Source organism: Nymphaea colorata, chromosome 11, assembly GCF_008831285.2.
Source record: "Nymphaea colorata isolate Beijing-Zhang1983 chromosome 11, ASM883128v2, whole genome shotgun sequence".
NCBI classification, from domain to species: Eukaryota; Viridiplantae; Streptophyta; class Magnoliopsida; order Nymphaeales; family Nymphaeaceae; genus Nymphaea; species Nymphaea colorata.
Genome location: NC_045148.1, coordinates 6,890,854 through 7,031,594, shown reverse-complemented (window position 1 = coordinate 7,031,594; position 140,741 = coordinate 6,890,854). Strand labels below are relative to the sequence as shown.

Below are 140,741 nucleotides of genomic sequence, written 5' to 3'. Positions count from 1 at the left end.
TGCACTAAGTATCCTGGAGAAGAAAATGGGTTGTACCCATGCTCCTCTAGCTGGAATTGACTGTTGAGGCTCTCTTTCTCTCCTTTTATCTCTTCTATTAGCATGAAGCTCATGAAAAGCAAAATCAATTTGCATTTATTGTGTCTATTTTCACCATTATGGAGAGAATATACCTCCCTGCTGGGTCTAGGTTTTATTTTTTTTTTTGCAGGTAGAAACCGTGATAATGAAACTCAAAATACAAGTCCTATGAAGGTGTTTGATGGAAGAACAATGCGTTTCAGTTTAAATGTTTTAAAGCAGATGTTTCGAGAACATAGGTGTTCATATCCGTGCATGGCAAAACCTTCCATGCAGTTGCTTCATTCAATAATTTTGAGAATAAATGCATTGTAACATGCAGCCTGTTTGCTCTTATATATATATATATATATATATATGTATATATATATGTATGTATGTATATATATATGTATGTATGTATGTATATAAGAGAGCATTTGCCTGCAAACACGGCAATCGAAATCTTTGGATGACAAAAAGAATGGTTGAAAATAGAAAAAGGAAGACAAAACAAAATGAATAGCAAGCAAATGACATGAAAGCAAAAACAATAATAAACAAGTACTCAAACAGCATATGTGAATCACATAAAATTCCAGCATATACTAAATCGGCTAGAACGTTGAGTTGTATGTTACACGCATTTCAAATGTATGCCATCGATCACTAATCGAACGATATTTATCATGCTGCCACATACTTCATACATGCTGCCACATACTTCATACTTGTGCTTGTAACAACCAAAACCAATTTTGTCAGTAAAAAATTACAGCATTGATGCAAAGGACAAGCAACTGCACAGACTTAAGTGATCCAATAGGTAACAAGATGCACAAAATGATTCAGTTATAGGCATTTCCAGACAAATATATAAGAATATAAACATGTATTCACCAACAAATTAACAAGTAGCCATGTTTTACCATAATTTATTCACCAATGAGAGTTGACGCAGTGGAGAAGAAGATTTCTCCTCTAACCCCACGAGCATCGCCGAGCTAAATCGAAAACCGGAATGCACCAAGAATAATGATAGATCTAGCCTTCCAAAGGGCTTGCTTGGATATTTGGATAAATAGTTTTAAGCCCGGTATATGGCCTGATGTATATGTCTTTATACCGGTGGCGGAGCCAGGGAGAGACTAGGAGGGGCCATGAGCCCCCTAGATTTTAAAACTCTACATGTAATGTTTCCAAAAAAGTTAGTTTGGCCCCTGTGAAAGTTTCTAAAACCACAATAAGCCCCCCTGAAAAAAGTTTTAGCAAGGCTTCCCTCTAAACACCAGCCGCTCCAAACTACTCTTTTGTACCGTGGTCAGCTCGGGTCATATGCTACATCAGTTTTATTTAGCTTTATCTTCCTCTATTATGTGCATTTTGAAGTGAATGAAACCAGGGGTGGCGCCGGAAAAATTTTCATGAGGCGGGCTCCATAAAAGTTTCGAAATTTTTATTAGAACAGAAATATCATTTTTCAAATTTTTTTATATAGAACAAGTGAAATTTAAAAAAAAAAATGAGTAGAGCTAGGGCCCGGGCCCTACCTTGACTCCACCCCGAAAGCAAACTACATAAAATGTACACCATGAAGCACATTACTGAAAGTAGAACAAAGCAAAACATATATTTATGCATGAATGATATGATATTTCTAAATAATATGGAATTCAGATTGAAATAAGAACTCTTAATTGATAAATCAAGCTCAAAAAGAAAGGACTATTGCCCCAAACTTATTCAAAACCCTAAATTCATAACATCTTGTGAGAGGATTATCTTCCGAAATGTTGAAATGAATGTTTTCTTTCTTTGACATAAGGCTGAGCATTGGGTCGGGCACTGGATTGGTATGCTCTTAGCATCAAAATTTCTAAGCAAGTCATGTCAACTCACTCTTTCTCTATCCATCTGTCATGCAAATAGTTTGTGATTAACTTTCCAAACTCCATGTTTTCAATCCTAATTTTTTTTTTTAAATTCAAACAGTTGGGTCTCTAAATATGATTCGGTTTCACCCTTAAAAATAGAGGATTTTGCATTGCTGGATAGTTTCTTGCACTCTGAGTTAAAGTGCCATGGTATTTCCAAGAAGAATTAATGGTGGTTAATTTCAACGTTGGCATGATATCATATTACTTTTTAGTAATCAGTTCTTAGGTGACGACTTAATGAATCACAACAAATCAACTTTGACTCTCTTTTAAACTAAATAAGATTTTTTCATACACAAAAGGTTATTATACAAGCTAAACGCACTGATATTCAAAAAAGTAATTGTATATCAGATCTCATCAGAAATAGATAATTAATTTCATTAATTCACTTTCATAAAATGTTTTCAAATACATACAGAGTTTACATATATATTAATGTTTTTATAAAATCATCTGCATAGCTTCGGTCCAGCTCTCTTTCTTTCTCTTGTTTGGTCATAGACAGAGAAACATTATGTCCATCTCTTTTTTCTCTTGTTTGGTTTGTTTGGTAATAGACAGAAACATTATGCCCATATTGTTATACATACATTGATATTAAGAGACACCTTAGTTTTTATGCTACTTCCCGATTCTTGTGTGCCTCGAATGTGAAATCCCTTTTAGATGGAACCCGCAAGTAAACAAGGACTAGATTCTAGTAGAGGTGGGCTGCTAGCCCGATGGGTACCTTGTACCCGGCTCGATCGGGCCCTGGTTCGGGTCCGAAAAAGGCAGCACAAGTCTGCCCGATATGGTTCGATTGGACCAGAAAGTTTTCGAAATTATTTTCATTTTATTAATAATATATATTTTATTTTTAAAAAAATATTTTATATTTAAAAAATTTATTTTAACCAGGCCGGGCCTGCGCTTGGGTTTCAGGCATGGGCCTGCCAGGCCCGACTCTTATCGGGCAATGCCCAAGCCTAGATTCCATATATACAAAAAAAAAAAAGAAAAACAGGATCCTCATATAAATTGGATTTAATTTGGAGGTTCCATAAGAATTTATGTGACTTCATGTATTGTGATATGAGATCCTCAGTGAACTAAAACCTTGGATCTCATATATGAGGAAGTGATGGAAACCTCGGTTTTGTTTGGTTGCACCATACATTATGCCACAACGCTTTTTTGAGTACATTAGAAATCTGTCAGTCTTTTACTGCATTTACTGCACTTAAACAGCCTTATTTTCGCATAAAGAGATCTATGCTTATCCTTTTCTTAATAAAAGGTGATAAGCATAAGAAGGAATTTATTAAATCTAGTCCCAATTTGAGAGTGGTTTTTTTTAAGTAACGTTCCTTTTCTATGATCTACTAACAGTAGTATAAAAAAGAGAATAATTGTGAAAAAATATAAAGAATATAAAAGAAGAAAGCAATGAACAAAAGAGTAGGTGAGAGAGTGAGAAAAAAATATAAAGGCTGGAAAAATCAGTCTCAAAATGTTGCCCGTTACTATGGATCTATTATATCTAGAACAACTGAAATTCTTTATCCAAAGCCAAATCTGAATTCTGAAACCGATCACTCAAAATGTTGAACCTTGAGACAGCATCTACGTTACATGGTATTTCATGACAAGAAAACGATGGAAAACGTGGCATTGTTTTTATATCTCATTTTAGCTTATTTGTGTGAATAAAATCAACAAAATAAATATTGGTCCAAATTCCGGGAAGTCGAGTTGCAAACTTATTCCAAATGCATATTTGGATCTTAGCTTGGTTTATCAATTATAAACATAGCAGATCAGATTGAACTCAAATTGGAGAACTACGGATCTGAGCTTAATTTATTAAATCTAAAAGTAGCGGAATGAATTCAAATTGTAAATCAAACAGTGCAGTTACACCTGTTCAGCGGTTCTCTGCAAATATAGTTCTGTCCAGGATGCACACGATGAGGCAAAGTTGGAGAAGAAGGCGGTCCAAAGGCCAAGCAAACCCTCGAGAAGATTCTTTTGCTGCGACCAAGCAATACGGAATGCTCCAAAAATCTCGAGATGCAAGAAAGAAGCTTCGGGAAATCACCGTCTCCTTCCATGAGCACCTTCTAGTTCTCTCTGCAACCTCTCCGATTCCCTTATAAATTGGGCCGATGCACTTGTGGTCAACAATCGCTCGATCAAACCCCAAGATTCGCGAGCGCGCTCTCTAATCTCCATTTGCAGACGCAGAAACCAATTCCGCATCACCAAGAAGGGGAAAAGCAAAAGCTGTAGGAAAATGGATGTGGTGATGGTGGAGCAGCCGCTGCTGTCGACGCTCAACCAGCTGATGAGCGTGCCGGAGGAGATGGAGAAGCTGCTGAATGCGCCCACCCGCAGCTACGTGCGCGACACCAAGGCGATGGCCTCCACGCCTGCCGACGTCAAGGAGTACCCTTCCTCCTATGTCTTCGTCCTCGACATGCCGGGGCTCAAATCCGGCGACATCAGGGTCCAGATCGAGGAGGGGAATGTTCTCAGCATCAGCGGCGAGAGGAAGAGGGAGGAGCAACAGCAAAAACACAAGGAGAAGGAGAAGGATGAGGCGGAGGTGAAGTACTTGAGGATGGAGCGGAGGGTGGGGAAGTTCATGAGGAAATTCAACCTGCCCAAGAACGCCAACGTTGATGCCATTTCGGCTGAGTATCGAGACGGCGTGCTCACCGTGACGGTGCAGAAGGTGCCGCGTCCTGAGCCCAAGAAACCCAAGACCATCGAGGTCAAGGTGGCTTGAGAAATAGTGCTTCTCTGTGGTTTCTGTTTCTGCTCTGTTTTCTGGCCTTGATAAACTAGTTGTGTTGGTTGTTCGTGTCATGCCTCTACTGTATCTCCTTCTGTCATCTTTTTCGTTTCCATCAGGACTTGAGGTGACTTGATATGGGAGTCGATCTGTAACGAAACCCTCTGAATGTAAGCGAGTTTCCTACTGTATATACTATGGCTATGCTTCCATTGATTGTCTTCTAGTGTTTGTAAATATTTCTTTCGACAAACATGGCGGCCCTTGCTTCATACAGGCGAAGTGGAACAACAAGAAACCTTGGGTCTTTGAAACAGTTGCAGAAACAAAGAACATGGCTTGAATGGTACTGCTTCTTTATTTTTTTTCTACTCACGAGGATAATTGGATGGAAAGTGAGAGGGCTTTGGGATGTCAAACCCAGCATAATTTTCAGCATTTTGATAATGATCATGAGCATAATTTCTTCGATAGACGAAACTATTAGGTGATTGACAAGCAATTTTTGCATCTCCTTAATTTGTTATATTGAAGATGGTGGCTATTGGGTTACAATTCTTTTACTTACTAGAGTTCTCCGTTCTCAAATGTTCATTGGGTTGTTGATGCTGGCAAAGACCCCATAGCTGTCTGTCGTTGGAGATCTGAATGCAGTTTTCTGTCCTTAGGATAAGATTGGTAGAGCTCCTTCTCTTTGAGCTTGCATCTCTTTCAATAATTGCAATATCATTTGAAGAGGTGAAGAATGATCATCTGTTGCAAATCACATGAATTGCATACGAGTGGATGTATCTGATGGTAATAGTTTCTTGAATGTTCTTCCTCATCTTTGATTATATGACAATCTTTTTTTTTGTTTCTTTCTGACAGTCTTTCAGCTCAGGTAATTTTCATAGTTTTTCCGGACAATCATACACATATTATTTAAAAATCCCACCTTGTAACCAAATTTTTAATTCAATTTGGAGAAAATTTTCTGGGGCAGCCTAATGTTAAGAATTATCTATAGAAAGTGGTAGGATCTCTTTTTTTCTCTAATAAATCTTCGCTTATTATATCTCTCCTTGAAAAACTGTGACCATCAAAATTACGAGTTCCGTGGTTGAAAGACGCCTATGCCTTTCATAGCTATGCTTCTCGTAAGATGAGGAATATGTCATTTATGGAATCTGCAAAGATGGCATTAATAATCAAAAGATGATAGAATTTTAGCTTAGCATATTATCTTCTTGTAGTAATGTTGTTCTTTTTCTAAAGGTAATTTTCTTAGTTGTCATCTTTTTCAGTTGATTGTGGGCCTTGAGTGAATACAGAAATAGATTCTTCGCAGCTTTGATTTCAAAAAATTAAAGGTGTCGAAAGGGGAGTTGCCCTAGCTCTAATGTGAATTACTTTTCAAGAATTACTATGGTATTGCCAATAAGGGCAATGTGAATGCATTTGAAATACTTTTTTCAAATGGAAGACTACGAGGAGCATTAGCAAAATCTCTATGCAATAGCCCTTATGAATTTATAGATCACATTACCGTGAATTGCATAATGCATGTTATTAGTAGGCTGCTATCTAAACTATAAGGGGCATTTACAAGACCATTCAATTTAATTAAAATGCTTCTTGCTGGCCTATCAGGTAGTCCATTACAAGCCTTAGGATAATTCTAATTGGTCATTTCATCTAAAATACTCCTAATATGTGGGCTTTCATATTCAATGAGTGCAAAAAGTTTGGGTTTTATGTGATTCTTATGTAGTTTTGGTGAATGTTATATAGGGCAGAACACGAGCCGAGTCGAGCCCGAGCTCGGTCAGCTCGAACTCCGCTCGACTAAGTAAGACACGAGCTCGACTCGGCTCGAGATCGAATATAGCTCGACTATCCTGGCTCGAGCTCGACTCGATAGTCACTTGTCGAGCTCGAGCTCGACTCGATTAAGCTCGTTTAACTACTCATTCTTACTTGTTGAGCTCGAGCTCGATAAACTCGTTTGATACTCATCCTTATGGAGCTCAATTAAGGCTCAATAAACTCGTTTGGTACTCATCCTTATCGAGGTCGATCAAGGCTCGATTAACTCGTTACCAAGGAAATCAAATGTCCCATTAATGTTTATCCTCATAATTATTTTTTGCCTATGATTTCCTGAAAAAACTTCAACTTAAAAAAATAATAATAATAATAGGTCCTATTTGAGTTGACAAAATTAAACATTATATGGGTTGGGAGTCAGATCTTATGAACATTATATATTTTCCTTTTGGTGCTATGTTTTGAGAGTAGGAGCAACAGAAGAGATACCTGTAACCAACATAACATAAGAATAAGTTCTACGCATGAATATCAAAGTCATCTTCAGTGATTGGTGAAATAATGGAACTAACACTCTTAAGGGAAAGTTTTCCGACTCTACCATGCAACCATTTACAGTTTAACCATCTCCTTGGCCCTAGAGTGTGTGATCAGTGTTGACCTTGCACTTGATGAAAATGCTTTTACTGATGGACAATAGAGTTACAAAATTTTCATTGCTTATGGTTAGGCCAGTGATCCACAAACCGAACTTGAGAATCTAATGGTGGAGTATTGCTGAGGAACAGCAACTCCAGCTAAAAATGTAGACAAGCAATGAAGCAAGTAAAAAACTTGGACATGCAGCCGAAATAAATATTGCTGAAAACACATAATGACTGCAACTGGTGTCACAAGCACTTCAAAAGTTAAATGCCTACATGTCTGATTTGCGTTCAAGTTGTTTCTGAGGCAGAATAACTTGTACTGAGTGTGAATCATTTGTATTTGGAATGAGATGATTCATTATACAAATAGCCCGGGCAACCTTCCCAACCCTTTTAACCTGTTAAATTCAAAAAATGGTAATTAAAAGTCGGTCATGAAAAAGAAAAAAACAACTTGAAGCAAAAAGCTGAGACTGGATGCTGGAAAATGTTTACCTTGTTTGGTAAATAAGATGGATCGCATACAACTTTCTTGCACTTAGCAGTTTCACCTTCAGATGTCACGCCAAAAGCATTTCCACTTTCATCAAATTCCACCTGCAAAAGGTACCATATGTTAGTTAGTTTTTGAAAGGTCCATGACTAGCTAACGAATTTTACCTATTTCATGAACATTCTTATACATAACAAAAGATCTTTGCTAAATATGAAAAGAAAATCAAAATTCCAGAGAAGGAATCAACACAAAATCTGAACAACAAGAATACATAAGAAATATATCAACACAGCATATACATTAAAGAGAAAACAAAAAAATGACAAGGACTGTTGCATCTCTGCTTATAATTCTGACAAGGCAAAGTTCAGGGAGTTGGTCCTCTAGGTTCTTATGATTATCAAATGTCAGTTTAAACCAAACTTCAACGTCTCAACATTAGCGGAAGAAAGATCGAGTACCTTGCACTCAGGCTTGTTCAGCATGTAGGTTCCCCCATACGCAGCACTTAGACGAGCAAATGCCTACATATCTTGTTAATTTAATATGGCTAAGCATTAAGAGAAGAAACTTAAAATTTTGCAAGTTAAGAATTGAGAGAAACCTGGGAAGCTCTCCCAGTCCATACAGAGGATAAATGTAAGGTGAACCCCCTTGAAAGCGTGCCAAAGATTTTGCATAAAGCAAACAAGAACAAAGCCTGAACTTAGTCCCCCATAAGGCTTCTCAAGAACTTAGTCCCTCATAAGGCTTATTAAGAATTTACCATCCCAAGCACCAACAAAGAACATTCAATTAATGATGCAAAATAACTTAAGAGAAGTCAGACAAAAAAGGGGAAAGAAAAAGGAAGCCTTGATCATTCAGATTTTTAAACACAAGTAATGAATCTATTATGACAATATGTTATAAACCTATTTTTAATGAATATCAGACAACATAGATCTCAGTACTGAATCACTTGATTAAACAGGCAAGAAATGCAACAATGAACACATCCACCAATTATTTTCTCAAGGACAATTTTTGACTCAGTTCTGAATAAGCAAATACAATTAGCTAGCATTTCCAGTATGCCCAAAGTTCCTTGTTTCATGAAAATAATATAGCACACTAAGGTGACTAAGCCTTCAGAGATCAAGTCTTAACCAAGTGAATCTATTTTTTGACACAAACTTGTGTTTTTCACCAACTGCGTCTACGCATTCACCAACAAGGACCAGGTAGACATGAAGTCAGATGCTGATTTGTGTAACCCAGTGACTCAACTCAACTAGATCTAAGGCCATTAGATCATATAATACAAGGAAAGCGATAAATTATACTAAATCCTATTACACCCTGTACTCACATTAGCAGAATAGCTGGCATGGTCAACAGCTGTAGCATGGTTGCTGTCATTGCAACGAGCTGCAATAAGGGGAACTGCATTAAAGTGAAGAATATGGAAAATATCCAGAATTTAAAACTAATAATACAAACTACACTTTCTTTAAAGAAATATAGAAAGAAACATAAACTATAAAAGGTATGATAGTTGGCTACCTTTCACATATGAGCGAATTGCCATCTCAAGTCCCAATTCCTCAGCCACCGCAAGTTCACAACCATAGCGATTCCAAGAACAGTAGATCCCTGATGGACTTCTGAACTTACAAGTTACAAAGTTTCATACAGTATATCATAAACAAATAAAATGACAGTGCAGAAAACTAGTCCATCAAATTCATTCCAAATGAATGGGACTTCTACATAAATAGCTTGTTCATAAGTATGTAAAAACATGTAAACAAATGTTTTGAGAACCCTCTCTCCTCTCAACTCTCAAGAAACCAAAACTTGAAAATGAATCATCCCTTCCTCTAGCCACAATAACAGCCACCTCCTGAATAACATAGAAAAAAAAGGCTATGTCACATTATTGCCAAATTTAAAATACTGCTCTTAAGAGTTAAAGGAAAGTTAAGAAACGATATCACTAACTCGAATTCACATACTCACTTCATATAGAAGCTCTTCACACAAGCATGAGTCATGAACACTTGACATCAAAACAGAAAACTGCAAGAGGCAACTGAAACAGACACTAGAATCACATTAGATCAAGAAAAAGAAGAAAACAAAACAACGACAAAAAACAAGCATTACCAAGAGACAACTTCAATCATTCTAATGATATATATTCACTTGATTCATCCTCAACCTTAAAGAAATATATATAGTCAATTAACAAATTATTCACAAAATATTTAATGAATACAATTTTTTCAAAACATACTTTTGTTAAAAATTCATGCATTGGATCACCATCATTCTTTACCCAATTACCCAAACAAACCAAAGCTTCAACTGTTTTTGGCATCAATGAACTATGACTATCATTAACAATTCGACCTCCTGCACTAAATGCTTTTTCTGAAGCAACAGAAGTTATTGGAATTGACAACAGATCACGTGCTATTTGTGAAAGAATTTGATACTTAGATTCCTTATCCTTCCACCATTGCAAAATACTGAAAGAATCTTCATCACCATTATCATCATGCTTAATCAATATGTCCTTCAAATATGTGTCTATCTCAGATTTGGTGACCTGAAAAGCAACATTCTCAACTTTACCTAAGAATTTAAAAAATAGCTTTCTTCCACCACGTGGTGTGTCTTGACTCTCTCGACCTCGAATACTAGAGGAATGAGTTGATGCAGTAGAAATATTGACATCCACTTCATTTCTTTGAATGTAACTTTCATAAACATCTTGTAAAGAATGTTTTATCATTTGCATTTGTTCTTCCCTTTCTTCTCTTGACTGGTAAATTCTTGTGAAGACAAACTCAGATAATGTGAGTTTCACGCGTGGATCTAATATGGTTGCAATAATCATTAACAAGTTACATGATTTTCAATATTTGTCAAATTTCTCCTTCATTTTCACTGTCATTGCCTTCATAAACCCACCTTCATTTTCAACCTTTTCCCGCAATATTTCTTGAACTCTCCAAATTTCAAGAAAATACAAGTTCGCTGTTGCATAAGATGACCCAAAAATTAAAGTGGACACGTCATATAAAACTTGAAGAAAATCACATATCACTGCTGTTTTTTCGTAATCCTCAGGTCCAAGCAATCATACCAAGCCTGGGTCTTCCATGCTATATCTTGCAAAAACATTTTTATATACAAGAGTTGTTTTCAACATAAAATATGTTGAATTCCAACGAGTTGGTACATCTAACACTAACTTCTTTGTCTTTGAAATTTCCAACTCTCTAGCTGCAGCTGCAAAACCATGGAGTCTTGAAGGTGAAACTTTGATATATTTTACTGCATCTCTAATGCTAATGATTTAATCTTTAATGGCACTCAACCCATCTTGTACCATCATATTCAAAATATGTGCACAACATCGCACATGAAAAAATTTACCTCCATAATACAAGCTGATGCCACTTTTTTCCATGTTCTCTTTTAATTTTCTAACAAGAACATTGTTTGATGAAGCGTTGTCATGAAGCGTTGTCAACTGTAATGGATATTTTTTTTTTAATCTCCCACTCTGCAAGATGCTTAGCAATTACATTTGTTAAAACTATATACTATAGCTATGCTTCCATTGATTGTCTTCTAGTGTTTCTGAACTTTTTTTTTCGACAAACATGGTGACCCTTGCTTCATACAGGCGAAGTGGAACAACAAGGTAACAAGAAACCTTGGGTGTTTGAAAGAGTTGCAGCAATAAAGAACATGGCTTGAATGGTACTGCTTTTTATTTTTTTTCTACTCGTGAGGATAATTGGATGGAAAGTGAGAGAGGCTTCGGGATGTCGAACCAAGCATAATTTTCAACATTTTGATAATGATCATAAGCCTCATACTAGCTTTCATTGCTTGATTTGTTCGATAGAAGAAATTTTTAGTGCTTGAAAAGCAATTTTTGTGTCTCCTTAATTTGTTATATTGAAGATGGTGGCTATTGGGTTACAATTCTTTTGCATACTAGAGTTCTCCGTTTTCAACTCTTCATTGGGCTGTTGATGCTGCCAAAGACCCCATAATGTCGCTGGAGATCTGAATGCAGTTTCCTGTCCTTAGGATAAGATTGGTAGAGCTCCTTGTCTTTGAGCTTGCATCTCTTTCAATACTTGCAATATCAATTGAAGAGGTGAAGAATGGTCATTATTTGCAAATCGAAGGAATTGCATGCGAGTGGATATATTTGTAGTAATAGGTTCCTGAATGTTCTTACTCATCTTTGATTATATGACAATTTTTTTTTTTTTGGTTTTTTTCTGACAGTCTTTTAGCTCAGGTAATGGACATGTAGTTTTCATACGGATATTTTTTTTCCGGACAATCGTTCTCATATTCTTTTAGAATGCCACCTTGTAACCAAATTTTTAATTCAATTTGGAGAAAATTTTCTAGGGCAGCCTCATGTTGAGGATTATCTATACAAATCAAGTGGAAGGATCTCTTTTTTTAGGATCTCTTTTTTCTAGAATAAACCTTCGCTTAGTGTATCTCTCTTTGAAAATTTGTGAGGAGCAAAAATTATGAGTTCTGTGGTTGAAAGGCAGATGCCTATGCCTTTTCATAGCTATGCTCCTCGGAAGATGAGGAATATGCCATTTATAGAATATGCAAAGATGGCATTAACAATCAAACGATGATAGAATCTTTGCTTAGCGTATTGTCTTTTTGTAGTAATGTTGTTCTTTCTCTAAAGATAATTTTCTTAGTTGTCATCTTTTTCAGTTGATTGTGGGCCTTGGGTTAGCGAACATGGAAATAGATTCTTCGCAGCTTTGATTTCAAAAAATTAAATGAGTTGAGTAGTAAAGAAGGCACATAAAGAGGAGTTTCCCTAGCTCTAATATAAATTACTTCTCAAGAATTACTGTGCTATGGAGTTGCCCTAGCTCTAATATAAATTACTTCTCAAGAATTACTGTGCTATTGTCAGTAAGGCCAATGTGAATGCATCTGAAATATTTTTTTTCCAATGGAAGACTGAGGAGCATTAAAATCTCTATTGTAATTGCCCTTATGAATTTATAGATCACATTACCGTGAATTGCATAATGCAAAGTATTAGTAGACTGCTATCTAAATTACAAGGGGTATTCCTACAAGACCATTCAATTCAATTAGAATGCTTCTTGCTGGCCTATGAGGTAGTCCATTCTAAGTCAGGTTCTCATCATAAGGTAGTATAAACGGCAATTCGTCTCTTAAGCCTTAGGATCATTCTAATTGGTCATTTCATCCAAAATACTCTTTAATATTTGGGCTTTCATATTCAATGAGTGCAAAAAGTTTGGGTTTTATGTGATTCTTCTGTAGTTTCAGTGAATGGTAGAGCACTTCTCATGGAATTATCCAAGGTAACTTTGTCTTGGATTATCTTTTCCAAATGTAAATGTAGATTTCTCATAGACATGTGCTAAGCGGTGTAGCATGCCGCTTGATTGCTGGTTTAATTATCCTTTCTACCTGTGGCGGCAACTTTTATGAATATGCTAATGATATGATGATCTTTTGTTACTTTAAAGTGGACCATTCTGGTCGCACAAGGCTGTCCATGCTAAGTTTTCTTAGTGTTATGGCATGGATTGAGAAGAGATTTTCAACGTGAAAATCTTCAAGATGTTTAGATGGAAGAATTCTTGATATGATATCTAGAACCTTTATTGTCTTTTGGGTCCCTTTTAAATTGTTATCAGTTAAGTTTATTGATCCCCTATTCTTAAGATATATACGAAGATTGTAAGCTAAAAATCGTATTTTTTTGTATCATGTGTAGCTTGGAGGCACGCTATCTAATCAAGTTTGTGTTTTTGAGCTTAACAATATTAGAGCCCACATTAGAGGTGAGGAGAAGATACCGAAAGTGGTCGAAAGCCTTCCCTCTTTTCTCTTGTCGTTGACCCAAAGCTACTTTCTTTTTTACCATGAACTTGGTTGAAGGTTGCTTCGGACTTGAGTCAAGAGTGAGACATCCATCAACTAAGCATCTCGTACCCATCAAATAAGCATCGCGTGCCCGCCATTTGCTCTGCATAAGAAGATTAGCAGTTATAGGAATCAAACTAACCATTGGCCTCAGGACCTAGGTGGGGAGTACCACATCCATCAACTAAGCATCGCGTACCCACCCTTTGCTTTGCAGAGGAGGAGTAGCAGATATATGAATCAGGATAACCATTGGCCTTTCGCCACTCTACCAATTTGACCAGCTACGAGGAGCAAATACAATAATTACTATGGAAACATACAATAATTTTCAATTAGCTAATTTGAAATAAACAGTTACAGCCAGGTAATTATATTTTTTTAAGGCTGCATTTGCTTTCTGCCAAATGTTATTTCTATAAATAGAAATTTCTAGTAATTGTCATTAAAATATTTTAGTGGCAAGCTTTTTGTGTTTCAGTTCAAATCAAGGATTTTATGCTTTGATGAAGCATTAAAAAGAATTTTCATGGGAAAATTTTACAGTCTATTGTTAGTGCTCATGTGTTGATCGATCTTGGTTAGACAGAGGGACTTGCTTTCTGTTGTTAGTCCTTTCCTTGAAATATGTGGTAAGTATTCTCCTCCAAGGATTTAATAGCCCTTCATTGAAATTAGAACTATATATCTATTGGTGGGGCAAAAACTTTTTCGCAGATTTCTTTCAGCATATGAATTGTAGATACTATTATATTACACCTTGTAGTGTGTGCATGGATGGTGGATGTTGCCCTACAGTTCGTTCACAAACAGTCCACAATATAAGGTCAACACAGGCCCATGGATTTGTTTTTTTATTGGGTTGATATCAAAAGAGCAAGTTTTGATAAAACATGGTGACATAATATAATTTAATGGTGATTAGAGATGTCAATATGTCAGATTTGGATTGGATATTGATTGAATCGTTTCAAAAAAATGGTATATGGAAAAAAATTAAATATGTAATGAAAAAATTGTATTAAATTCATAATCAGACTTAGATTTGGGTATATATAAATATTTGAATGGATTTGTATCGTATTTTATTTAGTATATATAAATATTTGAATGGATTTGTATCGTATTTAATTTTAAATAAATATCCTTCTCTCACCTTTTGGAAATCGGTTGGATTGAATTCAAAATTTTGAGTTGGATTTATACGTGAATGTAAAATTTGGATTCAAATCAGATTTAAATTATAAAACCGAATTTCAGATTCGGACGCCGATTTATAGGGCGAGCAAGGCCCGCGGAATTGTAGTTAGGATTCTTTTGCTCCGGGAAGCTTCGGGAAACACCGGGCGGATTCTGGTTCTTTCTCCCACCTTCCATCTCGCTTCTCCGCTTCCCTTATAACTTGGCCAATCCGTTTTCCATTTCCCCATCAACAGTCACTCGATCAAACGCCAAGACAACAACAGCAATCTCTCTCTCTCTCTCGAGGATCCATTGCAGAAGCAGAAACCAATTTCAGAGCAACAGATAGAAGAAAAGGAAAAGTCGTAGAGAAATGGATGTGCTGATGGCGGAGCAACCGCTTGTATCGACGCTCAACCAGCTGCTGAGCGTCCCGGAAGAGATGGAGAAGCTGCTGAACGCGCCCACCCGCAGCTACGTGCGCGACACCAAGGCCATGGCCTCCACGCCTGCCGACATCAAGGAGTATCCTTCCTCCTACGTCTTCGTCCTCGACATGCCCGGGGTCAAGTCCGGCGAAATCAATGTCCAGATCGAGGAGGGGAATGTCCTCAGCATCAGCGGCGAGAGGAAGAGGGAGGAGCAAGAGGAACAACACAAGGAGAAGGAAAAGGAGGAGGCGGAGGTGAAGTACTTGAGGATGGAACGCAGGGTGGGAAAGCTCATGAGGAAATTTAACCTGCCCAAGAACGCCAATGTCGATGCCATCTCTGCCGAGTATCGGGACGGCGTGCTCACCGTGGCGGTGCAGAAATTGCCGCCTCCTGAGCCCAAGAAGCCCAAGACCATCGAAATTAAGGTGGCTTGAAAAATGGTGCCCCGCTGTGGTTTCTGTTTGTGTTCTGTTTTCTGGCCTTGATAAACTAGTTGTGTTGCCTGGTCGTGTCATGCCTCTTTGTCTCCTTTTTCATCTTGTTCGTTTCCTTTCCTTAAGGAATTGAGATGGGAGTCCATCTGTAATGACATCTTCTGAATGTAAAATGATTTCTTACTATAAATGCAGTGAATGTGCTTCAATTGGTCGTCTTCAAATGTTTCTGAGCATTTCTTTTGACAAACATGGCGGCTCTCGCTTGATACAGACAATCACTCCTTTTTATCAGCTTCTTAGTTCTACAATAGAAGCGCTGGAGGATAAGCCTCCACCTTCTTTTCCAATATATCGAAGATATAAGGTCTCTTCTTCTTTTCTAGGATTAATTAATCTGTAACTGTTTGTGATGCATCCACGATCAAACGCCTAACTAATCTAAAGACTATAGAAACTGATCCAAAAGGGAACGAAAAATAGAACGACAATAGCTATAAAGGTTTTCGTTCACTCAAAAACTAATCACAAATGAGGCTCCACAACAGGCTCCATACGGTTCCCTGGATCTGGATCTAAAAATAAGAATAAATAAAAACCTAAAATACTAGAATGGGAACCATATAAAACAAAATAGTAAATAAAACACCAAATTGAAACTAAGTATTTTATTCCATGCTTTGCTCCTGCATTAGTTTGTCTTTCTATCTCTTTGAAGATTTATGGTACAAAATTTTGGATTGATGCATCGGTCCCCAATGTTGTAAAAGGTGAGAAAGCGAGGCGCGAGGCGTTAATTGAAGCGTAAGCTTCACGGACAAATTTGTGAATTATATAATATTTATAAAAATAACAACATAATTAAAAAAATGACTACAATCTTAAGCATATCAATAAAAAACAACACACAACATATGCAAATCACAATAATTTGTAAATCCAAATAAAAACAATGTCATAACATACATAGTACTAGTACAAAGACTGCTTGCGTAATTTGTAATTTGTGTAAGCATCCAATGAGTTTAATTAAATGTACGCAAAAGCTCAAATTACTAAGCATACCTTAATATTAACAACACATAATGCAACAAATATTAACACCATACCCAGAACTTATAAACTACTGTTCGTTTCATTTACCTAACTTCTAATATTGTTGAGTTTCTTACCTTTATTTATCTTGGGGTTCTCACAAAATGGACCCATTCAAATTTAGAATAGAACAGAAAGTCTAACCCAAATTGAACTTAAAGCAATACCAATCGAATATGAACTCATGATATAAACATTGGGTCATAGAACGGCTTGTTTTAGATTCAATTAATTTAAAGTTTACATTAAAATCCAATCCAAATCCACATCAAATTGCATAAAAGTCAGTTTTATAGTGTGATGTGCAGTAAACACTAGAAAGCCTACCAAATTTGAGCTGCTTATATCTTCACCTTATTGTCCAGATCTTAATAATATTAGGTCCATTAAGTGGTCCGGTCAATAAAGGGCATCATTAAAGGAGTTTTTTTTTTTTTTTTTGCCCGTTAGTCGTACCCCTTCCTCTCCCCCTTGCCAATGCATCTTCCTCCTTCGATCGACGGAGCACCTTTATCGCTCAACAAGCCATCCGCGTCTTCCTCCTTCATAGCTCGTTCGGTGGTTCCACTTCCCATCTTTGGCTCCATCTCCACTTTGTTTCTCTCCCTCTGCCTTTTCTTCTTTGTGTATCCAAATCTATGTTTTGGGGGAGGCCATCGCCTCCCCTTCCTGGTGCTGGAGTGGCAACTCCTGGTGAAGCGTCGCCGGCTGCCCAGAACTGCCAGTGATTCCTTGTCAGGCGTCACCAGCACTGTAGAGGGGAGGCGGCGACCTCCCCTCTCCCTGCACCTCGTAGTGTATCGGACACTTCCGGCGACTTTGTTCTTGAGGCGTACGCCTGAAGTGTGGAACGTGTCACAGGTAGAGGCGTACCCCTCTACCAAGTGAGGCGCATGCTTCAGGGATGCGTGCGCCTCACTGCTCTGCCTCAAGGCATTTTTTCTAAAAAACACCTTGAATCGTGTTTTTTCTTTGTAAAGCGTACGCTTCTTATAACATTGTCGGTCCCAATACCAGGGTCGTGATCATGGGATCGACAACTGTGCTATGGTTTGAGACTGAACGATTGATAGATCACATACCACTAAGTAAGGGATAAAAGTCAGACCCATTAAAATTTGATTGTTAAAAAACTTTTTTTCACAATCCAATTATGTTCTTTAACGATGTCGTTTTGATAAGAAGCACATGTTAGTCAAATAATGTTTGATGTTGTTTTGATAAGAAGCACATGTTAGTCAAATAATGTTTTTATAGTATCAGGAAAATGCATATTTGGATCTTATGCTAATTTATTAAGTCACAAAATAATAGAACGAATTGTATTTGTATCTTACGTTAATTTATTAAGTCCCAAAATAACAGAATGAATTATATTTAATCTAAACTATAGATACAAATAATGTTTCCAAGTTTTAAACAGTAAGATTTTTTTCAAATATAATATGGTAAAGTTTTTTTCGAGTATAATAAAGTGAGCTTGAAAGAAACAAGAAAAAAAATATGTTAAATTTTTAAAAAATAAAAAATAAAATAAAATAAAAAAGAAACTAATGAAACAAACATCAAAAGTAGATTTGTAACAAATAAAAAAAAAACTATTTAGCATTAAAAAATTAAAAAAAATAAAAAAACGTGAAAAAATGCGTTAAGACCTCGTTTTTTGTTTTGAATGTTTTTTTTCAAAAAACATGTTTTTTTAAGTTTTAAACATCATTTAATTTATCGTGTTTTTTTGGGTTACCTGATTCATTTTGGGCAAAGAGTCTGGTCCAAAAATCGAGAACACGCAGGTTCTAGATCCGGAAAGTTCTAGATCATGGTGCAACGCCGGAAAGAAATAACTGTCTCCCTCCATCCGGCACCTTCCAGATCTCTCTGCAACCTTCCAGAGCTTCTCTGCTTCCCCTATAAATTGCCAATCTATTCTTCGTTCCTCCCATCCACAATCGTTCGATCAAACCCCTATACAGATATTTCGATCGCGATCAACCTTGAACCTCAGTTGCACAGAAACAAACTCCACGCCAAGAGGAGGGGGAAAGAGAGAAAAGGAGTAGAAAAATGGATGTGCTGATGGTGGAGCAGCCGCTGCTGTCGACGCTCAACCAGCTGCTGAGCGCCCCGGACGAGATGGAGAAGCAGCTGAACGCGCCCGCCCGCAGCTACGTGCGCGATACCCGGGCCATGTCCTCCACGCCTGCCGATGTCAAGGAGTACCCTTCCTCCTACGTCTTCGTCCTCGACATGCCGGGGCTCAAGTCCGGCGAAATCAAGGTCCAGATCGAGGAAGGGAATGTCCTCAACATCAGCGGCGAGAGGAAGAGGGAAGAGCAACGGCAACAAAAGAAGGAGAAGGAGGCGGAGGTGAAGTACTTGAGGATGGAGCGCAGGGTGGGGAAGTTCATGAGGAAATTCAACCTGCCCAAGAACGCCAATGCCGACGCCATCTCGGCGGAGTACCAGGACGGCGTGCTCACTGTGACGGTGCAGAAGCTGCCGCCTCCTGAACCCAAGAAACCCAAGATCATCGAGGTCAAGGTGGCTTGAGAAACAGGGCATAGACCTCTGTTTTTTCTACTTTTTGCTGTCTGAGAATACAATAGTGGTATCCCTTGTTTGCTTTATGCCCCTTTCTCTCTTTATGCGTTTTTCTTGTACCGTCGGGCCTGAGGTGACTCATATCATATGAGAGCCGCTCTGTAATGAAACATTCTGCATATAAAAATGAAATTTCTCGCTGTTCGAACTCTAGCGATGGATCGCCACAAATACAATGATTGTCTTCCAATGTTCTTCTGTTCTTTTCCTTCGAGAAACACGGCAGCCCTTGCTTAATGCAGGCGATAAATCCTTTTGAAATACCATTGAATTGAGTTTGGAGCTCATTACACGATGAAGAGATGGCAAGAGAAGAATATCAAAGGTGTCAGGCGAAGACGATCCAAGTTCTGGCACTGCCTGGGTTGTTTCTGTTGTAAGGCGGCTAGCCTGTCCCGTTTTTCTCTATTCAAGGGCCTCTGGTCTCGTTATAAAGTAGGTCAGTGGCATCTGACGGCCGTGCAGAACTCTTGGAATCTTCTGTTCGCAAAAAGCAAAAAGCTTTATGAAGGAAGGAGGAAGAGAATCCCCTGTATTGCATGGAATTGCATTTGATGACCACAGATATTGTTGGGTTGAATCACTTTTATGTGGAAGATTCAAAGCAAAAAATAAAAAATAAATAAAAGCATCCGTACTTAACAAAAATGAAAAGGAATGGTTTTGATAAATTTGATGAATTAAAACTGAAATTTTAAAAAAAGAGGACTATAGGTGGAGGACACCCTATTTTCTTTGTGCGTTTAGGGTTGTTGTGCATCTCTCTTCTTCTTTGTTCTTGAGGGAAGAGGAAGAAAGAAAGGGAGAGTTCTTGTTTTTCATTGATTTTTGAAGTCATTAAAGAGATTCTAACAAGAGGGAAAGAGAGATTGTTTTTCATTGATTGTTGAAGCCATTAAAGAGATTCTAACAAGAGAGAAAGAGAGATTGTAAAAGGGAAAATTTTGAATTGTTATTTTGGTTTTTCTTTCATTTTTTTTTTTTTATTATTGAAGATTAGGGCAAAGAGAACGATGGTTTTTTTATTGTGAAAAAATCACTTTCAATTAGATGATATTATTTTACTTCTTTTTTATTTGCATCATTGTTTCTCTATTTTAGCAATTTTTAGCCTTTTGGAGTGTAGGCATTATATATTGCCTTGTAGCCGTTTCTATATTACATAGTGGATTTGTTGTTGGGTTGCTCTCAATCTCATGGTTTTTACCTCTCATTTTGAGAGGTTTTTCATGTTAAAATTTGTGTCTTCCTTCTTTTGTGTGAAGATTATTTTTTCTTTGCTTGTTTCATTACTGTGCATCAAATATATATATATCTTTGTGAGATCCCTTGGATGATAAGGGTTTTTATTTTTAGAGTTCGGGTGAAAGAAGTATTTTCACGGGACAACAGTGCTTATTTACAGGTTGTTGTGAGCTACTCTCTTCAATTGTGAAGTACAATAGTTTGTGTGTTTTTCTCAACAAAAATATCTGGATAGTTTTTTATGCTGAAAGAAAAAAATCTTTGAGAAATTCACGTGGCCAATACACTTTATCACTTTATCGATGAAATCAAAAACCTGTAACACAAAAGAGATTGCAGATGGAAAGAGCAAATTGAAGTGCTGTAACACAAAAGAAGATGAACTAAATCTTCTATCAAAAACCTCAATCGACGCCAAGTTGACAAGCATGAAGAATCATTGCAGATGGAAAGAGCAAATTGAAGTGATGTAACACAAAAGAAGATGAACTAAATCTTCTATCAAAAACCTCAATCGACGCCAAGTTGACAAGCATGAATAATAAAAAGAGATTGCAGATGGAAAGAGCAAATTGAAGTGCTGTAACACAAAAGAAGATGAACTAAATCTTCTATCAAAAACCTCAATCGACGCCAAGTTGACAAGCATGAAGAATCATTGCAGATGGAAAGAGCAAATTGAAGTGATGTAACACAAAAGAAGATGAACTAAATCTTCTATCAAAAACCTCAATCGACGCCAAGTTGACAAGCATGAATAATAAAAAGAGATTGCAGATGGAAAGAGCAAATTGAAGTGCTGTAACACAAAAGAAGATGAACTAAATCTTCTATCAAAAACCTCAATCGACGCCAAGTTGACAAGCATGAAGAATCATTGCAGATGGAAAGAGCAAATTGAAGTGATGTAACACAAAAGAAGATGAACTAAATCTTCTATCAAAAACCTCAATCGACGCCAAGTTGACAAGCATGAATAATAAAAAGAGATTGCAGATGGAAAGAGCAAATTGAAGTGCTGTAACACAAAAGAAGATGAACTAAATCTTCTATCAAAAACCTCAATCGACGCCAAGTTGACAAGCATGAAGAATCATTGCAGACGGAAAGAGCAAATTGAAGTGATGTAACACAAAAGAAGATGAACTAAATCTTCTATCAAAAACCTCAATCGACGCCAAGTTGACAAGCATGAATAATAAAAAGAGATTGCAGATGGAAAGAGCAAATTGAAGTGCTGTAACACAAAAGAAGATGAACTAAATCTTCTATCAAAAACCTCAATCGACGCCAAGTTGACAAGCATGAAGAATCAAAAGAGATTGCAGATGGAAAGAGCAAATTGAAGTGATGTAACACAAAAGAAGATGAACTAAATCTTGTATAACTTCATCGAAAAAGGACACACCTACTACCACATGAAGAACCTAAACTAGCATCCCCTAGACAGCATTCTAGGAGCAAAGTCGATGAACACAAATGCTGCAACTTCGTCAAGCGCCTATGTTGAACATTCTCACGCATCCTTCTTGCTATACGTATATAAAAATTTTAGGTTCGATTGGAGTCATTTAATGGCCACTTAGGCCCGCTTTTTCCTCATCGGTATCATAATTCACCGGAATGTTTTAAGATGTACAAAATAAACAACACAATGTACAATGTTGGATATGCCAATTAGACAGATTGCCTTTTGAATCGTTATAACATCTAATTCTCACTAAGCTAATGAGTCTCCTTCTTTTTGCCATTGGACTTCCCAATCGAATTCATCATAACACTCATACTGATCGACTTTACGAAGGTCCCATTGGATTGCGAAAGCTCGTAGCACTGGTCCTGATAAACCCCAATTTATGGCTTCCTCTCCCCCAATAAAACCGATTAACAAAGAACGTTCTCATATTAAACTGGGGCATTAGCTTCACAGGCTTAAGCGCATGGCCGCACCATGGTTCACAGGTGATGCATTATAGGCTATATGCCTTAAGAACAATATTATTTTTATTAAAAATTTTAAAACATAGGATGTGAAACCTAGGGTGGAGCAAGAAATTTTTCATAAGAGATGGTTGAATTAAAGTTTTTAAATTTTGATAAGAATTTAAATATTATTTTTTAAATTTTTTATATATGACAAGTGAATTTTTTTAAAAATTTACATGTAAACTTTTTTTTTTAATTGAGGTGGGGTCAAGACCCCTATGGGCCTTCCTTTGGCTCTGCCCTTGTGTGAAACCAATATCAAGGGCATCCTGGGAAGGCTTTCAGGGTGCATGCAATAAAATGAGACCGACCTGACCACGGGCGGAGGGAGGGGGGGCTCGCCTAGGTCATGGCCTCACCTCCACCAAACGAAAAAAAGAGTTACAGTGTAAAGATTTTTTTTTTGCCTTTATGTATTTTTTGAATGTGAGTTCAGTTTGGCGCTACCCAAATCCAACCCACAAAACTCAATTCCCATTTGGCCCGCTCTTAAAAAAAAATCCTGGCTCCGCCCCTGGACCTGACCTTCCGAAAGAATGTTGAGAGCTTCGTTTCAGTTAATAATAGCAATGGTAGAATGAAATACTCTTCATTACTCACTTAAACATTTGCTCATTAAACAGGAGGCTGACATGATTTGTCATTCCCATTCTAACCAAACGCTTAGATTGAAATATACTGGTGGGCATTGATTGACGATTGGCTGAATAAATGCTCGTGAAACTTTACAAATTTTGTTTATGGAAATATCAAAGCAAAACAAAAGGTTTCGTCCTTCAATCAAATCAACTCTGAACGTTTTTCATGTAAAAATACCAACTTATTACAATAAGGAAAATAAAAACAAGTTTTCTTTTGCTTCTTTATAAAACTTATCTTTTTTAGCTAATCGTTGAGCAAAAACTTTTTATCTTACCTGCAAAGCAAAAGTATGACTATGACTCAAGCGTTTTATTTTAATATATTGCATTTCAAAAAGATCATCAAAATTTTCAAAATAAACGAGACATGATATTTTCTTAATAGTTTTTTCGTCTTCATTTAGATTCTATGTATGCAAATAAATTTCGAAGGATACCAACCGTTGCATGAAAAAAACGAAAATTACTTGAAGACCACCGAACCTTTTGGATAATTAGACGATCAATGAGAGTTAAATGTGCTTTTTTCTTACATATTGTTATTTTAATTGTTTTTTTCAATTTTTTATATATAGTATATATTTTACAATTCTGATCTTCAAGTTTCCCCCTTATGATGAGTCCAACGTCTCGCATCTTTTTATCGCATTTAAGGACATAGCTAGCTAATGACTGTCATTTAGACAAAAAACTTGAAATTTCTCCCTACTCTAGAATCCAGCACCAGATTGAAATGTGAAATCGGAAATTTGACGTCATCTATATTGTTGGCAATTGATAAAGAAAAACAGAAACAATCTCAACCATGTGTATTTAGAGCTTAGATTACTTCATGGAATCCAAAAGTTGCAGAAGATTAATTCAACCGCCCCCATTGTGATGCATTCTCCTCCGTAATCCTGGTCAATCGTTCTGCCAAAGTTCTAGAATATACTGGCTTAGAAGCGAAGCACATCCTTCAAGTTCCAGAAGATAAAGGAGTACTGCAAAAAGTTCTAGAAGATTCCAGGGAGAAATCAATATCATGGAGGGGAGGAGAGTAGCGCCCGGAAATAATGGCTGCCTCTAGCATCTTCTAGTTCTCTCTGCCACCTTCCCGTCGAACTTCAGTCCCGTTATAAATTGTAGTTCCATTTCAGCGTCTATCAGTCGTCGATCACTCTAGCAAATCCGAAGAGGAGGAGAAGAAGCCGACTGCAATCATCCCCATCTTTTTCCTTGATCGAAGCTTCCGTTAAAGAAGCAAAAACCAATTGGCTAGAAGGGGAAAAGCAAAAGGCGTAGAAAAATGGATGTGCTCATGGTGGAGCAGCCGCTGCTGTCGACGCTCAACCAGCTGCTGAGCGTCCCGGACGAGATGGAGAAGCAGCTGAACGCGCCCGCCCGCTGCTACGTGCGGGACACCACCAGGGCCATGGCCTCCACGCCGGCCGATGTCAAGGAGTACCCTTCCTCCTACGTCTTCGTCCTCGACATGCCGGGGCTCAAGTCCGGCGAAATCAACGTCCAGATCGAGGGGGGAATGTCCTCAGCATCAGCGGCGAGAGGAAGAGGGAGGAGCAACGCAAGGAGAAGGAGGAGAAGGAAGCGGAGGTGAAGTACTTGAGGATGGAGCGCAGGGTGGGGAAGTTCATGAGGAAATTCAACCTGCCCAAGAACGCCAATGCCGACGCCATCTCGGCGGAGTACCAGGACGGCGTGCTCACTGTGACGGTGCAGAAGGTGCCGCCTCCCGAACCCAAGAAACCCAAGACCATCGAGGTCAAGGTCGCTTGAGAAACGGAGCTCCACTGTCTGTGCTCTGTTTTGGCCATCATAAACTAGTTCTGCTGCGCACTTGTGTCGAGTCTCTGTCTATGTTTTTTTGTCTTTTTCTTTTCCGTCTGGCCTGAGATGATTCATGTCTTGATTTCTTCAGCCCCTCTGTTATGAAATCTTCTGAATATATAAAAAATAGTTTTTGGCTGTTTAGATTGTCTAATGTCTTTTAATGTATGTTTTTTAAGCTATGTTTCGGGATACATGTAGATAGTAAATCCTTTTGGGGTTGTTTCAACCGAGAAGTTTTTTTTTTTTTTTTTTGTTAGTTGTATGGAATTTTCTGGTTTATGCTGTGTTGCATTCGGATTTATGCTTTTGGGATGTCCTTATGATTAAGTTCATCTGGGATCAATGGTCGATTCACATTACAGCTTCTATGACTATGAGTTGATATGATTTCATGAAAGGTTGATAGAATTTAAAATGGAAACTTGCCATTACACCAACCTCTTTGGACCCATTACTATGGACCATTTATTTTTTTTTTTTACGCTAAATTTTAGTGCTTATATTTAAGCATCTGATCAAATTAAGGGAATCTGAGACCCAGTTTTCTAAGACTTTGTCCCGACAAAACAAACAAAGAAGAAAAATATGAAGTTATTAGTCGATACAAACTCTCAATCATCATCCTTTTTTCTTTCCTTAAAATTATTTTTATTTACCTCATATTTGAGGTAAGAGGTGATCTGAGATAATAATTAGGACCCCAAATCCTAGTATCTAAGGTCCAGCTTGGGGGTTTTTGCTACCAAATCTGAATGTGAAACCCAAACCTAAACTCACACTGTCAACTGAAATTCAGATTATGGATCTGGATTACTATTTGCATCCTAAACTAAAATCGGGTCATATGGTTATTCCATCTGTTGGCACCCTAGCAAGTCACAGGGATGTCAAGGAATTGGATTCAGATCAAATATATCTTTAATTATATCGGTTTTTTCAGATATTCACATATTCGAATAAGTAAAAGTCATATCTGAATTTAAATCTGAAATTTCATTTTATAATTCGAATCTGATTCGAATGTGACTATTATATTTATATCTGAGTCTGAATCTAAATTTTAAACCGGAATTTACCAATTTTCAAAATTTAATAGTATTAGATGCAAGATATTTGTTTAAAAATGAATTGATGCAAATCAGTATTTGAATCTAATTGAATATATATATGTATATTCGAATCCAAATCTTTGATCAAATGCTATTTATTAAATTCAAATCGGATCCAATTTTTTAATCAAATATTAAACTGTTTTTTATATCCCATTTTTTCGGATCCTTGTCACACCGCGCACACCCAGTGGCGGCCCACCTGTCCGCGCGTCTAGAACCACCCAGTCGCCGGTGGAAGCTCCTGTAACCAACTCGAGCCCTTCTTCAACAATTGCACGTCTTCCTCTGGCCCTCTTCACAAGCTTCCACATACACCCTCTCTCTCCTTCCTGTTGTTTGTCTTGCCCTCGTATAAAAGCCATTTCCCCGTCCTCTCCTTCACCATCGTTGTTGGTAGAAGCCCATTGATATCTTCTGAGCGACACCCCTTGACATCTTTCTCTCGAGGGGTGAAAACCTTGGTTCCATTTTTCCAGGGCAGAAGAAAATGGAATTCACATTCGATCAACCGCTGCTGTCGACTGTGCAATCGCTTCTGAGCGTTCCAGATGAGATGGAGAAGTTGTTGAACGCGCCCACACGCAGCTATGTGCAGGACACCAAGGCCATGGCCTACACTCCGGCCGACGTGAAGGAGTATCCCTCCTCCTTCGTCTTCGTTCTCGACATGCCGGGACTCAAGGCTGAGGATATCAAGGTCCAGATCGAGAACGGCAATGTCCTCAGCATCAGCGGCGAGAGGAAAAGGGATGAGCATCCGCGACAGAAGGAGAAGGAGAAAGAAAAGGAAGAAGCGGAGGCTAAGTACTTGAGGATGGAGCGCAGGGTGGGGAAGTTGATGAGGAAGTTCACGCTGCCGGAGAACGCCAACGCCGACGCCATCTCCGCCGTTTGCCAGGACGGAGTGCTCACCGTGACCGTGCCTAAGGTGCCGCCACCTGAGCCTAAGAAGCCTAAGACCATCGAGGTCAAGGTGGCTTGAAGCGGACGCTCTCTGGGCTCGTCCTCCGTTATCTTCTATCATTTGCCTCTTCACTCGGTGGTCTTTGGATGAGTTCGCCCCTCTTTGATTTCTTGAGATTTTTTCCCTTTTTCTGTATATGGCAGTGTGCTTCCTTTTGTCTTCCTTGTAATCAGCTTTTGTAATAAACGGTGAAAACGTCTCTATGCTTGCTGTGTTACTTTTGTTTTTCGTCTTGTTCTCACCGGTGCTCTGTTTCTACCGCCGGCTGAAGCGGGCTTTGTTGTTGTTGAAGGATGAATTGATTTCATGGGAAAATTATGGTTCCAAGCTTGTGATAAGTACGAGGGAGGATGTCTCTGAGAATCTTGAGATCTTGGCAAGCAAATGGAGTCCGTTGTTTGCTTTGGTGATTCGATAAAAGGAAAGTTGCCGTGCTTGGAAGATTTCAGGCGATTTCATAATCCGGGTAAAAGGGTGCGTGAGAAACAGGAAAACGTTTTGAGTCATGCGATTTTTCCGGCCGTGATTGTCTTTTATCTGTGAATGTTGAAAGAGATTTGGATTCCAGTGACCTAGTGGAATGATGAGACTTGAGAGGGCCATTCTGATTGTCCATATAAAAACTGTAATAATTTCCTTTTCAGAGTTCAAGCACCAGAAGATAGATCATCCTGGAATCAGAGACACCTTGTAGGGGAGGACCCTGTTGGTTGGAAATGAAGTTGTTCTTCGTTCTTTTTTTCTGTGCTAAGAAAACGTTTTGACGGCCAGCAATGGTGAACATACGTAAGTTAAGTTCATGCAACACTAGTATGAGCAATCGGGTTGTTTTGATTTATCTTGCTGCTGAAATGCATCGGATCATGTGTAGTCCTGGCACCTGTTTCTCTTTCTATGCAGTTTAATTTTTAAATTATTTGAAATCTAGAAAATACTTGTTTTGCGAGTATAAATTTATTTTTTAAGACTTAATAGTAAAAACTACACCTCAGGTTATGCTGTAGAAAGAGTTAAAAAATTCTCACGGTGTCACTTGGGAAGTCATTTAGGTGGAATCTTATTAATAATAGGATTAAAATACCAATTTCCTTGCATTTTGAAACCTGGTTTTGACAGTAAAATCAAAATTTTACCTCCAAACCACTTTTTGGAAGTGTATAGATGACGACCACGGACAAGCATTCTAACAAAAATAAGTACCCGAGATCTCCACGGTGCTTTAGGTAGGATGTTTGGTCACATCCCGATCTCGTTCATCTAATGTGCGGACAGCCACACGATTTCGGTCAGATGGTTTGTCCTCATCCAGTTCTTATTGATTAATTGTTTCTCTTAACGACGCTAATCACACGATTTCCGTCAGATGGTTTGTCCTCATCCAGTTCTTATTGATTAATTGTTTCTCTTAACGACGCTAACTTATTCTAAACGCAACTTACTGGCTAGAACCCCCGGCATTGCAGCAAATCAAAACGTCGGAATCCGGCGAATGGAGATATATGGATGTGACCTATACCATTGAAACCATCCAAATTTCAACTTCAATATATCTAAGTTTCATTTGATTCGGAGTTGAATTGTCCATCGAACCAGCCTCGACCGAAAAATGGAGTAGCACCGGCGACGACCAAAGAGCCTTAGCCAAAAGAGGCAACTGCATCCCAATTTTGTTCGAATTTGGGTATCCCTAGAAATCTGGTGACGTGACCATGATTGATTGCCTCTTTTGAATTATTTCTATGATTGATTAAGTGATTTATTTGGCTGTGCATTTGGGTATTTCGATCTAAGGAGGGAAGGTGGCTGCGAACGAAGAACCCGAGTGCCAAGAGGGAAGCCGATCCATTCCCAAGATATCTCCTCCAAGATAGGAAGTATCATTCACTGCCACCTAGAGGAGAACTCGCGAGCTTCCAACTCGAAAGCAACTCAAATTCGGTAAGGAGGACTGCCTCATGTCACCCAATGGGAAACACTTGCCTTCCATCCCACTTAAAAGGAGATCTTGCATCCACTAAATCCGGAATGTATTCGAATTCAACTACAAGGAAAATCTGCCACATGTGGGGTGAGAGGATCTTGCCTTGCGTCATTTTTGGGAGGAGCTCAAATCGGAAGGAGAGGACATTGGAAGGAGGCTAGGCCGAAGGGAGGAGGTGACACACGCCACTTGGAGGGTCCAACTCCGAGATTGGAAGGTGATCTCACTAACCCATCTGTCTAAATCGAGAGGAGATCACCTGGAACGGCTGCACCCTAGTTGGAAGGAGGAATCAAGCCACAACCGAGGGAGATATCGCCGTCTCCAACCATTAGAATTGAAGACAAGGACCACCGAAACTCCTGTCGCAGTGGGGTCTTTCACCGGAGATAGGAAGACGCGTGTGTGTTGGTGCTTCCAATGCTTGTCTCCCCCAAATTCATTTCTTCCTTGGGGTCCTATAGGAATCTGGTGAAGTGTTTCATCCTAGGCATCTTGCATTCGTTCCTTAAGCAGATTATAACTATTGCCTATTTGTCTTGGTGTTATTCTTGGATGGGTTCACTTTGGAGGAGTTGGAGTCGATCGCATGCAGCCGGCGACCTTGCAGCCAGAACTCTAAGAGCAAACCAAGAGTGCGAGTAGAGTTGCAACGTCCGCCAACATTTTCCGGCGATAAGGTCTGATTCACAAACATCACCAGCCTTGTTATGTTGTTTGGTTTCTAAATCAAGGTCATTGGTGTTCACGAAGATTGTTAATAACGCAAAAAACAATCTAAAAATTGTGGGCAGGTGAATATATAAAAGCTTGTGAATTTTCAGACTAGGCAACCCTGAGGACAAGATTTTCATTTTTAGTGGGTTGAACAATCTGATCCAATTGACCGAGGTTCATACGGTCAACACGGTGACGACTCTACCGACTAAAAGTTCATTCTTATCCTTTGATTGAACGTTGATTTGTTGTTTTGCTCTATCATTGACTTGAGAAAACCGTCAATGACGTGGAGATACAACCCACGGCCATGAGCTGGTTGAGGCCGAGAGAAGGAAGGCACTCGCCGGCGACATCCGGCGACTGCTTCCCCCATTCGTTCACAACACTTTGGAGATTTACGGGCTTCTGGTGATTGCAATCCATTTCTCTTATTCCTCTCAGATTACTTGATAGATCAGTGAATTCTTATCACTTGATTCTTGCAAGGTAGACCGGGCACCGTTGTTGCCCGTGCGCGTGGAGGACGCCAAATACCAAGGGGCAGCCCCTTGTTGCCAGACTTTACCCTTGGTGATTAGCTTGTGGAAACCCCGGGCAAAGCCCTGGGATGTGAGACCCTATAGATTCGAGGAAGGGGTGTACTTGCTTTCAGCCCGTCCCCTTGGTGTGTAACTGGCGAAAATCCCTCCAAAGCCCACTCGGCCTAGGACACTATTTTGGGTTACTTGAACCAATTGGGCATGGCTTGTTTTGCCTAGGCATGAATGGCAGGATGGTTTGGCATGGTTTGAATGTATGTTTGAGTGAAGATTGTTATTGATGTATCGCTTGCAGTCGAAAAAGCACGACACCTCTCTAGTAATTTTTGTAGTAGGCTTGACATTGGGGGCGGGTCAACCTCACTTATACTCCTTGACCTATTTGATTTTGCGGCGGGGTGACTGTCCGCTTGAGAATTCAAGGTTGTAATTAATATTTTATTCTATTATCTTTCCTTCTATTGAAGGTCTCATAGATCTTGGGAGTAGGATTGGCCGTCAGCATCGCCAATTCTGTCGCACCAGACTTAGAACCTAACAGCTACCCTTAGCGGTGCTCTCGGCATGCGTCGGCCGAGCGGTTGGCTAGCCCATATCACCAACCTTTCATTTCACAGTGGTCATGTGTTGAGAGGCTGATAACCCTCAACCGATAATAGTCCCTATATAGGTGGAAAGGGTGATTGCTCCTCGTATAGAAAAAACACCAAAAGCTCATGGCCTACCATAAACTTTGAACCCCTTATGGATTTTTGCCTTGTTGTCTGTTGTTGTCGAGTTGTGACCTACTGTTGTTTCCTAGAAACCAGGTAAGTGTTGTCCATGCCTTGGCGCCAGGCCATCCTCGGCCAGGGGTCAGGGCATGGTCTTATGGACCTCCCCCACCAACTGTGCTCGACGTCCCTGTCGAGGCCAATTACTCCTACACTTCATCTTCGAATTGCCATAAGTTAGCACCCCTCTCTCAGTTGTCTTCACTTTCCAGCCAACCCTTCCATCTTACAAAAAATTCTTAGTAATAGTTGGCCTTGTTGTGCCTTTTCAATCTATGGTCCAGAATTTGAGCAACCTCCTTGTCAAATTGTACACTCACACTAGATAGAACCCTTATAGACGCTGACTTAGTTGGGTCCTCTTCATATTTGCGGAAAGGCTTGAGAAAACTTACATGAAATATGGGTGGAATTTGATCCTTGTGGGTAGTTCTAATCTGTAAGCTAAGTCACCAATCTTCCTTAGCACCTTGAAAGAGCCATCATACCTTGATACTAAACCACCATGATGGATCACCTTGTTGCTCACTTCTTTTAAATTTGGAGAGTTAGTTTCAACAAAACTTAGTCTCTTTCCTTAAATTATAAGGGCTATTTCTTTTTATCAACTACCTTTTTCATTCTTTTTATGGTTCTATCGACTATCTTTTTCGTTCTTTTTATGGACTTGCTAAGCAGTCTCTTACTTCTGCCATAGCCTCGCGCCTAACCTAAGGCATCTTCATGCCTGCAAGTCATTTTCCTGAACTTAAAATACTTAAGTCAATTGAAGTGATGGCCAGTTGGCCTAGCACAACTTGGAAGGGTGCATATATTTGCTTTGACTATTTTGTAAGTTTTGGTTGATAAAAATGACTAAGTCCTCAAGTTGAGGCAAAGCTGGGTTCTCCCTTGTTCCTTTGAGTTTACTTGTTCATACAGGTGGTGATTTGGCAAGTAAGTGTAAGCTACAAACTTGAGCCATACATGTTGACAATGAAATAAAAATTCATCCCTATAACAGTTGGTATCAGAGCTAGGTTTAACTATGAAGACTCGAGAGTCATGACTCTCACTTGAAAGAATTCATTGACTCAGTAACGACTCAAGTGTCTTCTGCTTCGTCGGATAACCATCAGATCCTTGAGCATCTAACGCTCCTTGAGAATCAGATGAAGGGACTCACTGCTTGTTCGGATGGCATGTTTGAAGACGTTCTTAACGAGCTTAAGGAAACTTGACTAGTCTCGTAGCAAGAACTTGTTGTTGTGCGTTGTGCGCCGGGAGCGACCATAGAGGAGACGTCAAAAATAAAGTCCGAGAACCTAAACCTTTCCATGGTGGCCATTGTTAAGGAAGGACCTTGAGAGCTACCTTTGAGACGTAGAGCAATATTTCAAAGCTGTCTATAACAAAGAGGATGGCAAAGTCACTGTCGTGGTTATGTATTTGTATAGTGACGTCAAATTGTGATGATGGACCAAGCTAGAAGAAGGTAGCCATGCGGGCATGATGCCTATCGCTACTTGGATCGAAATGAAGCAGGAACTTACGCATCAGTTCCTACCTTCGAATGTCACATGGATTGCTTGAGAATGTCTGTGACGTCTTAAGCAGTTGAGACCATTCGAGATTATGTCAAGACATTTTTTTCATTAATGTTTGACATAAAGAACATGGTGGAAGAAAGACCCATCAAATTAGTTGCTAGGCCCAGGAAAGACTGAAGTTCTGACACATTTGTGAGGGTTGGCCAATCAACAATGGCAAGAACCTTTTAAGAATCCATCTCCATCTTTCTATGCTGATGAAGTGGCCTAAAAAGAGGACTCTTGGCTGAGCGAATGTGCATTTTTCCTACTTCAAATACAAGATGTATGACCTTTGTTTCAATGGACTCTTCCATTTGTTGCTTTTAGATTCTTTCATTTCTATTGGATTTGATTAGAATCCCTTATCTAGACTTAGGATTTAATTTTTCGCTTAAATGAAGTTGATCAATTATAAGAAAGCCTTAGCCGGTTGGCATCTTCTTTTCTTTCTTTTAATCTATCACTTCAATTGAGTTTGATTGGAGTTTGATTCATACGGCCGCCGAATCAGATTAATGAGGATTGGAAACTCTGTAGATGAATCTCACATGAAAAGTATGGATCACCATTTCATTATGAACATTATTATATATCTCATTATAAACTTTGTAGGTGATTCTCACATAAAGAGTATGGATCACCGTTTCATTATGAACATTATTATATATAAGTCTTCATAAACTTTGTTAGTGATTCTCACATGAAGAATATGGATCACTCTTTCATTATGAACTTTATATATATAAGTCTTCATAAAGAACTAAAAGTACATATTATAAATAGACATATTAATAGCCGAAACTTGAAAGTCATGATTTGAAAATGACGATGATCACATGAAATTTGCCAAGAGAGACGAGTCAACGATGGCAAGAACCTTTTGAGAATCCATCTCCATCTTTCTATGGCTGATGAAGTGGCCTAAAAAAAGGACCATTGGCTGAGCGAATGTGCATTTTTCCTACTTCAAATACAACTTATTCTCTCGCAACTTAGAGAACACCAATTTTAAGTGCTAGACGTGAAAACTATAAACAAACTATAAATCACAATGTCGTCCAAATACACAACCACAAAATCATCGATGTAAGGCTCAAACACATTATTCATTAAATTATAAAATGTGGTTTGTGCATTACAAAGCTCAAAAGGCATTATAATGTATTCAAACAAGCCATAACGAGTAATACATGTCGCTTTCAGCTCATCCTCCTATGCAATCCTCACCTGATAATACCCAGACCACAAATCTAACTTAGTGAAAAATTGGGTGTTGAACAGTTGATCGAACGAGTCTTCCACTCAAGGAACAAGGTGCTTGTTCTTGATAACGAGCTTGTTCAAAGCTATGTAATCCACACACATCTGTAGATAACCACCCTTCTTGCATTGGAACAAGAATGGCACTTCATAAGAGGCCTTCGACTCTTGGATGTGGCCAGCATCCAATCGAGCTCTCATTGCAGTTCGGCCAACCCTGGAAGGAACATTTGATATGGGGCCTGGGCAAGAGGCCGAGCGCTTGGTACCAATTCTATTTCATTGTAGTTGTCATGTCTCAGTGGCAACTCCTTTGACATTTCTTTGGGTAGAACATCTGAGAATCTACCAAGTAATTTCGGCACTGAGGGGGGATACTACCTTATTTGTGGTCTAGGTCAACTTCCTTCAAAACAGCAAGAAAGGTCTGCTCAAACAACCTATCAGGTAAACGGACTTTTTTAAGTCCTTATATGCTTCCTCGACATTTCTTTGGGTAGAACATATGAGAATCTGCCGAGTAATTCATGCACGGAAGGGGGATACTACCTTACTCGGGGTTTGGGTCAACTTCCTTCAAAGCAACATTACTCGGGGTTTGGGTCAACTTCTTTCAAAGCAACAAGAAAGGTCGGCTCAAACAACCCGTCTAAACAGACTTTTTTAAGTTCTTATCAGCTTCCAATATCTTGGCTGGGGGCTATGGCTCAGCTCAAATTTCGTTGCTTCCGAGTGAAGGCACCAAAATAAGAAACAGTTGGGGGAATGGTGCTGGAATGTAGGCAAGGATTTTCAGCATTCATATGGCAGTGCTGTAGTTGTCAAATTTCGAACTCTGGATCGGTGATCAGTCAATAAATTGACTTGTCGATTATTATCGACGCCATCGAGTTTTAAAAATAACTTGAACCGACCAAGTTAGGCAAAGTCAAGGCTTAGTCAGACCAAATTGGGCTATCGGATCGAATGAGGCCTTGACTCGTGCTAGGTTTTCGTTCGAGTCAGCCAACTTGGCTGCCTGAGCACACTCAGGTCAACGACGGTTCCTATATGATTTGTTATACGTTTCTGGTGTCGCAACCAATCAGGTCCCAAAGCAAAAGCTAAAGCCTTGGCTTCCGGGTGCCTAGCACCGGACGTTCCCTTCAAGGAAAGGAAAATCACCAAACGATATGATATGCTTGCCAAAATTCAAATTCTCATAAGCATCTCTCTCATGCCCATCACAAGCCGCGAACCACAATTTTCCAAGGAAATCAATTCATCCTTGAAGAAGAACGAAGTCCTCTTTTGGATGTGACAGACACAGAGCACAACAGGAAGCAATGCTGAAACCAAATCAACACGCCTGCAAGTGTATATATGTTTTCCCTGTTCATCACACAACTTTATTACGAGCAAGGAAAGGCACACGATCCATCACCAGCATGACCAGAAAACAAGGAGAAGGTCCCCAGTGAAACAAAAAAAGAGAAACTCAATCAAAAAAACCACCCAAGTGAACGGACCATTGATCGAAAGGAACAGAGATCGACCCCCAGAGAGGGCCTGCATCAAGCCAGCTTGACCTCGATGGTCTTAGGCTTCTTAGGCTCAGGCGGCGGCACCTTGGGCACAGTCACGGTGAGCACTCCGTCCTGGTAAGCGGCGGAGATGGCGTCGGCGTTGGCGTTCTCCGGTAGGGTGAACTTCCTCATGAACTTCCCCACCCTGCGCTCCATCCTCAAGTACTTAGCCTCCGCTTCTTCCTTTTCTTTCTCCTTCTCCTCCTTCTCCTTGTGTTGCGGTTGTTCCTCCCTCTTCCTCTCGCCGCTGATGCTCAGGACATTGCCGTTCTCGATCTGGACCTTGATGTCGTCAGCCTTGAGTCCCGGCATGTCGAGGACGAAGACATAGGACGATGGATACTCCTTCACGTCAGCCGGAGTGTAGGCCATGGCCTTGGTGTCGCGCACGTAGCTGCGGGTCGGCGCGTTTAGCAACTTCTCCATCTCGTCTGGAATACTCAGAAGCGATTGCAGAGTCGACAGCAGCGGCTGGTCGAATGAGACTTCCATTTTCTTTTCTCTCTGAAAAGATGGAACCAAAGTTTTCGCCTCGAAAGGGGAAGAAGATTGTGTGGGTAGATCAGAAAGGGCTTCTAGCAGATGATGATGCTGGAGCATAGGAAGGAGAAATGACTTTTATAAGAGGGCAAGATGATAGGAGAGAGAGGGTGTGTGGAGGCTTCTGAAGAGTGCCAGAGAGGAAGACAAACAACTGTCGGATGGCCGGAGTTGGTTCGGGGAGCTTCCAGGGGGACGGGGACTCGGTGGTTCTAGAAGCAGGGATAGGTGGGTCGCGACTGGGTGTCCGGTGTTTGTCTTGTTCGGGTGACAATGGATCGGTGGACGTTTAGTATTTAATTCTTGTTTCAAACACGAATGATCATCCAGATCCATAATTTGAATCTCATTTGAAGATTACGAGATACGGAAAAGGGAGACGTCGGATCAGAAAAAAGGGAAGATGTAGGCTCACGTCATCTCTTAAGAATAGAATTTAAACGGATTCATGATCGAACTATGTTTTAGAATGATAGAACTAATCATGGCTGACCATTTGCTTAAAAAGATTGGACCTCTTGATTAAAAGGGTGGCATCATGGACAGCTGATAGATTCATATGGAGCTGTTATTTTTGTAAAATGACAGAAAAAGAGAGAGCGATGGATTACATATTTGGGTTTGAATTTGAATAGAAATGAAGAAGAGTCATAAATGAATCTGAAATCAGAAATCTGATTTTGCAATATGAATCTGATCTCATTTTTAAATTCGCATCTAAAATTGAGACGAAATTTTAAACTGAATCTGGTTGATTTTCAAAATAGAAGAGTATTGGATATAGAAAATATTTATTTAAAATTAAATCTGGCCTCAATCTCACTCTTGTATCTAAATTCAAATCTAAATATGATCGGATGTCATTTATTGAATTTGAATAGGATCCCATTCCTTGTTGATGCTGAAATTTCTCCGTATCCAATTATTTTGATATGTGATCCAAATCAGATTTATTCAGATCCGTATAAACAAATGAGTCATCGATCAGATCACATAATGGCCGGCAAAAGTCTGTATAGTATTACAGGAAACTTCACAAGCTTGCCACGAGTAGGCTATAGATTGCATCTTATATAAACAGTCATAAAGCCCGCACGAAAAAAAAAAAGGGAAATTAGTAACAAACATAGCAAAACATGTTAGAAATGTTCATGGTGGTGGATTTGGAGAAAACAAGTAAACTGTAGTACCCCAAAAAAAACTAGCAAGTTTCATGAAGATGCTTTTAGTGAAAAACTATTATAGATCTCCATTTTTTAGGCATTAATTCAAGTGCTATATGTTTATGAATCCCTACTACTTCGAGCGAGGCCTGAAAGGATCCTAAGCTGCGTTGGTGGCAGTGATAGAAGCAATGCACTCATCAACTTACATGTCGTGCCTACCACCTTGAGGTGCAGAAACATAGCGCTTACTAGAATCGAACTAGAGACTTGTTTTTTTACATGCCCCTACTCTTAATTCCTTCTTAGACAAGATGCTAGGACCTTTGTTTTCAATGGACTATTTCATTCGTTGCTTCTAGATTCTTTCATTTCTTATCGGATTTTATTTGAATCCCCTATTGAGACTTAGGATTTAATCTTTCGCTTAAATGAAGTTGATCAATTATAAGAAAGCCTTAGCCCGTTGGCATCTTCTTGTTCTTTCTTTTCCTCTAGCGCTTCAATTGAGTCTGATTGAACTTTGGTTCATACGGCCGCGGAATCAGATTAACGAGGATTGGAAACTTTGTAGGTGATTCTCATATGAAGAGTATGGATCACTCTTTCATTATGAACTTTATTATATACAAGTCTTCATAAAGAACTAAAAGTACATATTATAAATAAACATATTAATAGCCGAAACTTGAAAGACCTGATTTGAAAATGACAACGATCACATGAAATTTGCCAAGAGACATGAGTCAACCATCAAGCAAGAGGTACAAACAAGCTTGTGCTCTAATAATGGACTCTAATAATGGACATAATGACCACAACCCATTAGTGTTTCAAAGAACGTTTGGAAAGGCCATATAATGGCCCTCACAAAATTGAAAAATAATCTTTTACAATCAAATCAGGTTGTTAAATCTGGGTTCACTTTCCACTTGACACCCATTTCTCAATCTTCATCATTTCTCAATTCCATAATTGCTTTAAATGTCTTCATAAAGAGGGAGTGTGTGTTAGAGAGAGAAATGTTTACTCGATGCAGGTAGAATATTTGAAGTTGAACTTGATTATTTGAGGAATGCTCGCGAAGTTTTAATACGGTTTGATTGCCCAAAACATCTTTTTGATATCCGGCATTATGATAAAAAGTCTTCGGTTTAGGTGAACAACATTGTATAGTTTCACCTAAATTTCCTCCAATTTGCTTACAAGATATGTGACCCCCAAGCTATAATTTATTAAGAAAATGTCATCCTTAATTTTTTTCTACTTTTTTTTATTTTCACTTTCGATTTTACTTTTTTTAAGTGTAAACTAAAAATATTTTAATCATTAATCATACTAACACGAAAATTCATCCACCAATATGACCTATATAAATATAAATAGTAGGTTTGGCTTAACTATACAGAGTCAGACTCAAAATATATGAATTGTCTAAGCTAATTTGCTCGAGAATTCAACACTCTAGGTACCGTCGATAAGGCCATTAAAAAAATGAAGAATCTATCAGAGTTCGATCGAGTCGTTCCACCTAAGACTTCTTGGGCTCTTAGGCCGCATACGTTTCAATTAAAGCTAAACAAACACATTTATATAAAGTTCAAAACTAACGAAGAACCCTCACATTTTTTCTTGTTCTGGTGCTCAATCGCCTTCCAACTTTGAAGAAAACTATCAAGAACCGTGACAGCTGATTGTGCGTGAATATTTCTCCAAGAATCAGATCCCTCTGTTCTCTGTCAAACTAATGCAACTATGTACCAAAAAACAGAGCTTAGATTGAGAAACCAGGGATTGTACCAAATTGAAGCAAAGTAGCCATTTCAAGAGCGAAAGGAAAATTACTTCTCTGAATGTTCTGAAAAATTCACTACAAAGAGCTTTACAGCATACAACCACTGGGCAAAAGCCCCACAGACAGAGAGAGAGAGAGAGATAAAAGGGGCGATTTCTCAAGCCACCTTGATCTCGATGGTCTTGGGCTTCTTGGGCTCAGGGGGCGGCACCTTCTGCACCGTGACCGTGAGCACGCCGTCCTCGTAGGCGGCGGAGATGGCGTCGACGTCGGCGTTCTTCGGCAGGTTGAACCTCCTCAAGAACTTCCCCACCCTACGCTCCATCCTCAGATACTTGACCTCCGCCTCCTCCTTGTCCCGCTTCTGCCGTTCTTCCCTTTTTCTTTCGCCGCTGACGGTGAGGACGTTGCCCTCCTCGACCTGGACCTTGATGTCCCCGGGCTTGAGGCCCGGCATGTCGAGGACGAAGTGGTAGGAGGTAGGGTACTCCATGACGTCGGCAGGCGTGGAGGCCATGGCCTTCGTGTCGCGCACGTATCTGCGGGTGGGCGCGTGCAGCAGCTTCTCCATCTCGTCCGGGAGGCTCAGCAGGTCGTGCAGCGCCGACGATATCGGCTGCTCCATCATCAGTAACTCCATTTTCCTGTCAACTCCTTTCACACTTCCCCTGCCTCTTTTCCCTTCTTGTTGCTGCGTAACCGGATTGGGTTTCTAAAACGGCGCTTCGACGAACAAAAGACAGCGACAGAGAGAGTGATCTTCTTCTTCTTCTTCTGTGACTGCCTGAGCGATCGACGATGGAGAGAGAACGAGTGATTCGCTGATTTATTGGGAAAGGAGAGAAGATGATGGAAGATTGTCGATGGAACTAGAAGAAGCTGGAGGAGGACGATTTGTTCCCCGCAGCTTCTAGAAGCTGCTGAACTATGGGTCCTCTCCGGCCCAGTAACTTCTAGAACTTTGTGCCACGGCGTTATTTGGATTTAGATACGGACCGGATCCGTGGGGACAGTTTAGGCCTCCAAAACGGTTAGCAATAGTTGGATCTCATATTCAGCCTCCTGGTTTGGTTTGGGTTTCAGTAAGCAAACTAAACTACGCTTGGGCATCGGACCGGCCCAGTCTAATAATGAATTGTACTCAAGTCGACCCAACATTCGAAACCAGTTGACCTCCGCCCGACTTGAAAAACTAGAATAGTTCGGTTCGATTAAATTCAAAAATATATTTTTAAATAAAAAATTATATAAATATAATTAATCATAATAAATTATTATAAATATATATATAAATTAATAAAAAAATTAAAACTCAGTTTCGAGTTCACCCGGGCTTATTGGGTCGTCCCGGGTTCTTTTTGTCTGAGCCCGGGCCTGAGTCGAGCTGGGTACCAAGTACCCGGCCGCTGCCCAACCCAGTGCCCAGTTTTAAATTAAACTCCATGTATGAATTCAAAATAATAATTTCACTTATAAAAAGCTTTCCTATTCTTTATTTTCTTGATCTAGAGCATATGTTATAGTTTTCAGATTGGGCCACACAAGGAGTTGAGTCAACTCAGGTTCTATGGAACTAGTTTGTAAAAACTTGACTCAAGCTTGACTCGTTCAAGTTCAAGTTTAAATTTATGTTAGAAATGTTAAGCAATTTGAGTTCGAGTTGTAAAAACACAACTCATTTAAACTCGGCTCAGTTCAACCACAAAACCATGTTAGGAATGAGAGCTTTTGTATTGCTAAGTTTTTTTCTAGGAGATATTTGGATGTAGAATATGTGCATTTTTCTTAGATTTTCTGTTAAATGGCTGTTCAAAGTTGAACTAGTTTTAAAAAAAACAAGTTAAGCGAGTCAGCGAGTTAAAAGAAATGAAACAAGTTGAACTAACATAAACATGTCAAACAAGTTAAGCAAGTCGAGCTGGACTTGAATTTAAGCTGAGCTCAAACTCGACTCGGCTTGTACTAAACCCTAGTTCTAGTTCCAGATGGAGATATGGATATTACGATATTATTTTGGTGCATCTTGATCTAAAGGATAGTGTATAGCTCATCAACGAAAGTTCATGGCATCAAAATATAGAGATACTTCCGTTGAATAGTCATTATAACCAGCACTGGGGAAAGAACTTTATTCAGGATAGTTAATAAAAATCATACTTTGGGAGGACGTCGACTGTGGTGTCTAAGCTTTCCCTTAGCTTCGTTTGTTGATTGTGAGCTTAATACTTCTAAATCAATGGGAGCCAGAAATTTTTTGCTATGGGATACTATGTACTAGTACCTTGGGTTGCTGTGGGCAGGCGCTCACGCCAGCCCATGCTAGCTCCGCTACTGCTATAAGCAGTTGAGTTTCTTTCTCGTGCGTGTGGAATGCCCATAATTTTAATTTTATGGAAAGGAAAATAAAAGCCGATACATGCACGAACAAACATGGAATGTCCACGCCAGCCCCACACTGGCTCCGCTGCTGTTCTAAATCCGGCCAGCCAACATCTTGAAAGTCATCCATTCGGGCATTTAGGAGAAACTTTCCACTGTTCAACATAGTGGCAAGCCATCTGCATGAACCAATAACAGGCTTCGCCCCTGCCTTCTAGTTCTTCATTCTGCCGCTGTCAACACTCTCTTCATGGACTTGGTGCGGGATATTCAGGCTTGGTTGCAGGTCAGATTCGTTTTTTACCATGGGGCCCTGCAGTAGAGCTCATTTACTGTCTCATTAATACGTGAGCATACTCATTGAATACTGTAACAAGTGCTTTATAATTCTGCCTCATTTTCTTTTTATGCACATTTATGAGACTGTAACAAAGTAACAACGTGTTATTGTTTGCCAAGCAACCCTTTAAAATTTGAAAGGAGGAACTCTTCTGGGTTCATCATTTGCTACTAAATGTTAAAAGATATGAGGCCTCCAAATCCTCACCATCACTATTCATGGAGTTATATATGAAGGTGTCATATATATATATATATATATATATATATATATATATATATATATATATATATATATATATATATATATATGAATATGCCAATGTATTAGTTTTTCTTCTTCAACAACGGTTAGAGTAATTTAAAATGCTTTTAACCATGGACAAGTGGCATATGACATATTTGAAACTTAATATATTATTTAGCAGTTGTGTAAGAGAGATTACGGAATCTCGGCCAGCAATTTTAGCGGACGGGAGATTTAGTAGCCCATGAAACAAGCATTGAACCCCGTGACTAGTGTTTTAACAGGTCGTCCTCCTGATATCTCTGCATGATGCTGTTGGTTTCTAGATGTGTTAAGTTTGTCCTGCTTGTGTGAAAGGCGTGCGGAATCGTTTTATAGCGCGCGAATTACAGCTGAAAGCCATTAATTGAAGATTATGACAACTCTTTTTCATTTTAGCTCCTTTGGCTTCGACCATTAATTTAGTCTGACATAACGTGTTACCATTATTTTAGATGTGAATTTAAAAATCAAATTCAAATCATATTCAGATCCTGAATTTAGATTGGAATATTATAAACATCCGAATAGTGATATGGTTAAAAGTACATTTAATGTAAATTGGATCCGTTGGTATTTCACATAACAACTGTTTAACCTATATTTGAAACTATAGCCAAAGGCGACAAAATTAGCGAAAACCAATTGCATGCTAGTCAACCTAGCTGTACCAATGCTCTAATCTTCTAATTCGCCCAAGCGTCCTCTCACATTCACTTTTTCACCTCTTGTCCTTTTTTCTGTCACATTCTCTTTCTTGTTTGGCTTTCTTTGTCTGTCGTTCTCCTCACCCGACCAACCATTCACCTTTTTGCCCCTTTCTCTTCTATCAACTTGGCATTTTACCTAACGGTCTTAGTTAATTAGTTGTTGGTGAAAGATTTGGGAGGAGTCGAATAACTGTGTCTTTAGATACCGGGCAACTTCAATCATGTGGATGGGCTATGTGGCCCTCTATTTTTTTTTTTTTTTTCCTTTCTTTGCTTTTGTTTTTCCTGTTTTGTACTTATTGCTTCTGTTCTTATTTTTCCTTATTGTGTTTGTGCGCTTGGGAGCACCATGTCACCTAATTTTGTTAATAAGTTTTCATTTTGTCCTCTCTCTCTCTCTCTCTCTCTCGTTCATAATTTAGATGCATGTGTGGGACTCTCCCTTACGCCATTTAGTCTAAATTGAGCCGAATAGAAATCTGAATTTAAGAACTTTGGATATAAAATATTTATTTGAAGTAAATCCAACCAGATATTTATGTATATTCTATCGAATATCATTTCTTCATTCGATCTGTTTTTTAATTAGATATTAAATTTTTTTTCATATCAGATTTTTTTGAAAGGATTCAGTTGGATATTCAATTCAAGTAAGACGTGTTATCCTTTCTAACAAAAAAAAAATGAAAAACAAAGAATCCAAAAAAAACTAGACGTGGAAAACAATGTTGTTAATAAAAATCGGTTTCCTAATGAAATCACTTTTCAAGAGATTCGGGGAATGAGTCGAATCAAATCAAAAGAGACCTAATTGCTTTCTAGATCGGTAAAAGAAAAGTCATGTTTACATTTTTTTTAAGTAAAAAAGAAAAGAGAAAGAAAATAAAATGGAAGTCGTTAAAGATACGAAATGCAGTTAAAATCGACAAAAAAAAATGTGATACGTGTCACACTGGCTTTATTGGAAGTTGTATATATCAAATGGATTTCCTATCGATCCATTTGATTCGGTTGTCAACTCAGCCTAACACAAAGTATAATCAATGGTTGCCCTTAATCTAACCGGGATCTTTTTTTTTTAATGTTTATTGAGGAAAAACTGTCAAAATTTATAAGGCTGTATTCTTATGTTTCTAAGATTTTGATTGGTTGCGAGCAGAGGCGGAGGGAAGGGGGGCGCCTAGGCCATGGCCCCACCCCAGCCAATGAAAAATTGGTTTTTTACATTGAAAAAAGTAATATTTTTTAATTACGTAATGTATTTTTGTATTAAAATTCAGTTTGGCCCTACCCAGATCCGGAGATCGGACTGCCGACCCATCCCTGAAGAAAATCCTGACTCCACCCCTGGTTGCGAGCTCTGGATGCACTTACAGTATATCTTTCAACTTAATTTTTTTGCTTGCCACCGTTCTTAGCTCAAAAGAACAACACACCAAAATATAACAGCAACTATGGAATTTGAATTTCAGACCTCTTGACTGTGACCCACTTTACATTTCAGTTGTGTAATGCCCCTTGAGGCATCTCTACTCAACTTAGATCTCTCTTCATATCAAATTCCTATCAAGTGTCTTATGGTCCCCTAATTCCTCCCTAACATGAAATTTGAATAAAAATAGAGATGATGAAGCCATTAGTAGATTACATTCAAATCTAAGTACTCTCTTCTTAAGGTAATGGTCAAGCGGTAGTTGGTAGGTGGTTAGTTTTTATTTCAAATCTCTTAAACATCTGTTTTTGTATTTTAAAAAAAACACACTGACCCACAAATGGTTGGGTGGAGACTTGAGCTTTTTGTTAAAAAAGAAGATGATAAAATACATCTTTAGTTTTGTTCATTCAAAAGAATATAAAATATTTTCATAGATCAATTTAAGGCAAATTGTCTAACATTTTTGCATTCTAGTGTGAATGTGTGTGGTTTATTTTTTTTTATCTTGGTGAGCGAGAAGCTTATGAAGCCACTGCCTCCTCTGTCTTCCTTATAAATGCAATATCTCAATATTTTTTATAAATGCAAAGTTATAATAAGCTGTTTAATGCGCTCTCGTACAACTTCAAAGTTTTTTGAACTTTTGTCATTCGTTTTTATGCCAGATGGTACATGAACACGATGGGTAGCTTCATGCAATTTAATGCATGGGGCAAATGCCGGGACCCAGTAAGACCGATATAATGCATTAAAAAAAGAACCTGTTCTTTTCACGTACAAGGGAGCAGAACAACAAGTTACAGTAGTACACAAACGCCAACCCTGTAGAGACAGAGAAGGAACTCTATCACAGAAGCTTCGTCGCAGCCTTTTTTATCTCATTCACTGTTCACTTATGGTGTACCTCGAAGTCCAGTACTTCTCGATCTCCTCCGGCGTCCTGCCAGGGATTCTCCCGGCAATAAGCGACCACCTGCTTTAATTTCATGTACGCTTCCTTTAGTGGGCAGGTAACTAAGTGTTAGAAGGTAATCAATAGGCAGTGAGATCACCTTTGTCCGACTAGTCTAAACATCCTTGCGACGAGACTCGCTTCATCGTCAGAGAACTCCAACTTTTCACAGTCTTTGCTGCTCTCCGCTTCATCAAACTCTGCAGTGCCCACACAAAAATGGAACTTATTAGGCGATTCTTAGTTAACAACATGCCTGATCTTTTCATCTCGCAAACTTTCCACTTGAAACAAACTTATGGAATTCCGCTTTTTATATACCAAGTTGACTGTGTATAGTTTGCCAATATATGCTTTGTATTGGCCCTTGTCAGAGAAAACTTCGAAAAAACAAAAAGCTTTTCCACATTTGTACTTAACGACCCACTAAATATCTTTTCTCCTTTTATAAATCAGACAACCAATCCAACGAAAGAAGAAGATTGTGTTTTACCGGAACCAAACAAGAAGTTTGTCATGGAAAATTTACCGCGTTGGAAAAGGCCTCCACTTGAAAGGACAGAAATGATGGGAGGACACTATAAAACTCTATTTTAGGTGGATTTTAGGTGGAATCTGTCGGAAGAAGGTCGAAGACCTTTCCCTTTTTGTTTGATCTCCCTTTTTCTTTGCTCCCCAGGTGCAGGTGCAGTGTTTGCTGCTTCTAGACTTGAGTGAACCATTGGTACATCCGTCTGTTTGTAGTTTAAAGGAAGGAGTAGATGTAGAAATCAAACTATACTGGAAAACCTCTACTTTTCAAATAAAGTTTTATCTCAATCTTTAGTTCTGTCCTATACAGATGCAATCCCATGTTCTGCTCAAGCAAAACTTGAAACCATTTGGGAGAAAGCGAAAGAAAAGAAAAGAAAAGAAAATCCTAGCTTGGTACGTGCTGAAACCATTTTGGCACTTGTCAACCGTTTGTATGACAATAAACCCATGTCGAAAACCTGGCTTTAACATCAGAACGAATACATGGACCATTTAGGTGATGCTAGAAACCTGATTTTAGCATCAAAACAGGTCCTCTTAGAACTAGTTTTCATTCAAAACCAAGTTTCCAACAAAGTTCTTCACAAAAGAAAGAAAGAGGGAGAGGATGGTACCTTGAAGAGCCACTGATGAAGTACCTTGAGAAGAATGGTCTGCTGCGTCAGCCATGGCCTTAATGCTTTAATTGCCAGAGCACACAAATTCAGCCTCCTCACCAGTCAATACGAGGATGAAATTATGCTGCGCCGGCGGGGAAGCTCACTAACTCCTGCAAGTATATATAGCTGCTGAGAACTCCCACCAACATTGAATTGATTTTCTCATGCAACAAAAGAGAAAAGATGGTGGGAGTTTTGGCGGGGAAGACTGGTAGATGAGAAGGGTGTCCAGGGTTTGAAAAGTAGGTAGAGGTTCGTGAACAAGTACGTGGCGAAAATGCAATGAAGGCAAGTAAAGTCGGCAATAATATTTGGTCCTTCGTCAGCGTCTCCTCGATTGTCCCAGAGTTGGAATATGTTTCATTTTTCAATGTTCTGATGTGGGTAAGATTTTGTTTCTTCCTCTTCCTCTGATTCTCTGAACTTATCAATTGCAGCTTCCAGAAGTCGTATGAATCAACCCCCTTTAATAAAATATTTCACCATCTTGAGAATCACGATCTTCAATTAATGCCGCCTCCATAATTATCATGAGATGAACATTTACCTACTTCCCACTTGGGGAGATAGTTTTGAGCAGTTATTGCTGCTGCGAGATACCCATGGAGGATTTGAGAATCAAAGAATATCTTGAAATTCCAAATATGGAGTTCTTGGGCAGGGGTAAGTCCGTTTTTATAAGTTTTCATTAATCAAGGTCTTAAGCAAGGTCGACTACAAAGCTTAACTAATTCATATTTGATTGTTAATTTGTACTTCTGATTGTTCCATGAAACTGTGTAAAAGATTAAGGTAGACATATAAGACTATAAATGAATCTTCCTTAGTACCCAATCCTAGAGTCTACAGAATAAACTAAAGAAATTCTTATAAGGTTCTTGCGAATATCACATGAATTTCTCGTAAAGATTGGAATAGATTCATAAAACACTAAAGTTATTATTCTATAGACCTACCTCAATCATTGAAACAGATTGTAGGACACTCACAAAATGTTTTTGCTGCCAGTATACTGTTCTTGGCTTGTACTATCATTAGTGGCTAGAAATTCAAGGCTATTACCCAAGCACCTGCTTAGCTCTAAACCCTGGAAATAGTGGAGTTAGCTTTTAGCTCCAGCTTTCAGTCGATCCACTTGTGAAATGCTAAGTAAATGCATTCAACTGGTTTTGGTTAATTTTAAAGCTAGTCTTAAAGGTTGTTTTTTATATGTAAACAAAGTTTCGTAAGATTTTAGAACTAAGGACCTCAGTTTTGTCGGACTTTAACATTGAAGTTACATGTTCAAATTTAGACGTCGTATCCATATTGAATTGTGTGCATCTTGGCCCCTGTATCTCTTCTCTTTCTTTTTCAATTAGATGTGATTTAATAGGTGAAGTGGTGAGCGTGAAACATGTGTGGGCGTGTGTGTGGGCGTATGAGATTTAAATTTTTATGCTTCCAATATTAAAATGGCGTAGACTTTAAAAATTCTTATTTGCTAAGTGGACCATATAAGTCACAAAAAACATGTTTTATTTGAAAACAATGCGTTAAATACACGAAAATTTTATCAGATATAAAAAAGATATAAAACAGCAATTAGATGTGTTTTTTTTTTAAAAAACACCAAAAAATAAAAAACGTGAAAAAAACATGTATAATACACATTTTTTGTGTTTTTTCATATTTTTTATTAATTTTTATTTTTTCATAATTTTTAAGATTTATTAAATATTTTAAATTTTTTAAAAATTTATGAAGATTTTCTCGAGATATTGTTGAGATATACAATTTTATTGTATTATACTCGATAAATTTCTTGCCGTATAATACCTATACACGATGTACATGACAAGACTATTAAATAATTTTGTCCTTTTAAACATTTGATTTCAACTTACAGTAGGAGAAAAGGGTGATTAGAGTCGTTTTTTTTTGCATTTATTTTTCCTTTTGTAAATTAGTTATTCAATCAATTAATGCAAATCTACCGACCTTAATTCATTTAAAAAATAAAGATATTTGAGACGCATTACTCGAAGGGTGCGTGGGATTCACGACGATCTAGGATCTTTAGGATTTCAGATGGATAGATTTAAGGACTGAACCACCCATCCAATTTCAACATGCAATGTGGATTTAAGATCGTTTAAACTGAGGATTTTGGGAAGCACATTCTTTAACGCAGCTAGATTCCAGACTATCAAATGCAACCTAAGTTTCCGTTCAAACCTGCTGGACGAGGTCAACCACTGTTACGAAGCGATGCAGATATGAAACAAAACAATTCTTGAGGCTAAGGCTAGAGAGAATCAGAGAAATGAGCACTGCCTTCAAGTTTGATCCCACTTAGGAACTGAGTAAATGCCAGTAGCACCAACTGGTAGGTGATACTCGAGAACAAATCCTAGCAGTTCAGGTTCCTGATTACCGACAGAAAGAACTTTTCTGTCTCAGAAAGAACTTTTCCTCGAAGACGCCAACTGAACCCCGACTTGCCCTCTCTACACAAGAGGCCAAGCACCAGTCGATAGACCCAAAGCACCATTTCAAAGAACTGCATGAACCACCTGCTTTTTGTGAAGAGTTTTCAGAATAATTCTCCAATTCTCAAGCAAGAGGGTATTTCATAAATAAGTGGAAGCATCTCTCCCCGTGGCGTTTACACATGAAGCATCAATGGGTATGTGTGCATACTTGGAGAAAACCAAGTTTTATTAGCCGAAAACAAAAGGAGATTTCAAGATGGAAGCAAGTATTTAAAATTAAATCACAAACTATAGACTTTTCATTACCCTTTCGAGTTAAGCAACATCAGATATTGAAAAGTATGGCAGCAGAAATCGGATTCTCCTATTGTAAACCTTTTAGGGGAATTTTGATTGCTTCAACTTTGAAATCCATGGAACTGATATGGACCTGAGGTAAGACGCTTTTGGTGATGTGGAGAGAAATCCCCCGCAATATCTGTGATTCATCAAACTGATGATACTTGTGTTAAGCCTAAAAGCTTACCGTTCTATTTTGCCTTTCCTGTATTAGAAAAAATATTATCAAGTTTAACCTTAAATACACGGTTCTCAAATTTTAAGGATTTTAGATCAAACACCCAACGCCCTCATATTATGTTGACATTGGTCCTTTATTTTACCGACTTTCAGAAAATCAAATTAAAATATCGCTAGTAGGAAAACCCCCAAGTTACAAGCACCAGTCGGTCTTTCAAACTTGACTAATTTGAACAGGGAAACAAACAGTCGACGCCCGAAGTCTTTAGCCATCAATACAGAACTCATATATATATATATATATATATATATATATATATGAGTTGCCTTACATTGGCGCAAGAATGTGTAATTAATTAGCAGGGATCAAACCACATGAAAGTGTTTTGGAGCAAACAATTCAGTGCTACACCAAGGAGCAAAATGCCCTGGAATGGTACAACTCTGCGTCAATGTGAACGCTTCCAGCCGAAGGGAGATGAAAGTGAAAAGGTTTTAAGTCCAAAATGGAAAGCCATAAAGAGGAAGGAAGCAGTGACGTCCGAAACAAGTTGGTCGCGAGATAAACCGAAACCGACTTTTTTTAATATTCTTTAGCATCGACAATGAAGGCCACGAGGGACCTGAGTAACGTCCTGTTATACAACATCCCAGAAAAGAGAATCGTGAAAGAACGGAGGAAAAGAGTCCATCGGAAAAGATAGGTTACAGAGAGAGAGAGAGAAGAAAAGGCCCAACAGTAGATTCCCACTGAAGATAATATAAACGATATGACAAGAGAGGGACTGCAAATTCTTAGTTCTGCTTGCCCTCGAACAGAATACTCGCATTCCCTACTGGGATGATAATGAATGTGCTCAATAGATGAGAGAAAAGAGGAGGCGTTCGTGCTCCAGGCAATGAAGATAGATGAAGCGTGAAAGAAGGCTTGTTCGACGACGGGCAGAAAACCAAAAAAGATCACACCCTTACAGGCATAACCCCTTTGTGAACAATAACTATCAGCGTTCGACCTCGGCCCGTGCAAGGCCCGGTAACGCGTGAACGCCTGAGGAGTACCAGCCGGAAGAGTAGCGAGGCCGGCACGACGGAACTCTGTACCAATCCGCGTCAAGGAGACTGTCTATACCGGCCCTACCACAAATCGGAGGTCAAATAATTTCACTGAGATTCATGGACGACCCGCCAAGCCTCATCTTCGGCTCCACTCGGACAATCAAAATGACGACAAACCGCAACTAAGAGGGGCGCAAAATGGACAATTGGTAAGCAAGCCGATCAGATTCGTAAACCAAGAGGCGTCCAGCTGTTCAAGCAAGTGCCGCATTCCCTCAGATACACACGCTTATCCTAGGGGCAACTCAAAAACAACAGCGCCTATACCACCTACAGACCACTCATAAATCAGCGTCTACGAAATTCAACGTGCAAACCACAACCGTACAAACTGCAGAACAGCTCAGGACGAAGAAGCAGAGATGCTCAACAGGACAGACACAGCACAGCACAACTAAATGCCCCACCCACATCAAAGGCAGAACAAGGAAACGTCAACCCGACGCACGCGCAAACCTAAAAGAGATCGTATGGAAGTAGTCACATCAATTAATTTGTACCTACATCTGAGAAACGCGATTTGCCAACAGAAATAACCACAACTTCCTCATGACCCGTCATTCACCCATGGGAAGACCCAAGTGGAGAGGCACGATTGGACAAAAAACATAACCATGATCTTTGATAAGAGTACGTTGAGACGAAGTGACTAACCTTCAAAATAAAGCAGTTTACAACCTTAGGCATAGGAATATATCAGAAATGCAAACATCAAACAAGAAATAGTTTATTTCCTCCCCCAGAAGACACGCCACTGGCATCGAAATCCAAGGAAAGATACACCTGTGATCCCCACCCAGTCCGCCACTGTCCTGCTTATAGTATGTTTTCAGCAAGCCTTTAGAAACCATGAATTTTTATGTGCTCCTTCTTTACAATGCCGGCCTGCAAGACCAAACCGACAACTAAGCAAGAGAGAACCATACCGTGAAAGATGTGGGGAGAGAGAAAGAGAGAGAGAGAGAAGAGAGGGACGGACGGACGGAGAGAGAGAAACAAACCTGAACCAGGAAAGTTGAGACATTCTTCCGCTGATCCCCCTGAAGTTGTATAACCTACAATATAATCATAAAACAACCCAAATGAGCATTATACGTCCACGGTTGCAATTACGAGCCGCAACGCTAACACGCTGATCTGATAGCCTACCTGGCCCAGTTCCGGGTCCTGCACTACAGTTCCATTGCAGCAAAATTCCTTCTTCAGGTCCTTGAGGATCTTGTTGTAGCTAAATTCTTTCTTCAATCCCTGCACCGTAGTCAGGCTTTTCCTACCATTCCGCTGCTGTATGCGCACATGCACATACTCCTTTGCCCCAGCGCCGGAGTCCACAGCATTTGCCTCAGCGAACGGATCTGCATAGTGGTTTGACGTCAGCCAATCAGCATTTACCGCACACAAATAACACTTAGAAGGAAAAGGATGAAGAAACGGGGATGGGAGGAGGGCGATCGGTACCAAAAGCAGTAGGAATCTGGATGTCGATCTCAGACATGAAAACTTGGCTGTTGAAAATCGAAAGAACGAACCGAACGGAGCTTTGCCCACTAACTTGTCAGCAGCAGATCTCAAAGCTGAAAATGGATGAAAGCATAAAAGTTCAATTCATGCATTAATAAGAACACAGAAAGGATAGCTCAACAACTTGTCGAGTTTCCGTGAACGACTGACAAAGTTGGACAACAAATGTTCTTCCCTTCTTCCCCTTGTGCGTGCAATGAAGACCAACAAAGCTAAAAAGCCTAAACAACAAATATTTCATATATTTTATATATGGTAAATCAATGGAGAAACCACCGCACAGTATAGCTGCACAAGGAGCATATGAGATGTGAAAGTCCAAGCCTGAACTAACTGGAACTCAGCAAAACCTATGCAAATAGAGCGAAATGTGTTTACTGGGCTTCAAACAATATTGCCTAACACAAGCCCCACCCTTTCCTTCTTGTGATAGTTTTTACGGTATGCAACTGTTGGGAATTTGGGCTACAGCCAGGAGCAAAGATCGTGCAGGCCATGGTGGCGAACTGGTGAAGTAGTATGTTGAACTGTCGCCTCGTGCTTGTGAAGAAGTTTCCATGCTTAAACAAGCTATACATGCCTTTACTCACCTAAGCTTGTTAACATGTGAATCGCCAAAACATAAACATATTTCTTTCAACGAGGTGGGAACGCTCAACTATGATCTCCCTCATACTCATACACACGATATACAGATCAGACAAAGCACCGACCCATATACAAAGGAAAAAAAATTCGACAACACAATTCTCTGCCTCAAAAAGGGGAAAAGGTCTCATATCAGAGGAGATCATGGAAAACTTAGGAAGGCCCCACAAAAACATATACTTATCTCCGTTCATCGACATACATAAAACAAAGAAGATACTCAATCGATTCAACCTCTAAAACCGACATAAGTTCACCGGGAATAAGTCATTGCCCTCTACAACGCTGGATAAAAAAGGGGGCCAAAAGAGGAACGCGGGATAAGAAAATAGAACGAAACCACAAGGCAAAACAGAGGAAATACAAAAAAAAAAGGAAGAAAGGGATCTCTATGGCGCACATGTAGGTAAAACAAATCTGAAACCAACTGATAAAAATTTTCAAACTCGGTCGACACATAGATCGTTTCTTCTACGAAATTATCAAAAGCAAAAAGGGAAATGACAGAAAGAGACGTGAACAACCAATCATCAGAATACCAGAAAACACGAAATTTAAACCTTGATGCGCACCGAGCTGAACGAAAAAAGCCATGGGGAAAAGGAATTTCAAAGCCTCAGCAATTCCCATAGAACAAAAGAAGAAAACACCACGCCCCCAGACGAGGAGAGAGACTAAAAGGAAAGCAAAGGAGGAAAGAAAGAAAAAAAAAACTAGGGTTTCGTTCTTAGATGTCCCAAAACAAATCAATCGACCAAGAAAAGACCAAAAGATCATGGACACAAACTAAATCGAAAAAATCCACATCACCATAGAACTTCACAAGCAGGAACAAATCCAAAAAAAAAAAAGAAATCAATTCGACGTCTTACCTGAATCAGGACGCGAGAGGGAGACGAAAACAGAGAGAAACCAACAAAAAGAGAGAGAGAGAGAGAGAGATTTCCTTCCGCAGAAGCACAATACCCGCAACGCGCCCTCACCGCCGTATTTATAGGCGCCAAGAAAATAAATAAATAATCTTCCAAATTCAAGAAAATCTCCACCGCACAAAGTCTACGCCGACTTACAACCCCTTTCCCGAGAGGCTGTCCCATCATTTTTCTACCTGACGATTCTCTCCCCACATTTTCCGAAAAAATTCAGCTCTGTCCTCACACGAGCTGTCCTTCGGTCACGCCGATCGCTCCATGGCTCCGACTCCGTAGGCTTAACCTGATTTGGATTCAAATCTGGATTTGGATCAAACTCATAAAATCAATCTAAAATTGGAGCCCGAATCCCACGCTGCTCCACAACCATCCCATTGAATTGTTTCTGCAGATCCAAACTTGGTATTGATCCAGATCTTTGGCACGAGATTGCGTACAGCTGAAATTTAAGGACCTCTACGCGTCTAACGGGTTTCGAGTAAATCAGGTCCGATACTGGTGGTCGTTTTTTTTTTTGGTAGATTTGGTTTCCAATTAAGGATGAACGATCCAAATGGGGCGTTCCTAGTGATCGAGAACCAGATGAGGTCTACATATAGAGTTGCAAATCGGTCACACTTTTATGAATATAAGATTTGATTCTTGTCTACCATTCTTAGATTTGTTAATTTGGAGTCTTTTCCAACCTGGAACAATACTTTAGCCAAGGTTGACATCTGTTGTTTTTTGTTGAATCCAGCGAAGGTATAAATTTCATATTCTTATTCAAATCCGTATGGTCGGATCTGTTCTCATCTGGTTAGGACTGAAATACTTTCAAGTTTGAATTTGGATCGCTTCGGTTTATTAATAATAATTGAAGATTTAGATTCATTTGGTCTGAGCTTTTCATGCTCATTGTAGAGATGAGATCATTCTCAAACCACCCTTCCCATTTCAAATTCAAGTCCGACTTCGGTTTCTATATTTAGCCGTCGTGGATCAATATCTTGATACGCGTAACCATTATATTAAGTGTTTGATAACCTTAATCATGGGGTGTAGCGCAACCGGGCGATGAGGCGCCTCACAGATAAGGGTTCCGAGGTTCTAAATCTATGGGCGCTGTCACGTTCCAGTGTGCTATTCCTCTATCTCTGTAGCAAGAGAGAGATGCACGGCCGAATTAATTTTTAAAATTAATATTTACATGATTTGTATATAATATATATTTTAAAAAATGTTATTAAATTTGAACCAGGCTGGGCTGGGCCCAAACAATGTTGAGTTCCTAAAATTTCTTTTTTAATGTTTATTTACAGAAAACCTCCAATTTCAGTACTCAAAATATTAGTCTTATAAGTAAAGAGGGTTAATTATCTTTCTTCTACTTTAGCAGCTAGCCATTGGGACCCTTTTCTTGTGTAAAATTGATGTGAAGTTGTGGGTTATTTGCAACTGAAAAAATCTCTGCATGGGTTCATCCCTATTTATTCAACATGTGTGTTTCCTGGATATTGGTGTTTAGAAGAAGCTAAAATAGAGGGAGGATAGCAACTTGGAGTAGTTAGAGGAGCTAAAGTAGAAGAAAGATGCAAATGCACCGGGTACAATTTTTATTGGCTTTTCACTTACATGTCTCCTTCAAAAAATAATTGTTTGTATTGCAGCCTAACATGGTATACAGAGATTATTTGCACTTAATTGTTTAATCCAGCATTTAATTACTTTTCCTACATATGGAGCTTAGCACGCGGCTGCACTTTTTTATGTGAAGGCTATTCTTAGGTTCCTTAAGGGGTCCGTATGGTAACATGTATACGAATATGATTTAAAGATTTGAATGAGACATCGTAAAAGTGCTTTATTAATCTACCCAACTTTTGAGGCAGATTCACGAAACAATAGTTCTTTGTGATAGGGTTAGGCCAAACTGCCCCCTAGGGTCCATTGGTTGTTGATTTGTAATTGCTGGTGATTTTTTTTTTTGTAGGTTGATGAAGGTAAGAGATGATCCTCATATTTGAGTGAAAGTTTATCAATTCAGCAACTAGTTCTACGACTGAAATCTCTTTTTGAACATCACGTGGTCAATATGTATAAACAGTAATAGTGAATTATTATAATAAAAAAAAATCGATTGTGCAATATTTCTTTTGTGCGGAGAAGTGTGGATCCGAAGGCTATAGCGGTGGCGATTATCACTGCTGTACATTGGCAGCAATAGATCCACCTCAGCGCCAACTATTATAAAAGATCTAGTTTGCTTTGCTTTGGTGAGAAGATCACCAACAACGTGTTTTTGTTTTCTTGCGGACGGCCTTAGCCCAACTCAATTGCTTTTGAGCACGAGATCCATGCAGAGCCCGCCCTGTCGGCTAAGGCATCTAACAGTTGCGACTTGCTCACCATAAGAATATGGATGAAAATTACCCGTTTGTTGCCTTGGAGTCTGTTTGTCTGTACCCTTTTTTTTTTTTGTGATCGTTGCATTTTTATCTAAATCAAGTCTGACCAAGGGCTGAGCCAGAATTTTTTTCAAGGACGAACTAAACAGTCCAACCTTGAATCCAAATAGGACCAAACTGAACCAGAATCAAGTCTAGCAACGACAGCTAGTGGCTGGCAGGCTTTAGTTGGGAGAGTTGGCGGTGGCGAAGGGCGACATTCAGCTGGTGGTTTGGCATCAACTCGACCTAATGGGCCGGGCCTCCGAGTACCCCGGTCTGCTGCAGGGGCCCAACCCATTATTTTGTCGGATCAAATTATGTTCGACGGGTTGAAACCCGGCTAATAAAAAAAAAACCCCAACCAGAGTCGTCTCGAGTCGAGTGTCGGGTACCCGGTGGCAGCTGACTTGGCTCCCTAGGAGTGCAAAGTTCAACTGGAAGGGTCGAATTTAGTGAGTTGCTTAGTCTGATAGGCCTTATCTAGATCAGATCGGGGCCTGGAGCAGGAGCAGGATGATACCATTCAGAAACTGAACCTCAAACCTGTCAAAGACTTGCCACTTATGGCTGGATTCGGATTTGAGGGTGCCTGAATCAGCATTGGATCTGAACCAAATCAATCGGGTCCGGTGTGAGTTATCGAATCCCACCCAACGGGTTCGGACATGGTCTGATTCCGGACCCGGATATGGGCCACTTTTTCCGTCCCTTTGTCTCTGCAGGACAAGAGGCTCAGTTAGTTGGATAATGGATCGGAAGGGGTGGCGGTTTCCGATCCATTCGCCGGTCCGAGATCACTGAATATTCCGTCGCTCCAATGGGGGCGAAATTGATGATGCGACGCTCTCTAGATATTGGCGTCGTTTGATCACCGTCGCGTTTGGGGTTTCCCCCGTCTCTCTCTCTCTCTCTCTTAACGTTGGCGTCGTTTCTCCGGAGTCGTGATTGGGGTTGGTCTCTCTCCCTCTCTGGTGAATTGTGACTCTATGGAACTTGAAGAATCCAGCCATCTGCCTTCCTCCTTCGAGAAATTGAAGATTACTAGTCCGATGTCTCCTTCTGCTCCTGCCATCATCCCTAGGCCTCAGATTTCTTCCTGTCCTCTCCGTAAGTTCGAGATCTCCTCGCCTCCTCGTATGTTCCTAGTGCATGAGTTTTCCTGCTAATTTTCTTTCTTGGTGTGTTTAAAGATGTTTCGGGAGCACCAATGGTTCCTTTCTGCGTGTGTTTATCTATTCAGTTTTCTTGGTTGATGATCTTTGTGTTTTCTGGAAGTCCCACAATTCCTTTTTTGCCTTTTCTGCAATTAACTTGTTGATCTCTGTCGTAGGTGCTCATGTTTTCCAGGTTTTTTAGCCTTTTTTTTGTCAAGAAAAATGAATATACTTGTTGTTTCTGCTTATATCGGTTCGGTTTTTTTTCTTTTTCTGTTTTTTTTTTTTCGGAGATTCTTCAAGAGCTAAATATTTCGAATTTTGTTGAATAACGTGTTTGTATCTTATAAAAAGTAGACGCTCGGTTGTAATTGCTTTGTCTTACCTTGTTTTCCACTAATGAATACAGTATGGAGCCTACAGGATATGGATTGGGTTGGAGAACTTGGTCAAAGCAAACCTAGAAATCGTCGCTGTTATTTTATGATAAAACATGATATTGGCTGCTTCTATCTTTATTTGCTTAGTGATGCCATGATCTCTTGCATATAACCTTTGTTTTCCCTTGCTATGGGTTGCTGATCAGTTTCAAATGTCATATTGTTGGATCAATATTGTGTTATGTATACATGAACACAAACACTAAAAATGTTTGAGACTCCACCTATGGTAAATGTTTAAATGTTTGCTATTCCATGCTCTAATGCCCCTCAAAATCTTCAATGCAGCTTCATATCATGGAAAGGGTAAGCCTCGTAGTTTGGTTAGTCTATGTCTTGGAGTCCTTGGGCAGAACCTTGAGGATATTCTTAACGACATCTGTGAAATTGCTCCCATTTTTCCTCCGGACATTAAGGTGAACGTTGCCTGCATTTTTTTTTTTGGGGGATCAATGCCTGCTTTAAATTCATGTTTTCACATTTCATGGTTATTGTTTGTCACCATTGTTATTAACTGGATTGTGGAAAAATGTAGCATACATGTCTAGGAAATGTTATGGTACATGTCCAGCAAGCAATTCATTTACCTTGGATTTATGAACATTAAAAGACATTGATCTTTTTCTTTGTCACGCAATTTCATGAAAGAAAAGCATTTTTTTCTCAGAACTTCATTATTCTCCCATGATGAGGCCATCCAAATTGCTCCTTCAACCCTCTCATTTCTGCCTCTCTTGCTGGAAATTATGGTTTAATTGATCATGTATCTCTTAGCTTGAAACATGTAGAGAGTAGCCTTAGCTTGACCTCAGATTATCAATCTATTTGTCCAAGTCAATTAAGATTTTGCACTATGAGTGCAACAAACTGAATTGTTCAGTTCTACATACGGCTGCAGGTACTGTTTGTTAAGCCTGTATACAGCTATTATATGCATGATGTTTTGTTGATTTTTGCTATTTTGCCAACTCACTGTGCAACCAACTGTGCTTGGAAGTGCTGAAAGGAAGTTGGTCCTGGTTGGATATGTAGCAGGTTCCTTGCAAACATTTGAGCTTCCTTTACAAAGTGTCACAGTTGTCTCCAGCTTATAGAATGCGTCCTTGAGAAAATTCATCTTCCTATTAGTTATTGTTCTATACGAGGTTGTTGATGATTGGTATCTCTGGTCTCAGCCTCTTTATTTGTTAATGGAAATGTTATCACTGGCGTAGCGTATCGCGTATCAGTCGTGCCGACCTATACGCCGTATCGTAACGTATCGTAACGTATCGTAAAATTAATTTTTTAATTTTTAAAAAATATTAAAAAATTATAAAAAAATTCCAAAAAATCATAAAAATTCCAAAAAAATCCGAAAAAACAAGTAAAAATCAGAAAAAAACAAGAAAATTGTATTTAAAGGAACATTCATCATTCATGTATATGATTATGAAGTATGAACTATGAAGTATGAACAACACATTCCAAAATAAGAAATCAGACATTCAAAATAACATAATAGGCAGCTGAAGAGAATTCGATTACATCACAATTCATAAGTTCAAAAGTGAAAACATATAGTTATCAATCATGATTCATTCAAGTTTCAACAACAATCCTCGTCAATCGTCATTTCCATCATCATCTTCATGATCATCTTCATTTTCTTCATTAAGTGCTTCTATCCCCTTTGTTGGAAATGGAATGTCACCAACATTCCATTGCTCTCCAGCCTCTCCTTCTTCAATAATCTCTGCTACTCCTTCAAGGTTCAAAAAATCAAGATCGTCCTCAAGGTCATCAAGTATTACATATTGGTGTTAGAAATCAAAAAACCCTCTTTCTCCAAGCTTCCCACCGTCCCGAGACTCCCCACAACAAGAAATAAAGCTTATTCACCGGCAAATCTTGATGCAAATGGAGAAAATCTCTCCCTCCCACGTCTCTTGCAGTGTTTAGAAACAATAGAAGAGAGAGAGAGGAGCGTAGGTTTTAAAAAAAGATGCAAAAAAGGGGCCGTCGGGCCCCATTTTCATTTTAACCCCGTATTGTACGATACGGGCGATATGCGTGCGATACGCACGCGTATCGTGCGTAATACCTGTATCGTATCGTTTTTGTTGATACGGACGATACGTATCGTACGATACGCGTCCGTATCGTACGATACGGATAACATTGGGAAATGGGTTGTATTTGTAACAATTTTGAGCTTCTTACTGCAGTACTCAAAAACTAAATTATCCATGTAAGAATTGAGCAAATTCTAAACAATGCACTCTCATTTTGCTGCAATAAAATCCAAATACACAACTTTTCTTCCTGCTCTCACAATTCTGAGAACGATGAAATTTTCAATTAATGAAGATGAAAGGCATTTATATATGTGAAAGTTCATTGTTGCATAAGGTTTAACAGCATTTTAGATCTTGTTGAGAAATGAAAAAATAGGGAAAATCGTGAAACAATACGGAAGGTATATTTTTCATGTTTTTTTTTTTAAATATCACGATTTTCACCTTTTTTAATTATTTTTCTCTTTGATATTGCGATATATATGACCCTAGAGTTAATATAACTTGGTTATAACTTCACTTGATGTTAGTTTGAATTGTTTCTAAAGTATACACGTGATCGGGTCATTATACAACCTTTTGACGCTCAAATGACAAGTTATATATTTTTTTTTCTTTCAAAAATAATACTTAGCAAAACCCGGCCCAAGTCACTGTGTTGACCTGCTGAGTGATTGAGTCAAGAATAGACTAGTTGAGTCCCAAGTCACTGGCTTTAAAAGTTTTAGATTTCTCTTCAAATGTGCTGCTGCTGCTCTATGCTTATGTGTACTACTACTACCACCAACGTAATGATAAGACCTGCATTAATGTGCTTTGTTGTTGCTGCTCCAAGTTATTAGAAAAGACCTTTAAGGAACCTTTGTTAATGAAGATGGTACGTGTCAGCTCTTTTGTACCTACTGCATAAAAAGGTTAAATAGCATAAGGACAAAGATTAAGTAGAAGAGGGAAAATTGAATCCAGTGAGCTTGTGAGGAAGTTTTTTTTTGGAAGAAAATGGGTAGGTCTTGGAGGGAGCATACTGTGTGAATCTGCTTTATATATTGCATGAACCTTTCTTTGGTGCATGTGCAGGAGGTTTTTCATTGTTAATACAGATGATTTCAAACTCTTTAGGGATGTCATAGAGCCTGTGGGTATGAGGTGATAATTTTGTTTTCTCTCCTCCGTGTTCCAGTTAGCATGAGTTATCAAAGTTAAATTTAAGTATTCAGTTAAAACATCACCAACTAGCTTTATGAAGGTACGGGTGTGTATCATGTGTTGATATATATATGTATATATGAAAATATGATCTCGATGCATGCAACTTATTTAGATGTGTACATATGTATGTGAAAAGATGACCTCAGTCCATGCAAACTAACTTAGTTGATGAATTTGTTGAATACTATGATGGGAAAAGAAACCATAAAGCAAATTTTGAATACCTTGAAATATGGATGATATTTAAGTAGGGAATGGTACTACTTAAATACAATCAAAGACAACAACTATCAATCTGCCAATAGCATGTGACTTATCAAACTACTGCTATATCAGATTTGGAATGCTCATATTTGGTTGCTGGTGAAGAAACGGTGAGAGCTGTGTAAGAAAAAGGTTAATCAAGACATGATATGTAATCTAAATGAAAGTGCTGTCTGTTGTCCTAATAAATTAGTTAGACCTGTTCTAGTAATAGCCTTAGGATATCTTGTTCATGATTTTTTTTTATGAAAATTTATCCATGTTAATTCGTTTCCTGAACATTGCTTTAAGTTTTTCTTTCTGTTGATTTACACAAATTCAAGAGCCGTTTCTCAACCCTCTGTTCAATCCAAATGCAGCTAGCAATTACAGCCATTGCTCGAAGAAAGAAATTACTTACAGATGATATTCTTGTTGCCTTAGCAGACCATATGTGGTATATTCTAGATATCTCTGGATCAAATGTTACAGATGTGGGTCTCGTCAAAGTTGCTGCCATATGCACCAATCTGCGAGCTGTGGATATTAGGTAAGCTGGCATGCTGGCAAGGAGTTATTTCACACTAATTGTCAATGAAATCAATATGTCCATGTATATGTGTTATATATCCAAACTTATCGGACATTTTGAAAGAATTCTTCATGTGGATAGTTTTTATTCCCTATGTGCTAGCTTCTTAAGTTGATCTGCTAGATCTTCATTCTTTTTGGAGTCCTTCTGAAAGTATTTGGATGTTTCTTGCCTGGAAATATTATGGGTTGTACTCGCCTATTTTGGACATCGGTTATATAATTTCCAAAGGATAAATATGGTGTTTGTCATGGAAGGCACTCTTACACATTTAGAGTTTAAAAGAAAAAGGAAAATGATTAGATTTAAATTAGAACAATATTAGGACTTGCATGATTTTCTGTATAAGAGCTTATGTCTGTCCATCATAAAAAGGTTTCAAATTTTATGACCATTATGTTGTTTTAAGATGCGATGGAGTAGTTCATTCACAATAAAAACTTGTACTATTTGGTACCATTTAAGTATTGGCAGCATTTAAGTAGTCACTTTTAGCTGCTTTTCATGAAAGAGTGAAGAGCATGTTGTAGATTTGTCCTTTTGTTCTGTGTTTGCAATTCATTTTTTCTCATAGAGAGAATTTTTCCTCTTTTATTTTTTTTCTGAATTTTTATTTTTTTATTGTAATATTAAAAGTTTAAATTTTGCGATCTTCTGCATTAATTACATTAAGTGACATTATTAACTGTGGAACCGGCCAATGAGGGGTTACATTACATTTTTATGACATTGGTTTTTATGCCTATTCAGTTTATAAATATATTTATTTTAGTGGAATTGATCTTTTTTTTTCTTTTTTCTTTACTGTCTAATAGGCTTTTACTGTTTACTTGATAAATGCCTTTTGCAGCTTATGTGACCATATATCTGAGCGGTCAGTTTCCTGCCTCATTGGCCATTGCCACTCATTGGAGACACTTCGTTGTGGGTACGTTTATCACTGCCACTGCATTAGGGTCACATCCTCTCTTGAGATCTTGGCTTTCATGATTATTTGGAATGTTTGTTTTGATATGGTGAAAATGTTGCTTTTGGCCTATCTTTCTCCAGTAATGCTGAAGGCCCTTTGTATTGATTATGCATTCTCTGCAAGCTGGATGTTGCAATGCCCAATAACCATATGCTTTGTAATGCTCAAACCTTATTGATAGCATTCAAAACCATTTCTTAAGCTTGTGATGTTGGTAAATTTTTGATCAACTTGCATTATTGTCCCTTCTTTCTCATTTCACAACCTATCTTCGATCAACTTCTTTCTCATTTCTCAGTTCGGTAGCTGCATCCTTTCTTCGCCTGGTAGATGGAGGGGAAGAATATCTCTCTCCTATCAAAGATAGGTGAAGTCTGCTCACCCCAGTACTCTTCCACCTCTCATTTTGGATGACCCAGGTGTGTAAAAGGTCAGAGAACAACCGACTACTTTTCTGCAGTAAACTCTTTTGCAAGCCCTATAATAAGCAGAAGATACTTCTTCTGATCCTGCCGCTATTGGACCATGTCCTTCTGAAACATGATTGACCTTCCTGGTGACAATTTTGTTCACAGAGTATGCCAATGTTCTCCTACTGGATGGGCAGGTGCTTGTAACTTTTTGTCGAGTATTTGGTGATCAAGGAACCAAAACATCTAAGCTTGTGATTCTTAGGTGATGTTTGTGATGGGAAACAAGAGTATGTAATCAACTTCTACAAGGGTAATATGTGAAAGTTGGACATGGTATTCAACTTTCCTTTTTGGTTGAGCTGTTAGTTGGTCATAAAAAATAAACATCATGTTTCAAGAATTGGGAGAACTAAACAATGGAGACCTTTGAGGGGTAAATTTTTTAATTTTCTTTTCGAACTTGGTCATATTTTCAGTGACATCCAATAAAGTTGGAACGATACAGAAAAAATTAGCATGGCCCCCTCCCCAAGGATGACATGCACAAACCAAAAAATGGTCAGTGTCCTTTACTTTTGTAGCTAATAAAATCTAATTCATCACAAACTTAACCCACTTTCTCATACATTCAACAACCTTACCAGTTTGAACAGTTGAGAACTTGCTCCAAAGAACATGCAATATTTGCAATTAAATTAACATATTTTGTCTTGGATGAGTCAAGCTACCAGGGAATCATATAATTGGTTGTTAGATTATCTGGGATGTTAGTTCTTTGGTAGTTTGGCTGATGTCAATTATTATATTCTATTTATTCTCTTTATTCTTTCCCTTTGGGTAGTTTTTTTGAGTATTTGATGAGGACTAGCTTTCATTCTTGACTAGAGAGCATTCATAACAGGTTGTCAATAGAAGTTTCTCTGCTGATTACAGAGGAAACCCATCAAGTAATTACACTGCTAGACGGTTTCTGAAATACTTGATGCCTACGTTGCAATGTGTGGAGGAAGAATCTTGGGAAGAGCTTGAAGATAAGGAAATAAGCAATGGAGCACCCTCATTACGCTGGTTGGTATGGGTATGTGTACTCCATCTTGTTTGATAAGTTTGTATCTGAGAGTCTGCATTAAAACCATTTTGCTATCATCTTAGGAAAGAGCTTGATTTTGTCCACAATCCATTGAAATTATTTGGGGCTTCATGTTTCAAACTTAAAACTGGTACCAAGGTTTACCCTTTAATGTTTCTTCATTTTGGTTTAGCCGTGAATTGTGAGCATCATTGGTACATTCGCCCTGGTGTTGACTGTGTATGTTTCAGAACACTCATTTGGATTTGTGCTTTTCCAGCCAAAAATTGATGATAACTCCAGACAAATCTTGGCTGAGTGCCCCCGCATCTCGATCAACCCAACTCCTTCTCTTCTCAATCTGCGAGGAATGCAGGTTCCTCGAGAAGCATTTCCCAACACCATGTTGGATGATTCGATTTTGGAAGATATTGATCCAAAGACATGGGCAGTATGTAATGTCGCCGCAAGAATAAGAATCCAAGCTCCCTCAAGCACTTTTGAATTGCCAATAGCTGAGAGGTTCAGGTTGGCCTTTGAGGAGCGGGATGCCCGTTTGGCACCAAAAAGAGCAAAAAATGCACGGCAGCACAAGAGGCGTGCAGAGAGAGAACGGATGACATCCAACATGAACGCGAAATCATTAGCTCTTGCTTACAAAGCGAACAAGTACTTCAGAAATCTCAGCTAGTTGTGGGTTGCAAGACATTTGCTTGTATGATGTAATTATAAGAATGTAAACTTTTTGCTTGAGGAAATTGTTTGACAGGCGTAAGAAATTCTTTGTAGAAAAGTACTTAGGATGATTTGTGGCGATGGAATTATGCAAGCAGGTATCATTGGTAGACGTTGCGGTAGCGTGGGTACCATGTTCATTTCGAGCACAGTTCGGGGCATGCACTGTCCAATCTTAGAAACAATGACAGTTGCTTTCTGATTGGCCGTTTTTCACTAGATGAATGTAAGCGGGAAATTCAAAACCCTATCTGCAAACTATCAGCTTTGGGTTACTGGCGCGTTTCCGATTTGGCAAAAGCAGGCCAGGTAGAATAAGAAACCTCAAAATCCAGGAGTCTAGCAGCCATCAGGTTACTTTGAGACTGTTCAAGAGTCAGGACTTCGATTCTCGAATGAGTAAAAGCGGTTTTCCATTCAGAGCACTTCTAGTTTGCTTAGATGCAAGCTCGCATTACATGTCAGGTTACGTGGAGAGAACTCCAGGGATCACTCTTCAGCTTAGTCTTAGCAACTACAGCCAGGCATACAGATCTGTTGGTATGGTGTGCCATGTCTGCTGCCTCTTTACCTCTACTTTGACTTGTGCTCGCGCAAACGCATCACACAAACACACAACCTGCAGAGTATATACAATTGGGATAACTTTCTCTCTTTTTTTTATTTTTTTAAATCATCCGTTAGTGCAAGTATGAATATCAATTGCACTTTACAACAGAATCATTGAAACTAGAATAGTGTTACAGAAGTTTCTTTCCTTGGATCAATGCCAAAAAGTCCACAGAAAATTTGGAGAATGTTCATGTTGTGAACAATCTCATCCTCATCGACTTGTGAAACTGCCAGAATAAGACCAGTACAGAAAACAAAATCAGGTGAGCTGAACGTTGGCAATTATTGGAATGGGTTATTGCAGGAAAATTGGACATTGGCATGCAAAATTTCCAAAAACAGAATTCAATAAAATTAGTGGCCTAGCAGCTAATCATGATCATCCAGCTATCGATTTCTAGTTTCACATACTTTTCCAGGTGTTTGTGGAAACAGATTACTGCAGGAAGTTTGCACATCGGCATTCAAAAGAAAACTTCCAAAAACAGAATTCAAGACAATGGTTGCAGTTAAATAACGATCTTCCAACTATGACCTTTTTCTTCACAAAAAATATTCAAGCATCCAAGTTGATACTTCACAAGGCTGACATTAAGAACCACAAAGAGTAATTCAAAGCCCTGTATATGAATTTAACGGTTCCCATGGTTGTTCTGTAGAGAACCATGAACTACAATCAGCATTGACAAGCAAAACCACATCTTTCTGGTGTTGAAAATTTGCATGCTCTTGTGGCCCATGAGATGAAATAGAAAACATTAATAGCACATATGTAAGATAACAATCCATCTCATTACCTAACATAAGATTTCCAACACTTACGGACAAGTAAACAAGATGTCCTATCATTTGTATAACCTGCATCCCCAACTAACTAGTTTGCAACTACCTAAATTTTATGTATAATTATGAAATTGAACATAAAATTTCCTTTTCATACCAACAAACTAGTTATGTTTCTGCTTGTCATGCATGAAGCTGCTCTTAAAGTTAGCACTTAAAAAACCATCACAATGCTAATAAACAAAATTGAGGGATTTTTCAGCCCAGGATGACAAAAATTGGTACCAATGTATACAGACAGGAAAAGCAACAACGCGGTAAACAAGCTTCAAGTACTCAATAAAACAAGCTTTATTTTAGAGATTTCTTTTAAGAAAAGAAGCATGGTTTGATAATCAAGTTTCCCCAGTCATCAGGGGATTGAAAAGACAAGCATAATTTTCACAATGAACCACCAAACCTATGTTCAACCAAATGACCTTATTTTCCTTTGTAAACTTCTATATCAAATTGCATGTCATACATCAACTTGATTTATCAGACTATACCTCACTTCAATTTTGATTCAAATGGTGTAAGGTCTTACGCGCATCCATTTTGTCGCTGACCATTTATCTCCCTGTATGACTGGACAACCACCTGCATAAAACAACAAATAATGTGAGTGAAAACAACTTCAGATCATACAAATAGCTTTTAAAACTTGGTGGCCAAGGAAACATGATACATCAAAGAATCCTTGCTGCCAGAGGAATATCTAATCATATTACACATTACCTGTTGCAGAAAGGAATCAGTCCTACGACAGTGTGCTCTAACCTGTACAGTTTTTGCTTCATAGCAGGTCCTTACCATGCAAACTTAATGAATCAAGTGATGCATCCGGATGCATGCTCCAAAAAAGTAAAGCATCTCCCATTCTAGGCCGAACAGAAATTCCAGCTTTTGCACAGTCTGATAGCTCATCCCACCATGGAACAGAACTGCTGTTAACTTGAACTTTAGGAAATACAGTTTCTCCACCTTTCTCAACATCAGAACTGCATCATAGAGTCAAGTTTCTTTCAAGCATTAGTTAATCTAATCAATTCATCCCAGCCAAAGGGTGTATATTTTTTTAATGTAAAATTTTCCACCACATGAGCATTTCTGCATGAGTTTTTTGTCTTCTCAAGTACGTCACTTGGGTGTCTGAAAGCCAGGGATCACAAGTCCAGAGGATCACATGTAGCCATAGTTTTCTTGACTTCGCAAGGCCTCCACACTACAATCTACGGCTTAACAAACTAAGCATCTCAGAACAGACCTAAGATCTACACTTTTCTACATTGCGAAAAGATCTGATCTAAAATCAGAGGGAGGAAGGTCTGATGGTAAGCCTTTTGAGTCAGAGCAGATATAACGTAATCAAGTGCCCCCTTGGAGAAATGATAGAATGCCTCTTTCTCTCAGATAACGCAACCAGCTCCATACCCCAACCCCACCACACAAACCATTTCAATGAAGGTGGTCTTCTACTTAAGATGAAAACAGAGTAGGATATAGCTCTTCAATATGGTTTCTGATAAATTTATAATTTTACACTAATAAGCTGTGTATGCACGTGTTTGTGTGCATATGCATATTTATGTATGTTTGTATGTGTGTGTGAGTGAGCACGAGAGAGAGAGAGAGAGAGAGAGCTACATACAGATACATAAGCATTGTTGCCATACGTTGTCCACCCTTCAAAATGTGAACATTGTCATGGAAGTAGTCATAATGAGCTTCATATTTCTGTCCAACTGCATAGTGAAGAACTTGAAGCCCCTCCCCATGTTCTGTATTTAAAGGCCATACAATCTTCAGAAACATATTAAATACATAAATCGCTAGAACAAAATGATTCACACAAATTTTCCAATATACAAGAGCTTCGTATGTCACATTGCCCTGATCTGTATTCAGTTTGCACTTGTATGAAACAGTAATTCAGGTTCTGTTATACAATCAGAGGATATATTTGATAGCTGCTTCTATCATGCTTTTCTTCCTTGTTCAAACTATCATATTCTAAGTGAAAATCTATGTACATCAACAAATTCTAGCACTGCCATAAAAAATGGAAATACATCATTACTATCACATGAATTGATGGACATCAAAATTAAGAAATTGCAATGTATCATGGCTGGGCCTTGATTTTTATATTTTGAGTGGGATAAATCTTCTCATAATCTGATAATCATGTCTTTGCCTGATCATTTTCTATAGAAAAAGAAAAACTCATGAGAAATTTAAAGAAAAGACGGAATCTGCCCATACCCCTTAGTCAAATGGAGATGCTCAAAATCTGCACCACTCAGGAGATTAGTAGACTCCTTATTTATGCGAAAGAAAAAGCAAAAATAGTTTAAAATTTCATAATCACTGTGGAAGCACAAGAAAAAGAAGCAACGGCTTGTTAGCAAGCTGTATTTCAATGCCAAGACAACCTTGGTTGAGTAAATAAAGAAATACTCAATGTTTTCCTCCATAAACTGGTAGTACATGCTACAGGCACTTGCAGAATGCCTCTTTTGTACTATTTAAATTTCTTTTCAAATATGAAGGATAGAAATTAGCAGGATGGAGAACTTGTTCTGATACACTCATCAAACATTGCTGCGGTTTTCAAATTTGAATTTTTGTAACCAGCTAAACATATTCAAACAACAAAATCTCCATGGCTAAGAGTTTGGGTTAAGCCTTCAAATAGGATGCCAAGAGTTTGACACCTGGAGTTCATATCTTTGCATATTCTGGCAGGTATCTGTCTAGCCCAAGCTTGACAATGGGTGGGGTGGGGCATGGCATCAACATGTTAGTCTTTTCCATTCTTCCTAGTGGAGTCCTTGAGAACTAAAATGAATGCTTAGTGATATAAGATCATCTCCCGTGCAGACCAAGAACTATTCTCCATTTTTCCTTACTCAAATACTGCTGTTTTAGAAGAGTTAAAATATGAAATAGAAAAACATGGACGAACCAATTGAAAGTTCAAGATTCATGACCACAGAATATCAAAATCATTACAAATCCTTCCATGTGAGCCCACTCCCACATCTCCATATAGAAGAGAAGAAGATTAGCATGTTTAACCATGCTTATGAACAGCCTCTTTGCAGTCTCAAACATTTTTCAAGCAAAAACTGTCTTTGTTTCCTTGTTTTTATTTCATATATATGTATTTTAGTTTGTGCGTACAAAACTTTATCATTTTCCGAAAATTGTCCATCAAATACCTTAAGCAATATTTTTTAGTTTACATATACAAATGTTTACATTAATTGAAAATTCTTCTTCCAGCCTTTATGTACAGGTTTGCAAGTCCTTCTAAAAGGTATTGTGTGCTAGTACCATCAAAATGCTGAAAAAGTTCCAGGAAGAACATCAGAAATTAAAATTTATTGCTTACAAAACATTTGGGTTCATGTATACGGATGCTTATATCCTTTGCCGAGAATTTTGCTTCCAGTCTGTTTATGAGTTTTGTTTAGTTCACACACATAGATGTTTATATTGTTTGTCCAAAGTTCTGCTTCCGTTCTGATGTACAGGTTTTGAATTCCTTCTAATGGGTAAAAGAATGCTAGTGTCATTGAAATGCTGAACAAGTTCCTGGAATAATATAATAAATTAAAGTTACTGACTAGTAAATGGAAAATGGAAGAACAGCAGTCACCAGAGTAGCCAACATGACCACACCAATACATCGGGCAACTGAATAATTTACCCTATGGAATACACTGAAAACTCACCAAAGGACATCCTTGTTTCACATTGGGGTTACAGGAGCCAAAGTCTCTATTTGTGGGAAAAGATTACGTGTAGCAAGTATAGGACTAGCCAAAAATGCTCAAAGTTAGGACCTGCTTGCCTAGAAATCTTTGGGTCCTTTTATGCCACGTAATTCACAGTCCCTCAATGTTGCATGATTACAGGCACGATTAGCAGTCTCTGTTCTGGGAAGGATACATCACATGCATCATAGATATCCTATTTGCCAACTCACCCATCCTCATCTGACACTATCATGCTCCACAGCTATAGGTATTGCAGCATATATTAACACTATAACTCAAGGAAGAAACTCCTAAGGACATGGGCTCTAGGATTTCCTCTCTTTGGGGTCGTTTGGCAGAAGGAACACTATGTGAGTGTTCTATGAATCTGCCCAAGCTTTGCGGCAGATTCATAAAACACCAAAACAAGGGTTACATGAATCTGCACTAACTTTTGAGACAATTTTTTGGAATACTTACAGCGTGTTCTTGCTGCCAAACAGCCCCTTCAAAAACAACTTTGCATAAATTCCCTCCACAGAAAAACCTTTGCCAGTTAGCTTGCTCAAATTCAGATCATCGAGTTAAGCACCAGTGTCACTTTCCTATACATTTTAACATAATTTATCCCTTTGGCCAGACAAGGCAACCACTTACACAACGGTTCAAAAATCTTTGACAACAGCAGATACTCAAATAATTAACACAAAAAGAGGCTTCACCTAGTGCCAACAGAAGTCAACTTCTAATTTCTAAACTAATGGTAACAATAGTAATAGAAATAATAGTAACAACAACAACAATAGTAAAAGAAGATAAAAGCAGGACCTTCCTCACATACCAATAGGTATAAATGAGACTTCTGCAATCCTGCTTTCAATGCCTTTGATAATCTCGTCTTGTCCTCTGTTCAGAAATGTGCCAGAGCTGGTGCGAACCCTTTATTTCAAGAACAGAGGATCAGATATAAGCAACAAAGAGCCCATATGACATAACAATCAATTTAACAATTCAATGCCCTGAGAGGACATGCTATGAAAAAGAAAAACAAAACAAAAGGAACAAATACAACAAAGAGAAGGAAACAACGCTACGACCTGCTATCCATGCTTCGACCAGTCTGGCTGTCTACAACCGTGGATTTCTTCATGTGTGGCTGAGCAAGATTTATTAAGTGCTCACACTCTGATCTTGACTGAAAGCAATAAAAGTTCCCAATCTGAGAATAGACTCTTCGTAGATAATATAAATCCTGAAAATAACCTTCTTTCTCCGGCAGTTTCTGAATACCATGGACAATGAAGAGCCAGATATTCAAGGTTTCACCGGCAAGCAGATCCCACAAATAGGACCATAGGACTTCAAGCATGAAAGTTTCAACTTATGACAACAATACAACCGATTCAGCACATCTTAAAAGATTTCAGATATGAAGCTAAATAACATTCATGAGAAGTTAAATCCGAATGACAACTGAAATATTTCTATCTGCCGAAAAAAGTTTCCAGACAGCTGGGGAAACATGATAATTAGTTCCTCCTTCACTGTTCGTGCCAAGATGAGCGAAGAGCCGTAAGTCTAAATTCAGAAGAGTTGTCAATACAATAAGCAGGACCAACGAAGTTCCAACTATTGACCATTGAAACGCAAATTCAGAAATTTTAATCAAATTCCTAAAGCCACCATTTATTAACCATAAAGGGAACAAGTAAAAAGAACTGAAGAAAAATCCCACCAGAAAATTATGATAAAGAAACGCTCTGGGCTCCCAAGAAAGTATCTCCATCCACTGTTTTGGCCCATCGATTCCATTATTCCACCTACGAAATGCAGAAGCAAGAGTGAATTGAAAGGCCAAGTTAAAAGAATCTTGTGAAACAAACAAACCAAAGATTTTGAGAGAGAGAGAGAGAAATTTTGAGAGAGAGAGAGAGAGAGAGAGAAGAGATGACGAGCTGACTAACAAGAAATAACGAGCAAAGTCAGAACATGGTACACATCCAAGAATGTCAAAGAAAAAAAAAGGAAAAGAAGATAAATTTAATAAAAAAGGAAATTATAGATGTCCAGCTCCAAGAAACCAAGTTCGAGGAAACAAATCAATCTCAGAATGAACAAATGAAAAAAATAGAACCTCTGAATATTAATCATATCGACTATTTCTTCGGTGCTTGACGACGATCCGGCTTCATTGGACAAGCCATCTTGGGCATTGTCATTAAGAGGCAATGAGACGATACCCAGTGCGAGTAGGACAAGAAAGACAACAGAGAGCATGAAGAGCATGAAGAGGACGAGGGTGCAAGTCGATCTGCCCCCCATTTTTCTTGAATGCCTCCCTCCTCTCACCATTCTCTCTCTCTCGCGTGCGCGCTGAAGATGGTAGTAACACAGAGGAAGGAAAGTAACACAGGGGAAGAACACCTCTTCCCTTCCCTTTTATTACTCTCCGTCGGGCTTTGTTTGGTGTTGATTCTGCGGAAACAAACTCACGCAGATATTCCGAATTTCTTCGACCTTTCCTCCATGATTTATAATGGCAGAGGTCTCAATCTTTCAGACCACGTTGACTTGGTCAATGAATCTACGAAAATTTGTGCAAATTTTGATCCTTTTGCCTCAAAAGTTTTTACGCCAGTTCGCTCTTCTTATGGTCAGTATAGACAATCTTGCAAATGAATGCATATATATGTTCAAAAAATCCTAAAAGTTTAATGCGGATCTAGTAAGCTTTTCTGGTTCTAAAATCCGGTTCAAACATCGTACTTTCATATTCTCTTCTTACAAACAGCCAACGTTATCTACGCATATAAATTGTTTAATTTTTTATTACTTATTTTTATGTTCCCTTCTTTCCCTTTCCTCCATTGATACATCCTAAAGAGGAGATCTGGAAAGTTGATTTGAAAAAGAAATTGATTTAACACATTATATACATATAGGATTTGTGTGTGTCTCCGGGCAGAGAAATCATCTGCAGTATACCATTCAATGCATTACATGAAGCGGCTATGATTGGACAGAGAGTTGAATCCCTGAAAAAATTGAGATCCTCATATTGGTTTACTGGATTCCTCCGACCGGGTTGAGTTTTTGCTGACAACTGTTAATACAGGACAGCAGGTTCCATTGCTTAATTCAGTATTCCATGTCCCAAGGATAGGGGCAGATTCATAGAAGTCACAAAAAATAAATTCATCTGCCAATGCATGCTATAACACTGGGTAAGGGATTTAGCCTCGTGGTTTTACACCGCGACAAAGTCTCTCGACTCAGGTGCAGTTTCCTCAAATCAAAAGTAAAAGGAGAAAAAATATGTACATGATAAAGCCCACATTACTAATTTCATGCAGATCAGCAAGTATTGCTTTGAACTTTTTTTTGTATTTTGATTTGCTTGACTGTGTTCAATCCAATAAGAAAAATCTGGCTTAGCTATTAAGATGCAATCTATTAGCAGTGTTCCAGTAATTGCAATGCCAGTCCTTCCCAAATCAGATTCGAAACAGGAAGTACGATGCCAAATGATAAGGTCAACTTAGTCCGCGACAAGGAATGACAGGATGACGTTCAGTTGGAAGCCCTCGAATCAACATTCGGTGGAGTCCAAATCTTTTTGATCACCATACTCTAATACGGGTGATTCGGAGAATGAAACTGAGACGAAGAAGTTCCAGTACCAGTTTGTTCAAAGCGTGCCTGAGAGGAGGTTCCTAGCATTGCACGATTGAGAGCAAGTAGAGGAATCGGATCAAATAAAACGGCAATTCATCAACTTTTCTCGATGCGTGCTTCCCATGAAAGCAAAACCCTCGGTTTTCCTCACCAAACTAACAGAAAAGTCCCTCCGCTGCTTTGGCAACGGCAAACGCATGCCCTAGCGTACCATGGGCAAAGCGCGCGGTGGTATCTAATTGTATGCACAGAAACGCTTTTCCTTACCTCCATAAATTCAAGCGTTTGTGTTTTAGGAAAAGCAAATCAAACAGGAAGCATTCATCTCCACATATTCTGAAAAAATTCCAGTCTCCACTTTATTCGCCTTAGCCTCAGCGACCACAAAGTTTCCAGGTTTCTCAAAGATACAGACGCCGACGGGCATGTACAAAATTCATCCATACGCAAGCTTCAGCTCTCTCTCGTCAAGAAACGATGATAATCTTTATTCAAGGATTTTCAGAGGGCAGCGCCACCAGGTTGGAAATTCAAGACCAAACGGACGAAATAGCTTTCTCCGTCTCTCAACATCTAGAGGCCAAAGGGAAGAAAAACGTGGTCTCTTTCATTGCTTTGAGTTGATCAGACTGCGGATGACGAATGGAAGAATACCTCCATGATTGAAATAAGCCAATTCCACCTGCAATGCAATAATTTATCAGCATGAAAATTTTGAATTGAAGCCAACTGGATGTTCAAAAGGAGAACCTATTGTAAATCAATCTGCACCCAATCATTCCACTTTCATCCACTGGCACAAGGCACTGGATTGATCTGTGGAGTCGGAATCCTCAAGATAACAACTCCATGAATTGGGAAAGACTTACTGTAGGAACCAACTCCATTTTAATAAGAAAAGGTGAACCATTCCTCGTATAACAAACTACTCATGGCAGCTTTCAGCAAACGGTTACTAGAGTAAAAGTATTAGTCTCTTCCAACTTCCAACCTAAGGGTACAGGAATGCAAGTAGGAGTAAAGATTTTTTATGTATATGTATATATTGTATGGTGACTCTCGCTTTCAACGTCACCCAGCCATCATCTCCATCTCCAGAGTCGTCTAATCCAACATGATGGACAGGAAAGAAAAAAACAAAGAGAAAAAGATGACAAACATTTTCGTTATCTAGTATTAGTTCACATATTTTTCTTCCTATTTTCTCTCAAGTCTCAACCATCCATCTGTTTCAGATGAACGACCCTAGTTAGATGGCTGGATGACTCTAGATACCCAGAGTCATCATTTACTCTCTCTCTCTCTCTCTCTCTCTCTCTCTCTCTATATATATATATATATATATATATATATATATATATATATATATATATATATATATATATATATATATATATCACTGTATCCCATCGCTTATTCATGCATTTGTTAAAAAGAAAGAGTTTAATCTGTTTTGGATCGGGTCTCACCTAGAACCGATCCAAAACATACCATGATGTCTCCCTGTTGCCGTGTCGACATGGGCATGGGGACCAATCTGGCGTGTCCATGAAACTTAGGTCCCAACCACTAGCTCCCAGACAAGGGCCGGGTAAAGTCAGCTTTACACAAACGGATTCTGTAACAAGTAAAAGCAGATACAAGAGATTACCTCTGTGTCAAAGCGGACGACACAGGTGAAGGATTTCCCATTGTCAGTTACCACAGTAATGTCCTGACCAGGCCTTAACTCATTGATATTGGCTGGAAGATTGATGGTGTAACGCTCATGACCTGTCAAACCAAGTGTTTCTGCATCTTCACCAGACTTAAAGCAAAGAGGAATTATTCCCATTCCCACCAAATTACTGCGATGAATCCGTTCAAAGCTCTTGGCAATGACTGCTTTTACACCCTGATTTACAGCACAAGATGAACAATAAGTAGACTATTTTACAATTGAAATGCTCTCAAAGAAATGGGGAAAGGATAAAACGAACCAGCAACATAGGCCCCTTAGCAGCCCAATCACGAGAGCTCCCACTGCCATATTCAGCTCCAGCTAAGATAATGGTGTCATGCCCATCAGCCTTGTATCTCTGACAAAAGGGTAGATCATAACTTCAGCACAAGCAGCTTATAATTGTTCAATATACAAGGGAAAGTGGCCATTAACCCATACATATATGCACCATAGCTTTGGCACAAAAAGCTTACAATTGTTCTACACACGAGAAATTGACAATTAAGACCTATATTATATATATATATACATATATAGTCCAAATGGAACTGGTTTAGCTCGTAAATATAAGAGAGAGAGAGAGAACAAAGTGCAAGACTCACAGTAGCAACATCAAAGACATAAAGTTTTTCTCCTGTAGGAATATGGATTGTCTTGGGTCCAACTTCTCCCTTCAAAAGCTTGTTCACAAGACGGATATTGGCAAAGGTTCCTCTTGCCATCACTTCATCATTACCCCGACGGCTACCATAAGAGTTGAAATCTCTTCTATCAACACCACGCTCAAGCAGATACTTTGCAGCCGGGCTGTCTTTGTGAATGCTACCAGCTGGTGAAATATGATCAGTCGTAATGCTGTCACCAAAATTGAGCAAGCAGTACGCATCCTTCACACTATGAGGGCCAGGTGGTGCCATGGTCATGTCCTTGAAATAGGGTGGCTCATGAATATATGTTGAACTTGGATCCCATGAGTAGAGTTTACTTGTAGGGACTGACAGCCCATTCCACATAGGATTACCCTTTGTGATTGCTTCGTATGTGCTTTTGAACATTTCTGGCAACACAGATGATTGCACAACCTGAAGAAAGCCAGAGTCAAATGATATGTCTAAGATAACTGTAGGCCCATAACCGTGCAGTACCTACCTCTGCAACTTCTTCAGTAGAAGGCCAGATATCCTTGAAGAAGATACTCTTCCCATCCTTACTTGTACCAATGGGTTCAGTTTCAAAATCAATATCAACCTGCAAAGAAACTTGCCATTACAAAGTAAAGCAAGAACAAGGAAAGGTTTGAAACATTGATAGACCATCAGGGAGAAACGAAGGATTCCTTGACAAAAAGTTAGGCTTGTGACATGACAACAATAAAAGGAGTACAAGTACACTTTTTTTTTTTAGAATACACTCATTTACTTCATCCAAAACTAGAAGTGCCCGAACAGTTGAACGTGATCATTTTTCAAATTCAAACCCCTTCCTCTTTTTCTCTTTTCCAGGTAACTTGATAAAGCAAAAGAGGAGGAGCACTTGGTAAGATGCTAGCCACGAACACAATAAATGAAAGAGCTAGACTACGAAATGGGGAAGAATTTGCTTGCAGGTTTGTGAACAGAAGACAATGGGTTTTGCTTGGAGGATTATGGGGTGCAAAGAATGGAAGGAACCAGGATATGGCAAAGCCAGTCTATACATCCAGATCTAATGACCAAAAAGAGAATTAGGACATAATGAGCAACTAAGGCTAGTAGATTCGTCAAGACCACAAAGAAGCAGCAAATACTATTGATGCCTCTGAGTGCATCCAATCATAGCCAGGACAAGAAGGTATGAAATACCCTAACAAGGATATGGAGTTTGCAGATGAACATTTGGGGCATATTTTTCCATATTTGTAGTTTGATTTTGATCTATGAGTTACTCAAGTAAACTTTGGAAGATCAAAGTTAGTTACACATACATAGAAATAAACAACTGGAAACAGGAAAAGGAATCAACTAGTTTGTGTACCGTGCCAGCTAGAGCATATGCAACAACAAGAGGAGGGGAAGCTAGATAATTTGCACGAGTCAAAGGATGGACTCGTCCCTCAAAATTTCTATTTCCAGAAAGTACAGCAGCAGCAACAATATCTGCAAAAGAAACCCCAATAAGACAGTAACATCTGCAAAAAAAAGACCCAATACGATACAACTTGCTAAACTGAAGTACCAGAACGAACTTTATCTCAACTATATAGATATTATTACCATTATCTGCAATAGCAGCAGAAACTGCTTCATCTAGGTCGCCTGAATTACCAATGCAAGTTGTGCAGCCATATCCAACAATATGGAAGCCAAGCTGGTTAAGGTACTTCTGCAAGCCACTGTAAATTCATTCAAATGAAAGTCTGTCATTAGAGAAGGATATTAAAAAAACTTTCAATTGTACATACGTAATTATTCAGAAGATACCTCTTGAGCAAATATTTAGTCACAACTCCAGAACCTGGAGCAAGACTAGTCTTAATCCATGGCTTGACCTAGCCAAAAGACAGTAGTGTTATGAGGAAATCCAACAACTGCAAAGTCCAGAATGAGAAACTAGAATTGATTCACAGGTCTGCGTTTCAGAAATGAGGTAAATTTTGACTCACATCAAGTCCAAGTTCACAAGCCTTCTTTGCAACAAGCGCAGCCCCCAACATAACACTTGGGTTGGATGTGTTTGTGCAACTAGTGATAGCTGCTATAACAACGCTGCCGTGTTTAAGTTCTGCAGGTTGTCCATGGAATTGAAATTTTGCGACTTTATCTTGTGCTTCCTTTGGAATAGCAAATCCCTGTTTGATAAAATTTGGGAATTCAGACAGTAAAGCATTAAAAGCCATATTATCTCGTTTTCATTAAACATATATAAAAGCAACATCAATTTCAATTGCTAAAGAAGAATTACATTGCCTGAGTAAAGCTAAACTATGAAAACAAGCTCAGCTGTAAATTTCATCTAAGCTGAAAAGTCACCTCTATCAGGAGTACCCCTTAGCAGCTTACCTTAAACCCAACCTTGTTATCCAAACAAGAAAGCCAATCTGCTTTCATTTCTTTCAGAGGCACACGGTCATGAGGTCTAGTAGACAATCAACATTAGGGTGAGAAAAAGGTTATGGAAAAGAAAAAATAATGAAAAAGGTACAGCTTAAGAATATGAAATCACCTTTTTGGTCCTGACACACAAGGCTCAACATCTGAAAGGTTTAACTCCAGATAAGATGAGTATACTCTTTCTTGTTGGGGCTGCATTCCAAGACATAATTCAGCTGACTGTGCACCACATTTTTACAATTCTTTGATCAAACTAAGAATTTCAACACTAAACTTACCTCATTATAATCAACAAACATTTTATTCTCTCTTAAATAGGCCTCTATCATCGCTACCTGTCAGAGTTTATTCAACATGAGACCTAGAATGTTAAAAAGATTTCAAAGCTTGATGATGAAGTTTTATGGAACAAGCAAAATGTGAAACTAACAGTTTCGTCACTTCGTCCAGTCATTTTCAGGTACTGCAAGGTAACATGATCTACAGGGAAGAAGCCCATGGTTGCTCCATATTCAGGTGACATATTAGCTATAGTGGCACGATCAGCCAATGATAGTTCACCCATGCCCTCACCTGCACAAGCACAAAATAGATACATAAATAAAGTTTGGATCTTAACCAGTCAATTATCATTTTAAGCTACTGCATTGAATTGAAATTACCGTAGAACTCGACAAACTTTCCAACAACTCCGTGCTTCCGCAGTATTTGTGTAACAGTTAAAACCAAATCAGTTGCTGTAACACCATTACGCAACTTCCCAACCAACTTAAAGCCAACAACACCAGGCAAGACCATACTCATTGGCTGAAAAACAGGAAAAAATGGAAGAAAAATAAGAATTACTTGTCTCAGTTGATTGATGCTAAGAGAACACCAATGACCCTTTATGAATAACACAAGTTTGCTGTTCAAATGTGTATCACCATGCAATTAAGTTTGGCTGATGTATTCATGATTCAACAACACCAACGAATTTCATTTTTCTCAAGAAAGCCTCTACTTAAGCTATCCAAAACTTGCATAGCATACAAAATCACCTTGCAATAATTTCCAAAAATTTTGCAATTTAAGTATTGAAAAAAAAAAAACTATGAACAAAAGCCAAATGTTATCCGTGGGGCATACTAAAAAGAAAATGAAAAAGCTAAGGAGTAAGGACCAATATCTATACAAACAGTCCATTCTTGGTGTAAAATTTTTTATAGTGTGTGTATTACACAGCAATTGCTTTCTTACAGTAATCCAATTTTTCAATGAGATCCATTTTCATGTTCTTGAGACACATAAATAGTCGATTAGTGCGCTGAAATTTTTTTTTTTTAAAGCCATCCTTTGCTCAAGTGGCTCTATCAGCCATCCTTTGCTCAAGTGGCTCTATCACAAAGAAGTAAATATGTTACTTGACGAACATGGTCATAAGATTGTCTCAGCCAGTTCAGTTATTTTTTTCAAATATATTCTAACAAGATCAAAACATTCTCACCATAAAGATGAAAAACAAAAGGACTTGAGGATAGAACCAAGACAGGAAACAACTGGCTATAGAAGGTCGAAAAAAGTGGTGCAGACAGAAATGTGCAATACCTAGTGAAAACAAAAAGGGTCAGGGACAATCCACAGTTCGTACCTGACCAAGCATAGCAGCTTCTGCTTCAATTCCACCAACTCCCCAGCCAGCAACACCTAACCCATCAATCATGGTTGTGTGGGAATCAGTGCCTACAACACTATCAGGATAGAGTATGCCATTGGTATTGAATACAACTCTACCCAGATATTCCAAATTGACCTAAAAGTTCACAACCACAAACACACGTTAACATAATTAATAGCTCATACCTTCAATGATTTTAGTAGGAGATGGGAAAGAGTAAAGTAAGAAATGTTAGCAGCAAAATGAAGAGGCTAGTTTACCTGGTGAACAATACCAGAACCAGGAGGCACAACAAGCATGTTATGAAAAGCACTGGATCCCCATTTAAGGAAACCAAACCTTTCTTTATTGCGTTGGAATTCAAACTCCATGTTTGCCTGCACAGCATTTTCTGATCTCGCCACATCCACCTGGACAGAGTGATCAATGACCAGGTCTACTGGCACCTGCATCAGCCAAACAAACATTGAAATAGTCCATCGAGATGATTACAGATCACAGGAACATATCAGCGCATCTAGATGATGAAGGTTGGTGAGCATAGAAATCAATTTAATTGAAATGACCAGAATAACATAACCTAATAGCAGATTTCTTGCCGTTGGATTCAGAATACTGGCATTAGTCCGAGCAGGAATGAACATTAGTTTCTTCCTTTTAATATGACTTCAAATTACAAGTTTATTTGCAATCAAAAGCTAAAAGATTCATCAATATCCTTGGATTGCTCTTTCATGACAAAAATGACAGACTGACAGTAAAGAAGCAAACCACTAGCACAGATGTCATCGGTGACAATGACATACCAGAGGATTAATCTTGTCCGAGTCACTTCCAAGCTTGTTCATAGCATCCCGCATACAGGCAAGGTCGACGACAGCAGGCACACCAGTAAAGTCCTATGGAGAGAGAAGGAGGAAATGGCATCCATACTGCTTCAGGAAAAGCAATGGAAAGGCAAAAGAAATTCCAACTCAAGTCTAAATGCATATGTCGTCCATACCTGCAACAGGACACGAGCAGGCTTAAATGGGATCTCAACCTGTTTTGGAGAAGTATTCTCCCAGTCGATGATCTTCTCGACGTCGACTTTTTTCACCTGAAATTCGTCGCAGTTACGGATAGCTGACTCAAGGAGAATCCGGATTGTGTACGGGAGTTTATCTGCAAGCATAGAGTGTTAGCTTAAAAATCATTTTGAAAAAGGGAAAAAAAAAATAGACACCATTCTCTTTCTAGCCATCGAGATCAGCCCACCGCAGGCGTAACAGAGAGTCACGTTGTATCATCAAGCTCATTTATATGGATAATGCGATGATACGACCGAGATAAAATTGTGATTCCGAAACTAAACACTGTAAGAATCAGTTAGAAAAAGGGAAAAAAAAACACTTGTTCAGTATAACACATCAGCAGAACTATTGAATTGACCTTGATTAAGCACTGATAAATTCAACTAGTTCGATCCAAAGATTGGCCAAACCTCAAACATGGTCAGTAGTCAGTTTAGACAAGAGCCGGAAGAGATACAATAAAAGGAAGACACTCACCGATCCTTGGATCATTGAGAGCCGGCAGGCTGTAGAATTTTCCGAACTCGCCGCCTCCGGGCTTCGGCAGGCTTGTCAAAATTCCATTGAAAGCGTGCTCTCCAGCTGCAGTTTTTCCACGTCCGGAAAACAAAAGAATCAAAAGAAGATAAAAAGCAAAAAGATCAACTTCTCGACTTTCACCACCTCCAATCCTCCCATTTTACTCAAATAATCCAGACCGAAGAAAACCATGCAAGGCGAAAAAAGAAAGCAAAAGGAAAGATCGCACGAGCAACACACTCAAATCCTACCCATCGTGGTGATCTTCCTCTCAAACCGCTCTATCACTGCCGCGGAGCTCCTGATCTGCGCTCGGAGGCTCAGGGGCGACCTCCAATCGGAATTGAACCGGTAAAGTCCCCGCGCACAGTCCCTCCGGATCGGCGAAAACGACGCCCTGACCCACCCGTTTCCAGCTGAGAAGGTCCTCGGAAACCGTAAAAGAGATGACGACGAGGACGAGGAAGCCCAGGAGCGCGCTCGGGTGAGATCGCAAATGGATGGAACCCTAGAAGAAGCCCGAGCGAGTCCAGTGGAGCCGCTTATATACATCATCAACCGCTCTCACGTCAGGAGAAGCAGAGGCGAGATAACGTACAGCGCGATCACGAGATCGTGACTTTGGTCAGATAAGTCGAATAAAAAATTGGGACGGCCGGGAAAATGGAAGATCGAGAACTGGGAAGAGCGTGATATTAGGTAGTTGGGAGAGGACGGTGGGGTAGGCGGCAGACGCTGATTTGGTACGCCGAGGCACAAAGGCCCAAAGCCGCCAGGTAAGGAGATGTGGCCGCCACGAGTGCTAAGAAGAAAGAAAGAAAGAAAGAGAGATATTTTGAAACGGAACGGATATACTCATGGAACTGACTTCTTCTATGACAGTCCGGTGATTTAACATAAGCAAACAAAGTACGTACCAGTATCAAAACAAAAGACTCTATAAATTCTAAACACAAAGAAAACATTTCAATCCTTGTTTTCTTACTTTTTTTGTGTTTGATAACCTGAATTAGATATTGAAGGTTGATTGGAAATCACCAAACACTAGATTTTGCACTATGTAAAAAAAAATGATTTGAGATCTTGAAACTTCATATTTGAGGCGGGATTAAAAAATTTTAATGATATCACTTCCAATGTTCTCGCTTTTACTTTTATAAAGCCAACTGACCACTTGGCGAGTAAAAGTAGACATCTATTTTACTTGTAAATCTCCCTTATTGGAAGGCGATCATGTCGAAAAAGCGGAAATGACAATCTCACGTAACGTTAGTATGAGGAATCCCGGTTCATAGGTTTCCAAAAAGTGGATTGCGTGTCCAAAGATATTGAAAGACAAGAATCGTTGTGACGTCAAATTCAGAGACATGAATGGTTATTCTATGGTATCGTCCGCTTGTCCATAAATTTATAAATTTCCATTTTAAGGCCGACATGTGGCTCTCGGTTCGGAAAGGAGTCTCATGTTTCAGAATTTTAAAATGGACAGTTTTTTTTTTTTATGAAGTTTTGCATCTTTTGTTTTTTTCCAGTCTTAACCCACAAAAACATAAAAATTGAAAACATAATGAGAAGTTCAAAAAAATATATTGAAGGTCTTTCTTTCGAGTAGCTGGTTGAACTGACAAGCTGGTGAGAGTCGGGCCTTCAATTTGGTTCGCACCACTATTTTAAACTTAAATGGTGACAGTACACACTCTAATTGATGTATATACTACAGATTGATGTATATATTAGAGAACAGAAATCTTGTGAAACACCACTAGACTTAAAAGAAAAGAAGAACATGAGAGAACTTCAGATCAGATATGAAAAAAATAATAATATTTGATTAAGAAATTAGATCGAATTCGAATTTAATAAATAGCGTATGATCGGACTCTGACATAAATATTCGATCAGATTCGGATTCAAATATGGATTCGGATCGAATTTATTTTTAGACAAATATTTTATATGAAATGCTATTAAATTTTGGAAATTGGCAAAATTCGGTTTAAAATTCAAATTCAGATTCGAATATAAATATAAAAATCGGAATCGGATCTGATTCGAATTGTAAAGTCATATTTCGGATCTTTTCTGGGATCGACTTACCCAGGTGGGATTTGTTTTCTAAGGTGAACTTGGGATTTGGTTTCTAAGGTGAGCGTCAAGTCGAGGGTTTCGCCTACGAAAATAATTTAAAACCAAAAAAACATGACTGAAGAAAGAGGAGTTGGCAGTAGTAAATAAAGAGTCTTAGACTTTCTTTTCAGACCACAAAAGATAGAGGTGGAATTCAAGTTTCCTTTCTTACATCCCATCTTGCGTCCATGCTTGACAGACTGTGACGTCCTTCTTTTCTTGACAAAACGACATGCTGGAAAGGACTTTGACGGGTGATATGAAAGCATTTTCCCAGCGCGGTTGCTAATAAACAAAGTCCATGAATTTATTTCATGGAGTTGGACGTTGGTCCCCTTTATTGCGCTTTCACTCCCTTGGAAAAGTCGTCATCGTTATCGAAATTATTTTTTAAACGCTTGACATCACCTAACTCGTACTCGTGACTGCGACACTTTCTCGTTTCTCCTTTATTTGAAATTAGAGCTAAACTTGGTAATAAGGTCTGTTTGGTAATAAAATTAAAAATTCAGAATCTCCTTTTAAAAAAATTTATTTTTACTTGTCAAACACTGATAAGAAAAATTTTAAGACTTTAGTTCTGCAATTTAAGGATATAATTTGTGTGGGTTTACCAATTTTTCAATTTTAACTTTTATTTATCAAGATTTGGATCTTGTTTGGGAAAAAGAATGGAAATAGGTTTTTCCACCCACACTTGCTTGCGTAAGTAGCTTTAATTTATAGACATTTAACAGGAAATGGTTGATTTGCCGCTGTTTTCCTAACTTTTATGCAATGTACATTCATTATTTTCTATTAACCTAATTAGTTCCTTCCTCCTAATTGAGCATAGTAACAGATAGCCTGTTATATCACATCTCACTACTTCCTCTAATATGCAAATTAAACTTTTTTTATCTAATTATTAATATCTTTTAACATCACATATACTCCAAAGAAAGAGGAAGGCACTCATATGCAAGTTTAAGCATAAAAAAGAAATAACTGTTGAAACACCAAATGACTAAAAGCGAACTTGGTACCTTGGGCAGGGGGGGCCGCCTAGGCCATGGCCCCACCCTGGCAAATGGAAAAAAATATTTTACATTAAAAAAAATATAATTTTTTAAGTGCGCAATGTATTTTTTAGAGTTGAATTCAATTTGGCCCTACCCAGATCCAGAAATTGAACTGTCGGCCCGCCCCTAAGGAAAATCCTGGCTCCGCCCCTGACCTTGGGGACATCGAGTGAAAGGATGAGGGTTGGGCTGTAGGATGAAATACTTCTACTCACCCAAGAGTGATTGACATGTCACACTGGCTCGTCTAATGTTGTCTAAAACTAAAAAATGCTGATTGTCATATCTATCTTCGTCATCCTTTGATTTGGTGGGTATTTTTTCTTTCCATAATTCGAATCTAAGCTGGCTCATAAATTTTACATTCAAGTACTGTTACGTGAATGGTTGACAAGGTTTTTTATGGGTATAATATGGTGAGCTTGAAAAAAATGAGAAAATACAGAAAAAATATAGTAAAATTAAAAAAAAAAACTAAAAATGAAAGAAAAATAAAATAAGTGGGAAACCAATAACAAAAACTTCAAGAGATAAATAGATTTGCAACAAATAAAAATAGAAAATAAAAAAACTATTTGGCATTGAAAAAATGAAAAAAGTGAAAAAAAAACACGTTAAAAAAAATCATTTTTTCGTTTTTAATGGCTCTTTTCAAAGTAATGCAGCTTTTTTAAAGTTTTAAATGGCCATTGAATTTTATGTCATCTTTTATCTGTGACAAATTTAATGAGGTGGGACAAACTTTGAAACGCTGCTGAATGTGTTTTTCAGGATTTATGTTTGATGGCAGCGCCGCTGGCAACAACTGGTCGTGGACATGGCGGTGTGCGATGGTCGGGCACTAAATCGGGCTTTTGCCTCTCCATTTTTCCGGCTTAACTGGTCGGTTCGGTAAAGATTAAAAACTCCGACCAGATCTGATCATTGACAACTATTTGCCATTTGCATTTCTTGCTTCCATTAATTACTTGTTTAATGTGCAGTGGCATCCTTTTTTATATTTTATCAAACGAGACGTGACTCTTGAGTAGGCTTGGGTCGGGCCGGCCTGATTGGGCTCAGGCCTGGGCCGAGAAAAACCTGGCCCGGGCCGAGCCCGGCCCGTTAAGCCGTTTACATTAAAAAATTAATTTTTAAAATTTTTTGTTTTAATAATATATATTTATTATTAAAAAATTATTTTATATTTAAAAATTTATTTTATAATAAAAATTCTTTTAATTTTAAATAGGCCGAGCTGGCCGAGCCCAGGCCGAGACCCGGGCTATCGGGCCAAGCTCACCAGCCCGGCCCGGCCCGATGCCCACCCTTATTCTTGAGGAAGCACCCCTTCTATCTCAAAGGTTATAACTAGAATGAATGTTTATCTCGGGAAAACACCCATTTATCTTAACTTCTTAATCTAAATAGTCTCGCCTCTTGAGAGGCACCTCTTCATCTCATGGGGTATAACAGTTATGAAAAAATATATTAAATTTATTATTAAATTATCAAGTAATTTCTTAAAATAAAATTTTAAATATATATTTCATAACTGTTCTCAAAAGGGAGTAACCATTGAGAGTAGCCATCTTTTAAGCATGTATTTTATGTGCAATGGATTGGATACAGTGATCCAAGTGCGGTTCTGTAGTACCATTGTTTTACAACAATGTTTTCAAACACCAAAAATAATCTCACAAGATGTTTTCAGCGCTTTCGTTATAATTTTGGTTTTGAGCATGTCGTATAGAAGCAGTTGCATGTTTGCTTGATAAAAAGAGGACATTTTAAAGATATTCAAGAATCAAAAGCTTTTAAAAATTTTATGCATTGCATATTTCTTTTAAATCATATATGCCCTCTTCATAGAATTTTGTTGAGAATGCCTGACTTCTTTTATTAAAAAAAAAAAAAAGTTCTGCCGAGTATTTCATGATGGGTAGCCAAGATAGGGCCTTGCAATTATATATATATATATATATATATATATATATTTCTTCTCAAATCGACGTGTATTTTGCCGAACATTTTCAGTGGCTTCACCTTAATATATCCACCATTTTTTGTGATAGCTGCCAATTAAGGGCCTTGGGTTAGAAGAACCCTCTCATTTTAGAAAATCTTTAGTTTCTCCATTATCATTTCATTAAATTTAAGTAAGGTTTATCCTTGAGTAGATGTGCAATTATGTAGGCTGCTATTTTGTTGTAACCAGAAAAAAAAAACTATGAGGTTATCCACTAAAATTATGGTGAAAACTTGGATCCTAAAATGAAATTATCGGTGTTTCATACAACCTGAAACTAGATAATTGGTTTTCAACATTTTGTATATGACTTTCATTGAATTTTGATAGAGATCATGACATCCTAGAGGTGTTAAGTTTGGATCTGGCCGTATGTTAAACCAACAGTTGCAAGATCCAACTCACTGTCTCTTTTTTAAGTGTGCGAGTGAGAATCAAAGCTCTAATTGCAGTTAGCGATGTACAATGAGTCGAGCCAATTCAAACAAGTTTGAAAGCTCAACTCGAGCTCACTCTTTTCAAACAAGTTTGAAAGCTCAACTCGAGCTCACTCTTTAATTGCACGAGTCAAGCTTGACTTACCATTTAAGTTATAAACTAGTTTGAGCTCGACTTGGCTTGTGTCATCCATATTTGTTAAACTTCATGGACGTGTCAATATTTTTTTTATGAATTTTAACATCTTCATGTGGTTTCCATTTTCATTTAAAAAAAAAATCAAAAAGTTTTGAATCCGATAGGCGCAAACTTTTGTGCTGTGCATCGGGCTGCTAACTGATACGGAGGGTCAAATCGTATCGGAAAACGTACCGGAAAAACTTTTCGAGTCATATCGGCTGATGGGGGCGGGTCATAATGAAAATGCTGATTTGACAAGAGTTTCAAAACTTTTGGCGCCTATCGGATTCGGTTTTTCCGGTACGTTTCCCGATACGGAGGGTGTGAAGAGCGCCATCCGTCGATGACGAGTGCGATTGCGCGCGGAGTCACGAGAAGAGTTAAAGGGCCCCACCTCACCTAGGAAAGTGAGCTCCATGGGACAAGAAAAACTTCCCTACCCATTTAATACTGCAAGTGCATTATTTTCTGTTCAAATCTTTCAATCTTTACTGCAATTCGTCAACCAGAAAAATCTGCGCTCTTCACACCCTCCGCGTTGATTGCAAGGTTGAATGGCTCTCTCTCTAGCGCGTTCAAATTCAACGTAGCAGAAGACGGGCATGTACTTTTCCCTCCACGGAGGACCTTTTTTTTCCCTCCATTTTGAATCATCTGCTCTATCTCTGTCTCCCTCTCTATCTAAGTTGCCACCTTTACCAATCTGCAACAAACAAGGAGGAGGTCAAAGGAAACTTCAATGATAAATGTAAAGTGTGAGTCGTGTCATGAGACTAGAAAGGTTTGTTTTAGAGCATTTAAAGCACAAACTAGCTGTCCCTGCCCTTTCTCCAGCAAGCTTGAATTCCTAAAGAGAGAAAGAACCATGAGAAGCGAAGGATGTACTTGGAACTGCAAGTTCAAGGCAGTTGTGCATCCATGCCGTTGGAAGAGGGGAACCATCAGTTGCTGGAATTGCCAGCTACCATCTTTAGATTAGTCATAGTATTATACTTTTAAGTGCCATCATTAAAAAAATTAATGTGAAAAAATGAAGTGCCTCACCTCACCATTCTCATAAAACTAATTTTCCCCGTCACATTCACCCAAACAACCATCAGTGCAACATTCTGTCCCAGTTTCCACCCACATGATCGTCTTCAACACCAATTACCAGCAATCAAACAATGCCTAATTGATAATAAAAGAGAAGCAAACAGTGATCGTATTCTAACTGAACCTTCTACGGTCAACATATATGAACCAGAAATCCAATTTTTAAGCCTCAAATATTTGGGTCCAAAGTAAAAAACTGACATTAGCTGAAGCTAGTTTAGGTAATTAGCTGCAGAGCACGTCCATTCAATAAATTCAAGTAATCAGATACTATAATCCTACGGTGTACAAGAAGAGGGAGCCATTCATGTTGGGAGGGATCACACAAGTGCAAAACAAGGCAAAAGGACTACAAAGATGAGTTTAAACTTCATCCTCAGAAGCGAGTTACAGAGAATAGCAGCTTGTTTCTTAAAAGGCAGGAGGGCAACTTCAGTAACCCTGCATAAGACAACCCCTGAAGGTCAACAAGAACTTAATCAAATCAAAAACCTATACACTGCAAATACAGATCATTTAATAATGACAAATTTCTGAGCAAGTTTGCCCTACAGAGTCCTCAATTTCTGTTTGTCTTTCGCAGAGCAACACTCATTACCTTGTCTCCCGTATACCTTCAGTTATGATGATTGAATCTTTGAAAATGTGAAGCTTTTCAGAGCCAAAAGTCAGATGCCTCTGACCAGACAATGCTGCCAACTCAACATTGTAGACCTCCCTCTCTATTTTGTCAAGGACCCTCACCATCAATACTCAGAACACAAGATAAAGACAAACTCAAGCTTGTACAAGTGCACAACCTACTGCAAACAAAAATAAAGGATGATGGCACAATAAAGGGAAAAGAAATAGGATCATAAGCACAATGGTTGAAGGGTAAACCAAGGACAAGGTTTAACTGTCTCAAGCGAAATCAGTTTCAATTATCGAGATATACCACTCCTAGCCTTACAAGAACTAGCTCAAGTAACTAGAAAGAACATATATGTACAAATAGGAAAATAACCCGAATTAAACTGCAAGGAACTCCTATCTAACCACAGTCAAGCAGCAGCAACCAGAAAGACTTTAAACAAAACATTCAGAACCATAATGCCAGCAACTGAAAGGAACTGAGGCACTTAAAAGCTCAGATGAAATCATGAAACAAACAGAGGGTAACAATTTTAATAATGTCAAGGCATTCAAAATTCTGAATAGTCTGCTTCTCACAGCATCCAATTTGCTGACCATCATTTTCTAGTAACAAGCTAATCAACCAGTGAAATTGTAATACAAGAAAAGTCATTTTCTAGTAACAAGTTAATCAACCAGTGAAACTAAAAGTTTGCTAGATAAGGAGTTGCCATACTTAGGAAAGATTGGAAAAGGCAACATATGTAATGTATATATATGTGCACGTTTTATATACACACACAACCCAGCAAGAAAATTAAGCAACCGTCAAACCAACAAGACTTCAAAAGAAGAACAAAAGACAGAGAAACGAGCAACTGAAATTATAAGAAAAATTAAACGTCAAAACACAAAATGCCCTGTCTTATGCAAACTTTGGCTGGAATTGGACCTTTAATTCATCAGAAACCAGGGAATGGACAAGTAAAGCACGAGACCATCCACATAACTCTACAAAAGAAATGAAGAAACATTCATCTACTCCTAGTATGCCTATTGGTTAAATTAGACACCCAGAGAACGCTTAGACACTGTCTGGGACAAGGCATTATAAGCAGTCAAAAGTGCATTGCAATTTTATTTATCAACGCCCTCTCAGGTTGGGAGTGAAAACGTTGCCAACAAGTTGTGTACTAAAGCTGGGGTTATTTTTGGATTTGGAACTTCATAAATTTGAAGGTCATACCTTGCCAACACATGGAGGTAATATTTTTATTTCCCAACTTCTAAACAGAGCCTCATTACGTCATGCAGAACTTCAGACATTTCAAAGTGTTGCATCCGCACCAAAAAGTTAGGACAAATTGCAAATAATCCTGAGATATAGAGAACCAACCAACACATCCACGAAACAGAAAATTTCGTTATTATCCTCTGCCCAAAATTGATATAGATTGTCCCAATACTCATCTATTAAACAAAGAAGAAATTTTGAGGCATATGCACATTTTCGCCATCACTAAATATAAGCCCCATATCCATCAGAAGTTCTCACTAGAGAGAATCAGCATCTATGTCCTCATGGAGAAACAAGTGGGACGAAAGAACACCTTGATTTCTCTGGGAGGGGTAAGCAATGTGGATGATATAGATTCAACCCCAAGATCCTTTATAATCGTTCAATTTTAGTCATCCGGATATCTCGTTGGTCCCATTGATTGCAGCATTTATCAACGTTAACCAACAAAAGGTAAGGGAAAACATCAACAACCAAATCATTTCCACAACAGAATCTGAATATGTACGTTGTTCTGGCTTTTAAACGCGCAATGCTATGAAATACAGTCTGAATTGCAGATAATAATGTCAGGATAAGACATGAGGAGATGCCCATTTAACGTGAAAGAAAATAACTCGAAAAAAACCAGAGATCAAAAAGAGAAAAGGAGGCATTTTCCATTGCCAAATGTTGTTCTTTTTTTAAATTACTGAAGATTTCATAATTTATTTAACATCAGGTACTGCACATATTCCTTACATCCGGAATCGACATCTCCACACGCATCCTGTTCGTCAAATGAAAAAAAAAAAAAAAGAAAAAAAGCACAAAACTTGTCAATGGGCAGAAACCATGTCGCCGTTGAACGATTCCAAGATGGAGTCGTCAGCAATCACGGCAACCGGCGAAGACGGGCTCGGAGGGCACACGAAACCCGACTTCACGGCGACGAGCTTCTTCCTCTGGAGGCAGCCGGGGCCGGAAAACCGGGAGGAGGGGCAACAGAAGAAATCGTCGAGGGAGATCTGATGGGCAAGAGTGGGAACCCTGGAGGATGGAGCGTTGGGGGTCAGATCTGATTTCTTAGGTGGTCGGAGATGACGAACGCGGGCGCTAATCCTGGAGTCCCTCATCTGGGCGAGGGCGCCGGGCTTGAGGAAGCGGTGGAGCCTCTCCTCCCGCTTGGTGGCTCTTGAAGAAGATCTCATTCTGCCGTTCATGGCGTTTAGGGTTAAGGCTTTTGGGTGGTGTTGGAGAGAAGGATGGAGGAGATGGCGATGGTGGTAAGAGAGAGAGAAAGAGGGAGAGGGGGAGGGAGAGGGAGAGAGAGTAGATTTTCTGGGGTTTTAAAGCCACGGGCAGAGGCGGGAAACGGAGGGAGGGAAAACATTTCCCCCCTTTTTTTTTATCCTGCAGCTTTTCCGCGTGTGGAGAGAGAAAGAGGAAGAGAGAGACTCGCACACAAAAACTATATAAAAATGCGTTTATTATAACACACTTGAGTATGAGGTACGCTTGCTGAATATCTTATTGACTACATTTTTTATGATTTTATGCGCAAATAAGCCTTCATAAGCCAGAAATTTTTAAATTGTTGATTTTTTTCATTTTTATAAAACAAGTTTCAAGGTATATCACCTCGGGGTGTGGGTGCCGACACGACACATATCAAAAAATTTTGGTGCGGCCGTGTGGTGAGAGTAATTTATTATATAATATATATGACAAAAAATTGTCTATGAACCATATATCATTATCAATCATCAATTTAACGTTCAACAAGAGATATACTCTAGTTTTGAGTTCACAGGCTGTCGTACTTCATAGTCCATACAACAATACATATTACATCATCAATTAGAGTTGCGTTCCACTTCTACTTCCACCAATATTTTGATTTTCTTGATTATTTCCAACGATATCATCATCATCAAACGCCTCATAAGGAATAACAGGATCAGAAAAATTCATGTTAGCAGTATATAAATTGTGTTCGCCATCGAAATCAAATTCATTTGGATTTACATATCAATATTGAGATAATCCACAACTGCATTTTATTAAAGATGAAAGTTAAATAATAAAAAATATGTACCACAAAAATATAAAAAATCTAATACAACATAAGAAATTGAGCAAAACAAAACAACCTAATAAAGAGATACATGTATTTCTTTTTCTTTCCTTGAAAGAAGACGCAAATTAGAATGCATATAAACCAAGTCCTCTGCACATTGGCTAGTGAGCTTATTCCTTTTAATGTTGTGTATATGACCACAATATGAACCAATTTCTTTCACAACACAATGATGTAATAGGTTGTAATAGTAACCTCAAAGCAAGTTTATGAAGCACGGGCATTTCTGATCCATAGGACGCCCACCATTCAAAAGGACTGAAGTCATAATCTTCTTTCGCATCTGTTGCGCCTTTTAAACTAAAGTCTCTTAAAGAAAACTTGTTATATTCAAAAATAGCTTCTCTTCTAGTATAAAAATATGTAAAAAGTTTGTCCATACATGACATTCTTTGAGCGTTTAATTCATTATCTAGATTTGGAGTAATATGTTCAGGAGCTCATTCAATCCATTTTTTAGTGTAATATTTGAGATTTAAAGAATGAGACATGCAATGCAAGGGAGTATTGCTTTTATCCTATCTTTCAACTAATATTGTACTTATGCGATCAAAGAACTCTGAATTATCAAGTACAATATCTTTTTTTTTCTTTCTTAAAAACTATATGCTGAATTTGTTTCAATCATATTGTCCCACATTGCATAAACTTTATGATGCATAGGCTCATTTTATCAACAGCTCGACATGCATCAAATTGGCTTTGTAAAATCTAAAAAATATGCAAGTTTATCCCATCATTTATCTTCAATAATAAGGTTTTTAATACTTTGAGTTTTAGCCTCATCTTCAACCCGATAAAAGCTCCACTCTCTACTAAACACCATTTGAATAAGTGCAGCTCGCACTCTTGGAATTCTTTTCAACATGACAATTATTGAAACAAATCGTGTCTCTTCAACCTTTAACAATCTCAAATCAGAATAACTACTAAAAAGAGACCATGCATGTTGATGATTAACGATGAAATTTCTAATATTTCTTGCACATTTTTCAATCTCTTGAATCTATGAGAATAGCTCATGTCCCTTAGGATCTACATCTTGACTTGGAGGATTGCATATGTCCTTCAGTGCAAATTCAAAGTATGTGCAACACATGGAGTCCAAAAAATATGTGGAAAATCATACCTCAAACTAAGTCCAGCACTTTTGCATACAACAACATTGTCTGTAATGAGTTGCACCACTTTATCAAGACCAACCTCATTGATGGCTTCTGCAAATAATTGCTTCAAATATCTGACATCGTTATATTCTCCAGATGCATCAACTGTCTTAAAAAATATTGATTCATCACGTGCAATGACAATGAAATTAATTAGTGGATGTCTTTGAATATCTGTCCACCCATCATAAACAACGGATACCCCAGTCGTGTTCCACTTAAACTTTTTTCTTTCTAAACTTTGCTCAACCTCGTTTTTTTTGTTACGAAGAAGCGATGTGCGCAACCTTTCTGAACCAGCAGGTATATATCCTAATAATTTGCTATTTGCAAGTATAGTACAAGCCTTCTTCCAATATGGATTTCTAGCTACATTGAAATAAATGCAGCTAAAATAGAAAAACTTTGTAATCATTTTATCTATTTCTGCTCTTCTGCAAGAATCAAAACATGTCTCTATAGTCTTTATTTTTCTATCAGAACTCTTAGGATTTGTCACAATAATGCTTGTTTTCTTCTTGTTGTGGATTGCATCAGCACAATCTTGCAACCACTTGAACTCTCGAGTTTTTTCTGGAGAATTTTTCTTACATCATCAAATTTCATGACCTGACAACTTCAATAAATGTGTCTTAATTCTTGTGTAAAATCCTACAAATGTACCTTCACAATATTTGCATACAAAATGCACATTTCCACCGCCACTGCCTATATCTTCAGTGACCACTTTCATTTCTTTCCATAGTGGTTGTTCATTAGATCCAAATGCTTCATCAAGTAGTGTAGAAGACTTTAAAACATCACCTTCATCCACATTCATACTACATGAAGAACCTATTGTAGGAGAATCTGAAACAACTTCTTTTCCTTTTGTTCTGTTTGCCATCTTTTATGGTTTTACCTTCAAAGTTCAAAATAAAAAATTTCAAATATAACAAATTTAAGATTTTAAGAATAGATAACAACATAGACTATATACATATGAATCCATTGAATCTAAAAATTTAAATTAGGGCAATGCTTGAAGTTACTGAATTCCCACATTATTTAGATTGTTTATAAATTCAACAAAGAACCCAAAAAAATATAGTCTTACCAAAATAACATGATCGTGATCATGATAAAGAGATTCCGAAATCAGCCCAACAACTTATTGAATGAATCCAGCAGATAACAAAGACAAAGAAGTCACACAAGTAGGTAAACATGATCAGGTGGAACCAACTACCAATGCAATTAGAGCATTACAGAGCCACCAACGTTACATCTAAAGATGAACACCAACTCCTAAGCTGAAAACTCTAAAACTATTGATTATCTACATCTCAAATTATTCCAAAACGACCAAACTTGAGTTACAGAGCCACCAAACGTTACATCTGAAGATGAACACAAACTCCTAAGCTGTAAAACTCTGAAATTATTGATCATCTACATATCAAATTATTCCAAAACGACCAAATTTCTCAAGTGTGCCGACCAATAAAACAACCAAGAATCCAAAACCAAGATACATGAACTTATGCTGGAAAGAAAATATACATATATATAGGAAATTCCATTTTTGTATTCCCCACGCAACCCTTTTATTCCCCCCTTTGTTCCATTCCTTTGTTATGCCTCTACAGATTGGTAGCTGGTTTTTACATTTTAATTTGTTCATGTTTGTTTCTTGTTTTTACGAGAGATTTATTTCTTGTCTACAAAAACAGGGCTGACTTTCCTTGTAAAATAAAACTAGGTGTATACTAAAATACATAATATACTAAAATCGCAAGGATCGATCTACAAAAATCAGAAAATGCTTTCTAATAGTCTAATAGAATGACTAACCTGAGGCTGGGTTGCCGGTTGTGGGAATAAATAGCAAAGGAGTCGATGGCAAGTCGTTGTTCAACTTCGGCCGGTGGTGGGATAGAGATAGTTGGATTGAACAAGACGCGAGAAAACCCAAAAATGAAAAAAAAATGAGAACCAGACCAAACGAGAAAACCCAAAATTCCAAATATGCAAATGCAACACCATTCTCAAAATAGAAAACCGGGAGAGGGAGAGTGGGCAAAAGAGATTGCTACTTACCTCGAATGGAGGTCACCCTGCCCTGCAGACTGCAATCGACGACTTCGTCGTCTCCACCCAATGCGACGTATAGAAGAGGGATGAAGAAGAAGAAGGGACGAAGAGGGATGAAGGTCGAGGAAGAGGAAAGAAGAAGAAGGGACGAAGAGGGATGAAGGTCGAGGAAGAGGGAAGAAGAAGGGACAAAGAGGAATGAAGGTCAAGGAAGAGGGAAGAAGACGAAGAAGGGACGAAGAGGGAAAGGTCGAAGAAGAGGGAAAGGACGAAGAAGAGGAAAAGGTCGAAGAAGAAGGACAAAGAGTGAAAGGTAGAAGAAGAGGGAAAGGTCGACTTTGTTAAAAACTTAAAAATAAAAAAAAACCCAAAAAATTGGACCAAAGTAGACTTTCTCGCCTTTGACCCATTTGGGTGCGCACCAGAGGCGCACCTGAATCTTGTTTGACCCATTTGGGTGTGCACCCGAATCTTGTTTGACCCATTTGGGTGTGCACCCGCATCGCGTCGACATGGGTGAGAGACCAAAAATGGCGCACCGAGGTTTTATTGGTTTCAAGCATTAAAACCATGATTTTTTTTTAATTCTTAAGTTCTCTTATTTGGGAATTATAATTACTTCCATTTGATTAGCTTCAGAAAAAACATGAAGAAGGTAAAAAATATCATGCTTGAGTTATGAATGGAAGTATCACTCTTACAAAAAAGCTAGAAAAACCAATCAAGTTACTATTATAATGAAGCACGATACATTCCAGATAAGCATTTTTTAAATGTCATTTTGGTGACATTTTATTTAAATCAAGAATGAGAGTAAATCAAACAGATACGATGCTTATCAAAAGTAATATGCTAACCTCTCATTGATCCTGAATCGTCCTACAAAAAGTTATTTATCCATCAAAGTTTGAACTTATTATAACTAACATCTTCAAGTTGAACATACCAAAAAAACCTAAAATTTATTTTTTGCATATCTCAACTGCATAACATATAAAATATTGATGCCTCAGTGTGGCCTCCTGCCTCAGTGTCAATGACCCCCTCCAATCCCATCGGGAATGGTCATACTACTTGTTAAGCTTGAGGGGTCAAAAGTGAACTTAGCAAACTAAAAAAAAGAAAGCAAAGGCCTTAGAAGAGCAAAAGTGAACTTAGACTATGGACATACTAACTTATGAGAGTTAGACCCAGAAGTGGGGAAGAATGCAAATGAAGTGGCATTTGAATGTGAGAGGCACCTAAAAGGGAAATTGAACAATCTTCTAAGGTTGGAAGAAGCTCAAGGTAGAAATCCAAAATCAAATGGCTTCATGAAAGTGATATGAAGATGAAAAATTTTCCATGCTCTCGCAAAAGGTAAGTGGTGGAAAAATATGATCTCCTCAATTGTGGAAGAAGGGAGACTGGCCATTGAAGCAGAAGATATTTTTGAAGTATGCATTAGTTACTACTTTAGTAAACTTTTTGGAGATTCAAAGGCTACTAGTAGTCTCACATAGATAGTTAGTTCTTGGTCTTATGTCTTTCTTGGTGAAAACATCATGCTTATGACCCCAATTACAAGTGATGATATTGAGTGGGCTATCAAAGGTGGATAAAGAGACTGCAGGTAGGGGGTGAACATAAGTCCAGTCAAGCCCCAGTTCAGTTAGCTCGAGCTTGGCTCGACTAATGAAACATCAAGCTCGATTTGGCTAGCTCGAGCTCAACTCGGCAGTTATGTGTTGAGCTCGACCTCAACTCGATTAAGGCTCGACAAACTCGTTTGAAAGAATTGATATTCATGGTTACGTGTTGAACTCGAGCTCAACTCGATTAAGGCTCGACAAACTCGATTAAGGCTAGTTTGACTCCGCAGTTATGTGTTGAGCTCAAACTCAACTCAATTATTTGAACGAGTCGACTCACGAACTCGAGCTCGACTCGTTAATCAAATGACTTGGCTCGAACTTGTTCACAAGCCAAGCTTTAGCATTGTTCACCCCTAGCTGCAGGTGGTCTAGATGGCTTCAATGGTAGGGTTTCCCATGAATCTTGACACATTGTCAAAGAAAATGCTTGCAATGCTGTCAAAAGTCCTTTTTAAAAAAAAAAATGCAAGTCGCACTGACAACAATATAAATAAAACTGGTATCATCTCCATTTCGAAAGAGGCTGATGCAGTTCACAATGACAAATTTAGATCTATTTGACAATGTAACAGTAGTCTAATGTTTATCACTAGAATATGGTGAGGCTAATGCTCCTTATTTTGAGTAGGGTTCTAACTAAAAGTTAGAGAATGCTTTCATTCAAGGGAGATGCATATATGATGGTATTCTTTTTAGCCATGAAATAGTTCATGAATTGAAATAGAAAAAGGCCAAGGCTGCTTGCCTTAAAATTGATCTCATTAAGGCACACGATCATATTGACAGGTATTTTTGGAAAAGTCAGGGAGGCCTGCTCCAGAAGCAAGGTACTTGCTATCAGTTATCCCTCAAAAATTGGGTTGCAAGTTTTGAAGTGTTACCAGACACATACTTGCATCTTTTTTGGGAATCTTTTGCCTTCTTGCTGGGAATACTTTGTCATGGGATAGGATCAAATCAATGTGTTGGTCCTTACTTTTCGTTGTGTATATTTTCCTATTTCTTATTGATAAAGGTTTGGGGGCTCTCCTAACAGCCGTTTTCCACAAAAAAAAGAGGGGGATAAAAACTGCTATAAATGCGGAGAGAATAGCAAGAACAATCAGACTGTTGAATAAATTAGAAAAGCGTGAGTTTCTCTTACATAGGTAAAAGAAGAAGTAGAGCAGAAGCTCAGACCGACTCGAATTATTTTTGGGTCAACCGAGCCTGAAAGGGTCTTGTCACGTCTATGGATCTGCCAATTGATGCGCCCAACCCAGTGGAGGGACGATGAGCATTCAGGGCAGTCGGCGATTCCCGAGTCGCCTTTTTGGGAGGCCGATGAGTCGAATCATTTCGAGCAGACTGAGGCTCGCTATGGAAATTGGAAAATAGCATCCAAGGAACAGTCCGTCAGAGCAAACAAAGGAGTTCTCCGGTGTTCTGCATAACTGGGAGACGGAGGGTCTGAATCATAGACCATCGTTATGGCAGAGCCCAAGAACAAATACGATCGACAGCTGAGGTTTGATTCTCTTTCTTCTTCAGACACCCATCTTTTCGTCCTTAACTGGCCCAAGATAGCTTTTTTTTTTTTTTCAATAACCTTGGTACTTATCGTGGTTCGTCTGTTTCATAGATTGTTTGGCTTGTCTTTTTCTTTTTCTACACAGTTTTGGGGTTTTGATGGCTTTGGGACGCTACCCATTGCTCTTGTGTTCGATGCCTCACTTCTCCTGGCTGTGGAAGTGAGTTATTTTTAGCAAAAGGGTTAATGGCTGCTCCATGTGTTTAGTTGGACTCTTGGGGGATCGGTAGCCCTTTTGTTCTAGGTTTTAGCCGGTTGGTGGGGGAAGAAGTTGGGAATTTGTATAAAAGTTGATTCACGAATTGTGTAGTATCTCCTGCTCTTTCTTTTCAGCTGCAAAAGCACTGAAATTGGGTGCTCTTTTGATTCCTACAAAGGGTAGAAATAATTTTCAACCACGGAATCAGGATGGATTGCAAAGGTTTGGCTTTACCATTGGTTTTTCTCTAACTGATACTTTAGCTAATTTAGCCTGCAGTTAAGGTTAGTTGTACTCAGAGCGAGTGCATTTCACTTCTGTATTTCATTCTTTTCGGCTCGCCGTCCTGCAAAGTTTATGACAAAAGTGTAATCTAGAATTGTATATTATTTATTTATAGTGAAAATTCTTTCTTCTTAGTTTGCTTAGCATTATTGGCACATAGTCACTTCTCGAAACGCAAGAGTGAGTGCATATGTAGATACTTGGTAGAGCATTTAGTACTATTTGTTCTATTTCTTGTTAGAGGTATCACCCTTTGTTGTATTTGCGTAATGCTTTATATTTTGCATACAAGTGCCTTATCGAACTTATTTGGAATCTAAGGGTTCAGAACAAAGGTAGGTTCTTGTGTTTTCTAAAGTTTATCTCCTTTTTTATTTTAATACCTGATTGCAACTGCAGGATATGGGGAGAACAAGGGCAAGAAGCACTAGAAAAAGCTAGCGTTTGCTTGCTCAAATGCGGACCAACCGGTTCAGAGACACTGAAAAACCTTGTTCTTGGTGGCATTGGGAGCATAACTGTTGTAGATGGATCTAAAGTTGAAGTAGGGGATCTCGGAAACAATTTCATGGGTACGTTGTTGAGGATGTAGACCTTTATTTGTTTCAGCACTTTCCCTTTTGATCTTATGGTGCTTTAAATCTTTCAGTTGATGAAAGAAGTGTTGGAGAGTCGAAGGCAAAATGTGTATGTGCTTTCCTGCAAGAGCTAAATGATGCTGTAAGGGCCAAGTACGTGGAAGAGTCTCCAGAGGCACTCATTGAAACAAATCCTTTGTTTTTTGCTCAGTTTACATTGGTAATTGCAACTCAGGTATGTGATTCAACTGGTGATATCCACTGGTTTATCTTTTATTTTTGAATATGTTTTCTGATAGGGTGAAATTGCACTCAAGATTCCATGGGAACCTATAATGTGCTTATGTTGGGCCTCACTGTGGTGTGAGTTCCTGTCATAAAAAGGAACAAGTGACACCTTACTTTTATGAGGGGAAGGGTTTGTCATGTCGGCTGCTATGTAGCCTTCCTGCCACTCATTCACACCTTAAGAGAATCCTAGTTTTCTTGGTGCATGGTTGATGAAAACTGTTACCACAGTTCTTTATTTTTTTGTCATTCACACATTATAGACACACACACACACATCTAGAATGATTAGTCATGGCTAACATGGTATGATATGACATTTTTTTTTTCTTTTCCTAGGTTATGGCCTTATGGGTACCTATTGTTCTTGTATCTTGTCTTTGATAGGCAGTGGGTGGGATTGTTCTTTTAACTAGTTATCCATGCTGTGTGCAGCTGCTAGAAAATTCAGTGGTAAAACTTGACAGAATCTGTAGGAAAGAGGATATAATGTTGATAGTTGCACGTTCCTATGGTCTTACTGGCCTTGTGCGTATCAGTGTGAAGGTAATGTGATGTAAGTATGTAGCTATTATGCTTTGTCATTGCTTTGCTAGTTTTTGCAATAATTGAAGATACGTGCAAACCAGGGGGAACAAGAAATGTACCTTTTTGGAAAGTGCAGAAGGTGGGGATATTATTTCAGGGGGGTGTCAATGTTCTTTCAAAATTTGGCCATTATGGATTTGTACACTTTTCTAATATAAAATTTAAATTTAAGAAAATTTCAGGGACCTGTAGCCCCTATGGCTTCCTCTCCCCCCCCCATACAAGTCAATGTAACAATTACAAAGATTGAGCCATTTTGCATGTGCAGGAACATACGGTAATCGAGTCAAAGCCTGATCATTTTGTGGGTGATCTTCGCCTTCATAATCCATGGCCTGAACTCAAGCAGTATGACTTTTGTGTTCTTTGTTCTATGCGAATGAGAATCCTATGTCAGTTTTGTAATGAGAACATTTTTTAGTTTTAATGATTCCTTGTTGTGGATGTCACTCCATGTAGTTGATGTTCAAAAGAAGCTCCCTATAATTTATGCAGGTTTGCTGAAGACATTGACCTGAACACAACCGATCCTGTCATCCATAAAAACATACCTTATGTTGTAATTCTTGTAAAAGCTGCTTCAGAGTGGAAACATACACATGGTGGTCTTCTTCCGACAACCAGAGAAGAGAAAAAACAATTCAAGGTTCACGATTTGGTTCTTGTTCGGTTGCTATCACTTCCCATTCCACCTCTCCTGGAAAAATTTTACCTTGGAATTGACTCCGTTAATGGTTTTATCCTTTTGTGTTTCCTTGGATAGGATCATTTGAAAACAAAAATGATTTCACTGGATGAAGATAACTACAAGGAAGCCATTGATTCATCATTCAAAGTTTCTATTCCTGCTGGAATCAGTGAGTACAAAAATCTGTGACATTTTGTTTGTTGATTTTCAATTTAGATCTGTTTTAGCTCAGGCCCAAATGGCCTTGGTGTTTGTGTTATTGTTTGACAACCACATGCTACATATCCAGAAAGATCCATCAGTATATGGTGTTTAACTTAATTTTGCATGTCTATCTGATCTGTCCACATAATACATGCTATGTCACATAGGTGTAGAGTGTGCAGGGGTGGCATTTTTCAGTAAAACATAGGTGCAGGTTCTGCAAGTAATACACACACCCACACACACATAATTGTCCAGAAATAATAAAACAGTAAAACTAGCAATCTATGTCACATAGGTATGGGTACAGACCATTTTCAAAAAATTTGGGTGCGGGGGTACGGCCGTACACACACGCGGACATATATATATATATATATATATATGTCAGAAAATTTCAAAATGAATAACGTATTCACAAAACACAGTATGGAAGTAATTAAAATACAAATATATCAGCTTTCTTGATTCTCCGTCGCATCATCAAGATTAGAAGGAGCAACGGGTCACCCTTTTAAGATATATTGACATTGCTATGGTTATGGCTCACACTATTATCGAAGAGTCAAGTTATAGAGAAGGAATGGATTTTCGAAACATTGTATGGAAGATTTTAAATGAAAAGTTGTGAGGAACTATGTACAAAAAGAGTTTAGAGTGAAAAATGAAACAAGAAAAGAGAGGGGGATTTTTAATTTTCAACTAAGAAACTGGACAACTTTGGACTTGGTCAAAGTTGACCGAGTCCGAAAATGGACAAAAATGATCTCGGGTACGTTGACCGTACCCGGTACTGCATTGACCGCACCAGGGCCTTACCCGTACTGTACCCGTACCATACGGGTACTCCTCCTTAAGAGGAGTACCCGTGTGACATAGCTAGCAATATAATTGTCCACAAACATTAAACTGGTGATTGGTAATTAACATGCTATGATTTTATCAATGATTCAACAAAAGGAAGCAATTTGTTTGTTGCTGTACCCCAACGACAACATTTATCAGTAAGGTGCTGGCGAAGATCTAATTCTTAATTTACTGATGATTTAAAATATTTAATCTTTTAGGCCAGGTCAGGTATCAACTGATGTTCCTTTGCCTATGTCGCTTTTTAAATGATAAAATTGATGAAAAAACTATGCTAGGCTTCAAACTAGAAGTATGAATCAAGGGCAAGTGTTTGGATGTTTTAATCCACACAAAACATTTATTTAAGCATTTGGTAACAACTTATTACAAAAGGCTATTGTGTCTATCTAGGATGAGTTCTTAAAGAGCTAAAACACTTCAAAGTTAAAACACTTGATATCTTTAAGAAAACTTGTGTAAGACTTTAGAAATATGTCTGAAGCGTAATTTTTTTCTCCAAAGTTATACATGTTACATTTCATAAAGAAATCTGAATCTGACATGTTGACTTCAGATTAGTATTTGATCCATAGAAAACACTACGATATTCCTGATATCTTGCTTTAGAAGAGCTCCATATGCAATAAGTAGATTTTTCAATTTGTTGTTTCTGATATCGCATGCAGTGAATCTCAAGTGTGTATTGTTTTTTGTTTAGTAGATCAACAAAATTTATTCAGATTGTATTCAGAAAATTAATTTATTTAACTCTCTTCATGTGCCTAGGTTCTCAACTGCGTCAGATAATTGAGGACAATTCTGCAAAAGTCTTTGCTGGCTCATCTGATTTTTGGGTGCTTGTAGCAGCCTTGAAGGTTGACACGTGTTTTCTTCTCCTTTTATGCTCGTTTTTGTTTTGACTAGCTCAAGATTATAAGTCGATGTTGTATACTAATAAAATTGTCGACTCATAGTCACCAGTATTGTTGTCAAAAACTTCTGGACATCTTGCTTGGTTTTTTTCTCGGGTGTGTTTTTCATGGACACTTGGGAAAATCCTGGGATAAAAGACAAAATATAAAATAATGAACTAATGTTTTTTTCCTTACGAAAACGACATAGAAGATCTATAAAAGCTTCCCAACTGTCACATGGATACAGATAACGCGTGCTGTTACTAGTGCTGATACGGGTACGGGTGCGGAGTATTTTTAAAAGATTTGGGTATGAGGACATGGCCATATATATATACATACAAAATAAAATTTTAAGAAATAAACACAAATTCATTGTTTACATATAAAATATGTATTACTGAACAATAAATGTTAAAACAGATCAAAAACTTATAAAAGTACAAAAACATATCAAAAAGATTACATAAGTTTGCCATGTCCAAGCAATGTCCCATACCAGCAGCAGTGTCATGTAATGTCGTGTCAACACGGGTACTTCTAACTTTTAGAAGTGTCCACGTTACATAGCTTTTCAATTATAAATGAAAGCAATATATATGATTTACATAATATTGAGGTGTCGTTTAGACTATTGAGGTGGTCATGTAGCTTGGGGTGGTTGTTGTGCATAATGCTACTCAGGAGTCAAAAGCATGGACTTACAGAATGCATCTGCATCTGTACAATTCGCATAAGTCTGGATTCTGAAGGCCAACCCTGATGAGATTGTCTCCGCAAATCAAATCTCTCACAAGAACATGGTCAATTTACAATAAACATCTGATACGAAATATTTTTGTGAACTTTTCTTTTGTTCCTTTTGTTTTGGTGAATGTGATTTGAAATTTGAAGTAATTTGTGCTTAAGTAGTGAATTTATGGAAACTGGCTTTCTATTGTACTGTTTTGAAAGGTCTGGAATTTTGTCAGATGAAAGCCAGCATAGTTAACGATACAAGTACATGTTTAGTTTAACCTATTAAGACAAATACAAAACCACGTCATGCCATAAATTGAGACATTTCAGCTTTTCAAGTTTTTTCATTAAAAAGGAGGCAAAATAGTGTCAGTGGTGAGGGACATGGTGAACTTGATTGGGTAGAGGCAGAAAAATCATTGTGGCAGTGGTTGTATAGTTGTTGGCAAACATGGCGATTTGACTCTTGATTCACCAAGTTGCCTCTGATCAGCCCTTAACAAGAAAATTCATCATGGCAGGAGTTTAAATGGATCCACGAGGAGTTTCCCAGAAGATGGGTGTAAAAAAAAAAAAGAATAAAGATTTTCAGCTATGTGGAGACCTTGGCTATAAAGGGAATATCTTTCCTCTGTCACATGTACATAAAGGGTACTAAAAAAAAACTTGAGATTACATGGGAGTTAGCTAAGACTTGTCCATAAAGGCCTGGGCATGTTGGTGCACATAAACATGTTTTTGCACACTCAATTTTAAATTCAAAAGCTTGATTTATCAAATTAAGTGAAAAGCTTGATTACCAAATTAAGTGAAAAATCTTTAGCAAGGGTTCTTAATTAGTGGAAACACTAGCAAGGAACCCAATTTAAAGTTAATTGATAACACAACTCTTGGCAAATTTTGAAAGAAAAATAACGACTTATGAACAGCCAAAATCATTAAAAGAAATAGCTGCAGCCATGAGAACATGGTGTTACCTATTGTTTGGTACAGGGTTGACAACGTTTAGAAGGGTTGTAGCATGTGATGTGTCATCTAGTAGTCTGAATTTGCACAAGATTACTCAAAAAGTGTCCTTGTGGCATAAGTTGGAAATCGTCGACCATGAAATGACAAGATAAAACTAAGTCATCATTGAGATATGTTACTTGGTTCCAAGCAAAATATGGAGTCATTGGTATGTAGCTTTACGCTTGAATGGGTTCTGTAGTTGCCGCAGGTGACAATTTTGTAAAATATTAGCGGTTTATGTATTCCTTTTATGAACAGGTAATGCAAATATTTGTTACCATGGAAACATACTGTTTTGTGAAAATTTGTTAGAATATGTTGTGATTGGTTCTGCTCTCATTCTGTGCCAACATTTAATGCCAGTTAACTTCAAAACTAAAATACATGGAAAATTTTAATAGTGAATTTCTTGTCCAACTTCACATGAATGTCTCTCATTATTCCGGTAAAAAGACAATAGGGATGAAAGATATTTGCATGTCCACAAGTAATCTCATAGTGGGAATTCAGTTGGAAATTGAGGTGGTATCTCTTGCCTGCTCCTATTTTGCTGCATTTTTTGTGTTCTTGCATGAAGGGTTCATATTTCATTCCTCTGGCTTGTGAATTATCTTCCTTCTACAACTTGAACATGTTAGAGGCATTTTCAAATGATTGAATTTCCTGTAGTTTGAATCTTTGATTAATCAAGTTTGTATTATCATCATTAACTTCTCTTTAGCATTTCAATATGTGAACTTAGATTATTCTAGGCAGTCCTGCATGAACAAAAAATAATTGACGCCTGTTTTTCCTGACAGGAATTCATTGAGAATCAAGGAAATGGGGATGCACCTCTGGAAGGTTCAATACCAGATATGACGTCTTCAACTGAGTTAGTAGACCAGTTTTGAATCTTCTGTTCAGATCATTTATAATAATTAAGGATTACAATAAATCCTCTTTTCAACACAGATACTATGTAAGCTTGCAAAAGATATATCAGGAAAAGGCTGAGGCCGATTGTCAAGTGATGGAACACCTAGTGAGGAACACTCTTAAGAGAATTGGAAGGGATCCTGGTAGCATTTTGAAGGCAACAATCAAAAGCTTCTGTCGGAATGCTAGAAAGATCAATGTAAGTTTATTTATTTTTCCCAACTTTTCTGATGTCAAGCAAGGTTGTCTGGCATGATCAGTGTCAGTCACACTTCATTTCACATTAAATTCTAGGTTAAGGTCAAATGTCAAATGCCATTAATTTGTCCATTGTCATTACAAAACTAGAGAGAGGTATGAAATAGTATGGATAGAAGAACAACAGAAGTTGAGTTTTTCTGATGATAACTTCTATAGAGTAAGCGATGATGCATTTCCAGGAGCAGAAAGGTAGTCTGGAGGGTACCTCTTCATGGTATGCCTTCTTCCCCTGAAGTGTACTGGTAATTGGAGGATAATTGGAAGTAAATTTCGTTAGTACTCACTGATAGTTCAGTAACAAATGTTGAACAAAAAAAAAAAGAAAGAAAAGAACTTAAGGTCATATATGAAGTGTTTGGGCCAATTTGTCCCTTCTTGTGCAATATTTGAGACCAACTACATGACCAGGTTGCCACATGATGACTTAGAGTGGATGGCTGTAAATGGGCTGAATTAACTGTTCTCCATTCTCTATTCATTCTCGATTGTCAAGACTCAAAACCATCTATGGTAAATATCTTGTGCTTTTGTTATGCTTTCTTTTGTAGTAAAGGTTTTTTCTGAGGCTTTATTATGGGCATAGAGGAGTTATATCATTGCCCTGTGAGTTACTTATGTAAGACTGTCATGATTCTTTCAACCCTGCTTTCATATTCATCCAAGGTTTTGTGTATGCAACTGCTAGTTGTATTCTTGAAAATTTTCCCCTTAATCACTGAACTGCTCTTACTGCATTAGACATATTATATGGTAAATGAAACAAGACTTAGAATTGTAGACTTATTTGCATTTTGCTTTTTCTGCCCCAGGTGTGTAGATACCGATCCATAGAAGAGGAGTTTATGTCCCCTCTTCTACCAGAACTGCATAAGTACTTTCTCGACGAAGAGTACAGGTATACCATTTTTTTCTTTTTATTGAACATAGAGAATATGGTTCTTCAAAATTCGATCAACTCTAAGAAAAAAGTTGTCTATGTGATATGATTTTCTTTCCTAGCAAAGAAGTTAAGACCTTGAAACAGTGGCATATGGCCTGGCTACATGTTTAGTTGCAGGTCCTGGAGAGTAGAAGCAACTTGACTGAAGGTTATGTGTTTCTTGGTGCATATCTGTCGGTTCTCATTCTAAAATATAAGAAACGGGCCTAGAGTATGATTGACATTATAATGTTGCTAATGGTTTTGGGTCCTAGAATAGTTTTAAGAAGTTTTTAAGTATATGAATTCTAACTTAAATTATCAAAATTAGGGATCAAGTATCCTTCAGAGTCAGAAGATATCTGGGTCTAAAAGTCTAGATAGTAATTAAATTATTCTAAGCACATTGCTGTTACCTTCTGGTGTGACCAGGATGTATCTCCACATCTTGTTTACAGTGCAACCCTATTTGGTTAGATGAAATCAAGGCTAAGTTGTAAAAATTTGATATATATATATATATATATATATATATGTATGTATATATATGTATGTATATATAATATATATGTATATATATCATATGGGCAGATGTAGGACTTGGTAGCATGTGCCTTGTCATTGTTATAAAATTTCCAAGGTAAAGAGGAGCTTTCAGGTTGGAACCAACTGTTCTCTGTTGTCGATTGTGCTATGGAGATTTTGAGGTTGCATAGTTTCTGGGTTTCCTCTACTTTTGAATGATTTGCACTGTTCTGCAACTCTGCGTTTGAATCATCTGAGTATGTTATATTACTTGATCACAAGCTTCATTTTAAAAGTTGGCAACTGAACTTTGAATGTTCAGCTGAAAGTCCAGGCAGGGCGGATGACCGACACTTGCTACATTTGTATATATCTCTAGCTTTAACTTAGCTTGTGGAGCTGCATTTGGATTTTCATAGATCTTGCATATGCTTGATTGTTTTTTGCAGTGAATATATTGACACGGTTGTTTGACAAGGGTATTCATTTAATCTGTCATGGCTATTGTATTGCAGTGCAGCAATTAATTTCTATATTTTGCTTCGAGCTGTTGACCGGTTTACGAGTAATTATAACAGATTCCCTGGGCTTTTTGAAGAGTATGTACTTGCACTTATCATGACAATCCAACTAGCTTCCTGCTCAGTCCCTTTGATTTCATAGTATAGTTCTTGGTTTACTTAATGTTAGCAGTGAATTGGATGAGGAAATGTCAAGGTTGAAGACTGTAGCGGTCAGTATCTTAAGTGAGATGGGGGCAAACGGCTCCACCTTGTCTGAAGACCTTATCAATGAAATGTGTCGGTTTGGAGGTGCTGAGCTTCATGCGGTTGCTGCATTCATTGGAGGCATTGCATCACAAGAAGCTATCAAGGTCTTCTCCTTAATTGCATTATACAAGAAATGGTTCTCAGTATCTATTGCCATGACACTGATTATCGTTTACCATTTTCAGCTCATAACAAAGCAATTTATACCCATGTCTGGAACTTTCATATTCAACGGCATTGATCACAAATCACAAATCTTGGTCTTGTAGTCTTCTGCTTGAGAGACTGCCTCACGAGATTTTGATGTTGCAGCACAGGCGTATGTAAGTGTCAAAAATTTCTTCTTGCAGCTTCATGATTACACCATCAATGTCTTGGATTTTCACCATCCTCCTTGTATACTCAATTTATCTCTGCATTGGAACTCTATTAGTAACATGTTATTACTACAATTTTTTCATCCAGAAATACAGTTTGCTGGATCCTGCTTGAGGTACAAATCCGGTTTCACAGTTTGTTCTTTTCCAGAAACATTAGAAAAGTTGAGCACCATTTAGGCGCGAGTCACGAGGGCATTGTCTACTGGATTGCCGCAAAGATCACCTACGTCCCAGGCTGCTGTCTCTTCTGTTCCTCTGTTATTTTATTTTTCTTTTCTTTTCCAGTATGTTTCTGGAATTTCTTGGATAAGGATCCCGGACTTGTCTTGGTGTTGGCACATAAAATTTTGAAAAGTTTTGGAGCTCTCGGTTTGGCATTCGCTTTTTGTTGGATCGTTTTAATAGTGCATGTAATTTTTGCATTAATGGAAAACGTGATCTTTACGATTTTACCAAGCCCATGCGATTCTGTAAAAAGAAACACACTGTTCCCGGGTGGCATCAAAGCTGTGGAAACAATGAAAGAGGTCAGGCTGCCTATCGATCGAGCCTTCGAATGCACGTAGCTCGTCTTCATGGAGATTGCATACCTCTCTCTTTGCCACCATGAAATTTTGTTGGTTTCTCGGAGATGAAATCCTATCTGTTTCCTTCTCGTAGGTAAAATTTGCAATTGCAAAAAAAAAAAAAAAAGAAGGTTTTCTCCTATCAATGTGATTTATGAATTAGCCAAAAGTAAGAAAAAATTAATTTTAGAATGCCTATTATGCTAAAAACATATATTTTTGATAACATCGACCTTGCGCCTCTAATAACAAGCAAGCAAGTTTCAGAAGTCTTGAATGAATAATACCTACAGAATCCACCTAGGTAAAATACTCAATATCTTGTTAGAGATAATAAAAAAAATCAGATTAGGTGTAAATAAATTTGATTAACATAAGATTCCCCAAATTTTACAGTAAAAAAGAACTCGAACACAGACATGTACTAACAGTTGGAAACTGTAGATATATTCGGGTTCTTATTAGGATTGTTCGAGATGAGAATGAAACAAATGGAAAAGGGCATTAAGAAGTTCTTATTTGTATGCATATCAATATCAGTGCACACAAACAGTTTCATGAGAGAGAGAGAGAGAGAGAGAGAGAGAGAGAGAGAGAGAGAGAGAGAGAGTTAAGTATTTTAAAATTTTTCTGGGGAAATTTTAACAAACACAACAGAAGCTGAAGAAAAACCAAAAGATAACTGGTCCGCACGGCTAGAAAGCTCGCCCATAACATGGATAACAGCTTTGGTCCTCACTGTTATCTCTTCCTTACATTCATGAATGTTCGTTGATTAGATTTCTTCTCCCCTTTATTATCTTTTGATTTCCTATTTATCATTTTTAATTTATTTCACTTTGTTCCCAATTATTTTTTCATGTTATTTCCTGGCATTTTATCAATGTTTTTTGCTTTCATTTCCCGTTTTCAAATTATGTCTGTTTCTTTTATCATTCTTTTCTGTTTTAACTATTTTCAATTTTTTTGTTTTGTAGTTAATTCCTATTTTCATTGTTTTCATTATTACCATGTACTCAGATCGTTCGCGCCGAGATTGAAAAGTATACAAAAATAGGCTCAAAGTTTGATGAAATAACAAAAAGTTGTTTGTTTCATTTTTTCATTTAGTTGCTTAAATCACATACAAAACAGGCAATTAGATGTAGTCAAATGGAACGAAATCCAAACTGAAGAACATTTTTGTTATACCATCAAAAATTGAGGCACTTTTATAAAAGGTTCTTTCTTCTTTCTTGTTGTTTTCAGTTTAAGTAGTGTGTTAACATGATCAGGGGATTATTAGTGCTGCCTTAGATATCATACTTTTGGTATAACATTTATTCTCTATAGGCCTTAGTTTCTCTTTTAAAATTCAAAACACACACACACACACACACACACATATATATATATATATATATAAATGAAGAACAATAAATAACTGACATATGTTTTTATTTCCAAGTTAAGGCTTGAAATCCAAATCGACGTCCTCAAAATGCACGCTGCTAGACCCTGCATCCGAGGGGGTCCTAATTCGCCAAGCATCATCGCTCTTCATCTCCTGCTTCCCTACCTCATCAAATCCGCCGCCCTTCTCACCTGGGAAACCATTCTCAGGCATCTCCTTCGGCGACGAGTCGGCCGGAAACCACCCTGGCTGAACCTCAGCCCTGAAATTAGCCTTCCGAGAGGGCAATTTGTAAAACAGTATCTCTCTAATGTTGTTCAGCACTCCTTTATGGTAAGGGTTGGTGGTGCCTACATATCGTCCTCTGAAATTCTCGTACGATGTCTACACAAAGAAAACCAAAAAATTATTCTCCTTCAGCATATGAAGATTGAGCTAGTGTATATATATATATATATATATATATATATATATATATATATATATATATATATATATATATATATATATATATATATATATAGAGAGAGAGAGAGAGAGAGAAATTGGTAAAATACCAGGTAAAAGACCAAAATCAGATCCAACCGTTAGATATGATCTTAGTGCCATTTTTTGACTTTAATAGTGTTTTTAAAAATAGGCACTTACGACATCAAAATTTTGATGGTAGAAAAAATAAATATTTTATGAAAAGTAACTTGAATTAAAACATGATTTATGTTGAATTAATGTTTATGAACATGTTGGGATGTTCACATTTTGATTTCCAATATTATATATAGAAGCTTAAATCCTCCGCCATCTGGATGCTCTGGCTTCTCACACATGTAGCCCAATTGCAACAGCGGCCAGAAGTATCCATGTTATATATCACGACCTTTTGTGATCACATTGGATTCCAAAAAAATCTCATAAACCAAAGCTGATATTTTTACAAGGGTTCACAACTGATCACTTATTTCTTTTGGGCACCATCCCAAATTGACCATCTACTTCTGTGGTCTACATGATTATATGCAGTGGTGTACCAGTAAAATTTTCTAGAGCGGCACTCATTCACATATTTTTATATCTAAAGACGCATCCATCTTTGAAGATGTTAATGAAAATAAAGAAATATTAAGGGACACCAGTCCATATATGGCTCCGCCACCGATTATATGAGTTGAAGAAAAAGGCTTGCGTTAGATATATATGTCCATCTGGTCAAGTTTTTTACGAGGACCAAATTAAACTTTTTGAAAATGTTAACCAGTGAGTTCTTATTTTTCATCAGACTGCTGATCATCCATATGTTGCAACACTGCGCACTTGGAAAAGACGTTAACAAGCTCATTGATCTGGTTCTGCTTATTAACTAACTAAATATTAGTTCCTTAATGAAACTGTGATTGCCTAGAGGCAGTCAACCTTCTCCATCCTTTCTGTCCATGGAGAAAAATTGTGTCCTCCAATTTTCTTTGAGGCCAATGATTTGCTGGATTCAATTGTCCTAATGTAATATCATGTGACATGATCATGTCTGGCCAAGCAAACACCCTTTAGCTACTAGCTACCTAATGAGGAACCAAATTACTGACCTGGTTAATTGAGATTAGGTAAATGTGGAAGCTGGTCAGACCACCAAGGAACCATATTGCGATGAAGCTGAACAAGGTCAAGACCATGATCTCCGGTGCATGACCCATCACGTCAAAGACGCCGACGCCTGATTCCGACATCTTCCGTTTGATTGCCCACCATGAGAATGAGAAAATGTAGGCATAGAAAATGAAGGTAATTGATATGAAAATCACATAGAACCTGTAATTGTGCTGCGCATTTTTCAAGAATAAAAACTCGCGGTTAGTATAAGTGCATATGGCAGTGGATCAAATTCGTAGATTATGCATCGGAAAAGTTTCGGAAACATCTACCTATATGATGAACAAGTTAATGAATATGTTATTTTACACCAAGGTACATGCGTCTAAAAGAATTTAATAATAAATTGTTGCAACAAAAAAACTACATGGCAGTGAACGTTTCATTTAGGTCACTAATTTTCATGACCCTTTTCAGTTTTTGGTTTTCATAAGCCAGTTGGATTAGGAAGACTTGGACATGATAATCTTGGATAACAGATGCATGCAAACACGCCTTAAACAGCAGTTTATTGGCAAAACACCATGTTAAACTGTAAACTAAATGCGCCCTTGGTCTTCTTTAATTTGAACTTTTTTTTTTATTACATCAAGAATACCACTTTAAATATGGATTCTTTGTTGTTGGAGACATACTACTAGAAACCAAAACCCATTGTCCGTATTGTGAGCACTCTTTGCGACGAAGAAAGAAGAGGTACAGACTTATGTATTTCCAAATAACACATCCAATGGGTTGTTCTTTTATTATTCATTTGGTGCTAAGTCATGATCGTTTGAATCCAGGAAATGATTTATCATATTGATCCCTCGAATAAGTTGGACTAAAGGTCTGGAAAGTACATGGATATCAAATCCTGCATTGATCAAGTATACATGCAGTATCCAAGCAATTCGATATTGATATATACGGTCTGCAGTGACCAAAACCAAATTTATTGTCTAATTTTATCGATCTAGTTGCATGCAAAATACATTTCAGGCAACACACATCCATTTCCGGATCTGAAATTCTGAGTCAATGGTGAAAAAGAAAACCAAGGCTGCCCATTTACGTTCCTATTATCACAGCAGAAACCAGTGGGACTCTTTAGCATACCAGTTAAGCAATCAAGATACGGATACATGACTGAGTTCATGAACTAAGTGCACAGACTGCTCCACGAACGTTGGAGTTCAATACTTGGCCAAGATTGACATAAAGAAAAAAGAACTTTGTCAAGTTTCAAGCATATGAAGAGATAGAGCTGGTTGAAGGTCTAGTACTCACTTGTCCGATGCACTGGCCGATCCATATGCAGTGGTGGTCGAATCTCTCGACGCAGTTGTCGCAAATGGCACAGTGACAACTCCTTGGTGGCCGGAACAATTTGCAGATGCGGCAGTACTTCCTCTTTACTTGGACGCCGTTGACGCTAATTCTCTTGCTTCTTGAAACATCTTCTTCTAATGGGGCCTCCTCATTCCGGGGAACTATCCCCGGATCACTGCCAGTGACTGCAATCAGGCTAACAAGCACCTGAAAAATTTGTCGTCCAAAAGCAATACTTAATAGATGTAGTCATGATTGTGCATGTATTTTGATAGGGGTGCAAAAGGCTTGGCTACAAATATGGTGATCTTAGAGCAATTGGGTGTATGTGCTACATGAGTGGGGTTGCCCATTTCCACTGGTTAACGTGAAAATAAAAGGTGAAATGTCTCTGCTGACTATTGTATGACATCGAATTTGAGTACCCATTAAGAGAACAGAGAGAGAGAGAGAGAGAGAGTACTCACAAGTATTGTTAATACGATAGAAAATGTGAAGACAAGGCCATCTCCAACATAGGCACAGAAAACCCAGTTCGAGAAACTGATGGCAACGCTGGTGAGGATGAAGCCCCTTGGGTCCGGACCACACACCAAACGCCCTCCAAAGAAGAACACCTGGTGTAGAACTAGCCATGGTTAACACATTACATTATGTTCGGGCCTGGTCTTTCGAGAATCAATGACAGCTTCAAGGAAAAAGAAGCTAGTTTGTTCATTTCCAGGCTTGATAATGTACACTCCTGGGCTAAGCCTGATTAAAGAATAAGAAAATTACTTTTATTTCTTATTGTGTTAGTTTTCATATTAATTGTTCGTCTAACCCTCCAAAACAATTTTCTAGCCTCTTGAAAATTCTAACCTCATTCAAGGGTTAGTAAGTAGATCATATGCTTGTCAAATACAGGGACTTAAAATGGTGTCAGATCTCAATCGTGCATTGGCAAACATCACACCAATCGAATGAACAGATATTGAAATATGTGACATCACTCAAGTTGGAATTTAATAAGGCGCGTCTGCCCAAGTTCCCTCAGCGCTTGTGCTAGTCTTGGGACATTTACGATAATTAGTTATCTACATGTTCGAACTTAAGCCTTTAAAAACATATACTTCAAAAGTTGGGCTGTGTTTTCCTGAAGGAACACAGAGTTCGTTCCCACTTACGCATGGAAACGATGGCAGTACGTGGAGTATCTGAGCGGACTAATATTATTTAAACTTCAAACCTTGATCGAATATCTGTCTGGTCATACTCATATCCAACTCAGTTCAACGACCTTTTCTAGAGATATTTGAAAGTGTGCCCCAAAGCTAGCGACTAAACACTGTCCCAAACTAGTCCATGAACTTGATCACCTTAGTCGTGCAATCACCTAATTGAATGGAAAACAAGTTCATTAACTTGGTCCCCTTACAAGCAGTAGCCAAAAAATGCCAATGGCTTCTGAGAAATGAAGAATCAGTGGTCTCTAACGCACACAATTCCCTCTCCAGAGAGAAACGACGAAATACGAAGATTTCATGAACTTGGTCATTGTGTTGACAAGGCACACCAAACACATTCTCCATCTAGTTGGTAGGGGAAACATGTAGCTTTGGGACGTCAACCTGACAAAACCCATCTTCTCCCTGCTCCGATACACAATCGAACACTAGGTTCAGCCATTTTACTAAACTGTAATAGAGAAGAAGAAATACATACATTTTTCCCCGGCCAAACTTGGTAGACTCTCAGAGGCTCGACGATATCAGCAAACGACAGCGAGGACAGTTGCCGGAGCTTCTTGCCCTCTGGCGCGTCTGGATTCCACTGCGTCCTTTCCCTTTGCTGTTCCTCTCCCCGGCCATTCGCCATTGCAGTTCCATAAGTGAGCACTGGCATTTTGTCATCGCCATCTGCCACGGTCTGACGGATCTCCAGTGGACTGCAAGCCGACGGCGATATTGGCGCTGAATCGGGCCCTTCACCCTTTGCTTCCGGCGTCGATTTACCGGAAGCCATGAAAGGGAGGACGCAATGGCGATGACTCTTAGAGGTGAAGTGTCGCTGAACATTCTATATTTCAGTTAAATCTGACCGTTATGAAGGGACGGCAACTGCTTTTTTAAATCAAAAGACGCAAGCGGGTAAACGGCGGCGATTGGCAATAGTTCCCTGTCGTCGAGAACGGGTCGGGTTGAAGTTTAGATGTGTTCAGTTTCCATGACGTACATGTTCAGGCTAGAATGTGTATAAACCTCTCTCTTTCTCTCTCTCTCTCTCTTACTTATTTGCTATAATCATTTGTATCTGAAGTTCATTTGTATTTTTACGTTTTAAAAAGTTTTTATATCTAAATTCAAGCCCAGATGTAATCAATATAATAAAAAACGGCCTATGAATCACTCAAATCCGAATGTGTAGCAAAGTCATGTTCGTTTAATAAACGTCATGCTTTTGAATCGAGGAAATCTGTTTGAATCAAGGAAAGCTGATGTGTGTTCAATGTTCTTTTTCGTGATTCAGAATTCAACCAACGAAAGGGCCTCACGTTTGTAGTTCAAAAAACATGTTTATTTTTTCTTAAAAATGTAAAAATAAGTCATGGTGCCTTTGATTGTGCCTCTTCTCATAGAACTCCTCTTTTCTCAAACACCATTTAAAGTGTCAAACCTTTCTACAACTTTCTTTTGGTAGCAATTTTGTTACAAAGAATTTCTACATCTGATGGTGGGACTCCCAATTAATGGCACTAATATTCACAATAATTCTTCGAGTTTTACATAATAAACCTTAGATTATATTTAGTTAAATTGATCTGAAAAGTTTATCTGCATCTTTTTCTTTTAGAATCCATCTAATGGTAGGAGCGCTATTTATATATGCCCTGATGGTCAACGATCAGAGCTCTGATCTCTGAGTACTGAGATACATGCTCATGGTTCAGCTCAACTTAGCAACTAGGGAGCTGCATGTGTTGGCAGTCGTCAAATAAACTCAGCATAATTTCTATTCTGTGACATGTTTTGATGTCACAATTTTTATTTTCTTGAAACATGACATTATTTTTTAGTTTTTACTGATGACTGCCCAGAAAGATCTCAAGTTAAATGATGTCATATTAAAATTAATAGTTGAAAATTAATGTTTTCCATTGTTTGTTTTAGGTTAAAAAGTTTATCTCTTTTGGCGTGTCTGGGGTGACAATCTAAATTGGTACTGTGGAGACCAAACGGCATTTTGCCCATAATACCTCAATATGCGGTTTGGTCACTTGAGCCCATCAGGTTACAAATTAACTACACTGATTGTAGCATTGATATAACACAAGCTTGTGAAATCTTCTGCACCAATGCCAATTTGTGACATGAAACATGCTCGTTGTTAATTGGAAACAGTTCATAAATTCGTATGACGTTTCTGTTCTTAGATATTAAATCACAAATCCTTTTTGTGTACACAAATGAACTCAATGTTGGATCACATTCACACATATAGAATTAGAGCCTTTGTGCAGATCACACGGCATATGCATTTAAAATCGCTAGGCACTAACATAAGACAACTATTTGTATTACGATAGAGTAGTGCATATAATGCTTAAGATTGTTTGATCAGCATTGTAAGTGCTTTTTCTTCCTAAACGGGTCTCAGTAACACTGAAGGTGCTTCTTGTTTCATGTTTCTTTTTCACACTTGTTTATTAATATGGAAGAGATTCATTCTTTTCAGCATGTTGTAAATTTATAACTTTCAAACTCGAGAACATTGGGCCTATACTGTAGACGATAAAAAGTTACTATACTATGGTTCAAGGTGCAATCCTGTCAAAGGGAAAAGGTTTCACCAGTCAGTAAAAACTAAGCTGCCAGTGGTATTTATCCATGAACATAAACTTGGTGGTGTCCTTTCACATGAAGATTTTATCGAGGAAAGGGAGGCACTGTTGTTCACCCTCATGTCAAATCGTGAGTTCTTACCAAGTAATCTTCTCATGCCAAACCCAAGAATGGATGATCAAATTTGGTCGATTTAACTGTAGTTGGTCTGTGAGTTTTGTCTCTTTATCCTTTCAATGAACGAATATTCCTTTTGCAGTTCCCATCTTTCTAAGTTTTCCTATAATCAGTTGGCTGTCCATTGTCATACACCAGCAGGTTATTTATCTTCTTTACCGGCTTTATTCTGTTTATTCCATGACTTACATACATAACAACTTAATAATTTTATCTTTTTTTTTTTTCATATTCTCAATTGAGCCCATCACATTCTTGTAAAGGTATACGTTCAGATAGATCTTTTTCCATATATTGTGGAATAGGTAGCCTAGTTATATACAAAGGTTAAAAAACAGTTAACACTTAGCTGAATTTTGATTGAAAATCATTTTAAATATTCATAGTGTACATTTTAGATGTTATAACAATTTTAACTTCATAGAAGTGTTTGTAGCAGCGATGATGAATGCAGGAAATCTCATTCTGATGTATATATACTTTTTAATATAGGAAACTTTGCTATAGCTATAAAAATCTCAATTATCTGCTAGTAAATATTGTTTTTGTGGATATCTAGGAAGCAGTTGGTTACCTGTAAATACATGATTACATATGCTTTTTTAAAGATATGTACTTATTCTTAAGATATGAACCGACCCAAATTTTTAGGTCTCAATGGCAAGGTGGAAGGGTCTACCTATGTGTTTCTTAGAACTGCAAAATGGTTGCATCTCTAGTTGCGCGCTATCTGCTATTCTTTTTGCCCCAATCCTATATGGTAAAATCTGTTTTTTAACTTTAAATATATTATTTTTTGAGTTTTGGAGATGTGGGGATGATGGTTTATATAGCCGGCACTTATAAAATGTCGCCAGATTCACCACTTCTCCGTCCCCGACAGTGCATTAACGCCGGCAAAGTCTTCTCTTGGAATTTATTTAGTTAGTATATTAGGTTGCTCTGCGGCAGTCTATTCAAGTGTATTATCATATCAACAGCAAATTGTAGCTACAAAAGGCCCTCTCTATGTCAATACGCATAGTTGAAGAGCCTTAAGTGGCTTTCATTTTTTATTCTTGTAAATATTTTTTTTTTGGTGAATAATTTTCTTGAGAATCTCGCAACTGTTTTTTTTTTTGAAGAACTTAGTAGCCGAAGCCAGAAATTTTGATTGAAGGGGCACTGATTCAAAACATCTATATTAAGATGGGCACCCATATATATATATATATATATATATATATATATATATATATCAAATGTTTGAAGACGCTAACCTATGACCATTGTTTCAGTAAAAGCTGCATCTGGAAATAGGGAGAGGAAGACAGAAACGTAATCCAGACTTGTGAAGCCTGTAATTAGGTAAATGCGATCCAACAAAATCTTTAGTGGTAGGATAAGCGACCTTGGGTCACATGGGTTGTTTCGAGAGTAATATGTAAGCTAAAGCAACATCTCTATCAAAAGAACTGTGAAAAATTTCTATGTATCAAAACCGATGTACGGTGTCTCACCTAGGTCGGATAGGCGAACTTGGGTCACATGGGTTGTTTCGAGATTAATATATAAGCTAAAGCAACATCACTATCGAAAGAACTGTGAAAAATTTATATGTATCGAAAGCGATGTACCATATTTCACCCAGGTCCTGATACAGCCCAAGACTCTGAAGACACGAGGATGGATTAATAAGGAGACCTTTGGTGGGTTATTAACCTCCTGTACCCAGAAGATGGGTTGAATATATGCCACTTGCATAAAAGAAAAGCAGCAAGCAAAGACCATATTACAATAAAAATATCCCATTCAATAAAGAAATAATTTTCATAATTTCTTGAAACTAATTTTACAGATTAAAGAAAACAGGTGTTTATACGTCTGTGCACACGCATATTTATTTACACTTTGATTTAGGCAAGATTGTTTACATGATCGTCATTAATTTTCAACAATTGAGAACCTTCGTCAAGAAAGAGGTATTTTTGTGTTGTGCTTCTCCGTTCATTTTTGTGTGCGTTCAATTGTTCATAAAGCTTGTAACTAAACACTTTACGATGGTCCGTGCCCAAGGAACTAAAGACTTACTATTTAGTTTAAGTTTTTCAGAATGAAATCCGTAGGAGGATATGCCTCCCACAAGTTCAGGATACAAAAATTGATATATAGAAGATAGAAGCTCAACTATCAAGCCTTTACAAACAAGAGAGCATAGCACAAGGTAAGTTCAATGGTGCTCTTATGACTATGTCAACAACCTAATTAATTTAGGGGATATCCATCTTATCTCATATTTAATTTAGGTAGCGTTTGATGGCCCTGAAGGTTTTTTTTTTTTTTTTCCAAACACATTAAAGAATCCTGAAAGGAAGGAAAAAATTAATTTTTTTTTTCAAATCCAAACCATATTTGGTGGCCATGAAGAAAAATTGGAGACGAAATTTCATTAGTTTGTTGGACCTGAAAATTTTTTCCAAAAAAATATGTTTGACCGTTGGTAGACGCATGAACAGTGCATATTTGGCGAGATAATATACTTCGTACTCGAAGAATATAAAGAAAAGGAAAACAATGGAAGCACAATTTCCCTGTTAATCAAAATGCAACAAGAAAACTGTATGGTTTCTAAGGCTAATGCTGCCTTCTGGTATGTTCTCAACATTTACTTGTGTCAATTGCTGACATATGGTAGAGAGATAGAGAGATGCAAAACAGTGGTGCAATATGTCCCTTCTGTTCTTCAAATTAACAACAGACATGTCATGTCTGGCAAAGAAACACTGGACACTATCATATTCGAACTCAAGATGGTTGTTTTAAGACATTACCTAAGGAGGGATTGAGAATAATAACATTACGTTCCTATCTCATGAATTTAGCCTAAAAATTGGTTAGATTCGTTGAACACCTTAAAAGGTATTTCATGAATCTCCCAACATTTTTGAGGGCAGATGTATGAAACAGTAATGTTCTCAAACCACTCTTAACAGTCTGTTTGGTAAATGGAATAGTTTGTAACTGTTATATGAATTTACCTTGAAAATTAAGACAAATTCATAACACACTTTTTGCAGGTCTTCAACCTTTGATATGTATTCATGTAATAGTTACATACTGTCCCGCTTACCAAACTGACCTAAGTTATCAGATTTGGTTAAGGTAAATAGTATTATGCTGAGACAAAACCGTAAGTCAAATTGCACCTTTTCAATGACAAAATGGCTCACGCAAACACAAGTTTAAACTTTTATTCACATGTACCAGAAGTGCATCATTGAAGGCATTATGTTGATTTCCCTGACTTTATGGTGATAGATGCTTTCAATAACAAAAAATGACAAGTATTTGACGCGTTAAGTGGGTCAGCTTTCTTCAAGAATGTACTTTTTTTTTCAACAGTCTAATACTGTATCACTGATGTAGCCGATCGCAAGAATACTACTTAATCTCCTTTACATGAAATCGACGAACTAATGAGAAACTAAGGTAATGTTTGATAGGAGGCCGCACTTGTAAGATCATCAATTTGTTTAAACTGAAGATCTCAATACATGTTTTAGGTTAAAACCCATGTCGAATTAGAGGGTGGGGAGGAGAGGTCCAACCTTAAATCTACATATCTGAGATCCTAATGATCTCATATCATTGGATCTGAGATTTACAGTGAAACAAACTGAGGATCTTAATAACGTGGATTTTGAATCCACGTTACATGTAAAAATTTATAAACCATGCATTTAAAATCAGATTGGACCTTAAATCCGTTGATCTAAGATCCTAATAATCTTAGGTCACTCTGCCCTTAGTCACTGGAGAGAAGATCTGCAGAAAAACCTCGATCTAACTAGAGTTTGGATTTGCAACTTAGGCCGGTCAATATGAAAATATACAAACTTGTATCCAATAAGAGACGTATTCGCATCTACTCCTTCATAGCGACAAATTTGCCATGTTCTACCTGGCCGCAACTTTACGAATCCAGAGTCGGAAGTTGCGCAGCAAATGAGATCATAAGTAGAAGAGCATTCAAAAGCCATTGGTCACATGCTATTCGTGACATACAATCCAGGAGATGCATATATAGTACTCTCTCTCTCTCTCTCTCTCTCTCTCTCTCTCTCTCTCCTATAGTATAGATCAGAAGAAGAAGAACAAGAAGAAGAAGGATGGCTCTTCTATCTGCCTTCACCATCAACAACATTGGAAAACCTTCTCCCCCTCCAATCTCCCACCTGCAATTGGCTTCAAGCAGAGGCAGGGCGTTCTGTGCCCATGTCAACTTTGACAGGCAGGCGTACTGGACCTCCATAAACTCAGACGTGAAAGCTTATCTACAAGCGGCCATCTCCAGCTCCAGCTCCAAAGTGGCGGACATCATCGACCGCGACCCCTTTCGCTACACCGTGCTGTCCACGCCGGTGAGCTTGGCGGCCCTTCTCTGCGTGGCCGCGTCGGAGCTCGTGAGCGGCCAAAGGGGGCCAGCGCTGCCGACGGCGTGCGGCCTCCACATCATGCACGCCGCGCTCGAGGCTCATCGCCAGATGCCTGCCCTCTTCGATGTCCCCGTCCATCTTGGAAGGGCATCCACTCATCTGGCCTTCGGCTGCAACTTTGTGCTCCTCGCCTCTGATGGCCTGATGCCGCTCGCTTATCAACAGGTTGCCACTGCGGGCGCCCATCTTGGCGACCGAGCTCTGCGCGTCGTCGTCGAGTTGGCGAAGGCTGCGGGTTCTCAGGGAATGGTGGGAGGGCTGTATTACGAGCTGAGGAATGCTCTTCCTCCTCCCCCTCCTTCCATGGCTGCTGCTAGTGCTGATGATCATGCGTTTGAACAAGTGGGTGGTGCTGTGATGGAGAAGAAGAGCTCCTTGATTGAGTGTGGCTGTGCTTGTGGGGGGATAGTATGTGGTGGGTCTGAAGATGAGATTGAGAGCTTGAGGAGGTACGGCAAGTGTGTGGGGATGCTGCAGGAGGCGTTGAAGTGTGTTGAGGAGGAAGAGATCAAGTTAAGGGGCTCAAGTGAATCTGCTTGCTCTGAGAGAGACAAGGCTTTGGAAGTTGCAGAGGAACTGAGAGTGAGGGCTGTGAAGGAGCTCGCCGCCTTTGACGAGGGCAAAGCTGCGGGGCTTTATGGCCTTGTACATGGTAGCCTTGATCATGTGGTGCGCGGCCTTGAACTGATCAGAGAATTGTGAGTCAAGTCCATCTAGAGAAATTAAAAGCTACGAATTCTTCTCCTCGTTCTGATAAGATCAGATCCTCCTTTTTTTTTTCTTTGCTTGGTTTCTTACTGTTGTTTTTTATACTTCGGTGACTTCTCACTAATTTTTGTTAATGATTTTCCCATTTAGTTGGATCTCTCTCAGCCTCTTTCACTCTCACACACACATACACACACATCACACACACACACACACACAAAGGCAAATAGTACTGTTATAAAACTAAATGAGTTAAAGAGAATAAAATTTGAATGCTGTTTTGAACCTCTATCGCTTAGAGGATCTTTGTATTAAAGTGCCATGAAGCCTCACTAAGACGGGAGAAAAGAGGGAAAGGAGTTTTTAGTGAACATGATACAGTTGGAGCAAAGATCTAAAGCTGAATTTGTGTAGAACATCAAGTTAACGATATTCAAAGTGCTTCTTTTGACATAATATGAAGTTCCAACAATAATTAAGGGTGTTTGAGGACTTCTTCTCTTTTGGGTAAGGACAATGAGTATTTGGTTCTATTGCCAAGATGAAAGCCGGAGCTTCCACCAAATGCCTTGTTCTGTTAGGGTACAGAGCCTGCTTTTGTTATCCTAAGGTCCCATCTTCGCCGCACTTCAACTTATGCATCAATGGTCCGTTTTTTTTGGAATAAAGAGTCTATGCTCAAAGATTCAAAACGAAAATTGACCGCATAAGAACTCCCACCTGACTGTTGTGCCAACCCTATGGGACGAGTACATGTTCTCTTGGATTCATAGATCTAATATGATTTGCTTTCTTGGTATGGGAAAAGAACTGGACAAAGTTTTATGCATGATTGATCAAGCTGAGGGCCTTAAGCCAGATCACAGTTGAGATCCTTATTAATTGGACTAATTTAAAACTAGAAACTGTCTAATTCTAGACCAGAAGAAAAGGTCAAAAATCTTAAATATTGCATATATCTCAGGCTAATTCGAGGAACTATGGTCGAACTAAAACAAAGTTTTGAGGTTGTTAAAAATAAATGAATTTTTATTCTAAATATTTGAAGAAACTAATCTTTTGGATTTTTGGATTTGCTTTCGGAGCCATGGAAGCTATTGCCATCCTCCGTTTTATTCCAGACGGTTTCAGTGACCCCCTTCCTACAGATGAACTTCTTCATCTCTCTCTCTCTCTCTCTTCTCTGTGTCTGTGTGAAATGCAGCCCCTCTCTTCCTTTCTGTTCAACTGGAGAAGAGGGGATGTGATAAAATTCATGTCCCCAAACATCCGAGTGGATCAGATCGAAGACCTTTCATGAGTGGGCTGAAAAGGAAGGCGTGTAAACTTTGCAAATTCACATGCATCACACGCTTTATTACCTTCAATAGTGAGGGAAGCAATAAGACGACTGAGATTCCGATCGCATGTGTGTCCTAATCGAGCATGCCAAATTTGATAGTCCATCCTTTGAGTTGATCTTGAATTTGTGAAGAAACTCAACCTGTTGGTGTCTACAACGTAGAGGTCACCATGGCGTCGGCCTTTACCAATCACTTTCTTCGTGCTCGGGTCCTGAAACGTTACGTCCTTCTTGGAGAAAATAACAAGAAAATCATAATCTTGAGTGATTTTGCTAACAGACATAAGATTGACAACAAGCTTTGGGAACAAGTAAAGTAGAGCCAATATGTTTCTCAAAAAATGTTGTTTTTCCAATGCCAGCAACTTCTATAGATGACCCATTAGCAGAAAAAACAAAGCGATGAAGATCCTTATTTAGATCGGCAAGTCATGTGGGATCATTAGTCATGTGATCAGTAGCACCAGAATCAACTATCCAAGATTTATTAGTAGCAGTCATCAGGGCATAAGGCTTACCTTCAGGGACGTCACCCACTGGTTGGGAAGATACTAAATTTGTTTTTGAGAATTTTTGAAAGAATTTTTTCAGGTCATCTTTGGTGACAAAGTTGTAAGATTAACGTCTTTGTCTAGGATTGAAGAAGATCCCTTTTCCTTCCCTGGTCGTCCCACGAGTTCTCAGCAGCGGTCATGTGTGTGGCACAATTTCCTGCAGTGATTACACTTAAGTTTGCTGTGAGTTTTCTGTGTGTTCAAATGGTACCTTTGCACGCCTTGAATGGTGCCCGATTGTGAGAGGCATGCCATTTTTTCTTGGCTATCTCCTATGGACTCTGTTTTCGGAATGATGCTCATGACTCTTCGCCTTGACACCTCTCTTTGAATCATTTGACAGACAACATTGAATTTGGGCAGTGGCATAGTGTTGAAGATTTGAGTCCTTAAGGATTCATAATCCTCACTCAATCCAGCGAGAACCTTGAAAATTTGATCTTCTTCAAATCACTGTTTATAAATGGCTGGATCAGAAGTTGCAGGCCGGTATTGGAGGAGCTCATCATATAGGCTTCTCAGACTTCCAATGTACCGTTGCACATCTTGATCATGGAGGGTGAGAGTGGAATTTTGCATTGTATTTGGTATATACTCGGGCAAGATTATTTTGCTCACTATAAAGTTCATTCAGAGTCTCCCATATTCCATGCGCGGTATCTTGGTATGTGAAGAGGTTTGCTATGGATGGTTCCATAGAGTTGAGTAGCCACGCCATAACCATGTCGTTCTCAGCTTCCCATTCATCATATTTGGGATCAGTGGTGGCTGGAACTTTGATTTTTCCATTAATGTATCCTGCCTTTGATCTTCCACTAAGAAACAAGCGAGCAGCCTTCGCCCAACTCAAATAGTTGGCACCATTGAGTGGGGTGGAGGTAATTTTTAGAGTGTTATGTTCGGTGGACTTGGCTCCCATGGAGGAAGAAGAGGGAAGGAAGAAAAGGCTCAAATTTTAATGTGGTTCGGCATTAAAGCCTACATCCACGATGTTTTGTCTCTCTTTTGTATATTCTCTCCCCCTGATAACGTGGGAGTCATCTCCTTATATGGATTACAGCCCCTTCTTTCAATGCCGGTCCCAATAATCTTAAGATCCTTGGAAATCAGGGAATTACATAAAAAAAGCAACAATTATAAGAAAGGGAAAGACAAGATTGGTGGAATTAGATTGATGAGAATTTCTCGTTCTGATATTCTCAATCCAAACATTAACCGTTGAGGATTTCTTTCTAAAGAAATTGCTGAAGATTTCTTTCCACGGTAGAGACGTTGACAGTGCTTCCTTCCAAATGCGTTAACAGGCTGCAATCTCCACCCACCAGCGCTCCGTCGGTCGTCCGGCCTTCAGATGCGCTCCATCGCCCTCCTCCTGCCGGTCGGGTCACCCCACCTGTCAGATGGCTGAAGCTATGTGAGAGAGAGAGAGAGAGAGAGAGAGAGAGAGAGAGAAGAACACAGCTCGGATTTTAAACACCTTTGATCTTAGGTCCAAGGCATCAAATGCCACCTCAGTGATTGTAGCAAGTTCATTTCAATCAACACTGCAGTTATTCATGTCAGGTTATTAATGATCTTGTTAGATGCATAGTTACATGTGATAACTCTACTTGAAATTCTTCTTATTTAAGGGTGAGTGGCTCTCTACTTAAAAAAAACTGAAAACATAAAACAAAAGGAGAAAAAGGAAAACATAAAACAAAAACTAATATGATGTATTCTAGTTACTATGGTTGATGAACCTACTTAGATTGCAAAGTATTCAATATTAAATTCATGGATACGACTTTTTGACCTGTACCGCAAAAACGTCATAGGCATGTTTTTTTGTTGTTATTAATACTTTAAATGTGCGTTTGTAAGTTTTGGAAACAGAAAGTGAAGCATCCTCATTCTATTTTTTTTAATCTTTAAAAGAAGATTCACGTTCCTAGATCTTTTGATGCATGATCAACTCTTTACTTAGGATTCATGATGGAGACCTCGTCTATTCCAAATCACCTGAATTATTATTTTAAAGCGTCATGCGCCTCCTGTCCAATAGTTAGGTGAGAAAGAGATATGCTTGAAAAGACCGACTTTCTTTTTAAATAGTAGAAAGACAATGATTGTCAATATAATTATTAGAAGTAACTGCCTTTTCTTAAAAGAAAGGCTGCTATTGCAATCTTTCAAAAGTTAAGGTGATCATTCACTAGTTGGTCAAATGTTAAGCAGGTCCTCTTAAACTTCTCTCAATCTTTTTATGCATGAATTTTAAACATGGGAGATGCACACTCCTAATTTCTTTCACAAAATTTTGCTGTCATTGATCTTGTGGCCCTGGTTTAATGAAGGGACACCAATGAAAGAAAGAGAGAAAAGTATACAATATTAGGTTGTGTTTACTTCATCGTGGCTCTGAGATCTAGATCTACAGATTTAAGGCCAAAAGATCTTTCAAAACACACCTTTTAATACATACTAAGATCTAAAATCCAAAAAGCTATCAAACTCAAACTTAACAACTGCAGCTCAATCTAGATTTAAAGATCGACCTAAGAATCCTCTTTCTTTCTATTAATCATGTGTGGTCATGACAAAAGTCTTTATCAACATACTGTTCTAGTTTTTCCACAGGACATGCTAGAAAGCACGCCGGATCCTTTCACCAAAAGGGATTAAAGAAAGTTCTCTCAAATGAATGCATTTTCATTTGGATATGGATAGCAGAATCATGAACTGATAGACATACGTATTTAATACGGTTCTATTTCTTAGGAACGAAACTTTAGATATCCTTTTCTAATATTGGAATGTGCTCTCTTAAATTTGAAAATATTTGGTCCGCTGATATTTACAAACAAATTGCTGAATCCTTTTAACTCAAATTCCAAAAGGGCCCATTGAACAAGCTTGCTCCACAAACCACTAGTAACTAACAAGTATATACATAGATAAATAAACAAACATTATATAAGAGTCACTTAGCCATCTAACCAAGGCTGACCATCTAAAACAAATAGATGGTTGAGAAAAGAACACCGAAAAAAAAGGTGTTGACTAATAATAGAGGATGAAAATTTACATAATTTTTCTTCCTTAATTTTCTCTTAACCATCCATCATTATGGATAAGATGGTCTTGATTAAATAGATGAGTAACTCTAAAAATCTAGTCACTATATATATAAGTGTCTAGTATATATATATATATATATATATATATATATATATATATATATATATATATATATATATATATATATATACTCAAACACACACACACTAGACACTTAAATGCTAAAAAAGCAACCTAAGTCCTTAATTTAGATCAATGGTTGAAATAAAAACAAAAAGTAAAAAAGACTCCTGTGCAAAGTGAAACGTGCCAGGTATATTGTGTAGAGCACCAATATCTAAACACGGAACAAATAAGACTACAAGATGGTATTATTCAGTCGGCCAATTTCAATCAATAACAAGGAGACGAAACACTTAGTCTACTGAAATTAGACCTACCACAACAAGAAATCAATGGTAGAATGGTGGGAACACAAACACCACTCAGGCAGACTGTAACAGTAAATACGTGATTAGGAAACCGGTGGTTGAAAAAGGAACGATGACGAAGGAGGGACTTGCTGTTCTAATGCCATAATAAATGAGAACAGATGAAGAGTGACGAGTAATGCAATTTGTCTTGCTCCTTCCTTTCCCAATTCAACGATCAATCCAACAATATATTCTATATTTTATTAATGAAAGAAAGTTACAAGAGCTTCCAGGACCTTCCAATCCGCGTGAGAGGGGAGACCCACTGTCTTGGCAGAAAACCAAAACTCTTTCTCTACTTAGGATACATGACTTGCTTTCGGTGCCTTAGGGTGTCACTTTCACTATAATTTAACTTATGCATGGTGACCTTCATTTTTACATGAGAGGTTGATGCCTTTGACACTTCCAATAGAGACTGACCGTACACCAGCCCCTACTCCAAGTTGTTGTACCAACCATTCTAGGGGACTATAGTACTTCCATTGGAGTTACAAAAATATAAACCAAAATATAGAAATTGATACATATATTTCTGCTGCCCTTATTGACTTGTTTTACCCATAAAAGTTGCCTTACTTCAAACCTAATCTCTCGTAGGGACACCCTATCCCCGAGAGAGATGGCACAATGGTCCGACAGAAGGTTTGTTGGTGGCCAGTTCCTATTTCAAATCATCGAGATCTCAGTTCTCTATGTTGTAAAAGGGAGGGTCATGGACATGCAAGTTGAATAGAGAGAGTGTCTTAAGATATCAAAAGCAGAACCCTATACTCTAAGGGAATGAGGAGTTGGGTGGGAGCTTTGGTGCTTCAGTAAGCAGTAGGATGTAATACTCCTTTTTCCCACCTAGTCTTGGAGACACCCTTTTTCAGTTGGTTATTTTCTTTTTATTCCTTTTACTTCTTCATCATGTGAACTCACTACATCTTTTGCTTCTTCTTTTTTCATAATTACTTGTTGTCTCTCATTCTTTTTTTCATCACATAAACTCACCAAATCATCTCTCATTTATTTGTTTGCTTTCTTTACATTTTCTTTTCCAATCATAAGAACTTGCAAGACCTATCCTCAGTCATTCTTCTCCTTTTTCATTCTTCTTGTACTTTGTCATAATTCTATTCTTCTCATTCTTCTTCTTTGCCAGAGCTTATTTTGCTTATACTTGTTTCTGCTGTTGAAATTCACTATTCTTCTTTTTATTATTATTAGTTATGGTGGTGGTCAAACGTCAAACGATTCCGATTCAATTCCAATGAACCCAATGGTTTCTTTTTTTCTTAATTCGATTTAGATAACCAATCGATTTTTTATGACACCTACAGTACTAGAAGTTATAAAAGTAGTCATATTAGGATATACACATGTAATTTTCACTTTCAATCAAGTTTATAGATCAAACATCGAGTGAACAACATATAGAAATTATGGAATTCCCAAACAGCACTGCAGGAGGTTAGGCCTCCGACCTTTTGTATCAATAGAAACTATGGAATTCAAAAGAGAAAATGGAACTCCTTTGCCAATCTCAACCGGCTGGAGAAGCACCATCCAAGAGTTTTTTTTCAGCAAAAAATGAACAGGAGTAAGCATCAATCACTTACTTAATTAGGGATGTCAATGGATCAGATTTGAATCAGATACCCCTTTAACCATATATGTTTTTTTGGATATTCACATATTCAGCAGACAAAAAAGTGATAAATGAATCCGAGTCCAAAATCCGATTCGAACATTTGAATCTTATTTTTGCATTCAAATATGAATCTGAGTCCAAATTTTGGACCGAATCTGACCTATTTTAAAACTGTAAGAGCATTATATATAAGATATTCATTTAAAACTAAAGTCGACCTGAATCCTATTCTGGATTCAAATCCGATCAGATGTTATTTCTTAAATGAATTTGATTCGATTCTAAATCAAATACTAAAGTTTTGTCCCCATCCGATTTTTTTTGGAACGGTCAAGATATCCAATCCGAATCAGATAAATTGACATCCTTATGGTTAAAGATAAAAAAAAAGGACTTTTTTTTCAGCAGGGACATAGCCCCAAACAAAAGTAACTAGTTGGAATTTTACAAATCAAGTATTTGATTGAAGGAGAAGATAGGAAATTGTTATTGTTCCAGAAGAAATCAATTCAATCGATGGTAGTTAGCAACTATTGCAGAAAGAAAACGAAGCATGCAGTCCAAATATGAAAGAATCATGTAGTGAAAAGTGGAAACATCTAGCTCCAAATGATTTAAGATGTCCAGGTGCAGGGGCGGAACCACAAATTTTTTATATAGTTTTTAAATTTTGAGTAGGGCCGAAATATCATTTTTAAAGATTTTTATATACAACAAATGAAAATTTCTAAAATTTACATGTAATTTTTTCTTTTAAAATTTTGAGGTAGGATCAGGGCCTTAGCTTGGCTGTGCCACTGAGCAAGTGGAAGTAAAGACTGGCAAGAACAAACTTCCAAGGCTTTGGAGATGAAAAAAACTGCAACACAACTTGAAGATTTCACATTTACTGTGAGAAACTGTGATTTTTCCATCAAAATTGTGATACTTTCTTCAAATTCAGAGAATAAACCATCCAATTTATGGAAGCAACCAAGTTCGAATTTGTGATTGTAATTTTGTTCGCCGTGGATGTTGGTCTCTAGGCTCTGGTTGAAGGTTGTGTGAAGGGGTAAAAACCGCTCCCTAAATCTAGAATCCCCTTTTTTTGGAGGTCGTTGAAATTAACACATACTTAAATCATGTCAGTTCTGGTCCTGTAATGGATCCAGGTCCACTCTTATGGGCTGGACCCAAAACTATCCCAAATTGAGGGAACGAGTACATGCATCAAATGTATGGGTGTGTGCTTGGTTATCAAGGTCGGCATTGGGACATGTTTGGGCTAGTTATTTGAACTTTGGGCTGGTTCAAGTCAGGTCAGTCTCTCTCTCTCTCTCTCTCTCTCTCTCTCTCTCTCTCTCTATATATATATATATATATATATATATATATATATATATATATATATATATATATATATATATATATATATATATATATATATATATATATATAGAGAGAGAGAGAGAGAGAGAGAGAGAGAGAATGATGACTCTGGTTATTTAGAGCCATCCAACCATCTAAAGAAAACCGTCTATCTAAAGCAGATAAACGGTCTATCTAAAGCAGATGGATAGTTGAAAGAAAAACAAAAAAACAAAGGTGTAAACTAATATTAAATAACAAAAAATAACATTTTTCTAATTATTTTTCTCTTAACTATCCATCATGCTGCTGTACATATTAGATGGCTGGGTGACTCTAAAAAGCTAGAGTCACCATTATATAAACACTTTCTTTAAAACCCTTTATGTGTCATTAGAGAAGGAGGTGTTAAAGGATTTCAAATAAGGGTGAAGATTGAATCAGATGCTAGACAAATATGAAGTTGATGGTCGGGCTTGGCCGATAACTAAGCAGGCCGGGTTTGGGCTGCCAGCAAGGTCTTCAGTCCTGCCCATGCCCAGTTTTTTCGAGCCTCGCCTTGTCTCGCCCCAGCCCAGCTCTAGGGAAGCTAGGAATGCTACAAAGCCTGTCTTGGTTATAAGAACAAGCAGAAGACAGATGGACGCTTGGAATGCTACAAAACCTATCTTGTGACTCAAAGTTACAATCAAGAACGAAACGTTGACATCTTTTAGCACTATTCTTTATATTGTTGTCTCTCTCAAGTTCCACAACTTTTGGCATTATTCTTATATTAACACTATGCTGAAACGGGATTCCACGTCCTAGTGCAACTTAAAGAATGTCATTTATGGGCTTAAGCAAGCCCTTGGTTCATGATGTAAGAAACTCTTTCAAACATTATAGTCTATTGGTTTTCACATGCCCAAAACTGACACCTCTTATATTTTTTAGAAAGTCAGTTTTGTTGATAATATTTTAGTTATTGAAAACTCCATGAAGTTTATTTCCTTGTTGACTACTAGATTTGGTACCAAGTTCACTTTTAAAGACTTGGAACATCATAACTATTCAAGGGTGGAGTCAAGGTAGGGCCTGCATGGGCCCTGGCCCCACCTCAATTTTTTTTTTTTAAAAATTCACTTGTTCGATACAAAAATTTTCAAAAATGATATTTCCACCCTAATCAAAATTTAAAAACTTTAATTACTCCACCCCTGTAACTATTTATACTCACAACAAATATATACCATTAACCTAACCAGACAGCAATCATGGCTAGAGCCAAACTTGCCCCTACGCCTATATGTTCAAAAATTTTGGAACAAAGCACCATTGTGTATCATAATCCCACCAAGCATCTCTGTACGATGGGAGTACTTCAATATTTTACATTGACTATGCTTAATATTCATCTCAAGGAGAGTAATATAGCTGTTCGGACCGGTTGGCTGTCGAGAGTCTAGTCGTCACTTTGATTCCTATAGAACTTTACTTCTCAACACAATACTCTCAAATTAAAAGAAGTAACAGTAGACTACACCTAGGTCCCAACACAGCTCCGAACATAAACTGATTACTAGGTCACAAGTCAGGGCCTACCAAGCCAGCTAGGAACATAAGCTAATTACAAGTTCTCCTTTGTCATTTGTTGCTGAATACTGAAGTTTATTATTTTTTAAAAATGTCAGATATCACAAACTTTATTAAATGTACAAAAATAATCATATCACATGTTATCCTGTTTTAGTTGAAGAAGAAAATCAAACACGAAATCCCAACAGACTTAGCTTCTTCATCTATTTATAGAAAAAATGTAATATAACTCGAGTGAATTCTCTGACCCGGTGAACCAGTCGTTAGTCGATCTGAGTCCGAGTCACGAGTTTGCCAACTATGACTTACAGTTGAGGCTAGACAAACATAACAGTGTTCAATAGGGCCCTGAAGATGCGGCGATCATCCAGTGGAACCTAGTGTAATTCCCACCAGATGAATTCTTTCTATCATGAAGTAACCTGAGAGACTTCAATCCCTCTTGCTTAATCTCACATACCAACCAAGGAACATGAGCCAATGGTAACATCCTATGAGAAATTTCCTGGGCAACAGACTGGCCTAGAATGCAAAGAGGCGGTGGAAGGGGGGCTGCCCCTCAGATTTTAAAACATTTAAAAAATTATATATAAATTTTAAAAATTTTTGTTTAACATATATACCAAATTAAAAAAAAATTAATTTGGCCCCTGTTAAAATTTTCAAAACTATAATTCGGCTCTTGAAACTAAAAAATTCTAGCTCCACTCCTGAACGGTGAGCTCAAGGCGTTGAAACTTCGCAACCACATGCTTCAGCTTGGACCCAAAAAAGTTAATAAACTGATACCAAGGCAAAGGAAAGCTACCACATTCAGCAACAGTATTAATTTCAGACATTAACTTAATTTAAAATATATTGTATATGTGGCACAAGGCTTTATGATGTCATTCTTCATTATACCCAACCAAGCAACGCATCCCACATAAGCTTTATTTGTCAGTCAGCTTGTCTGATATTCATGAACGATGTTATTGTGCCATAATCAATATGATCTATCACCGCCACAGTAACACGATAAAAGATCCATGTACTTGTGTTGCTGTACCTATACCCACCACGAGTATTTGAATACACTTGGGTACTTTTTAATTTGAAATTGATCGACTGTTTAATTTTACTTGATTTAATTTTTTTTTCAATCCAATTTTCATTTATTTTTAGAGCTATTGTTCATTAACATATAATTTTTTTAGTTGTATCAATTGTTTGTTTAAATGTTGCTTTCATTTTGATTTTAATGTATTATTTTGCATACATGCATACATATATATATATATAACATCCTATTATATTTATCAGTACTCTTTTTGATATAAAACATGCTCTGTATCAATTTGTTTTTATGAAAAATGTTGATTTTTATATTATCAAATTGTTGATGCCATGAAAGTCATTCATTTTTTGCTTATTATAAAAACACTATTAAAACCCAAAAAATGATCAACTTAATACATATTTTGCATAAATTAAAAAAAAATAAATGTCAAGCCAAAAGGCTACGCACTACTTAGAGTTCAAGCAGCTGCTACTAATGGATCCCAAAGAGAAGAGATGCCAATTGAAAAATGATTGTTTTAGAGAGGGTGACAAGTAATAAAGGAAATGATACTTCTACCCGGCCATGCACAAAAAAATGTGCTTGTGTTTTTTTTTAACGCCTTAAAGATACAAAAAATAAGTTAGCACAAAAAAAAAGGGGAAAAAAGCCTTTTTCAAAAAACTCCAAAAGATGAAAAATCCGTGTTTGTGTTTTTTCCTTTTTTTTTTTAAATGCAAATCTGCTGGGGTTTTTTATTAAAAGAGAATAAAACAAATGAAACAAGAAACAGAGACAGTTTTTTTTTTCTTTTTAGGTTTTTTTAATGTTTTAACGCTAGACTGATTATTTTCATTTTCCAATTTTTATTTGTTACTCATCTACCTTACGTTGTCCTATTAGTTTCTCACTTTTTAATTTTTTCTTATTTTTAAAATTAAAAAAAAAAGTATAGCATTTTACCTGTTTTTTCAAGATTGCCGTATTATCTTCAAGGAAAACCTCGTCATTTAAAACCCCAAAAAAATATTTATGACTATGACATTACGTCCTTTTTCCAAGCAGGTGATTTTAAATATATTAGCCTTCCTAGTGGGGGTAAAGGAGAAAAAACAAAGTATATGTATAAAGTAGGAATTCATACTAGTGGCAGCGATCAACCTTTCATAAAGTCGTAGATATGTTGAAAAAAGGACATTTGCCATAGTCGGTCAACCTATGACTCGGACTCAAATCAGCAGATGACCGGGTCACCAGATCAGCGAGTTGACTCATCGGCTCGGTCGAGTTTTAAAATAACTTGAATGATGACTCAAGGCTGAGTCAGGGCCAAGGCGGGACGAGTTAGGGGTGAACCGTGCAATCTTGACTTTGTGTTCGATTCGCTCGAGCCAAGGGGCGGTTCTTGTTATGTGGATGCGCATATTCCACAATTCAAATGCACTCTTAAAATATAACATTTAAGTAGTGTTTGATAGCATCAGATCTAAAAGGTGTGCATTTTAACATCTTCCATTTTAGCATGGATTTTAAATATACATTACATGTAAAAAACCCATTGACCTTAACATGGATCTCAGATCCGAGGTGTAACGAACACCCCCTAAGCAAAGTCTGTCTTCTTCATCATCAAGGCAAAAGACACCTGCTCTAGATACTGAAGTTTAAACCTCCTTCAACGTAGAGGTGCATGGTACTGAGATCATCAAAAGAAGTAGGCACATGCTTTTATGCTTTTGAAGCAAGCATATAAGAAATCAGTTTCTAAAACTTTTCAGAAAGCCATGCAAATACTTAGATACATGTCGAAGATCCCGAAATCATTCACCAAACATGTATCCTCTTCTTGAAAAGCCAGCTGGGGATGTGGAATTGATGCAATTTGGATGAGAAACTCGCTTTCGAGACCATCATTAATAAATTAAACATTATGGAGTTCCCACCGCCTAGTATCAATGCAGCTCTGGACTCTGGGGGCAAGGAAAAGGAAGGGGGCTTCGGCTCTCGCTCGAGTTGTGAGACTAATCCTCATGCTTGCGCAAAACTAAACATATACCATGAAGGTTCTTGAGGTCAATAACGAACTGGTCCAAAAGGTGTAGGAGAACCCCCACAAACTGCTTTGTTTATTAGCTAAAGCAGCATTTTCAAAGGCAATAGTCCTTATCACCTTGCAAGATATTATAAATAAATGTACTCCAGGGGTTAATATACCCAAAAGACTGTGCATCCACGGATGCTTGCTCATTAATAAAAGGGCCGTCATGATCAATATCACTTGCTTTTACAAAGGCATATAGCAGTACTAATGGTGATGTGCATGCATCTCCTTGTTATTTTGCCGTAAAGATAAAAAAGTTATTGAGTGTGCTCCACCTAATGAAGTGCAAAATATCTGTTGGGCTTTTTTTTTTTTCCTTTAAGGGTGAGTGGTTCATTTCACGATGTGTCTGCACACTAGGTTCACAGAGCGTGCTTTAAAACCATTCACGGTACTCAAGTACAACGTATTGGGATATGACAGTGACCTCTCTAAGGTTCGAACACGAATTCTTAAAAAAGGTGGATCACATTGGCGCCCAGTACACTACCATCCCTTAATGAACTCATAACCCCACTGACTACCAACAGCCAGTGGCAAATGCTTAATCTCTCACCTATAATTGCTTTGTTTGTCGTAACTAAAGGCTTGTTTGGCAATAACAATAAATTGTTACTATCTCATGAATCTGCTTAAAAGTATGAAACATGTTCGTGAACCTCTTGTTATGATGTCCTATGAACCTATCCTATTTTTTGAGGTAGATTCATTGAATAATAACAAAATGTTACTGTTGCCAAACAATTTCAAAAAGAGCAAGAGAAACACTTTTATGCACCATTCTTCAGTTGACGTTTGATTTCCTCGGATCTACAAGATTTTTTTGGCGGCCAGATTGATCAACATTAAGGTCGCATTTGGCTACATGCGCAAGAAGCCCTTTTAGAGGCAAAACAACATTCTACTTCCACAATGGTGTTTTGGGTGCATTTGGCAACACATGAAACTTACTTTTTTTTTTTTTTTTTTTTTTGGAAACCTGGTTTTCAACCAGCTTTTGCAAAAGAAAACAGCGTTTTGGGATGCATCTCAGCTGGTAGATTCCATGTCTTGAACCCTCTAACAACAAATATTTTTTTTTTATAATCATGTTTAATTGCACATTTGATGCTTATAGAGTTTTTATATAATAGAATACATTGGGGCTATTCAAAGCACTGTCAAAGCAATGTTTGACCCTTGAATTGCTAAAAGAGTATCTTTTATGATTCTAAATGCACCATGAACCCTTGGATGCTCAAAGAGTATCTTTTATGATTCTAAATAATCTGATTCATTTCACGACTATTTTAGTTTCATATGTTAAACTGTAATTTACATTTTATTTTTATTTGCGCTCAATATATAGTTTCCACCCCAATACAAGTACAGTTTTAACTAACTAATTGTAGAGAGCTGAACTTAGTGTTGTAAAGGCAACACCAGAACTTTTTTTTTTTTTCCTATCCAAACAAAAATCAGGTTTTCAATTATGAAAACCTGGTTTTTACTAAAACCAGGTTTTGGAAACACATCAAAAAAACTGGTTTTCTCAAAACCAAGGTTTTAACAAAACCCATTTTTTCAAGGGGTGCATCCAAACACGCCGTAAGATTTTTCATGTCATGCAATCTGGTAACCAGTGAAATGAAGTGAATTCCAAGATAGAGGATCCTCGATTAGTAATAAAAAAAAAAATGAAGATGTATTATTGGTCTATGGTCCTTATAATGAAGATGATAGGGTCTTATCATTTCTCCAACTCTCTCTTCAATAAGGTTTTGTTGGTTCACATAATTAACTTAAATTTATGTTGCGAAGAAGCTTGACCACTAAGGGATGCCCAATCGGATAGCCCCTTAACCATATCCACTTTTTTTTAATATTCATATATTACAAATAAAATTCAGATTTGGATGAAGAAAAGTCATATCCATGTTCCTTCTATTTAACTTGAGGGCCATTTCCGTTATTTTACTAAAACACTTTTGGGCTTGTAATTTCAGCCCATAACAATTGTCCTTTGTTATGATCATTTCCCCAATATATATATATATATATATATATATATATATATATATATATATATATATATAGAGAGAGAGAGAGAGAGAGAGAGAGAGAAAAAAGGTCATTTTTATTTTGTTACCTAAACACTCAAACGAAACCAGGTTTCAAAAAGTAAAACTGATTTACAAAACAGTTTTAACAAAATGTCGTTTTCTTAAAGTGTGATTCAAACACAACCTCATTTTTTTTTTAAAAAAAAGAGAATTTAAGGGAAAGGAGCTTATATTTTCCCTATATATATATATATATATATATATATATATATATATATATATATATATAGAAAAAGGTCATTTTTATTTTGTTACCTACACACTCAAACGGAACCAGGTTTAAAAAATGAAAACTGATTTTAAAAACAGTTTTCCCAACACAATCTTAAAATGATAAAAAAAAATAGAGAATTTAGATTCTCCTTTATCCAAACAACAGCTAACGGGCATATTTCTTGGAAGAAAATAAAATTAATTACGTACCCATTGACTTGGGGGGGAAAATATTAAAGATTCCCCCTTTTCTTAAGCGCATAGACTTGCATCCTCTGCCGCCTTGGGAAAAGGAGAATCCAAGTCCTTGGCAACTTTGTCTCCCAACCACCATTTTCCCATTATTTAAAACCATCTTCTGGTTTTCTGCAAGAAACCAATGAGGCACAAGGACAGTGCCTTCCCAGTACCAACTATTTTGTCTTTACCGGCACTTCACTCACCCTTTATGCTTTTCAGGAAGCAGCATTGTTCTTTGCTTCCAAATGGACGGTCCAGATCAAGCCCCACCAATCACGTGTGGCTGTGGAATCTTAAAAATCATCGCCTGCAATGCTTCGATTTGCAAATTATTCACCAACCGGGGCCTTGAATTGGAAAAAAGCAAAAAGCACAAGAAGGTGAGAACTGGGGCCAAAAGGTCGTCATGTTAATTTAATTTCAAAATAGAACACCACAGAGCTACCACTTAATTGCAGTGGCTTAGATGATAACGTGATTATAACAGTGAATGAGAGAGGGTGACATAGAAAATTTACAATTTTTCACCAAATCCAATCTGGCAGGCTTTTTAATCTTGATTGTAAGAGTTGTCATGCAGTTTCCAGAAAATGGTGTAACTTATATGGAGAATTTTATAAATGAAGTATCTGTTTACAGGAACAAGGTAAAAAACTTCGGCCCTGTTTTTACTGCCCATGAATCTGGATCCATGGACGCTGATGATACAGTGTTCAGCAACAACTTGTTACTGTTGCCAAATGAGTCTTTAACATGATGCAGAATAAACTCACTTCGCAGATATTATAGGGCAGTTAGTCTCTTTAATGAAGCTTCTCTTCAACTGATAAGGAGGAATCTTCATAGAAATGCGGTCTGTTAATGGTCCTTTCTTATGTACAGTAAATTCCTTGGAATTCTTCAACATGTTGGTCATGCTTTCTCAAATAACGCGTCATGAATGAGAGCAAGTCTTGTCTGGCTGCAACCTGAACCTGGGCTTGTTCATTTCACTAAGCAGCAGGAAAATCTAATCAGAAAAGGCAAACCCAACCTGACCCAGTTGGGGTATGCGCGGTTGTGATGGGCAGATATAGATTCAATGGATTCATAAATATGACTTCTTGCAGAGATGCATCTACTGAATTTTAACACCATTGTTCTTAAGAGGGTTGAAAAACTGCACCTCTCTTTCAACTCATGGAAAAGATCGAGTTAGAATGATATGTGCTCAATGTTAACAAAACCAGAAAGCACATTTTTTTTATCAAAAAGTCATGATGTATAATGCCGATGGTGTCTGTATAACTAAGATATATCCAAGACACTTATTACAAGAAGGCATTGTTGGTAACCTACATGATATAAACCTGTAAAATTTAGACAGCAGAAGGAAATTATATAGACAGACAGAAAACAAGGCATTTGAAGCACAAGGACCAGTGATCTTAGTGATTTAAATTATAGAAGAACAACATTTAAGTCATTCACCTAATATAGTACTCTGGGTTTAAGTGACAAGCAGCAGTAAAGAAAAAAAAAATCAGTCAAACTGATTATAGGGTGAAGTAGCTAAAAATCCAGGCATGGGCAGAACAAAAATGGCAGAATATTTCAGCTTTCT

General features: G+C 38.1%; 16 protein-coding genes, 1 non-coding gene and 1 pseudogene across 20 annotated transcripts; 9 read left to right on the top strand and 9 right to left on the bottom strand.

Annotated features, from left to right (window-relative positions):
- The first annotated feature begins 3,927 nt into the window (after positions 1-3,927).
- Positions 3,928-4,988, top strand: LOC116264498 (17.1 kDa class II heat shock protein-like). Its single transcript, XM_031644768.2, has one exon. It carries the CDS (start codon positions 4,276-4,278, stop codon positions 4,768-4,770), a length of 495 nt encoding a protein of 164 aa, XP_031500628.1. The 5' UTR covers positions 3,928-4,275; the 3' UTR covers positions 4,771-4,988.
- Positions 4,989-7,501: 2,513 nt separating this feature from the next.
- Positions 7,502-10,879, bottom strand: LOC116264335 (probable secretory pathway GDP dissociation inhibitor 1). Its single transcript, XM_031644482.1, has 10 exons — positions 10,862-10,879; positions 10,687-10,752; positions 10,067-10,321; positions 9,730-9,789; positions 9,551-9,613; positions 9,274-9,379; positions 9,080-9,153; positions 8,190-8,252; positions 7,728-7,829; positions 7,502-7,630 (listed from the first exon to the last, which is right to left on the bottom strand). Exons 1-10 carry the CDS (start codon positions 10,877-10,879, stop codon positions 7,502-7,504), a joined length of 936 nt encoding a protein of 311 aa, XP_031500342.1.
- Positions 10,880-15,018: 4,139 nt separating this feature from the next.
- Positions 15,019-15,934, top strand: LOC116264495 (17.1 kDa class II heat shock protein-like). Its single transcript, XM_031644762.1, has one exon. The coding sequence runs from the start codon at positions 15,236-15,238 to the stop codon at positions 15,728-15,730; it is 495 nt and encodes a 164-aa protein (XP_031500622.1). The 5' UTR covers positions 15,019-15,235; the 3' UTR covers positions 15,731-15,934.
- A 2,750-nt stretch (positions 15,935-18,684) lies between these two features.
- On the top strand, positions 18,685-19,579 carry LOC116264460 (17.1 kDa class II heat shock protein-like). Its single transcript, XM_031644707.2, has one exon. It carries the CDS (start codon positions 18,890-18,892, stop codon positions 19,373-19,375), a length of 486 nt encoding a protein of 161 aa, XP_031500567.1. The 5' UTR covers positions 18,685-18,889; the 3' UTR covers positions 19,376-19,579.
- A 4,723-nt stretch (positions 19,580-24,302) lies between these two features.
- On the top strand, positions 24,303-25,324 carry LOC116264502 (17.1 kDa class II heat shock protein-like; annotated as a pseudogene).
- A 1,184-nt stretch (positions 25,325-26,508) lies between these two features.
- LOC116264461 (17.1 kDa class II heat shock protein-like) lies at positions 26,509-27,507 on the top strand. The gene has a single exon (XM_031644708.2). It carries the CDS (start codon positions 26,728-26,730, stop codon positions 27,220-27,222), a length of 495 nt encoding a protein of 164 aa, XP_031500568.1. The 5' UTR covers positions 26,509-26,727; the 3' UTR covers positions 27,223-27,507.
- A 7,837-nt stretch (positions 27,508-35,344) lies between these two features.
- LOC116264987 (17.1 kDa class II heat shock protein-like) lies at positions 35,345-36,323 on the bottom strand. The gene has a single exon (XM_031645482.2). The coding sequence runs from the start codon at positions 36,211-36,213 to the stop codon at positions 35,602-35,604; it is 612 nt and encodes a 203-aa protein (XP_031501342.1). The 5' UTR covers positions 36,214-36,323; the 3' UTR covers positions 35,345-35,601.
- A 2,838-nt stretch (positions 36,324-39,161) lies between these two features.
- LOC116264988 (17.1 kDa class II heat shock protein-like) lies at positions 39,162-40,010 on the bottom strand. Its single transcript, XM_031645483.2, has one exon. It carries the CDS (start codon positions 39,749-39,751, stop codon positions 39,269-39,271), a length of 483 nt encoding a protein of 160 aa, XP_031501343.1. The 5' UTR covers positions 39,752-40,010; the 3' UTR covers positions 39,162-39,268.
- A 4,972-nt stretch (positions 40,011-44,982) lies between these two features.
- On the bottom strand, positions 44,983-46,521 carry LOC116264989 (transcription factor CPC-like). Its single transcript, XM_031645485.2, has 3 exons — positions 46,361-46,521; positions 45,313-45,412; positions 44,983-45,233 (listed from the first exon to the last, which is right to left on the bottom strand). Exons 1-3 carry the CDS (start codon positions 46,413-46,415, stop codon positions 45,143-45,145), a joined length of 246 nt encoding a protein of 81 aa, XP_031501345.1. The 5' UTR covers positions 46,416-46,521; the 3' UTR covers positions 44,983-45,142.
- Positions 46,522-51,109: 4,588 nt separating this feature from the next.
- LOC116265016 (protein translation factor SUI1 homolog) lies at positions 51,110-53,711 on the bottom strand. The gene is made up of 5 exons (XM_031645528.2): positions 53,556-53,711; positions 51,973-52,088; positions 51,664-51,869; positions 51,516-51,569; positions 51,110-51,399 (listed from the first exon to the last, which is right to left on the bottom strand). The coding sequence occupies exons 2-5, from the start codon at positions 52,007-52,009 to the stop codon at positions 51,355-51,357; spliced, it is 342 nt and encodes a 113-aa protein (XP_031501388.1). The 5' UTR covers positions 52,010-52,088; positions 53,556-53,711; the 3' UTR covers positions 51,110-51,354.
- A 3,166-nt stretch (positions 53,712-56,877) lies between these two features.
- LOC116264994 (uncharacterized) lies at positions 56,878-65,041 on the top strand. The gene is made up of 6 exons (XM_031645491.2): positions 56,878-57,151; positions 57,927-58,054; positions 61,528-61,697; positions 62,590-62,667; positions 64,056-64,200; positions 64,472-65,041. Exons 1-6 carry the CDS (start codon positions 57,031-57,033, stop codon positions 64,880-64,882), a joined length of 1,053 nt encoding a protein of 350 aa, XP_031501351.1. The 5' UTR covers positions 56,878-57,030; the 3' UTR covers positions 64,883-65,041.
- On the top strand, positions 63,586-63,692 carry LOC116265086 (U6 spliceosomal RNA). The gene has a single exon (XR_004174976.1). It is a non-coding gene; the product is annotated as a U6 spliceosomal RNA (small nuclear RNA).
- Positions 65,042-65,562: 521 nt separating the features above from the next.
- LOC116265045 (probable prolyl 4-hydroxylase 3) lies at positions 65,563-72,760 on the bottom strand. 2 transcript variants are annotated; one of them, XR_004174969.2, is made up of 8 exons: positions 72,259-72,760; positions 71,860-71,944; positions 71,222-71,319; positions 70,966-71,063; positions 68,012-68,141; positions 67,099-67,361; positions 66,870-66,960; positions 65,563-65,765 (listed from the first exon to the last, which is right to left on the bottom strand). XR_004174969.2 is itself a non-coding variant. In XM_031645567.2 (8 exons), exons 1-7 carry the CDS (start codon positions 72,474-72,476, stop codon positions 66,887-66,889), a joined length of 891 nt encoding a protein of 296 aa, XP_031501427.1. In that variant the 5' UTR covers positions 72,477-72,760; the 3' UTR covers positions 65,563-65,765; positions 66,870-66,886. The 2 variants fall into 2 exon arrangements, 1 of the variants encoding a protein (XP_031501427.1); XM_031645567.2 differs by having other exon boundaries at positions 67,174-67,361.
- A 1,371-nt stretch (positions 72,761-74,131) lies between these two features.
- LOC116264131 (aconitate hydratase, cytoplasmic) lies at positions 74,132-82,572 on the bottom strand. Its single transcript, XM_031644153.2, has 20 exons — positions 82,112-82,572; positions 81,819-81,923; positions 81,272-81,432; positions 81,075-81,167; positions 80,529-80,714; positions 80,242-80,403; positions 79,274-79,418; positions 79,042-79,184; positions 78,890-78,946; positions 78,724-78,803; positions 78,561-78,636; positions 78,164-78,349; positions 77,982-78,049; positions 77,775-77,893; positions 77,536-77,657; positions 76,672-76,770; positions 76,125-76,604; positions 75,779-75,877; positions 75,451-75,693; positions 74,132-74,481 (listed from the first exon to the last, which is right to left on the bottom strand). The coding sequence occupies exons 1-20, from the start codon at positions 82,413-82,415 to the stop codon at positions 74,407-74,409; spliced, it is 3,003 nt and encodes a 1,000-aa protein (XP_031500013.1). The 5' UTR covers positions 82,416-82,572; the 3' UTR covers positions 74,132-74,406.
- Positions 82,573-91,336: 8,764 nt separating this feature from the next.
- Positions 91,337-92,005, bottom strand: LOC116264778 (uncharacterized). The gene has a single exon (XM_031645160.2). It carries the CDS (start codon positions 91,881-91,883, stop codon positions 91,500-91,502), a length of 384 nt encoding a protein of 127 aa, XP_031501020.1. The 5' UTR covers positions 91,884-92,005; the 3' UTR covers positions 91,337-91,499.
- Positions 92,006-98,779: 6,774 nt separating this feature from the next.
- On the top strand, positions 98,780-109,814 carry LOC116264743 (NEDD8-activating enzyme E1 regulatory subunit AXR1-like). Of its 3 annotated transcripts, none has more exons than XM_031645118.2 (15): positions 98,780-99,180; positions 100,127-100,299; positions 100,377-100,540; positions 101,029-101,139; positions 101,450-101,529; positions 101,677-101,827; positions 101,945-102,038; positions 103,709-103,797; positions 106,386-106,459; positions 106,540-106,702; positions 107,574-107,659; positions 108,724-108,807; positions 108,926-109,082; positions 109,164-109,301; positions 109,444-109,814. In XM_031645118.2, the coding sequence occupies exons 1-14, from the start codon at positions 99,143-99,145 to the stop codon at positions 109,245-109,247; spliced, it is 1,548 nt and encodes a 515-aa protein (XP_031500978.1). In that variant the 5' UTR covers positions 98,780-99,142; the 3' UTR covers positions 109,248-109,301; positions 109,444-109,814. The 3 variants fall into 3 exon arrangements, with proteins under 3 accessions (XP_031500978.1, XP_031500976.1, XP_031500977.1); XM_031645116.2 differs by having other exon boundaries at positions 108,899-109,082; XM_031645117.2 differs by having other exon boundaries at positions 98,781-99,180; positions 108,902-109,082.
- Positions 109,815-111,362: 1,548 nt separating this feature from the next.
- LOC116264864 (probable protein S-acyltransferase 7) lies at positions 111,363-116,292 on the bottom strand. The gene is made up of 5 exons (XM_031645300.1): positions 115,977-116,292; positions 114,740-114,889; positions 114,231-114,479; positions 112,898-113,131; positions 111,363-111,701 (listed from the first exon to the last, which is right to left on the bottom strand). Exons 1-5 carry the CDS (start codon positions 116,274-116,276, stop codon positions 111,372-111,374), a joined length of 1,263 nt encoding a protein of 420 aa, XP_031501160.1. The 5' UTR covers positions 116,277-116,292; the 3' UTR covers positions 111,363-111,371.
- A 5,945-nt stretch (positions 116,293-122,237) lies between these two features.
- On the top strand, positions 122,238-123,602 carry LOC116264515 (heterodimeric geranylgeranyl pyrophosphate synthase small subunit, chloroplastic-like). The gene has a single exon (XM_031644790.2). It carries the CDS (start codon positions 122,419-122,421, stop codon positions 123,445-123,447), a length of 1,029 nt encoding a protein of 342 aa, XP_031500650.1. The 5' UTR covers positions 122,238-122,418; the 3' UTR covers positions 123,448-123,602.
- Positions 123,603-140,741: the final 17,139 nt, after the last annotated feature.

Coding starts and splice junctions, on each gene's coding strand:
- LOC116264498 (XM_031644768.2), top strand. CDS start 4,276: ATGGATGTGGTGATGGTGGAGCAGCCGCTGCTGTCGACGCTCAACCAG.
- LOC116264335 (XM_031644482.1), bottom strand. Junction 9,614..9,729: donor GTGAAGAGCTTCTATATGAA/GTGAGTATGTGA, acceptor TATGTTATTCAG/GAGGTGGCTGTTATTGTGGC. Junction 7,830..8,189: donor TGAACAAGCCTGAGTGCAAG/GTACTCGATCTT, acceptor TACCTTTTGCAG/GTGGAATTTGATGAAAGTGG.
- LOC116264495 (XM_031644762.1), top strand. CDS start 15,236: ATGGATGTGCTGATGGCGGAGCAACCGCTTGTATCGACGCTCAACCAG.
- LOC116264460 (XM_031644707.2), top strand. CDS start 18,890: ATGGATGTGCTGATGGTGGAGCAGCCGCTGCTGTCGACGCTCAACCAG.
- LOC116264461 (XM_031644708.2), top strand. CDS start 26,728: ATGGAATTCACATTCGATCAACCGCTGCTGTCGACTGTGCAATCGCTT.
- LOC116264987 (XM_031645482.2), bottom strand. CDS start 36,213: ATGCTCCAGCATCATCATCTGCTAGAAGCCCTTTCTGATCTACCCACA.
- LOC116264988 (XM_031645483.2), bottom strand. CDS start 39,751: ATGGAGTTACTGATGATGGAGCAGCCGATATCGTCGGCGCTGCACGAC.
- LOC116264989 (XM_031645485.2), bottom strand. CDS start 46,415: ATGGCTGACGCAGCAGACCATTCTTCTCAAGGTACTTCATCAGTGGCT. Junction 45,413..46,360: donor TTCATCAGTGGCTCTTCAAG/GTACCATCCTCT, acceptor TGGGCACTGCAG/AGTTTGATGAAGCGGAGAGC. Junction 45,234..45,312: donor TTTAGACTAGTCGGACAAAG/GTGATCTCACTG, acceptor AAATTAAAGCAG/GTGGTCGCTTATTGCCGGGA.
- LOC116265016 (XM_031645528.2), bottom strand. CDS start 52,009: ATGTCTGAGATCGACATCCAGATTCCTACTGCTTTTG. Junction 51,870..51,972: donor CCAGATTCCTACTGCTTTTG/GTACCGATCGCC, acceptor ACCACTATGCAG/ATCCGTTCGCTGAGGCAAAT. Junction 51,570..51,663: donor AGGACCCGGAACTGGGCCAG/GTAGGCTATCAG, acceptor ATTATATTGTAG/GTTATACAACTTCAGGGGGA.
- LOC116264994 (XM_031645491.2), top strand. CDS start 57,031: ATGGAACTTGAAGAATCCAGCCATCTGCCTTCCTCCTTCGAGAAATTG. Junction 62,668..64,055: donor TTGGAGACACTTCGTTGTGG/GTACGTTTATCA, acceptor TGCTGATTACAG/AGGAAACCCATCAAGTAATT. Junction 64,201..64,471: donor CATTACGCTGGTTGGTATGG/GTATGTGTACTC, acceptor GTGCTTTTCCAG/CCAAAAATTGATGATAACTC.
- LOC116265045 (XM_031645567.2), bottom strand. CDS start 72,476: ATGGTGAGAGGAGGGAGGCATTCAAGAAAAATGGGGGGCAGATCGACT. Junction 71,945..72,258: donor GATATGATTAATATTCAGAG/GTTCTATTTTTT, acceptor TGCATTTCGTAG/GTGGAATAATGGAATCGATG. Junction 66,961..67,173: donor TGATTCATTAAGTTTGCATG/GTAAGGACCTGC, acceptor TGTTTTATGCAG/GTGGTTGTCCAGTCATACAG.
- LOC116264131 (XM_031644153.2), bottom strand. CDS start 82,415: ATGATGTATATAAGCGGCTCCACTGGACTCGCTCGGGCTTCTTCTAGG. Junction 76,771..77,535: donor CATATGCTCTAGCTGGCACG/GTACACAAACTA, acceptor GTTTCTTTGCAG/GTTGATATTGATTTTGAAAC. Junction 74,482..75,450: donor TCGTCCGCTTTGACACAGAG/GTAATCTCTTGT, acceptor ATTGCATTGCAG/GTGGAATTGGCTTATTTCAA.
- LOC116264778 (XM_031645160.2), bottom strand. CDS start 91,883: ATGAACGGCAGAATGAGATCTTCTTCAAGAGCCACCAAGCGGGAGGAG.
- LOC116264743 (XM_031645116.2), top strand. CDS start 99,143: ATGGCAGAGCCCAAGAACAAATACGATCGACAGCTGAG. Junction 101,530..101,676: donor CCATGGCCTGAACTCAAGCA/GTATGACTTTTG, acceptor TAATTTATGCAG/GTTTGCTGAAGACATTGACC. Junction 101,828..101,944: donor AAGAGAAAAAACAATTCAAG/GTTCACGATTTG, acceptor TTCCTTGGATAG/GATCATTTGAAAACAAAAAT.
- LOC116264864 (XM_031645300.1), bottom strand. CDS start 116,276: ATGGCTTCCGGTAAATCGACGCCGGAAGCAAAGGGTGAAGGGCCCGAT. Junction 114,890..115,976: donor AAGTTTGGCCGGGGAAAAAT/GTATGTATTTCT, acceptor GTTCTACACCAG/GTGTTCTTCTTTGGAGGGCG. Junction 113,132..114,230: donor TCGGCCAGTGCATCGGACAA/GTGAGTACTAGA, acceptor AAAAATGCGCAG/CACAATTACAGGTTCTATGT.
- LOC116264515 (XM_031644790.2), top strand. CDS start 122,419: ATGGCTCTTCTATCTGCCTTCACCATCAACAACATTGGAAAACCTTCT.